Source organism: Nelumbo nucifera, chromosome 2 (genome assembly GCF_055504915.1).
Source record: "Nelumbo nucifera cultivar China Antique chromosome 2, China Antique-T2T, whole genome shotgun sequence".
Lineage (NCBI taxonomy): Eukaryota > Viridiplantae > Streptophyta > Magnoliopsida > Proteales > Nelumbonaceae > Nelumbo > Nelumbo nucifera.
Genome location: NC_142650.1, coordinates 59,741,024 through 59,880,355, shown reverse-complemented (window position 1 = coordinate 59,880,355; position 139,332 = coordinate 59,741,024). Strand labels below are relative to the sequence as shown.

At 37.0% G+C, this 139,332-nt stretch overlaps 4 protein-coding genes, 2 non-coding genes and 2 pseudogenes across 9 annotated transcripts; 4 read left to right on the top strand and 4 right to left on the bottom strand.

The window, feature by feature from the left end:
* The first annotated feature begins 34,667 nt into the window (after positions 1 to 34,667).
* TRNAA-UGC (transfer RNA alanine (anticodon UGC)) lies at positions 34,668 to 34,740 on the top strand. Its single transcript has one exon. It is a non-coding gene; the product is annotated as a tRNA-Ala (tRNA).
* Positions 34,741 to 35,388: 648 nt separating this feature from the next.
* Positions 35,389 to 36,711, top strand: LOC104612504 (uncharacterized protein At4g22758). Its single transcript, XM_010279938.3, has 2 exons — positions 35,389 to 36,042; positions 36,289 to 36,711. The coding sequence occupies exons 1-2, from the start codon at positions 35,649 to 35,651 to the stop codon at positions 36,474 to 36,476; spliced, it is 582 nt and encodes a 193-aa protein (XP_010278240.1). The 5' UTR covers positions 35,389 to 35,648; the 3' UTR covers positions 36,477 to 36,711.
* Positions 36,712 to 56,202: 19,491 nt separating this feature from the next.
* Positions 56,203 to 56,636, bottom strand: LOC104612541 (pectinesterase pseudogene; annotated as a pseudogene).
* A 3,563-nt stretch (positions 56,637 to 60,199) lies between these two features.
* Positions 60,200 to 65,199, top strand: LOC104612505 (histone deacetylase HDT1-like). Its single transcript, XM_010279939.3, has 10 exons — positions 60,200 to 60,355; positions 61,432 to 61,502; positions 61,630 to 61,844; positions 61,950 to 61,972; positions 62,053 to 62,103; positions 62,188 to 62,393; positions 63,643 to 63,729; positions 63,814 to 63,907; positions 64,632 to 64,767; positions 64,874 to 65,199. The coding sequence occupies exons 1-10, from the start codon at positions 60,343 to 60,345 to the stop codon at positions 64,935 to 64,937; spliced, it is 960 nt and encodes a 319-aa protein (XP_010278241.1). The 5' UTR covers positions 60,200 to 60,342; the 3' UTR covers positions 64,938 to 65,199.
* Positions 65,200 to 72,879: 7,680 nt separating this feature from the next.
* Positions 72,880 to 76,312, bottom strand: LOC104612506 (splicing factor U2af small subunit B-like). 3 transcript variants are annotated; one of them, XR_737822.3, is made up of 7 exons: positions 75,819 to 76,250; positions 75,313 to 75,399; positions 75,150 to 75,231; positions 74,857 to 74,983; positions 74,300 to 74,753; positions 74,139 to 74,173; positions 72,880 to 73,257 (listed from the first exon to the last, which is right to left on the bottom strand). XR_737822.3 is itself a non-coding variant. In XM_010279940.3 (6 exons), the coding sequence occupies exons 1-5, from the start codon at positions 76,053 to 76,055 to the stop codon at positions 74,318 to 74,320; spliced, it is 969 nt and encodes a 322-aa protein (XP_010278242.1). In that variant the 5' UTR covers positions 76,056 to 76,312; the 3' UTR covers positions 72,880 to 74,173; positions 74,300 to 74,317. The 3 variants fall into 3 exon arrangements, 2 of the variants coding, with proteins under 2 accessions (XP_010278242.1, XP_010278244.1); XM_010279940.3 differs by having other exon boundaries at positions 72,880 to 74,173; positions 75,819 to 76,312; XM_010279942.3 differs by lacking the exon at positions 74,139 to 74,173.
* A 56-nt stretch (positions 76,313 to 76,368) lies between these two features.
* Positions 76,369 to 76,451, top strand: TRNAL-UAA (transfer RNA leucine (anticodon UAA)). Its single transcript has one exon. It is a non-coding gene; the product is annotated as a tRNA-Leu (tRNA).
* A 4,521-nt stretch (positions 76,452 to 80,972) lies between these two features.
* On the bottom strand, positions 80,973 to 90,914 carry LOC104612507 (putative histone chaperone ASF1A; annotated as a pseudogene). The gene is made up of 6 exons (XR_016082253.1): positions 90,667 to 90,914; positions 85,578 to 85,939; positions 85,335 to 85,451; positions 85,102 to 85,231; positions 81,525 to 81,640; positions 80,973 to 81,442 (listed from the first exon to the last, which is right to left on the bottom strand). The product of XR_016082253.1 is annotated as a putative histone chaperone ASF1A (transcript).
* Positions 90,915 to 96,552: 5,638 nt separating this feature from the next.
* On the bottom strand, positions 96,553 to 102,526 carry LOC104612508 (enolase 1-like). Its single transcript, XM_010279943.3, has 15 exons — positions 102,228 to 102,526; positions 101,558 to 101,621; positions 100,769 to 100,833; positions 100,465 to 100,512; positions 99,939 to 100,025; positions 99,769 to 99,849; positions 99,018 to 99,119; positions 98,848 to 98,928; positions 98,161 to 98,235; positions 97,980 to 98,042; positions 97,798 to 97,878; positions 97,520 to 97,714; positions 97,329 to 97,379; positions 97,123 to 97,211; positions 96,553 to 97,023 (listed from the first exon to the last, which is right to left on the bottom strand). The coding sequence occupies exons 1-15, from the start codon at positions 102,291 to 102,293 to the stop codon at positions 96,834 to 96,836; spliced, it is 1,338 nt and encodes a 445-aa protein (XP_010278245.1). The 5' UTR covers positions 102,294 to 102,526; the 3' UTR covers positions 96,553 to 96,833.
* Between the last annotated feature and the right edge of the window lie 36,806 nt (positions 102,527 to 139,332).

The following is a 139,332-nucleotide window of genomic DNA, read 5'->3' as shown; positions in this document are numbered from 1 at the left end:
TTGACCGCCCAGGTTAATGGGTCATTGACCGATTCAATGGTTTTTGGCTAGGGACCGGGTTTGGGGTAAAATGGAACCGGTTACCTGGATGGTTCTCAAGCCAAACGGTTCGACTGTTCAGGTCAGCGGTGGTTCAAAAACCATGCTTTTTTGTTTATCCAAGCCAAAAAGTGTCAGTTAACACCATGAAGAAACCCGTTACATACTGGTCTAGATCAAGTAGGCACATACAGTGAACACGTTGATTAAGTACTTAGAAAATTTTTTGACACCTGCCCCTAAAAATACCTTCAACCTATCCATGAAAAAGATTAACATGCTTACAATGTTGTGCCTACTAAGTTTAGACTCGTTACATCCATCCATCCATAAGAGTATGAGAGTCTGAGATTATGGTAATTAACTTCCAATTTTGAGATTTAGGCTCAGATTGAGATTTATTCAATTAAAAACTATTTCATTTATATTAAAAGACCTTAAAGCCTAAAAAATAATGAAAGATCTCACTATTACTTGAAAAAGAGAAGATTAATAAAGAAAAAATAGATTCTATAAAATATATTTTTATTATATAATATTATCAAGTCGAGCTCAAGCCCAGACTGAGCTTTTTTAAGAAAGCCCAAGCCTGGCCCAAAAAAAGGTTGGGCCCGATGTTATAGGCCTGAGCCCACGGTGCTGAAATCCAGTCCAAGCCCAACTTAAATCGGGTCGGGCCGGGTTGGCCAGTCAAACTACCCGGCCCATGAACAGGTCTAGTTGCTAACATCCACTCCCATGTTTCAAATTTTGGGTTTGAGATAATAAGGGAACGACTTCATTGTGTCTATTTTAAATGTTGTGTGGGAGATGGTTTCTCCCCAAGTCACAGACACACAATGCCTTGGTGTGTGGGGATTTATGCAACATAGTTTATTTCCATCCACCTAATTCAAATCTTTACCTATCAAAATATATATTAGAAATAATGTATAACTCATAAGTTATAGTGTGACTAAAAATTAGTCTAGTGCATTACAAACTTGTAGGGAGAGAAAAGGCCAGTTTAGTCCATGGAAATCCCTAATTTTGAGAAAACAAGATTAGGTTGAACATGATTTCAATGCTAATTGTCATTAAGGTGTAAATTGGGTTCATGCTGCCCATGGCTCAGCATGGCCCGGCTCGATGGTTCACAGGTCATACCGTGGCCCAACACGATTGTATGGGCCATGCCGGGCTTGAGGTTTCAAGTGAGCGGGCCGGGTCGGCACAACCTGCATTGTCGTGTCATGCCACCCATGGCCCGTGGGCTGGCACGACCCATATATATACAATATATTATATAAATTATAATTATATAATAATATATGAATAAAATAAACAAAATTTTCAATTTTATTATACTATTTTATTTAATTATTGTATATATGAGCAATTGTATACATCAAAATTCATATACAAATAAAATTTTAAGCTTTTTTTAATTTTTTAAATAAATAACTTTGGCTTGGTCCACGGCCCTACCTAGCCCAAGGCTTGGCCCACGGACCAGCCTGGCCCAAGCTCGTGTAGGCTCGGGCCGTGGGCCATGCCGGGCCGACTCCCCAAAACATCCTAGGGAAGGGAGGCACAGCCCAGCCCGCACTTTGCGCGGGCCACATATTTTTAACCTCTAGCCCAATGTGAATAGTTTTATTTTCTAAAACAAAAACAACCTCTAACACTAATGAACTAATCCAAATATGAAGTGTCAGTTTCTCTGTTAGACTATTATTTGGGGAGGGGGTGATGATTGAAATAGGCAAGGACTACATCTTTGATCTTTCTAAAAAATTTGAAGATATAATGAAGGGATTTGAGTGAAACACTCTCTAATAGGCTAGCTCCACAAAATGTGTTTTTTTAGGCCAAGTCTATAGGTTGTCTGATAAACTTGGCTCTATAGATAGTGATGAGGGATAATTTGGCCTGACCAGTGACATGACGACACATGGAAAGACCCATCAACTTGGTGACATCTCAGCTAGGGGTGGATTCGAGTTTGCCAAGGCAGTACAAGGCTCAAGCTCGGTTTGAGCTAGAACCTTGAGCTCAAGCTTGAGTTGAGAAAAATGTTTTATAAAAATAAAAAAAGTTATATATAAAAAATATTTTTTATTTGATATTTAAAAAATTAAGAATTATTAATTAGTTATTATTATATGTATAAATAAAAATATTATATCTATAATGGTTTTATTATATATATTATTTTCTATAATTTTATTATTATAGATGTAATAATTAGTTATTATTATTATTATTATTACTATATTTTTGTGTGTGTAGGTATGTATATATGTATGTAGCTATTCGAGCTTGGCTCGCAAGCCTTCTGAGCCAAGCTTTGTTAGGCTCGAGCTCGGTTTGATTAATAAACAAGCCTATAAATTGGGCTTGAGCTCGGCTCAAAGGTTGGTTGAAATCGAGCCGAGCTTGAGTAGCTCGTGAAGAGCTCAACACATGGCCACCCCTAATCTCAACATCCTCGGACACCTCAACAGTCCAAGTCACCTTGAGCACCTCGGGTCACTTAGCTAGTAGTGGGGTTTGAGTAGCTTGCCACACACACCGACTTGCCGAGGTGCCATGTAGCCTCCTTCTAGAAGCAAGCCATCTGTCTCCGATCTCCTCGGGATCACGTCGCGAGCCAATGGGTCTTATCTCTATCTTGTATGAATCATTGAGACTTGGATAATCCTTATCAGCTTACGCGGAGTCCATCTTTGGGTGCAGAACGGACTCCAAATTAAACGGGCCGATAATCTCGGACACGTTTTGTGAGGCCTACGACAACTCGCCTATATAAAGGCATCAACCCTAGCCTCACAAGGTACGTGAGATTTAGCTCTTGCAATTTGCTATTCTAAGCTATCAACTCTCTCACAAATCTCCCATGCTAACTTAAGCATTGAAGTGCCCACACCGGGTATAGTACCCTGGGACCTATGATCTCTTTCTTGTAGTTCGACCCGGCCATGTAACAGTCCGACGTCTGAACTACCTTCCAATAGGGAGCAACCAGATCGCGCTACATCAAATGGTGTCTATAGACTAGCATAGGCTGGTTCTTTATTAAAAAGATGAAGGTGTATAATTTTCTAACTTCAAACTAATACAAAAAGAATGTGAAGTGGGGTCCAGCTGCCCAAATATGTCAATCTATTTGTTAAACCATGGTCAGTTTGGTTCGATTTTGATTTGTTACCAATTATAGAGTGAAAGGTTAGCTCTATTTGCCTGATTTTTCTGATTTTCGTTTTATGATCGAAATGGCTTTAATAGGATGTAGATTGGGAAATCATGCTTTTGTTTTCAAATAAACAAGGGAAATTGTCTAAAACTCACCATGAGTTTTCAGAATTTCTCTTAAACTCACCACAACTTTTCAAAACATCTAAAACTCACCATGTCAGTAAATTTTTATTTTCCAAAGTATCGGAAACGCTATGCATATCGGAAAGGAAAATTTAAAAGACGTATTAGGATACACCTTGGATACGCATGGATACGGACGAAAAATTAAGATACACATGGAATCATATGGAAATGCTATAAATACTCTAATAAATAATAAATAAACATTAATATCACTAAATACAAGACATAAATGGGCTATTTATGCATAAAAATAACACATTTTATGAAAAAAACATATTATAATCAATAAACAGGAAGTCGGGAATAGAAACATACTATCTAATTATGGACATAATAGATCAAGTAATTATTTTGCATATTTTATTCTAATTTTCTAAAAACTAAAAAATTATTTATTTTTATTCAAATAATTATTTTGCATGTTTTATTCTAAAAACTAAATTAAAATTAAGAAAAATAAACAAGTAACAAAAAATTGAATGGATTTATGGACATAATAGATTAAATAATTATTTTGCATATTTTATTCTAAAAGTAAACTAAAATTAAAAAAAATAAATATCAATGATTCAATGTTTTAAAACACAGTGGTGTTCCACTACCTAGTGGCATGAAGCATAATTCAGAACGCAAGAGGCGTAAACTTCCTTAAGAGGAGGAAGGGGGGATTTCATTTTTTGCTTTATCTTTAATAAAAATCTTTTATATTATAAAAATAAAAATGCATAACATTTGTTAAAAGGGGGGTCTGGTCGAAAATGTAAAAAAAAAAATTACATTGGCTGAAAATGTAAAAAAAATTGAAAAAACATATTTATTTTCACTCCTTTTTACACAACCTTGAAAAATTGAATCTTGGCATCTTGCAAATTTATAAATGTTTTTGGCAAATTTTTACAAGATTTAAGTCTTTAGAAAGGTTAAAAGGCTTTTTGGAGGGTTTGGGAAAGAAAGAGGGCTTCTGAAATGGGTTTAGAAGCACTCTTTCGAAATCACTTCTATTTGTGTTTTAACAACAGTAAAATCGTTGTGTATCGGCCGATACGCTACCATATCGGTTGCGTATCGGCCGATACACGATCGAAACTCACCAATACGCTGTCGATACACCTTTGGCACAACGAAAAAGTGGTATAATTGATTTTGAACCGTTCCCCATGCCGGGAGCCTTAAGATATGGTATGTATTGGCCGATGCGTGATGAAATTTTGAACCTTGGTACTGTTAATGTTTCTTAACAGAGGTGTCCACGTCAGCATAAATAATAGTTTTTATAACCAAATCACCCTTGAATGGCGAGTTAGAGGAAAAGTGTTTTGTTATAATTTCTGTTTTTTTACTTTTTTCTATTTTCTACTATCTATAAAATTTCTTGTATTTTTTTGTTACTTATTTGCAATTTCTGTGTTTTTGTATAATTTTTGGTGTTTTTTCTACAATTTTTATTTTATGATTTTGTTTTTCAATTTCTATAGTTTCTATAATTTGAAAATATTTTTTTTATTTTGTGTGAAATTTCTATTATTTATATATTTTTTATAATTTCTGTATTTTTAAATATTTTATATTTGAAAATAATTTTTGAACTTTTTCCTTTTTTCATGTTTGAATATTAAAATATATGCATATACTTTATATTTTTCTATGAAGGTCAAAATGGCAATATATTAATAGTCGTTAGTCTCTTTAAACAATGATGGAGCTGTTGTAAGTTTAAGAGAAATGCTGAAAACTTATGGTGAATTTTTGACAATTTCCCAAATAACAATGATGGAGGTGCTTCATTTTGTTTTTTTTTTTGTATTTTTATAGAATTACAACGCACAAAATCTCAAAAAAAATCAAGTGTTAATTTTATTTTGATACCATCATAGATAATTTTAAGTTCTCTCCTTGTTTGCTCTGTAATTTTCGTGACTTTTTCAATTGTTCCAATTTGAAAGATCCCAAACCTTTATAGCCATCCCTAGTATTTGATGCTTTGATTCCCATATTGAGAATGCAATTCTAGTTTCATATTTAAAATGCTACTCTGGTTTCTTATCTAAATTAACAAGAAATAGTTTTGATTTGTGATTGTAGAATGCCAATATCTGTCGTCATGAGGGATAGAAGCTTAGGCAACCTTATGATTAGTAGGAATGTTTTTAAAATCGGATCAGACCGGACGGTCAGACTGGAAAACTGGGAATTGGTCATCTAATTCGTTCCATTTTACCCTAAAATCGTTATTTGGCCAAAAATCGTTGATTTGGTCAGTGAATCACTGACCCGACCAATCGAACTATTCAACCCGAGAATGATTTTTGGCTGGTTTTTGGGTTTCTTAAATTTTTTTTTTGTCAGAGTGATCCATCCATTCGGACCGGACAATTGGACCGTTCAACCCGGAAACATGACCCATAACGATTCCCTGTCCAGTCCGGTTTTAGAAACATTGATCAGGAGTTGCCAAGGATAATGCAAATCCTTTTCAAGGGTACGACCACTACAATGTCTTGAAAACTTTCCTAAATAGAAACTGCCAGAAAATATAGAAAGTATAAAACCTGGTAATGAAATGATAGAGAAGGTTCTTTAGATGATATTACTCTGTTTCAACAAGATCTATCTATCTATCTATCTATCTATCTATCTATCTATCTATCTATCTATCTATCTATCTATCTATCTATCTATATATATATATATATATATATATATATATTAAAACAGGTCCTGCCATGTCAGCATAAACTTTTCTCATGTTTAGCCAAGTGGCACCACTTTCCCCCACTTCCTCCTAAATTGTCTCTAATTCCTATTTATCTCCTAAATTATCTCTAACTCCTATTTATCTCTTGAATTCTCTCTAATTTAGTAGAGAGATTCTCTCCTAAACTATCTTTAATTCCTATTTATCCTCTCCCCCACTTTTTATCTATATCTATCTAAAGAAATTTTCAATTAAAAAAATTAAGAACTATTTAAAGGTTATAATGAAACTATATACTAAATTTAAAATATTTATTCAAAACACAAAAAAAATAATATATTAAATAATATTCATATTATTAATAATTCAATATTTTTTACAAAATTCATCTTGAAATTATGTAGTAACAATATAAATTATAATTTTACGAATTATTGAATAATAAAAATTTAACATTAAAAAATAAGAACAATATTTAAATATTACAATAACTAAAAATAATAAATAAAAACATTAAAAATAACTAAATAATATAACAAAATATTTAATAATACAAAATAACATTAAAATAAATAAAATTCAAATAATGAAATTATTTTCAATATTACATATTATTTAAATATTTATATAACAAAATATTTAACATGACAAAATTTTAAATAGTTAAAATAACGAAATTATGTAATAAATTAAAAAAAAAATCTTAAAACTAGAAAAATAATTATAATAGAATTCATAATATTCATATAAATAATAATTTAATATTTTACAAAATTAATAACGAAATATGTAATAATAGTACAATTATAATTTTATGGATTCTTAAATTCAATAAATAATTAATATTTTAAGAATTTAAATAACAATATTATTTCAATAAATAAATAATATTGTAAATAACTAATTTCACTTATATCAATTAATAATTATAGAAAATAACTATCAAAAACTTATATTTATTAGTAATAATTTTACAATAATAGTGTATTTTGATTATATATTTATATATACTATAATAATATTTATTTATTTTCAGTAATTATTTATTGTTTTTTATAAATATTCTTTGAATAATTATTTATAAATCTTTTTTTATTTTTTTTATTTAATAGAAAAGTATCAATAATTGTTGGAGATTAAACAACTATTATTTAAATTTTGAAATTTAATTTATCATATTTATTGTATTTTTGTTATAAATTTATTTTTAGTAATTATATGTTTTTTATAATTTATATATTAATACTTATTATAGATTAAACTATTATTTCAGATTACACTATTTATTGACTAATTTAGTATATTTTTAGTATTTATTATATTTTTGTAATTATTATATTTATATTATATATCTATTATATTTTCATTATAAACTTATTTTCAATGATTGTGTACGTTTGCTATAAATTTTCAATTACTATTGGAGATTAAACTATTGCTGTTTATTAAATATTAGACTATAAATTTAGTTTAAATTAAGAGTGTTCAATTATTGGTTCAGATCAATTGTAGGTGGTTTTGCCAACCAAATTGATCTGGTCAAGTCCGTAGTTTGTCACTAGAAACCAATTAACCATTACTAAAAATCCACCAACTCGGGTTGTATCGATTTGGGCCTATTTTCGGTTTACTTTGTTTGTTAAAAGTTATTTAAACTTAAAAATTAACTTTAAATTTAATAAATTACAATGATATTATTAAAAAATAAATTACAAAAATTAAATCTATGATATAAAATATTTTAGACTAAGAAATATGGGAATTTTCCTACTTTTCAATATTAAGAAATTAATTTTAAAATATAAAATTGTAATATATAGTTATTAAAACAAAGACAATCTAAAATACTAGAAAACCGACCAACTCTGATTGAGTTTGGTCGGATTGTTTATTAAAACGTTAAAATATAAAACGATTATATACTCTTTTGTATTTCTATTGTTTAACTTTAGCTTAACAAAGCCCCAGCATCACACAGGTCCCCGTCACCATGCCTCTCCTTGCTCTAGTATCCCCACCCTACATTCTCTTTGCCTTTCTCTCCTCTCCTTGGTCGGATTGTTTATTAAAATGTTAAAATATAAAACAATTATATACTCTTTTGTATTTCTATTGTTAAACTTTAGCTTAACAAAGCCCCTGCATCACACAGGTCCCCGTCACCATGCCTCTCCTTGCTCCATTATCCCCACCCTACATTCTCTTTGCCTTTCTCTCCTCTCCCCTTCCCACCACTTCCATTAAGCCATGTCATCTAACTACCTAAAAATATTCATATAATCTCTCTCCTAAGTTATCTTATTTAAACCAATAGTAAAGTATCATGTTGCCCCACTCCCTAATCAAATTCTAAAATGCATCCCCCCATCTATATCCACTCACCCTCATTTAAAATATTAATATTAATTAATAAATAGTTAAATACGGTTAATATTTAATCTCATCCATATTCAATGAGTATTAAATAGTGTTATTACCAAAATTTAATAAATACAGTTAGTAAATTACCAAAAATTAAATATTCTTGTTAGTATGGTTAGTAAATTACCAAAAAATAATAAATATTATTATTAATTAACTCATTAACAACATTTTATAGAAATTGCAAACTCTTTAACTAATTCCTATAAAATTGAGAATTATATTTAACAATTATCAAAAAGTAAAAAATTTTTGTTCTTGTTATTATTATAATTAATAACCAAATACAAAGGGGGGAACAAAATATTATAATGTTAGAAAATGAAATTATTAATTAATTTATATTGCAAGATAAAAGATAAATTAGTGTAATTTTGTTAGTAAACTACCAAATAAAAATTTAAAAAAATTCAATAAATTCCCATAGTTACACAAATGTAATAAAGTTTTCAAAAAATTTCATTAAACTACATTTTCGTAAAATAACATTTTTGAAATTAAAAGTTATAAAGTATTTGAAAGTTTATTTAAAATGCATTAAATAATTATTAGAATATTTTGGAAATTTTATGAAAATTTATTACATTTTATAGATTTTGGAAAACCATTGAAAAGTTATGTAATTTTCATTGCAAATTATTAAAAATTATTAAAGATAAATGACTATGGGAAATGGAAAACTATAATTTGAACAAATAATTACACAAATTATTAAGATAAATTCGTATAATATTGGAAAAAGAAAATTATTAGTTAGTTTATATTATAAATTATAAGATAAATTAGTATAATTCTGTAAGTAAACCATTTAAAAAAGAAAATAGATTATTTAATAAAAATTTAAATAAATTTGAATAAATTTTCAAAATTACATAAGTACAATAAATTTTCCAAATTTTTCATAAAATTACATTTTTGAATATTGAAGACAATTTAGTGTACTTCTAGAAATTTACCATGTGGTTGATACTCAATATATCCTTTTGATCATTTCTATCATCAAATTGAATATTGGGTTGATGGGGATAATGTTTTCAAAGCTGGATCAAACTAGATGGTTAGACCGGAATTGAGAATGGGACACCATTTCACCTCAAAACCGTTTTTTGTCCAAAAATTGTTTATTTGTTTAGTGAACCGCTGACATGGGCGGTCGAACCGTCAACCCAGACAACAGTTTTTGGCCTTTTTATGTTTTACTAAATTTTTATTTTTTTGTCAAAGCGGGTCATCCGCTTAGACCAAACAATTGGACCATTCGACCCTAATAGGTTCCCTATCTGGTCCAATTTTAAAAACCTTGGACAAGGAGTTGGTGCCTCGCCTTGAGCTTGGCTTGGTGTGTGGCATAGCTTAGCCCAAGGCCCGGCCATGGACCAGCCCGACCCATGGCACTACACGGGCTCGTGTGGTCTTGGGCCATGGGCCGTGCCAAACCGACCCCCTAAATTATCCTAGAGGAGGGAGGCACGACTCAAGACGCCTCGTGGGCTAGCACAGCACGACTCGCACTTTGTGCGGGCCACATGTGGGTCGTGTTGTGTCGACCCAGCACGACCCAATTTACATCTCTACTTGAACCTTCCCAATACTGGGGACGAGGCAGAGAAATTCAATGATTCTCCATACTTGATGAAGAGTGGGGTGCCTTGACCTTGAACTCGCCCAACATTGGAGATGGGGCGAGGATGGGGTAGAGTGTCTTGACTATGGGCAGGGAAAGAGTTGCAATGCCCTGCCCTGAACCCACCCCGTTGTCATTCCTATATACTTGTTAATTATTAGTGGAATTAATAAAAATATTAGCTTTTATAACTATTTTTATTTATTTAAAGTTAATCAAAATTTCATTTAAAAATAATAAAAAGAATAAAATTTATTAAAATTACTACAAATTATTAATAAAACTAAATTTATTAAAAATATTTGTTCATATTAAATTAACAATAATTATTTTTTATAAATCAACACTAAGAGAAAAATAAAATTATTAAATCTTTCAGATTTTCCCATGCATCGCATGGGTCCCTACTAGTGAGAGACTTATAATCGAACCATATAAAATTTTCAATAAGCTTAATTTTCTTCATTGCCAGATTTAAGCAAAGGGTTGAGTTCCTTCTTGTAGAATGTTCAGATTTTTTTATTCATCAAATTCAATATGTTCAATAAAAAGTTTTTTTTTTCATTTTTTTTCTAAAACATTGGTTACTTCTAAAAGGTGTATTGCCTTTTTCTCTGCTTTTAGATGAAAGGGTAATTGATCATACTAATAATTTGGTAGTTATGTGTTTTCTAGCATTTCTACCAAACATCAAAAATAAATCTTTTGCATAAAGTGGCTGCTCTTGGACTTGAATCACATTGTCATGCCTATCAACCTGATATTTACCAATTTACCAAGCAATGGCCTTTGAATTTGCTGCATCACTTGCCATTTTTAAATCTAACTCAACTTCTTGTTAGAATTCCATAATATATTACAGTCTTCACAAGTTTTCAGAACATGACAAAAATATATGACAAAGATAACATCAAACTTTGAGCTTTGGGACTAAAGTTGTGGAGGCTACAAATCTTTTATTATTACTAGTAGGTGTGCATGTGCTTAGTACGCTTATTACGTGGAAATCCTAGATGATGATAATGATAATAATATTATATCCATCTTTTTTAAAGTATTAATATAATTTTTGTTGTTTTTATATTTTTTTTTTGCTTTTTATTATTAATTGGGTGCAAATTGAACCTCATATCGAGTTGCAAAGTTTAGGGTATCAATGACAGGCCTACATGCTTAGTTGGACTCTTTTTTTTTTGTAATGTAGTGTATCTCTTTTTGTTTGTTTATCGTAAAAAAATATGATTTAAAGAGACGGAATTGAATGAGGGGAGAAGTAGTACTTCAAATTACATTTTAAACCTTATAATTAAATAGGGACTAAATTAAAAAAAAAGGGTATTTTAGTTAAAAAAATTCCACAATCTTATTCATATTTTTAAAATCAGTGTGAATATAAAATTATAGATGTGTAACATGTTTTCAAATTTTTCTCAATTTTTGTTGGTATTTCTATGTGTGTAAAAATAATTTTAATATGTCACACTTGTTATTTTTTTTTTAATATGATAAATATATGTTTATCTATTGTTTCATTTTTGTGTGTGTGTGTGTGTTTTTTGGTAAAATTTATGTATTTTTATCGACCTAGCTGTATGATTTTGTCGATAGCCCATTTGTCTCTTCGAAGCCATCTGATAATAAGTGAACCTAGTGGTTTATTGCTTTGTCAATAAGTTTAAGTATGGGAGTACTTAAAAATAAACACTTATTTTGAGCCACGACCAGTAAGCATTTATTTGCATTTGGGAAATAAGATTGAAATAAGTGCTTATTCTCAAAATAAGCACTTATGTGAGAAGCTCAAATTTTGGGCTTATTTTTAAGTGTTTATTTCCTTTTTGGCTATCTTGGCCTGCCATGTCATTTTGAAAAAACCTATACTGTCCCTGTTTAAAATAAGTACTTTTTTACAGAACACTCAAGCGCTTATTATAATAAACACTTATTTTTAAGCATTTATTTTTCAAATAAGCATTCCCAAACTTTGCCTAAATCTGACTTTAGCTATGGCCATTAAAGAGCTCATAACCTCGTTAAGCACAACATGTTTTGGCTTTCTAGGGTGGGCTCCACATAGACGTTATAGCTATAGCTTTGGTATCTCGCGGTATAGATAAAAATTATTGATCCTTCTTTTTTTTGACAATTTTATTGGTTGTCCTAACAATTTATAGGAGATTATAAATAATTTTTATATGTTTTAAATTATTTTCATTGCAGGAAATAACTATAAATGGGTCTACTAGTGATTTTTTAATTAGTTTCACAATAATTTATACCGAAATTGTTTTTTCTTAATTATTTTTAGGAAAAATTTGAAAATTAAAAAAATCATTTATTTTATATGTTCTAACTAAAGGATTACATATTAGGGAAACAATTTAACGTCTTGTAGTGAACTTTTAGTAGATTGGAAGCTTAAACATTGTTTGATGTATCATTAATAAAATTATTGGATGATATGCACATATTCTAGACCATTGATATTGTCAATTGTAATGTATTTTTTAATATAAATTATAAAAGTTTGCAATTGTTATAATTTATCCATAAATATTTCAACTTTAGATTTATTATTATTGATGTATCTGTAGGATTTGTAAGAGTTTTCCCAAGTATCCAAATATATTCATTTATTTTCACTATATCCATACGTATCTAAAGCATATTACAATATCGGCATCCAAACTTACCAATATGATACACAATACTGATACTTTAAACCTTGTTATAAAGTATGTTTCATAAAAATTTGGATAGCCCAAATTGATTGTCAATTAGTCATTTGAAGGTTTGTCTGTTTCAACCTATTTGAACAATTTATCCAGAGCATTTCAAAGCAGTCGAATAAGTTGAATTGGACTAGCTTGGTTGAATCTTCAGCTCAACCCTCCTAAATGAGCTCTTAGTGTCTGTTTGAGAGGGCTAAAATGCAGCAGCTGCTGGCTTTTTGAGGTGAGCCCTACATATGGATAGCTCATAAGGCATATTTGGTGAAAAATCGAGAGAACCCTAATCAACCGTCAGTCAGCCATTTTGACGTGATTAATGGGGTGTGCTCAGTCTAGGGTGGCAATTTTTACTCTACCTGGCAGTTACCCCCCTTACCTGCCTCATTGGGGTGTTTTTTCTTATTTTTTTTCCTTCAAAAACAGATTTTGGGGTGGGTACGGGTTTTGGTATTTTACAACCCATACTGATCCTTCTCAACCCACATATTGTTGGAAGGCATGAGCAATTATGTATTAGGTGTTGAGTTTAATTATATTTTGAATTTTATGTGAAAGATAATTGATGATTTATATATATTTTTAAATCTTTTAGTCAAATAATTAGAAAATTTGATGCTTCTTTATGTTATTTTACTTGTTATTACTTCTTATATATCGAAAAAATAATTGGAAATTAGAGGCGAGCTCTAGACCCAATCTACCCACTCTTAAAGTTTTGAAAATTCAACCTGCTAGAAGTTTGGGAAGACTACGGATTAGATGGTTTAATTAGGGAGATGGTAGGATATAGAATTTAAAAAATCTCTCCAAACCCATTCCATTGCCATCCCTAATTCAGTCTGGATTTTTATTGGGGTGGGCTTCAATATGAATTAACTAGGGCCCAAAATTGAATAGGGTTAGGTTTGACAGAACCTGGCCTGTCATCAATGTCATATATGCATGGGCCTTGCGGCTTGGCTCTGTTCCCCAATAATCACTTTCTGAATAAGTGCTGCTGTGCTGGTTAGAAAAGCACTTTCTGGGCGTTTGGTGAGACACTTTTCAACTACCATATTCTTTATAAAACCCTTCTTTCTGGAAACACAAAAGCTATAAGCCTCTGCGAAATGAGCTTCTACTGTCTTTGCTTTTGCTTTTCTTTCCTTGGTTTTGGACCCAATAAGCTTGTTCATGGCTTTTCTACCAAATGCCATTTTTTATGCTTTTACCTTGCCAGACACAATAAACAGCAGAAATGATTTTTAGAAGCCCACCCAAACGCTGCCTTGATAGTCAAGTATGAAATACAGTAAATAAGTAATTGTTCTGTCATTTTCCAGAACTAGATGTAGGGTAGAAAATATATTTTACTTGTTCATCATGAAATTAAGGTCACCATGAGCCCGGCCCCAACCGATAGAACTTTTATCAAGGTTTTTTTGGATTTGAACTCAGAATCATTTTGGCCATTGGTTTTTAGATTGATGATTTGACCATTTGGTTTGAATAGATAGTCCGTTTCAATTCAATGGACTACTATTCAAATCAATAGTTTTGACCAAGGATAGGAAGAAATGGAACTAGTTGCTTCGAACGGTCCAACAGTGTAGATCAACGACAGTTCAAAAACACAGCAGTTTGGATTTAACAGTTCATTCCCATATGCTGTCCAGCATACTGTCCAATTAGAAGGGTCTGGATTCATAAGCCATTTTGTTTAATGGGCTCAACTAATTGGAGTGGATCATAAACCACTTTGTTTAATGAGCTCAATTAAGCGGTGTCCATCGTTTAGTGTAATAAATAATACGTTAACAACCCTCTAAAACTGGCTAGGATGGAACGTCAAACATGTGTAAGAGACTAAAGTCTCTCTCCCTCTGGAACAACAAAGATATTCTTATTCAGTAGTTTTATATTTTACTTCATTTTTATACTTTGAATGTGAATAATAAATGAAAGAAATATTGCGACAGTACTCTCAGTTTTATTTGTATCAGGATGGAAAAAGAAAAGCAGAACGGAAAAGCATTCCTGAAATACTGTTATCTATTTTTTTAGGTGTGTTTAATTTGGAATTATGCATGGCATTAAAAAGAATTAGGTATGCATCGGATAGAGTAGAAAAAATAAGCAAAGCGAATGGAGTTGAACCAAAAAAACCAGAGACATTCCTTTGAATGTTGCCTTCCAATCAGATTTCAGAGCTGCCGTTGGATGGATAACTGTGTGTGTTTGAATGGAATCCGAGGGAGTCAATGTTGGTTCAACGATGGTGGGCCCTTTCCAATCATCACGAAACCTGCGACGGGTTACAAATGAGAGTTGAGCTGATGCTCTTCCCTGGTGAAAGAAATCTCATACTAAAATTAGGGAAGAGGGGGACGTTTGAATCTGCTGCTACAAGCAGCGGTGATAGAACAGAGAAAGGGAAGGGGAGAGAACGAGGAAGAGAGAAAATGAGAGAGAGAGTGGGGGACCAAGTTGGACGGAGGTGTAGAGGCTTGCCGCCGCTAAGTTCTCTGTGTCGAGTGTCGAGAGGTTGAAGAAGATCAACAGAAAACCCACGTGTTGGCGGAAAGAGAGAGAGAGAGAGAGAGAGGGAGCTGCCGTGGTCAAGAGGTTGAAGAAGATCCACCAAAAAACCCCCTGGCCGATCCCCCCTAAAATAACTCGGATTGGGTTTCATATTAGGGTAAAAGGTCAATTTCGTAATTTTGTGAACGTTAGGGGCATTTTGATCAATCAATTAGAAAAATGTGCAAATACGGGTATTTTTGGATGAAATTTGACAGGGTAGGGTTTTTGTGCATTTCGGATCAATTGGTAAGGTTAGATTGAGCCAATTGGGCACGGATTAGGTAGATTTTCAATCCGGTCAATTGGGAACCTTAAAATGGAATCTTGGTGCGATTGAAGGGTAAACGGAGGTATTTTGGGCTGAGATTTCACAGGTGGGTATTTGGAGGTGTCTGGGATCTGACGATGAGATATGGTCAGTCTTAGAGGGTCAACATCTTAGGAATTTGGGTCAATAGAATATTTCGAAATGAAATCTTGGTTTGATAAAAGGGTGAGTGGAAGAGTTTGGGGATGAAATTTTATGAACAGGTGTTATGGTGTGTTGTGAGTTTAATGATGTGGTTTGGTCTGTCCGGATGTGTTAAGATAAATGGGATCTGGGTTCCGAGTGCTTAGGCTAATGAGAGGCATAGGAATGGAATATTTGCCTGATGAATGGGTGGACCGAGGAATTTTGAGTTAAAATTTTGTAGGATCGGATTTCTGAATGTCTTGGATGAATTGATAAGATTTGATCGGTTCAAATGCGTTCAGATCGAAGGAATTTAAAGTATGGGTGGTCCGACCAATAAAAAGCCTTAAATCGGAATCTTTTCCATAAAAGGGGCAGAATGGGATTTTTAGGTCTGAAATTCGGTGAATGGGTGATCATAAGGTTAAGAAAGCTTTTGGTAAGGTTTGGGAATGATTTTGGGAGTAACGAGTGATGGAAAGGCTCAATTCAGAATCTTTTTTATGAGAAGGGTAAAACGATGTATGATTGGGGGATTGATGGAGGTTTTGATGGATTTGGAGGTGTCAAACGATGTATGATAATGGATGTCTTGAATTTATGGCGTATTGGGTGACAATGATGGTTCATTTAGAATCTTTTTAAGCGAAGGGTGAAATGGTCATTTTGAGATTTGAAATTTGATGGATGGTCAATCGAGAGGTTGATGGAAGTTTTGATCATGTTTAGGATATTTGGATTGTGGGTTTTAGTTGTAGCGTCTGGTTCGTCAAAATGAAATCTTTGATGAATGGATGATGAAATCACATAATTTAAGGTTGAGGTTTGGATTGTGGGTTTTAGTTGTAGTGTCTAGTTCGTCAAAATGGAATGTTTGATCGATGGGTGGTGAAATCAAGGAATTTATAGCGGAAATTTATAGTGATTGGATGTTTATAGGTTTTATTTCATATGGTGGGGTCTAGTCATTTGATAGGTGTGGTGATGGGATGTAATTGTGATCGTCATAAGGGAATATTGTAGTTTTAACAGTGGATTTAAAGGTGATTGGGTCGAAATTTGGTCTTTTAGGGTTTTGACATGTTCTAGAGAGAATTGTAGGATTTGATTGGGCATTTGGAGTGTAAGGAGTGGGTTAGAGAGGGGACCGAGCAAAAATCAGGTGCTGACAACAGGTCAAATGGTTGGCCCGTTCTGATAAAAAATAAAAAAAAATGGTTAAAACCGTTTGAATAGTTAAATGCTCGGTTCAGCGATTTGCTGACCAAAATCAATGGTTTTTAAAGAAAATTCGGTTTTGGAGAAAACCAAAACCGATCACCTAACTGGTTCCCAGTTTTTCCGATCCGATAGTCCGATCCGATCCAATTTTAAAAATCATAGTTCAAACCAAAACAACCTTAAATATGAAAGGCGCAGAATTAGAAAGTAGCAGATTTCTGCTGACTCATTGCTGAGTTTCCCGTCAAACTTGTGGAATTTAAAATCAATAGAGGGTTGGTCGTTCTGAAACCCATCAAATCATGGATTCAATACCAAATCTCCAGCCCCATATCCAAACAAAAACAACCTTAAAAGAAGAGATGCATACTCAAAAAATATCAAGATTTAAAATGCCAATACCTACAATATAAACACAAATGTGTATCATGTGTTTCGAACAATGCATCATGTGTATGATGTGTTCCCAATGCACGCTAAGATGTGCATGTGAAGCCCCTGTGGAGTGCATTCCGTCGCGCAAATTCATTCAAAACCCTCAAACCTTAATACCCTATGTATTTCGAGTATTAGTGACCTTGGATATCGATATAATATGTATGATACAATGCAATACAATACTTTAAAGCTTGAATTTTCATGTTGGCTAAACTCATGTATATAAACTACATTCTGATCTCTAAAGTGTTTGGTAAGTTTTTTATGTGGGGGCTTTTGAGTTTTGGCCTTCCTAATAACGTGGGCTCTACTCAAACAGCCTATAAGAAATGTTTGATGAAAAGCATGAAAATCTAAGAGATGTTTGATAATATGGTTGGTTTTGTTTGTATAAATAAAATCAATTTTTACATTAACAAATACATTATAATTTTCCTGATGTGGTAGTTGGTTTTTCAAAAACAAAACAAATTATATTGTTGAACACCCTCAAAAATTAGTTGTATTTCAGCCTAAAATATGGTTTTCCCATGAAGCTTCTTTGGGTTTCTCCAAAACAGTTCAACAAAAACAAAATCAACCAAAACTTGAGCCCTCTCAAAGGGGCCCTTAATTACTTACCTACCTCTAAAATAGGGTGGCTTTGAAGTTTGGACATTCACTTGTTCATATTAACTGCAATTGTGGTCATCACATCAAGTCCGAATCCGCTCTTCACACCAACCTCACAATGCGCTTTAGTTGCACATACAGGATTGTAAATGGATCGAATTTGACAAACAATATCCGGATTTGAATTCGACTAAAAAATCTGATATCCGAATTCTATTTGATATCTGATGGATATTAAAAATTAATATTCAAATTCGAATTTGATTAAATATTCAAATATTCGATTCGATTTTAATTTGATCAATTAATTATTTTAGGTAATTAATAAATATAAAATAAATGTTTTATTTATATAAAATATATAAATATATAATTTAATTCTTATATATATATAAGTTATATAAAACATTTAAATATTTTATATATTATATATAATAATTAAACAATCAATCAAATTCAAATATTTATTGAACCGAATTAGGTGATATCTGAATTTGAATTCGATTAGCTATTTGATATGAATAGGATATCCGAATTCAATCGATTGAATATTTAAATTATCCAAATTTGATTCGATTATGCTAAATCTTGAATTTAAAATCAAATTTTTGAATACCATTAATACCCCTACGCACATGGAGAACATCCCCCATACTTTTAATTGTTATTTATGGAAAAATGTTCCCAATACACCGTGGGATAGAACTATGAGGTCGGTGTTAGATGCATTCTGAGGAACAAATCCCGATTCCATTACATCACTCCATCATAACCCATGAAACATGGGCATGCCAGCAATAAAAATTAAAAGCAATTTGAGTCATGTCTTCCATTTATTTTCATCACTGACCTCTTATTTCCTACTCACTAACTGTTCCCAAATCCATACTCACAAGACACTATGCGACATCTCTGTCAAGGGAGATAATCCCGCGCGCCTGTAGAGTCCTGTGGATATGGATGTGAGAATAATTTTTGGGAAGGAGATCCCAACCCGTTTCATTGGGGTGTAAGGCAGTTTTGTGGCAGATCCTATCTTCACTTAAAATTAATTGTGTCAGGTTTGGACCAGATACAAGACCATTTTGATCAGCCTCATGGGTTGAATAGCCCAACCATCCAGTTTGACCATTCCACTTGTTCAAATCAATAAAAAATAAATAAAAACAGTAATTAGTTCCAGATCATCTATTTTATCCGAATAAGCTTTCAAGTACTAAGTACTCGATTTACGAGGACTTCAGCTTTGGTTGTGTTGTTTCACTAAGGTGTCGTATGATAAGTCTTTGTTGAAAGATTCCGTGGAAGCTTTAATAGTGAAAAGACATAGTGGGGTTTTACATAAAAATCTTGTCAGTTCCACAAATTTAGCCCAAAACAGGTTTTTTGCGACTTTTTGGGATGTGATCTTCTCCCAACCAAACGGTAAAAAACAAAATATAGGCTGTTAAGCTTTTAAACAATTGACAGTCTGCACAGAAAGACATGTCAAACGGGACTTAAGTCACATTGAAAAAGTTACTAAAATCAGCTTTACTGGAAAATCATTTTTTTTGGCTGAATGAAAACATATTTGAACATTTCAGATTTTTCATCAAAGAAGGTGGGACTTGGCTGCTTGGCTTGGCGCAACAGTTGGTTGCACGGGTAAAAATGCATACCCCCCATCCAAGGTTCTAAATATCGATACGTTATCTTAGTACATTTATTTAAAAATTTTATTTATTTTTTTGAAATTGGTTCAGAGGGGTCGGTTTAAGGCCTGACTATTCTCTGAACCGGTGGCTGACCCAATACAACTCCTAGAGGGGCGTATCAATAAGCCATCGACACGATACGCATCGACTAATATAGGTCAATACGTATCAATTAATATAGGCCGATGCATATTGATACTTTAAACCTTGCTCGCACCTCATATTGGCAAGATCCTTGTACATTGGGCTGCCTTTTTTTTCTAGATTTTTCATCAAATATATATTCTAAACTATCTTTGTGGGACCCACCTCATAAAGCCAGAAGAAGCCACTGCATGAAAACCCTCCCAAACGGGCACTAGGTCATAAAAGTTATTAACATGCGCATTTGAGATGGGATTGACCAAGTCAACAAACTAAAAACACTGTAGCGTAAAAGTGATAACATTCCTATATATACCACCAGTTGATAGATAGATAGTCATAAATCATGAATCCAAGTTCTTTACCAAAAAAAATTAGAAATTAGAGATCGTTGGTTATAGTAGTTTTTGTATTTCTTTTTTTTTTTATACCCATTTAATTTAATTTATCTAGGGGAGGCCGGGACCCAAACACCTCATTTGATAAAGAAGGAAAAGATAGGGAAAGATAGGGAAAGGAAGGAAAAAGGTAAGGAAACTTCTATAAACATTGAGTAAGTTTTTCAAACCAAACATAGCCTTAGATAACTCATGCAAGTTGGACTGGACCATTACACCTCATCCTCAACAAAAAGAAAAGACAAGACATAGGTGTGACAAGGCCTCGTATAGTCAAAAGAATAGTGTACAATCCTTGTATCCAAATCTGACTAGCTATTAGCAAGCTGACTGGGCCAGTCGTTGCCTGGCAGAGGCTCAATCTATCTTCTTCTTGCTTTACTATACTGGATCTTAAGCCAAAGGTCCAAGTAGTTCAGTTCAGATGTAAACCAGACAGAAATTGGCTTCGTTACAGATTATGGGCAAGAGTAGGGGTAAGCATATTTGGGTTGAAACCGAAAAACCCAATTGAAATTTCCGGTTTTGATGATTTTGGTTTTAGGGTATTTCAGTTATCGATTTAGTCTCATATTTGAAAATTCGATTAATTGAAAAAAAAAACAAATTAATGAATTTCATTGTAGGGTAATATATATAATGAAATTTGATTTATTTAATTTGATTTTTAATCGAATAAACTGAATGCTCACCTTAAGCAAGAAAAATGTTTGATACGCTTCACATCGCAAATGCACAAAAGCGGTAGGCAGGATTTTCAGTTTTTACAAAAGAATAGAGCTTTGTTCATTTGACTCTATTTGGAAAGAGTACAAATGCATATAAAATAATACAAAATACAAAAGTTTTGCACTCTATGTATTTGTATTTATACACATTCTAAGCAGAGCTTGGGAAGAGTAAAAATAGTAAAATACAAATGTATACAGTGCAAAACCTTGCATTGTGTAATATTTTATATTGTTAAACCTTGTATTTACATTGTACATCTTTGCACTATTACTCTCTTAACTGATGCAAAATTTGCGCCACTTTTACTTTCTTCTTACCTTAAATTTTCTCCTACAAAGTGGGGGCCACATCATCTTGCTTCTTACTATACTCCCAAACAAATAATCTTTCTCCTACCTCTATTCTCTTCCATATGAAATGGGACCACACCATTTTACTTCCCATAAACAAATAAGATAATATCATCTGAAATAAAATTAAATCGGAATTTAAGTTCTACCTATTTCTATTTGCACTTCCATTAGTGCAAATGAAATTCACACTTCTTAATGGGGCCATGACAAGCATAGTGATGTACTATTTCCTTTTATATATTATATAGACAATAAATTAATAATATATATGAGCCCGTTTGGCACATCATTTTGGGAAGATCTTTTGGTAGTTTTGACAGTCAAAAGACACATTAAGTTTTTGAATGAAGATCTGAATAGCACGAAGCACATTTGGTAGATGCATGTCTTTCCGTGCAAGAATAAAACGCGAAAGATGTGAAAAACTTCATTTGGAATTTTTCGAAATCAGCGCAAAATAGGATTTTCGTGTCTTTTCGACGTTCCGGCTTTTGATGACTAAATCTTATACACACCAAACAAAAATAGACCAAAAATTAATCTACCCAACTTATAAACAGTCAAAAAACCACACAGAAAGACATGCTAAACAGGCCCTTAGATTAGGGATCTTTGTACGAGGTCACCACTATAACCTCTCCCAATATTTAATTAGGACCATGTACAGTTCAATAGTAGATGGTCGTTGCAGATTAAAACGCAAGCCCAGCTGGCAGGCCTAAACTCGAAAGTATCAATCCGATTGAATGATCCCAACAGCAGCCCCTAAAAAGATAAGATAGGTTGTCCTTGGTGGAACCAACCCGCGGGATGGTGCATCCCAACTCATTCACCACCCATGCACACAAATCATCAATTCCTTGATATTGTGGTTGTAAGCAATGGTGACGTTCCTGTAACAATAATTTTTGTGAGTACCCAGTTATCTTTATCTCTGGTAGTAGGGTGGGATCCATCTACTCAATTAGAGACATTGCTTTAGGTGTAGGGCCCCCACGGCTGCATTTGTACCTTCTCAGTAAAGTAATGAAGTTCACAAATCTACCACCCCTCGTGGCTGAGAGGGAAGGATTTGGTTTTTTCTTTCATCATTTCATGTGGGTGCCATTCAAGATGCCGACTTAAATGTTTTATTATCCTGTGAGATGTCTAAGTTTCTCTGTGGTTACATTGGTGAGGTGGGGTGGGGACTTGGGTCCATCAATGGCGAAATTAAGACACACACAAGAATAATGAAGAAGTTCATATTTGGACAGAAGTCTCAATCCCCAAGTGACCTCTTTCCGTTGCATAAGCTGGATTCAGTTCATCTGTTCATGGTTTTAATTTTGAGAGTCAGACTGGTCTTTGCCTTTTGGATGGTATTGATTGAATTTGTGGTTTTTGGAGGGTTAGGTGGGGAGTGAACCATCTAGTTCAGTGAGGCATGGATTTACTACCTTCTTTATCTACAAATTTACAAGTTTATGTCCATTACTCAAAATCCTGTGGTTCAGTAAAATTTGTCACATATTAGGGTTTGTTTTTGACAAAGATTGCTTATTGGGTGAACTGGACTCAGATGATATCCAAGATCCATTATGATCATTTAGCAGTTTTACTCTTTTTTTTTTTAATCTTTTTCTTTAGGCTGTGCTTGGTTTGATAAGAGATAAGAAAGAAAGAGAAAGGAAATTTTCTTAACAAATATTGTGAATTTTCCCCCCACAACTTTCTCTTTCTCTCTTGTTTTCTATCAAATCAAATATAACCTTAATGAATTCTGTTTTTATATTTTATTTAGGAATTTTATGTTCACAATTTCACTTCTCACTTAAGGACTGTTTGGACTATGACAAAAGTAGTATTCTCTTTCACATCATCAAACCCACATCTCATCTTTCTTTGTGTATTCTTCCTGTGAATGATAAACCAGGCAACTTTTGCCATGTGGCCTACATGGCTAAAACTAGCCATGGGCCACTTTTGTCAGGTATCTCATCAATTACATATAAAGTTCTCACATCCTAATGAAATTTGAATTAATTATTGTATCAAAGGAGAAAGTTTGGGTTTGTTGTACACAAATAACTGGCTTGTTTCCATTATTTCTTGTTTGGAGAATAGAGACCCACCATCAGAAATATCTCATTATTTCCGGTACTCTGTAAATAGGGCTGCAAATGTGTCCGATTTTGGGAATTCAAATTCAATCCCATCTTTATCCAAATTTTTTCTGTTTATAGTTGGAGCATATATGATTCCACCCCTATCTAATTCATTATAATTTAATTTGATTCAATTTAATGTTTTGTTTTTACTAAATTGTCATAGGTTATAAGGCTGTGTTTGGTTGCAATCCGAATTTGAATCAGATAAAAATTTTGCACCCGGTTTAGTTTTTATGTCTGTTTGTTTATGATTATGAATTGCATTCCTACCTAATACAAAAATTTGATCTTTTTGTATGATTTGTACTCGCTAGCAGGATAAATTTTGAATATGGAAAACTGGTGCAAAATTTGTATCACAATATTCCACCTTCCTCCATCAATTCTCTCATATGAAGTGTGACATTATCTTGCTTCCTACCTCACTTTAAAACAAATAACCCTCCTCCTACCTCTATTCTCTTGTATATAATTCGGGACCATACCGTTTTATTTACTTCCTATATATTTTTCATTTCACAAATAAACAAGGCAAGCTCAAATATGAAACAAAAGTAAATCAAATTTTACACTCGACCTATTTGCACTCTCATGCATTTACACCAGCGCAAATGGTGTAAATCCGATGAATAGGCTCTGATTTGAGTTCAATTATAAATTAATCAGATTTGGATTTACCTATATTTGCAGCATTATCTGAAAATATAATGTGACAAATTCTAGAGGTCAAAGATTGGTCAATCCATCTTATAGCCCTTAAACCAAAATATTCCCTTTAGTATAAATAAAAAGAAAACATAAATCAAATATTTCTTTCTAGGATTAATTATTATCAATATTGAGTCGACATTGACCCTCCCATAAATCGATTGCTGAGCATCAATCCAAAAAGAAAATCCTAGATTCACCCTTAACATATATAATTGTAGGGAAGCCTTGACCAATTCTTGGAGCTAGTTTTCTCCAATTCAAATTGTTTGGGCAATCTCTTCTGACCCTCAAAAGTAGCCTAGAATTTGAGCGAGGAGACATCATCCATCACGACCAGTTCACATACTAGTAATCCAAGAACGAGCCATGACTGCACAGCAAAATGGAGAGAGAGAGAGAGATTCAGTCTCATCTGGCATTATTCAATAATGAATAATGGAGATGGAGTCAAGACATGAGACACCCTTTCAATTATGTGGAAGAAGATTCCATGTTGCCTAATCTTTCAAGCATGCCATGGTCATGCTTGACTTAAACCACAAATTTGGTATGGAGGCCTTTCAGTGAGACAGTGATAGATAATACAACTACAAATTTGCCCCAAGTGATCATTTTACACTGTATTTGAGTCCATTCAAGTTTTCACAAAAGTCTAATCTAATTGTGTCCAAATTGAACAAATCGGGATTTGCTCCCCATATAACGCACTTCACAGAACAATCCACCATGTATTGAGAACATCTCTCCATGTTACACAAGTACAAAAAATATTCCCAATATGTGGCTAGAACAACATTTTGTGAGATTAGTGTGAGGAGCGATCTATGAACAGCTGATCCGACTCCAAGTTGCACCCCTACCAATTAAATGCTTTTACTGTACACGCTGACATTAGAATTTAGAGATGGCGTGTACTGTTCTCCCAATCTCCATACTCCACAGGGGGGGAATATCATAATCTTTAATAAAAAACATAAAAATGCATAGATTATACCAATTAATGTGCCTTAAACGAAAGAAATTCTGAGAAGAGAAGCAACCAATCAAGGTTTCCAATCGGTGTGTTGCATGAGTCAACTATAGACTAAACAAAAAAAAAAAAAAAGAAAAAGAAAAAGAAAGAAAACCGTATCTCCTTATGGCTTGAATCTTCAAATGGTAATAAGATAGTCATTCTAGAATATCATCTATTATTGATAAAATTAGAAAGACTTTTGATATTTTATATGAATTTGTTTAGCAAAACGTCTTAAAATCAACTTCCATTAGATTTGGATATATGGTGTGGAGTAGTCCACATTCAACTCTAAGCTCTCACTGGTTAATAACCGGCTTAACTGGTGTTTGATTTTTTTTTTGGTTCAGCTCATAACCTTTGGGGAAAATGCATGCATTATTTGCCCATGGCGATGGACATATCACATTGAATAGAACAAAATGACAAAATATGATTAATGTACCCAACCCCAACCTTTATTTTAGGCACATTTATAAACGAGTCTATATGAGTTAGAAGCAAAGTGCGTTAAGCAATCTAGGAAGAGTGGAATACATGAATCCTCAAAAACCGGATCTCCTGCCCACAAGAACCTTATCCATGTTTATCGCAGTTATATATGGAGAATATTTCATCCTCTGCATAGTATTATGTAGGGAGAGATGTTCCCAATTCACGGGGGGTGGTGTATTATGAGTAGGCGCGGGCAGGAGGTCTGGAGTCGAATCCTCATGGGACCTAAATCTTAAGCCTAGCACCAATGCATTCACTTTTGGTGCCTGTTTGGAAGGGTTTTCATGATGCATCTTCTAGCGCTCTGAGTTGGGCCCTACATGAAAATGCCAAAAGTTATATATTTGGTAAAAATCCAAAAAGCCCATGTGGCTTTCTAAATTCCCAAACCACCACTCAAATATGGAATTATTCTGAAGAGAACACTGGTGCTGAACCACGGCAACTCAATTAGCACAATGCACCCCAAATGAGAAATTCTCCCAAATGCAATTAGGATCTATTCCTCACAAAGCGCTCCTACACCAACCTCACAATCACATTCCACCATATATTAAGAATATTTTCTATTAATAATAAGGAAAAATCTATGATGCAGAAAAGATATGATATAGAAAGAGTTTTGACCAATCAAAATTCACCCATAAATTTTAATAAATAACACTATATTTCCTACTACGTTTATGATTCTAATTTATTAGTTGGTTGTTTTTCAGATATCATATCTTTTCCATGTCATAATCATCCCCTAATAATAATATATAAATATGGAAAATATTACCGACTGATATATGCTGTGGGTGTGAGGAGGAGATTCCTACTCTCCCAAATGGGCTCTTCATAAAAGGTGACTTTTTTAGAGAAATCGTCATTTACACTACTTCATAAGTTTTTATTTATTATTTTATTTTATTTTCCAAAACCCACTTATCAATTTATCATGCAATAATTTATTATCTCAAATTGCCAATTGTGTAAATAAATAAATAGATAAATAAACTGTGAGATAGGGAAATATGAAATTTTGGTTTTTTATTTTTATGGGAAATGTGCTGATGTGCTCTAATGACTCAACGAAAAAAGTTGATGTCACCAGATTAATCATCATCTAGGTGATGTGCGCTGAAAAATGAGCAGATGGCTACTTGATGGATGCCCATTGCCCTATCTGATGAGACTGTGAAGGTAGCAACATCTCTTCCACAAGTCTGATGAAATGAAATGACATGATCACTGAAATTTCAAATTCCTTAAATATCTAACAACGGGCGGACCCAACACTACGGGTCCACAAGCAATAGATCAGACTCACGTGGAACATGGACATAATTTATATATACCTGGGGCCTTCCTTACACATTCTTGGCTCATCTCTTGACCCTGGGCCATGGCCAATAACATCAAATCAGCGGTTCAGCACACGTGGTGAATTTTTTTTTCTGGGACTGCTGTGGAGCTATAAACCACCAGCGGAAGTTGAAGCCCTAAGTGTCTGTTTGGTTTATAATTAGAATTGGAATCACAATCCCATAAAATTAGAATTGGAATGGTCTAATCCCATAGTCTATTTGATTAGAATAGGAATTTGAATCAACTAGAATAAAATTTCATTCTAGAGAGAGAGAGAAAGAAATGACTATTCCCTCAAATGGATTCCGACTTGATCCATATTTCTGCAAATCAAATGGATCTTTAAGATTGTCAAGTCTGCATTATTCATTTTCTTTTTATTTTATTTATTGGCTGAAAAAAATGGTAAAATTAAAAGTTAAGAATGTTTGGTAGAAGCCCAAAAGTATCGACCCTTTTCTTATGTCTAAGCAGTAAGCAGGATGGGGATCCATCATTAATGGGCCACATTACATAGAGAATTCCAAAAATCAGAGAGGTATGGGTTTTTGTTGTAGCTAGCTGTTGGAATCAATATTTCTCATGGGTCCAAAGCTGCGGGTTTTTTGAGTCTGAAGTTTCCATTGGCTGTAGGCCAGCTCTAGTTTCTTTGGCTAGACTATTAATTTATTAAGTGGGACCGGGTCAATAATTCAGCTAAAAAAGTTTGGTTTATTGGATTAAGGTTCAAAGTATCGATATAATAAATTTTATATTAAGCATATTGTATTGTATTTTTGGGCATTTGATATACTTATTTATAGGTGTTTATAAAAATGAAAAATCTATAGATTGAAGTGTTGATTTGATACTTTAAACCATATATATGTATTTTTAGGAACTCAATTTTTAATTGAATAACACAGAAAAGTTATAAAAAATAAAAGTGGATGATTTAAAATATCAATACACCCCTGTAGATAGCAAAGTTGTACCGATACTTTGAAGTTTGAACCATGACTTAAGACGTTTTCCTGCTAAATTGTGATCAGTGAACATTGCAACAGTTAATATACACCAGTGGGACCAAGGTTCAATGTTTGATGGACTATAGTTGAAGTGGGCCTAGGAAGTAATTGTATGGCCCACTTACAGAAACTTCCCCCGTTGAACCTTGCCCTTGCCTCTCCCCTCTATGAAATGGGTTTTTCCTGATTTTAAACGGGGAGAGGGCAGGAATAGAGAATTTTTTTTTTTGCCTCGAATTGGGGACAGGGTGGGAATGGATTGGCATATAATTCCTCAAACCCACCCCTAACCCAATGGTAAATTACTAAGATACCTCAGGTTTATTATTAACTTTTAAAATGTCTAAGTTTTTCTTAATTTTCCAAAACCAAGGATTCCATAGTCCCATTTTTAAAATATTCCAAATTCTATAATCTCATTTTTAAAATACCCCCTAATTTTGATGTATTTTTAGGTGATTGTCTTGATGCAAAGAAATTTTGGGGGTTCCATGTCTCTGGTGGGGAATGGCTGCCTTGCCCTAATCCTGCCCCACCAATAAGGATGTGGTAGGGACGAGATAGGGGATTTTGTATAAAGGGTAGGGACAGGAAGTGGTGCCCTGCCGTGAACCCATTCCATTGCCATTCCTATTCATGTGAGGAACAGTTTGTTTTGGCCATATCATATATCCTTGTAGTTGATACTTGATAGAAATCATTTACATGACAGTTTAACCACTTTAAAAATCAAGTGGCCTTTTGGGTTGTATTTATCTTGTGGACCGGTCCATCCATGGGATGAAAGTGGTGTTTGGTTTATTGTGGATGAAACTAATCCACAATATATCATGGATCAGTCCCATCCAAATCCTAATTTCTCATACACAAATATTTCTCATGGATGCTATGAATATTTGATTTAATGCATTTCAAACCTTTTTCACCCTATATCATATTTTAGGGTTTGACTATGATATGGAAAAGATATGGTATGTGAAAAAAGTCGGACCAATCAACTGGAATCATAAATGTGGTAGCCAATAAAGTCTTATTTATCAAAATTCATGGGTGGGTTTTGATTGGTCAAAACTCTTTCAATACCATGTCTTTTTCGCATCATAGATTTTCCCCATATTTTAACGTTGCAAGAGCTTATGCTTTTCTTCCGCCACTCTATTCCTTTACAAGGGAAGAATACGCCCAAAATCAGAGATGAAACAATATTACTTGGAGATGATAACTAGTGTATATATTTTTTGTTATGGCTTTACATTTCATTAGAAATAAATATTTTTCTTATGATTTTAAATTTAAATTTTTATGATTTATCAAATTTTCATATTTTTAGTAAATTTTATTCTTTTTATTAAATTTTAATAATTTTTATTATTCTAAGATAATATTATGATGATTTTTTAAATGCTATAATATTTTTTAACTTTTAATTTTTAATGATTTTTATTTTTAGATATATTCATATTTCTGTATCTTTATCCTCCAAAATTTGTCATATATATATATATATATATTTGTTTATTAAATATAGATATTTTAATTTAATCATTGTTATTTAATGTTATTTTTTATTTATAAAATATAATAATTTTTTATTCCTAATTGACTATAAAAATCATCTTACAAGTTGTATGTGAGATGTATGGATTCAACACACAAAATATAGATGAATCCACAACACATTTGACAGAACACCCTTTGGGTGTGAATTGTTTCGGCCCATACAATTTATCCATAGTATAGAATGTCTACGAACAAGACAAATCCACACCACTCAATTTCTTATCCATGTTCAAGGTTCAAAATATAAATACGCCTTTATGTATTGGATACACAGAGGCGTATCGGTACTAAAACCTATGTATGTATCATTTTTCTTTTCAAAACATGATTTTTGGGCATGTTTTAAATGCTTTTTAACAAAATAAAGGGGAGTTCCAAAACACCTGTATCAGGTGTATCGTATCGAAATTTTGAATCTTGTCCATGTTATAAAACACATCATAATATTAGACACTATATTTTTTGATTGAAAAAAATAAATTAAAGGACAAATTATGAGAAAAAACAAACACCAAATTTAGTCTTTTTTTAGTGCTACACATATTACACATTAGGCTGCATTTGGAAACGATGCAAATGGAGTGTAAATCCTGGTTCAAGGTAAATTTGCACTCTGATTCACTTTGGACTGTGTTTAGCAACATTACATTTTTGCATTGACAAGTGACAGATCAATGCATATTTACATTGATAATAAGATGTAAAAGTATATCAATAAAAAAGAAATAAATTTGCATTCAAGTAAGCTTTCAATAAAAAAAAAATGCTTATACTTTATTGGAATTTGTGTTTGCATCCATTACAACTAGAAGTCTCTTTGATAAAAGGTAATTTTATCAATGCAAAATTAACCCGACTTTATAATTTATTTGAACCGTTTTACACTGTATCAGATGGGTGTAAATCGGGTGTGCCCGATTTTAAGATTATACACTGTATCAGTCCTGGGGTATTCTGTCCATGCCCATCCAAATTTTGATAGAACCCTAATCCGAGTTCATGCAAGTTGCACCCCCTAGGTCATGGACAAAATTATAAATGACCTCATATCTACACTGTTGTATCGCATCCGCAATACAAAATTACAAATCCAGTTGACATTGGTTCGTACAATGGTTAAATATTAGGCCGAGAAGCTCAGAATATGGGGTTTGAGTGTGAAAGCGGCCATTTTCCACTCTACCCCTCCACCAGCTCGGAATATTCAGTGTATTCTTTCTTTAGACCGTGTTTGGTTGCAATGCAAACAAATTTGTATTGATGCAAAATTATGGCAATGCAAATGATTTGAGTGTAAATTATGACTTATTTTTATTTCAAATTTTAGTTTATTTTATTTGATTTCAATTCAAATAAAATAAATTAAGACATGAAGCAGAATAAAGTAAAATTCAAAAAAAAAAGTTGAATAAGAATTTGTATGTTTTACATTTGCACTCTCATGCATTTGTATTAATGCAAATAAATTCGCACTGCAGCCAAAATCATTCCCGATCTGCTGGGAACATCTTTCATGCCTCGTAAACAGGATGTGGCCAGCATATTGTTAGTAGATCAAGCACGCATTTGAAACAAGAATGATGATTTTCATGTGAGACCAGATCACTTGACAACAAAACATGTTTCAACACCCTCCCAACATAATTTGGCACCACACATTTCATACATAGTGGATCGTTGTCTCATAGTGAGATGTGCGGTATTAAATCTCGGTAGGAGGGTGTTGGAACATCTTTTTATTATCCCAACTCTTTTCACGTTAGCAAAGTTGTTTTGCTTTTGCAATTTTTTTTTTCTTTTCTTGGCTATCTAAATTTATATAAGGCCATTAGATTTTTAAAACATCTCAACCAATGGGTAGTGTAATTTGCATGATCTGTTCCACATTTTTTTTTGGCGGAGGGGAGGAATATTTGACTCCCATCCGTGGAATATATGCATCTAAGAAGATACATTTTGCCTGTTATTTTAATGTTTAGTGTTTAGGATTTAGGGTTTAGACATGAAAATCAAGAAGTGGTGCATGGTAGCAATCAAGAAGAGTTCATTGGGGAAATTCGGTTTCAGTCCCCATGGAACTGTATTCACACCATGCTTACAGCCACTTGCAACTGTGCATTCGGAATAACTCCCTATATCTATACTATTTATAAAATAGCAAATTTCCCCTTTTTTCTGAAATTTTCATTGGACGTTTTCTACCCTTCTTGGCTAAGCACACAATGGGCATAAAAGAGGGCATATATGTCCTTACTCTCACTTCAGAAACTGTCCACTCATAATTGTTCAAAAACTACCAACTTGTAAGTTATAACTGTTCAGAAACTGCCCATAAATTATAAATAGTTTTATTTTAGAGATACTCCACGTGCAAATGCATGTACACATTTACTAGTATGAATAAAAATATACAAATATGGAGATGTTTCTGATGCATGGATGCAAAAGACCGTGAGGACTAAATCCATACTCCCATTGTGGGGGTTCAAAATGTTTTTCTTGAGGGCTCCTTTATTTTAACTTACCAATGTAAGTGAGTTTATCCAAACAAATATTTTCTAGGCAAAAGCAGGAGGGAGAGATAATTATCCATGCATGGGCAAGCAACTTACCCACCCTTCAGGAGGGCATCAATTAAGTAACTGATACTCATTAAAAATATGGTGGGACCTATTATAATGTGGCATACGATCATAGGGATCATGGTCAATTACCCAATTAACCAACTTACTCTCCACAAAATAATGACAAACAAATGGGGCATTTTTTTAAATATGGGACCATACAATGGAAAATAATTCTCTCCATGAGTCTCGATTGAGTGGAGACAAAATAATACACAATGGGCTAGGTTGGAACCTATTACGAATATACACAACGTTGTTCTATATGCACAAGGTGTGAGTCCCATATGGACACGATATACATGAAACACTAATGTGTTCATTAATGATAGATTTCCCAGCCCATTGTCAATGATTTTGTATCCAGATCATCCAGTTCCATCCCAACCTTTGATGACAACAGATTTGATCCCAATTCACCCATTCAACCGGCCAGATAATTTAGGCTTGGTTTGAAAGGAATAAAAATGCAAATATATAAAATAATAAAAAATACATAATTTTACGTTTTATATATTTGTATTTATACTTCTTCCAAACTGACCCTTACCAACTGACTGAGGCACCGCAACTTGGGGGATGGGGAGTCAAAATGTAAGATGTTGTAAACATTTTCTGCTTTCAACTATACCAAACACCCGCGTTTCACTTGAATTCATTTGGCTCATACGTATAGTAATCCCCGTCAAACTGGGAAGGGAACAGACAATGATGGACTCCAACTTTGATAGGACTCTATTATTTGTTGTCAAATTTCCTTCTCAATACCGACAGAGACGACTCTTTAACGTGGCATCATCTCATCGGCATATGAATCGAAGTGAACAGCTTCTACGTTTCCTCTTGATTGGCAGCTGCCTGAGTTTTACAGGTGTCAGAGTTGGGGAAGCCGCAGAAAGTTAGATAAAAGAATACAGTAAGGCTATGTTTGGTTTGAAGGAAAAGATAGGGAAAGGAAGGAAAAAAATAGAAGAATCTATACAATGCTTGTAAAGATTTTTCTACCTTTTCCTTCCTTTCCCTGCATTTTCCTTCAAACCAAACATAACCTTAAGTTTTCATTCATGGAAGACATTCTTAATTCCCCAACTACTGTGAGATTGGTGTGAGGCACACTTTGAGGAGTAAATCCGAATCAATATTGTTGTGTTATTTTACCTTATATGCCGACTGATGAAAGTGTATGGTCATTTCCGCGTGCTTTACAAAATTTAACAAGGTTTTTAAAACCGAACTAGATAGGGAATCGTTCTGGGTCTGATTTTGGGTAGAACGGTCCTCCGACCATCTGATCCGAATAGACAGTCTACTCTGACAGAAAAATCAAACCATTCCCGGGTCGAATGGTTTGATGGTTTGATCGTCTGGATCAATGGTTTGTTGACCAAATCAATGATTTTTAGATTAAACGGAACTGAACAAGTGACCGATCTCCTATTTTTCTGATCCGACCATCCAATCTAATTCGATTTTGAAACATTAAAATTTGATCTTTTCTATTTGAAATAAAATATAGGAAGTGAAATATTTATACCCTAAAAATCTAATTGAAGCCAAAAATAGCCAGAAATCTAAAAATACAAGCTTAAACAAAGCTTTCGTACCTTTTTAGCTTTTTGCACAGAAAATTTTTCATTTAATAACTCTGTAGATAGTTACCAGTTACCAAAGGGTATAAATATTTAAAAATAATACCCAAAAGCTGATTAATCCTTTAACCATCTATACTACCGGAAGATCTTCCGAAATGTGCCATAATGGCACCTAAATTCTCCTCCCGTCAAATGAATTCTGTTTATTTGTTCTCTCTCTCTCTCTCTTTTTTCTTTGAATTCAACTTTATATAACGTCCACTCGAAAATGATTAGAAGACATTGCTTATAAGCAGCCATAACTCCTTGGCCTGGCCCCACCACAACATGGGTCCAAGAGTTTGCCGATGCCAAGGATAGAACTCTGACCATTTGATCTTTGCATTATTGCTGGATCTCTCTTCGAATTATAGAGTTCATTTTTGTCTGGTTACTGTCAAGTTTGGCTCATAAAACTTCTTGCGTGGCCACTGTTGATTGGGAAGCTTTTATCGCCCCAAATTTTGACACGTGGCATATTATAAAAGCTCCAATGAGTCTAGTCTTGTTCAGACTATTCGACTTCGACCAGTTTATTTGCTGTACACTTCAGACAATTTGACAATAAGCAACAGTACGTTTTAATTTAACGTGTTCCGTTAACCATTTTATATCAAATCCAAAGCAAACATTATAATTGGGGATGTAGCTCAAATGGTAGAGCGCTCGCTTTGCATGCGAGAGGTACAGGGTTCGATCCCCTGCATCTCCATATAACGTTTTTTTTTTGTCTAAACCAAAACGAACGAGAAGAAACAAATCCCATTGGGCCACATCAAACAGAGCCCGTGTGATCCATCATTCTCATTCCTATTGGCTATAATGGAAAAGAGAGTTCATTCTCTGACGCCAGATCGGAATCTATTGAATTACTAAACGTGCTTAGATCTAACATTCACTGCCAACGTCACCCACCAGCGTACTTTAGCTAGAACCCCAAAGAAAATCTAACCCAACAAGGCAACAAATGACTGAAGTGAGCGATTGCGATTACCGGCAACAACCGGTAGACGCTTTTGACGGTTGACTGAAATTCGACGCATAGGGAGTACTAATTGCAACCGAGTAGGAGAGAGAAAGCGATATGACAATACAATTCTGCCCTCCTGATCGGAAGTTTGAGAGAGGGAAACCACCGTCCAAGCGACCGAATCCTGAATCCCAACCCGGGCCCCTTCACGCGCGGCTGCCGGCTACTGCACATCTCCGTCTGAGGCAGGCATTTTCCAGGACGGTATTATTCCGCTTTACCGGCAATATCCGGTCACCACGCAGGAAGCTCCGAAAAAATGTTCCATCCCACTCACTTTCCACCCACGTCCGCCCTTATCTTCCTTCGCCCTTCGCCTCCTCCATAAATTCATCGCCATCACCACCGCTGTTTCCACGCTCCGCTCCTCCTCCCCACCATTCTTCTCTTCACCTCTCTCCCACGGATTCATAGCTCCATCGTTCTGGTTATGTTAGCTGCTGCCAACGCCGGGGAACCCCAGAGCCTAAGCTCTTCCCCTGCTCTCGGCTTTCCTCGCTTGAGGTTCTTCCGTTATCGGAGATTGAGGTAGCTTTTTTTAGTTTGATTTCGCTCTTCCTCTGCCCCTTCTGAAAATTTGTTTACAAAAGATGCCGACTTCTTCCAAAAATCACCGGCGAGGCCACGAAGACAAGGTCGTTAAGATGGGAAAGTTGACCGAAAAGTCGTCGTCGTTTCATGGCCGGAGTAATCTAATCCCCCCGCAGCTTCTCCGCCCCAAGACCGACCCAGACCTCCTCTCCGGCAGGAAGTTCACCGTAACCGCGCAGGAGACTGCGCCAGCGAAACTGACGAAGCTGCTGCTGAACGTCACGATACAGAGGAGCCTAGGTGCCATACAGGTGGTGATTTCGCCGGAATCGACGGTGAGTGATCTTATAGCAGCGGCGGTGCGGTTGTACGTGAAGGAGGGCAGGAGGCCGTTCCTACCCACGACCGACCCTTCCGCCTTCGATCTCCATTATTCGCAGTTCAGCCTAGAAAGTAAGCAATCAAATTTTAAAAGAAACCCCTTTTTTCCTTCTGTCGAAATGCTAATCTATCTGTTATTATCCGCGGGATTCATCCGGAACGTCTGCTGCTTGGTTGAATCGACTCTATGTCCAGTTGGGAACCACTGTTTTCTTCTTTCGTTTTCATTGTTTAGAGGAAATGAAGATTCTTGGTCAATATCTGCAAATTGCTAGAATAGAAATGATACTCATCACTGTGGTTGGTTTGTGGGAGCAGGTCTGGGTCGAGAAGAGAAGCTAATAACGTTGGGATCAAGGAACTTTTTCCTGTGCCCAAGGAAGCAGCAAGTCGGAGATGCTACTGTGCTATCATCATCTTCCTCCTCTTCCTCCTGTTCAAACCAAGCTGAGAAGGCTTCAAAGATCGGAGTTTCTTGGCTGAGATTCATGGATTTCTTGCTGTAAAAGCAAGCTATGTCTTTTCCATTTTGTTGGGTATCTGAAAATGAGATTCGGTTGTGGAATTTATTAGCAGAATTAAACCTCTGTTGTATAGAAATTGATACAGTGTCTGAGGAGCCATGTATTGTGTTTTTATGAAGGCTAGGCTGGAGATGTAAAGTGAAGCCATTTGATTTGATCTGAGCATTTATTGTGTCTGTTTTCTAGAAAGGAATGCAAGTTATCTCTTTCAAATTCATTCATCCTTCTTCCATTTTTTAAGTTTTTCTATGCACAATATCAACATGTAGAGATAGCTGAGAGCTTGATTTCCTTCGTGGGAACAAGCAGGAGTTGATTGAGTTCAGTCCTTTTGTCCTATTGCTTCAGAGAGGAACCTTTTTAAACTTTGCATTGGTTGGAGAGGAAAAGGTCACTTTAAAATAAGCAATTCACACTTACATCATTGCTGTAAGACTAAGCGCTTGTTTGGAAATGCTTATTTTTAAGCACTTATGAAAAAAAGTGCTCATTTTAGGTTAGGACCACACCAATAACCACTTATATGCATAAGCATTTTTTTGTAAAGTAAACCCATTTTGACTAACCTCAAATTTTAGTTTTTTTTTTTTTTTTTGAGCACTTAAAGTGCTTATTTTACACTAGGACCAAACCAATAAGCACTTACATAGTTTTATGCATCTGAGAAATAAGCATGAATAAGCACATTTTTGGGAAATAAGCCCATTTTGAATAAGCTTAAAATTTTTTATTTTTTCCAAAAGCACTTATTGAAAATACCTATATTGCTCTTTTGAAATTTCTTTTACCAAACACTCCTAATCATTTATTTATCCAATAATCACTCCCAAACGAGGCTAGTACCAAAAATTAGATAGAGATTCTTCGTTGCACAAAGATGATGGAGAGGACAGGAGTAATTGATTAATGATATTATTATGAATATAAAAACAAAAGAGGTGGGGAGATGAGTACAAAATTTGTCCAACAGGTAGGGCCCGGGTGCAAAAATAACTGTGCAAAAAAAAAGAAATACAAAGGAATATCTTGAATTATAATTTTTAAATTAAAAAAAGGATATTAAACCATGTAATCTGCTACTATTGGATAATAAGATACGTCTGCATTTGCACTACTCAATCTCCAGAATCTAAGGTGAAGCTGTAAGTCTATGATATATCAATTAGGCCAAAGCTAGTGAGTGATTTTGAACAATCTTAATTAATGACCTCTCATGATAAACAATTAGACTGTCTCAATCCTCCTTAATTTTAACTTTGGGCTAAATACGGTAATTAAGAAAGATACCTTAGTTTGTCTATGTCTTGGGCTTAGGAACCCAACAACAAATAAAGAAAGAATTGAGACAGACAGTTCATCTTCTTTTTGAGGTTAAAAGATGAACAAGGATGAAACGCATCTACAATAGCATTCGTATTTAAAGTGTAGGTCCAAAGTCTTGATAGGATAAGCTAAGAATTTATCAGCGTGGGACTGTGGATCTGAACTTGACCAAATGAGAACGATCAAGAGAGAGGAATTGAGTCTTCCTAAAGAACCGTTGAAAGCTTAAATTGTTAGGTGAGGTTTCTAAATATGATTTTATTATCTAACCGGTTTACCTTCAGTTTACCTCTCATAAAACTCCATATAATCTGAATTCCAATTCAAATTCTCTAATTCCATATTTGAATTCAATTTGGATGATTTTATTGGATATCTGATAAGGATCCAATCTGATTCTAAAAATCATCAAGAGAATATCTAGATCTGGTAAAATCAGAACGAATTCGAATTTGAACTGAATATCAAGAATATCTTCCTTACATGTGTGTTAAAGTTATAGGAAAATGTTCTCAATGTACAGTTATATGAGTGTACTTATAAAGTGTGTATAGAGTTTTTACTTACAAGAACTCTCCCATGAATAACAAGAGAGACATTTTTCAATGTATGAATATAGTATCCTATGTATAGAGACGTTAGAAGAGCTTGTGGGTAGGAAATCTCAACTCATTTGATAGTGGATGGAAAGAAAACATTATCACCAGAAAATATGCTGTCCCTCCCGAATGGCAGCAAATGTGCTATACATACTGAGACCCCCACATAGCTGAGAGACATTTAGGCTGTGCTTGGTTTGAAGGAAAAAGGTAGAGAAAGAAAAGAAAACCAATACAATGCCATTTATTATGATCATCAATCCAAATAAAAAAGAATGTTTGGTTCATATTATGACTATTTCAGATTATGAACTCAGCCATACTTACAAGGGGGATTTAATGGATGGTGAAAGTGAAATAACTATTTGTAAAAAGTAAATGTCAACATCATATCATGTCATGCTAAATATGGGTGTGTCATGACTCATCATCATCATCATCATCATCATCATCATCATAATAATAATAATAATAATAATAATAAGTCTATAAACACACATTTAGGGTCCCTTTGAATCAGAATCGAAATCCTTTGGAATCAGAATCGATATGGTCCATTCCCATAGTTTGTTTGATTCATATAGGAATAGGAATGGGAGTCAGCAGGAATGAGACTTCATTCCCAAGGGAAGGGCAGGGAATGGCCATTCCCTCAAATGGGAGAATACCATTCCAACAGGAATGGTAATGGGATTCCGATTCCACCCAACCAAACGGTTGGAATCGGAATAGCCCATTTTGATTCCAATTCCAGACCCCTATTCCCACGAACCAAATGGGGCCTTAGAATTCAACAACCCTTCGAAACTTTGTTGAATTGGTATATTTCTGTAACAGTAAAACTTGGCATAAACTCAACTTGAACTCAATTTTTGGGCCTCTTTTGCCGGCTGTGGTCCAAATTTAGGGGTAATCATTTTTTGCTCAGACCAACCTAGCCCGCAAATTTCTGGGCCTGGGCCCATGTTTTTGTGTGCAAGCCCAGTCTAGCTCGGGCCTGCATTAAGACCAGACAATTTTGGGATGGGCTTGGGCCCAACACTTCAAGTCCGTCCTATAATATAATATAATATAATATATATTACAACAGTTTACAACATTATATTATATAGGTTATATATATGCATGTATATTTTATTTTATACTAATATAAAAATTTTAAGATTTAACATATAAATAAATATAAATATTAATTAGTTGACACATGTCAATCCATCTATGAACATTTGAGGCAATTCAAATATGTAATTGTAAATTGTCCTCCTAGGTAGACCTGTTCATGGGCCAGGTGGTCCGACCCGACCCTCGGACGGGTTTGAACATGTTTATAGGCCCGCGGGCTTAAATTCGGGTCACAAAGTCTGGCCCGCAATAAATTCGAGCCGGGCTCGGGTTTTGTCAAAATAGCTCGGCCCGGCCCGACCTAATATTAAACTTAAAATTAGTTATGTGATTATGTCCATTTGAATAAATTTTTTGATTTAACAATGTAAAATTGTGTTTTAAAATATAAAAGAAAGGGAAAAATATCATCTTGTAGGCCCATTGTTCATTTAAATAGAAAAAAAAATACTATCTGAATTTTTAATTCTAATTTGAATAGGGAAATTTGTTTTTTTTTTTTTCAATTAGGTCGGGCTTCGGGCTCGGGCTTGGGTTTCGGGCTTTTTACCAGGGTTGGGCTTGGGCCCAAGTTATAGGCCCGTTGGTCGGGCCGGGGTCAGGCTCGAGCCTAGTATATTTTCATTAGTGACAAGTGAAAGCCCGGCCCGGCCCATGAACAGGTCTACTCCTAGGTAAGGCTTTCATTCTCATTGCCTAAGCAATGCAGACTTGGAAAAATACTCAATGGTAGCACTTGTTATTTAGAGTTGTTCCAAGTCCCACATTTCTCAAGAATGAGAATGGAGGCCATGCTTTCATCTATAAAATGATAGGTAAGTCAAGCAAAACCAACTCTATGGCCTTGTTTGGTTCATGGGAATAGGGATCTGGAATCGAAATCGGAATGGGCTATTCTGATTCCAACTGTTCGGTTGGGTGGAATCGGAATCCCATTCCCATTTCTGTTGGAAAGGCATTCCTCCAGTTTGAGGGAATGGCCATTCCCTGCCCCTCCCTTGAGAGTAAAATCCCATTCTTGCTTATTCTCATTTCCATTCCCACTCCTGTTTGAATCAAACACACTATGAGAATGAACCATTCCGATTCCAACTGCAAACTAAACAGACCTTAAGAATCAAATGAGGCCCATGCCTTTTTTGGTGCATAGGCCCAAAACTTAGCCAATTTATCTTGGGCTTGTGCCATATTTTGTTCTATATATTATATTATATTTAAAATAAGAATTTTAAATAATTAAATTTTTGTTATTAGATGTCATAGGCTCAGAAAGGTTGTAAGCTCAGTCCGGGCCCATAAAAGATTGGGCTTGGACTTGCAAACTAGGTCAAGCCGTCCAGTGTGCGGGCCAGTCTGGGACTGGGTTTAGGTTAAAGCACTTATCATTATGCTAAACCCGGCCCAGCCCTAACCATGATCACTCGATTCACCCCTATCCAAACTGGCTTGATGCTCAACTCCTTGTGAATGCTCGAATGTGCTCAACTCCAATCAAGTCATCGAATATGGGATGAAAATTATGGACAAAGATTAAAACGTCGATACATCTGATACTCTCAAGTTGGTGTGTAAGAGGGTTTTAATGATTAGAACCTCTCAAATGTTTTCATTTGGATTTTGGCGTATGAATGACCCTCAAAACAGATATGTATCACCGATATTTAAACCTTGATTGCACATAAAATTGTGGATAACCAACAGGGTCTCTCTCACTTTGTACCCTTTCTTCAATTGACTATCCTTTTAGCTTTTAATTTTTACATTTAGGTTAAAAGATTTAAACCTCCCCTAATATTTCACCAAAATACTAAAACATCTTCTCACTTTTTAAATTAAACTTAAACCTCCCTCCTTAATTTTTTAAAGCGTTATCTCTAATAAAGAAATCAAAATATCTAATATACCCCAAGTTAATTTTGGCATTAGATTGATATGTACTTAATTCAAAGAACAAAACCTTCGCCTTTAACCTTGGAATAGTGAACTTGACTGTTGTTCATTTCACTGTTGAATCCAATTGCCACCAATGGAGCTTTGATAACATCTCATAGGAGCAATTTTCTTCTCTCCGAAAATCAATGTTCATCTCGTGATCAAAATGATCAAATTAACAAATAATGTTGCTTTAATTTTCTGATAAGCAATCTTTTATTACAGAAATATTATTATTTCAAGAACCATTGGTTTAGTTCCGACAAGCGACAATCCATGGGCTTCTGTTGTCTTTTCAATAGTAGATGGTGTGTCGCTGTTCTTCGGTGCATGTTAGTAGCAAGCTTCATTATAGGGTAGGGGAGACAGCATCAACAATATAACGAAGACAGAATACAGAGAGAAATGGAAAGAGGGGTGGAATCGGAGCCAACTTGGATAATGTTGGCAGTGAACGAATCTTTCATCAAAGGATTGTCCACTCCAATATCTCCAGCTTCAAGCTCCTATTCCTTCATGTTCAAGCCCCCGATGAAGACGGGTTTGATGACGTGGATAGTATTTATGCATCACCTGAGGATTTTCAAGCAATGAAGAAACAGGAACAAGACCAGAGGGCTTCACTTGCTACAGCAATGCATGTAGAATGCCCTGTTGTAACAATCAAACGCAAAGCAAATGAGGCACCAGAGGACGCTATTGATGATTCACCAGCTTCCAAAGAGTGTAACAATCAAATGCAAAGCGGATGCCATCAGGTTTGGTTTTTCTTTAATATCACTTTGAAACACCATTGCAATGGTGAATTGGATACCAGAACCAGAATCTGTTCAAGATTGCCTTTACTCGGTGAAGGGAATTTTTTTCCGTAGAAGACATGATGTCATCTAACAGAGACATCATTTAAGAAGGAGGTCTAAGTCCATTTTGAAGAATGAGAGATGTTTTCAGTATTTAAATGAAATACTAGGAAAGGTTTAAGTTTTTTTTTTTTTTTTTGGGGGGGGTGGGTGTCTTTTGAACATTAGCCAATTGTTTGTCTTCTAAATCGAAACCACTTCCACAAATAGAGGGTGGAAAGAGGAGTATGAAGACTCCTTTTGCTCCAAATTATAAGTAACTATAAGGTTGTGCAATACTCCTACCAGAAATTCGCTAACACTGTATTTGTTTAAGGTGTAAATGTGAATCGGGGTAAACTTTATACTCCGACTCAATTTTATTAACATTTGAATGAGATGGTATTTTACATCTTATATGAGTGTAAAATTCCACTTTAGGTAAATTTTACATCAGAAATCGGTGGAAAGTTACCACCGATCAAATCGATGTAAAACTCCATCTTCTCAAAACTCGATGGACTCTCTTTCTCTCTCTCCTTGCTCTTCTTCCTCCCCGGTTTCACTCTCGTCTATTCGTACTTATCGCTGTTGTAGATCTGTACCTCTTCTCTGTTCAGCCTCCATTCTGCAAGCTTCTTCACTGGCATAAGAAATTCCCATCTATTCCTTCACTTAGGTTGGTACCAAACAACAACAAATTGGAGCATGCACCTATTCTCAGTGCCGCAATGGTAAACTGGGTTCGATCGGCATTTCCACCATCTCAGAGCACAGAGGATCAATGGCGGAAGACAAGATAATCACAATTGTGATGAAGACGCCAATTATCAAAAGAAACCCATGAGAAATTGCCATTATCGTCGTCGTGGATCAGCTCAGCTCAAGCTCTTTTTCTTCCCCTTCTCTTTTTCTCTCTCTCTAACTTTTCTTGTCTTCTCTCTCTTTCACCGGCACAGTGACAAGATGCAGGGATAGGCAGGGTCATGATGGGTCTATGAAACATTTAAGTTAGGTATGCAGGGGTAGGCAGTGAAACATTTAAATTACTTGATCTTCCAAACATGATGAGTGTAAATGGGGCCAACAACCGGTTCCCATTTCACACTCTCATCAAACCGGTTCTCATTTTACATTCGGTGTAAATTTATTTTTACACCTCAAACAAACATAGCCTAAATGACCCAACTAGCAAACTTGCCCTTATCAAAAAAATTAATTATCTTCTTATGAATACATTGTGATCATCATCTTGGAGCCCTCTTGGGCTGGTCAGGACGGAATAAGCTTTTCACCATACATAACTTCAGGCTGTTCACGTGGGCCCACCTATAAATACAGAAGTCGCTGTGTGAAAGCCCTCTTAATCGAGCATATAACTTTTTAATCCACCTTTCTTCTCCCCAACCCTCTTTTGTCGTTTATGGGGCATTCTTTTTTCGGATTTTGAGAGGGGGGAAAATTAGTCAATGGGATTTTGGTTCCCATTGACCAAGAATCCCATGTTCTTTTTTTACATTTATGTGGGGGTAAGGGAAAGTTTATTTTTCTGGGTATAAGTGATACCCATCTCCTAGGTGGGTAAATAACTTTTCCACCTAGGGGGAAAGTTGTCAACACTTGAATGTGACAAAAATGCCATTTTTAATAATTGATTTTTTTATGGCTAAAATGGTCATTGCTTTATTTACATGAGAAATAAAAAAAAATATGGTTAAATGCACTTACCCAAGTAAGTGTTTCCCAGGAAAAACTTACCCAGATAACTGCATTTACCCGGGTAAGTAACTCACCGAAAAGCAAACGGGGCCTTATAGGTAGCCCTAACCTCTCAGCTTCTAAGGCCCATTAGGGACTACGGAGAGCTTTCGATTTATACATAGCTTTTTTTTTTTAGATCTAGAAGGTGCTACACAAATAAAACTCAAAGGAAAAGGAAGATCTTGCAAATTAAAGTTTAAGAAACCTGGAGGAAAGGATTGGGCTTGGTGGGCTATCCAGTCAGCTGCTTGATTTGCCTCTCGATAGACATAACGGTACTTCAAACCAAACTCGAACCGGGTTTTCAAGGCAACACAGTCTTCAATGAAGTTCTTTATACTCCATCGTGGTTGAATTTCTCCTCGCAGACATGAGATGACAAGCTTGGAGTCCCTTCTATAATTATAAGAAAATCTTTGAAGTTTAAAGCCAGATTATGGGCTTCCCAAACTGCCCTAGCTTCATCCATATTGATAGTATTAGTTGCCTCACCCAACAAACAAGCTTTTATATTCAAAATTTTACCACCACAATTCCATAAATGTGCTTGATGCACAATTGTAACCATAAATTTATACGTAGATTCTTTGAAGAAGCTACTGGAGGCCAGCACAGAGAGTTTACATGATAATCAAATTTGGCCTTCCAAATTATCATTGAACATTGCTTAAAGGCTTTCCACCAAGTGGGCCTCGCCTTATAAAGCCAAAATCCACAACCTGAAGCCAAGTGATTCATCCATTTCTTTAGGTTGCGTTTGTTTGCAGTGTAAATGTGAATTGATGTAAAAGTCCACCACTGGTTCGCATTTGTTCACGTTTGTTTTCAGCATAAATACGCAATAATGTAAAACTCCATTCCCGGTCCTAATTTTTATATGTTTGTTTTCAATGTAAGATTTACATAAAAAAATTGATGTAAACTTCCACTTCAGTTGAGTTTTACATTTATTATTAAAACCAATTATCACGTTTTAAAAAAGTTCCAATAACGGTTCACTAATTTTAAACCCATCGGCATTAAACTCCATCGATGTACTTCTACATCAATGAAGTTTACATCGAAAACAAATGCAGCCTTTTACCATAACTGGTACAAGTGAAATAACAATAACAATTAGACACACTTTTTGTTTTTTCAAATGGGCTCCACCTTGCAAAGCAAAAGCCACAGCGTGAAAATCCTCTCAAATGGGCATTAAAAATGCTCTCTTCTATCCAATACCACCCTTCCCCCACCCCCACTTCTCTGTTGTAATTTTAACTCCACCATACACCTATGCCAATTCAAAGCTTCCAACACCCCCACATAAACATCAATACCCCTCCCCCTCGTATTGGTATTAGACATGTTCATGGGCCAAGTAGTCCAATGGGCCGGCCCTGCTTGGCCCATTTTATTTAGGCTTGGACAAACTTTTAAGCCCACGGGCTCGGTTTTGGGCTTTCCCAAATAAACCTAATATGAACCTGGGCCCAACTTGATAATAGTATATACATTATAAAAATATTATATATTATATAATATTAGTAGCAAAAAATGTATTATATAATATTTTATATAGTAAATAAATGCATAAAACATTATATAATACATAATATATTGTTAATAATATAACTAATATAATATAAAATATCTTATATTGGCTTTTGAGCTTTATATAAGGTTGGGCTCGAGCTCAAGATCTAGACCCAATGGTCAGGCTGGACTCAAGTTCAGGCCTAGTCATTTTCTATTTATAAAGAGGCAAAGCCCAACCCAAACTTGGCCCGTGAACAGGTCTAATTGGCATTCCCCCTACAACGAAGTTAAAATTTGTCAGATGGGGTAAGTGAAGTTTCCCCTAGTTTTTTTTCCTATAAAGGGCTCCACCTCACAAAACAAAAGCCCTATCATGAAAATCATCCCAAATGAACATTAAAAATGCTCTCTCTCTCTCTCTCTCTCTCTCCCCTAGGGGTGTCAATGGACTGGTTTTGGGGGGGACTCCGTCCAAATCAAAATCTATTTGGACGGACTGGACGGACCAATATGACGTATTGGACCTGGTCCGTCCATAATGAATTTATATCGGATTGAGCCAATATCTGGTCCATTGATAGAAGATTATAACATAGGTGTCAATGGACCAGGTTTGAGTTGAAACCAATCTAAATTAACAGGAATTTGAACATATTGAACAGTCTCTGGACCGGACCAAAATATTCATTAGACTGGATTGAACCAGGTCCACTTGTAATGGACTCACATTGGACTGGACCGGATTGGACCAGGTCCGGTCCAATTGACACCCCTACTCTCCCCTCTTTTTGGGCTCCATGGGGCTATAGTGCTATACAATGGGGGGTAGCTAATCCCCCAAATCCAAAACCCCCCAACCCTGGTGTAAGCAAGAATCGATTCCAAGTCTCCACTACTACAAGCAAGAGACCTCACCAACTAGCCAATTGGCACCTTACAAATGTTCTCTTCTATTTGATTAACCAAAATAGTCCCCAATCAAATTGAAAATTAACTTTTGAAACACCTGTTGCGGCACCTTTTTCTACTTGAAAGCAAAGGGAATGGTGAAACGGGATTCATGTAGACAACCCCATATAGTTGGGATGACGCTTAGATGATGATGAAAGATTGTGATACCGAATAACCCCTTTGCCAAAGGGACTGTGGACACCTTTTAGAGAATTTGTAGAATATTTATTAGGGCAAACCTTCAGTTGATGTGGAATTTGGATGGCCAATGGTAAAGGTGGGTATCATTGCTTTTCTTCTTCTTCTTTGAAACTGCCTATTAGAGATGGACATTTTGGAGATATTTTCAAAATGTGCTGCTATCTACTAGATGAATTTCATCAAAGGTTGCATTTGGCATTCCTTATTGTAAAGACTTATCTCCTTCTTACAATTAGTGGAGAGTAGGGGTGACCATAAGACGAGCTTCTCATGAGCTATTCGAGTTCGGCTCGTAAAAAGTTTGGCTCGGCTTGGTTTAAGCTGAACTCGAGCCCAATGAAGATCAGCTCATGAGGCTCGTGATCCTAGTATAATAAATAAATATTTTTTTATTATATACATACATATACATATACATATTTATAATAAATAATGTTTATTATGTATAATATTTTTGTTTTTTATGTATAATAATGGATAATTTTATAATTCTTATTTTTTGTATGTAAAATAAAAATATTTTTATATGTATATTTTTTATTTTTTACATGTATAATAATAAATAATTTTTATAATTCTTAATTTTTTGTATGTAAAATAAAAAAAAAAACAATTTTACATGTAGAATTTTTATTTTTTAGAAAAAAAATATGGCTTGCAGTCGAGCTCAAGCCAAGCTGAGCTCGAACTTGTGAGCTTTGAACCGAGCTGAGCTCGAGCTCAAATCTCTTGCTCAAACCTAACATAGGTCAGCGAGCCAAGCTCGAATAGCCAAATATTTGGCTCAACTCGGCTCGAATCCACCCCTAGTAGAGAGAAGGGGAAGAGGGGGGGGATTACCAGTATCCATATTGGCAGCTGGGAATTGCTGTGAGGCACGCCCTGTGAGGAGCCAATGAGATCTGGAATAACCACAGGCCACAGCTATGGGTTTTGGTGCGAGGAGAGAATAAGACAAGATTCACTGTGATTTCAACTTTGGCTATTAGGCAGTAGAAGATTCTCTCCTACTAAGTACGTACTAACCTAGCCAAAAGGAGCCGAACCCCTGACGCCCACTAGCGAATGGTGTAGATTGATAACCATGAGATCAAAAGATTCAACCCAACAAATTGAATAGAACCATTGAAGAGTCGTATTATCCCGCCATACTTCAATGTCCATATCCTGACTTGCTTGTTTCACTTGAAGAAATCATGAGAAAAGCAAGAGTTCAGCTTTGGTCAGTGCAATGCCCATTTAAATACTCTCTAGGTTCTTGCATTTGTGCTTTATTTTATGGGGAGATATTCCCAATGTAAGGTTGTAAGAGGCTGTTCAAATGGTGTGAAGATAAACTTGCACTGGCCGAAGCCAAACTTGAAGAGTAAAGCAAGTCAACTTGAACGCTGCTGTTGCCGTTCACTCACCTCATTCCACACTCCAGCCTCATCTAAAACAAGACTTTGCTTGTCCCCTGATCCCCTCCCACATCCAACACACTTTTTCTGAAATCTTCTTCACATATTCCTCAAAAGTAAATTCCTAAGGGTGATCATGGGTTGGGCTGCGCTAAGGGCTATAGTCCTGGCCAGGTTTTTGGCCTAAAACATAAGCCCAGGCCTAGGCCGGGCTGGACCTGATTCTTAGTCTATGAATTTTATCTATAAAATATTGAATACTCAGAAAAACATGAACGCCCATGTGAATTTTGCTAAATCCCACGTTATAGGTTATTACCATTTACCACTTTTGTGATACATTATTTTATACATTTTGTAATATAAATTGTGATGTATGTATTATAGGTGTCAGTTTATAACATTTATAAATGAAATATAAAATGTAACACAAAATAACTCATATAAATTCATATGGGCCTGAAATTTTAGGCCCAGGCCCGGTCCTGAAATGCTCAAGCTTGATGTGGGCCCAGGAACATACCGGGCCTGAATGGAAAACCTAGGCCCAGCCCAGAATTTCCGGGCCTGGTGAGGCTAGGCTTTGCGGGCCTAGCTGAAATTTATTACGCCTACAAATTCATCTCCAATTCTTCACTCACTTCTTGGCTCTTATACAGAAATGTGCTCATGTGAGAAAGAAGCAAAGCATATTCTCCCTTTCATTATAAAAACGAGCTATATATACAATCAAAAGTAAGCATATTCATCTCTAATGGGTCAGCTTGAATGTCTTTGTAACTAAAGCAATTGTTAATGCGAAAGTAAAGGCTCAGTTTGGAAAGAGTACAACTATAAATATGTACAGTATAAATACATACAAAATGCAATGTTTTTGCACTGTACATATTTGTATTTGTACTCCTTTCAAATTGAGCGTAAGGCTGTATTTGGTTGTAGTGCAATTTTATTGTACTAGTACAAATGTATGGGAGTGCAAATGAAAAAAAAAATGTAAAATTTTGTTTTGGATTTTACTTTATTCTGCTTTAAGTCTTATTTTACTTCATTTGTACTGCAACCAAACAAAGTAAAGTAGAACTTGAAACAAAAATAAATCAAAATTTACACCTAAAACATTTGCACTGCCATAGTTTTGCATTAATGCAAATAAATTTGCACTACAACCAAACACAGCATAATGGATGATTAAATGAGACTCCAAATTACTTCCATAAGATGCAATGTGAAATATAAAAGCTAGATTTTTTCACTATAGTCAATTGCTATTCCTGCAGTTGCTGCATATGTATACATCAATACTATGCAAGGCAAAGTGCATGGATTTGGAACACATTATCATTATCATTATCATGAGAACGGCTTCTATCAGGGCAAATATGTGCCCATACCATTCTAACAGTCTTTTGCAACCTTACATTGAAAATATCTCCCTGTGAAATAAAGCACCCAAGTACGGAGATATTCTCAATGCAAGGCAGTAAAAGTTGTCCGAATGGGCTTTGTCCTGACTGAAGCCGAACTCCATTATCATCGCCTTATTCCAACTATTTAAATCAGTTATATGAATCATGTTTCACCGATGTATTCTGTTCAAGTGCCATATACATTGTCAAATTATACCCACTTAAATCATTTCTTACTACTTTCTCCCTTAGCCCTTCTAGCGCAGCCCCTTCAACATGCAACAAATCAATTCTTCTAATGGGTGCTGTAAATGTGCTCTATGTACGTGCCTAAACCACCTCAGTCTACTTTATCTCATCTTGTCACCTAGTGAAGCTACTCCTAGGTTCCTTGGTATGACTTCATTTCTAACCCTATACTTTCTGGTTTTATGGTTCATCCATTTAAACATATGCATTTCTATCACAGGCTCACAGCCTTTGGATATATTGCTTTTTTTAACTGTTGAGCACTCTACTCCATAAAACATAACTGGCCTTACAACTGTTTTACAGAATTTCATTTTAACCGGAAGTGGTATTCACCCCGTCCATTTGGTTTTGGTGCATTATTCTAATTCTATGAGTAACATCCTCTTCAATTTCTCCTTTAACCAAACTAATGGAAGAGGTTGGTGATGTATGAAGCATGATTATAGCATAGAACCTTAGGATGGATAACCATGAAACCAAGGTTGACCTTCCTAGCTGTATGAGCTATCTTGAAGAGATGTAGGGCTTCATCCAAAACATGCTCAAAAGAACCAGGGATTTGTGTGTTTGGAGTAAACCTGTTCATTTGCCTGGCTTCGGCCTCGTCCTATGAACATTCTATACTACTTTTAGTTCAGGCTTCAGCCCAGGCCCATTCAAATTTTGGCAAAAGCTCAACCCAAACCCAATCCATTGAAACTCGTGGTGGAGGAACAACAAAACATAAAGGCTGTTTGAGCTACAGCTATAGTTTGTGGATGCTGGTTTCAAATGTGAGCGATGACAGATCTGGCTATAGAGGAGTTTTTGTTTACCAGAATATGTATCTGCAGTTCAAGATATTCTAAGATCTGCTGCTTTCTCTGAATTTTTTGCGGTTGTAATGGCGGTGAGAATGGCAAGGAATTTGAACTTTCCTTCGTTAGTTAGTCATTCTGTCCGACAGCAGCGAAGTATAATCAATTCTTTCGGATTGAAGTCCAAGGATGGCACTGGAAGTTAGGACTCTGGTTCGAGTATTCAAAGAGAGATTGGGAATGATCTAAGGATTCATTGGTTTCATATTCCTAGAACTCAAAATCGAGCAGCCCACTTCTTGGCAAGTAGCCAATAACTTTTCTCTGGGTTGTGCACTAATTCTGATGCTTCTCCTTCTGAACGTTTATCCTCTCTTGAGAGAGAGAGAGAGAGCGCTACAGCTACGGTGGAAAGGTGAGTGCCATGTGCTATTGGATAATAGGTGTGCCATGGTAAATTGGTGCGACCCACGATGGAAAATAAAGGTCTAGATTGAAGTTTGGTTGAATTGACAAATATGGTCCACCAATTTCTACTGCGGAAGCATTGCCCACACAATTCAACAGCTATAGACTAGTGAAAAATTTTGGCTATTGCCTTTGTATTTATAAATACCAGCCATGCACTACCAACTACCAATAGTCATATGCAACCAAGTACATTTTTACTTGCAAATAGGTAAGAGATTATTTCATAGGAAATGCAATGTTTAAAGTATATAAATTGTAAAGTGTATTAAAAAACAAATTTATATCTATATATATTAAAAATACAATTGAGAGTGTGGAATATTTGTTTGACTATAATACCTTATTTTGAATTTGATCCCTGAGTATAGAAAATGTAATTTCAATTATTACTTTTTATTTTATTTGATTCCCTCTCATTAAATCTTATAAGATATTAACTCCCGTCATCTTTCACTAAATCTTATTATTATTATTATTATTATTATTATTATAAGAAAGAGACTCAAAAGGCACACCACTTAGAAACAACTAGTAAACTTAACAACAACACTAAAGTAAAAAAGAAGATGCAACAAATAAGACTATGTAAGCTGAGCACCAGGAGTGTCACTGAGAAGGACCTCTTCAAGTGTTGATAAAGAATCAAACAAACGTCATGAAAACAAAGTTTAAAGAACCTCCATCAAAGATTGAAAAATCAATGAAAACTCCCTCAACAATGAAGGATCCAAGTCTTATATACAAGGTATTAATTGTGAGGGCAAAAGATGTAATTTGAACTACTTTTTATGTCATTTAATTTCTTTTCATTAAGTTTTATATTTAAAGTATTAATTCTCATTCTTTTTCATTAAATCTAATATTTAAGCTTATTTTTTCTCACTAATGAATTCTATCTTTTTTTTTGATTCAATTAAATTATGTGAATTAGATCTATATTCAAATGCTTTTAGAAATATAAAACCCATACTTAAAAGCAACCCAAAAATTTGGTAATGTGATGTGACGTGAGGTTGGGTTAGAACATTTTACTTGGGAATTGGGCTACACACAAAAGAGGATGTTGGTTCGGTTTAATTAAAACCAACTGTTCGATTTTTAATTAATCATAGTCAATTTCATTTCCGTTGGCATATAAGTCAACCTGATATGGTCAGTTCAGTTGATAATAATAGGCAAAATCGAACCAAACCAATTTGCTTACACCCCTAATTCTTCCATCTTGGTGGTGTGTAACTAATTCTATCATGCAATCAAATGAATCAACGTATGATGTCATAGTTAAATAATAAAACTATAATAGAAATAAATACAGAAAACAACAAAAATAAAATAAAAATGGTAAAAAATTGGACACATCTATATTATTTTATATTAATTATACTAAAGAAAAATATGTATGATAAACAATACTTTTTTATTGGTGTAAAAAGTGTGACAAAAAATTTAAAATTGCCCAAAAATGAAAATTTTTCTTATTTAGTTGCTGGTCTATAGTTCAACCTTTTGGGTCATACGTGTCAACCCTTAATGTCAAAATCTGATAATAAAATTATAAAAAATGAAAAACACAAAAAATGAAAACTACAAAAATTCACTAATATTTTTTATTAATCACATTAAATAAAAATAAGTTTGATAAACAAGAAATATTTTACTAATGATAGAAATGAAATACAAAATATAAAACTGATACTAAAATTAATTTGTTTTCCTATTTGGTAGAGGGCCAACAATTTAACCTTTTGGGACAAATGTGTCATCCCTCAATATCATAATTAAATAACAAAAAATATATAAAGATAAAAAAGACAAAAATATGAAAATGCAGAAAATTTGGTAAAAAACTTTTGGACACATTTCTAATACTATATATTCATCATATCAAATAAAAAAACTGTTGAAATTTCGGACAATCTCTAATATCTTATTAATCATATTAAAGAAAAATGTGCAATAAAAAAGAATTGCTTTTACTGATGATGGTAATGGAATACAAAGTTCAAACTAACCCAAAAGTAAAGTTGTTCTCATGATTGGCGGTGGGTTAGTTGTTCAGCCTTTTAGGTGAGATATGTTAACCGTTGACGCCATAATTAAATAATATAAATTAAAAAATGAACAAATTTTTTAGAAATCATTTTACACATCTTTGATATCATATATCCATCATATTAAACAAAAATAAGTTTGCTAAATAAGAATTATTTTTAAACATAGAAATATAAACAGCTCTTGAAATTTTGGAGCCTATCATTACTATCATCATCGTTGTCTAAAAATGCCATGTGCAAAATACATGCAACTTAGTACTTTAAGTGAAGTACCAAGATACACTTTGGATATATACAACAAAAAAATTAAGATACATACTGATACAACAGGAAAAATCAAATAGATCCCAAAAATATACCAATAACACCAAATATCCAAATATAGGTCTCAAAATACAATACTTGGGAAACATAAAAAATGATTAATGATTTTTTTGGTATTATAAGAAATACATGATTGATGATTTATGCATGTGCATGTATATCTTAGTTATTAGCAAACCAGTATTATTCTTGTTAATATTTATAAATATAGATTTTAATGACTATTTAATTAAGAAACTAACCTAAATGTACTTAAAACAAAAACAAAAAAAAAAATTGTCTAAACATTAAAATTTAGAAACATTGAAATTAAAATGACTGTGTAAAATTTCGTGGTATAGTGGTGGCTTGGTGATGGGTTTGCTCGTTTTCAACTTGATAGCTAAAAAAGGGGAAAGAGATCAAATATAGAGAAAAATGGAGAGGGATATGTAATTTAATAATAAATACAACAAGCCCCTTCTTGTAAGTATTTATATCCATCTTACCTTAATATTCCACCTCAATGGTAAAATGAGATATACATGTTATGTTTTAACTATTAAACGTTTGAACTGTTCAACCTAGACAATCAAAACCATAACTATTAAATGTTTGAACTGTTCAACTTAGACAATCAAAACCATTGACCGGAAATCAGTGGCCAAAATGGTTTTATTTTCTAGGTCGATTTTTAAAACCATGCCACCAATTATTTTCATTGTCATTTTTTCAATCATGATTTTATTTCTAGTGGTTTTCTAGGACACTGTAGTAGTGTTAGAATGGTTGCCGACAATTCCTTCACCAAAAGTTTGGGGGTGGACAATAACTAAGCTTTTTTCACAAGTTATTCGAGCTTGGATCATAAAAAGGTGGTCTAAACTTAGTTTCTAGTTGAGATCAGACCCAATAGAGCTTAGCTCATGAAGCTTACAAGACTAATTGAGCTTATATTAGATATAATATTTTTAAGTTTTTATATGTACAATATACTAAATATTTCTACATGTATAATAAGAAATAATAAATTTTTTATGTATAATTATTTTTATATATAATCTTTTATACATATGATTTTTAATTTTTCATATGTATAGTTTTTTTTTTCATGCGAAACTTGACACATTGTCAAGCTCGAACTTAAGAGCTTTTGAGTCGAGTCGAATTCAAGCTTGTGCTTTTAGTTTGAATCAAGTTCAACCTTGAATTCAAGCATCATGTTTTCTATTTCAAGCCAAGCTTGAATAGTCAGACATCCAACTCGATTCATCTCAAATAATATACTGTATATTTGTATTGTAATGCTTTAGGCAACCCACAATGTCTACGATCAAAGTTTGTTTATGTTACCAAGGTTGATTGATTTTTCAGGGTTAGTTTGGTTATTAAGAAAAAAAAGTACTTAGTTGGACAACTTTTGTTAAGGGTCACTAAGGGTGTCTAAACACAAGGTAAGTTTTAAATAATAAAACTTTTGATAGTCCAAAAAGATTTAAAGTTTGTTTGGTTCGTAGTAGGAATTGGAATGATTTATTCTCATAGTCTATGTGATTCAGACAGAAAAGAGAATGGGAATTGGAATGGGATTTCATTCCCAAGGGAGAGGGTAGGGAATAGCTAGGATTCCAATATCACCCAACCAAACAGTTGGAATTGGAATAATCTATTCCGATTCTAGACCCCTATTCCTGTAAACCAAACGGGGCCTTAAAAAATGAGGGAAAGTGAATGAAAATTTTAAATAATAATTCTTTCTTTTTATAGCAAAAATTTCAGTACGATGCACACGATTAGCGGAGTTTTAAATTTTATGAAATTTGAATTTGAACTTGAAGTTTAAACCCATATACATATGAGTTGAGTTGAAGAGAATAGGGCCAAATATGGCCATTTAAAGTATCGATAAAGTTACTTTCACCCAAAACATTGAGATAGAGAAAGAGAGAGTGCAAATAATAATAGAAAATTTTGAATTTGAACCCTTAAATAATGCATGAGAGATAAAACTCCTTTAAATACATGAAGTGATCTTCTATTAAAAAAATACGTATGAGCTGTATTGACATATACTTGGGGATACAGGTGAAAATACTAAAACCGTATTATCGTGGTGTTCCGGTCTCTTACCCATATATCACTACAGCCCCACATTCATGGGGATGTTCATGATGTATTGCTAGAGTGTTCTGTGAATAGGATTCTTGTGAGGAGGAAATCCAGATTGATTCTTGTTAGTTAATTATTGACACTTCTTCAAAACATACAACACTCTTATGAAAATTGGTCAAATACGAAATTTCTTAAACTATCATTATGGTTTAGCTAATTAATTAAATGTATCTTTACTGTTATTAAAATTGATTAATACTAATTTCTGACAATTGATTAACTCTACCTTGATATTAACATCCATTAACAGAAGGGCGAAAAAGACTATGTTACCCTTTATTCTTCTTTAAATTTTTAAAATAAAACAGAGAATACAAAAAAGAAACACTGAACTCAATGATTTCGGCACTTACAACTTTTTTAAAACTCAATATTGCCCTCGTACCCTGAGTCCCCACTCTCGCTCTTCTAATACCTCCCCCTCCGCCTCTGTCCCTCTCTTGGCTCTCTCTCCATTCTCAATCTGCGGATGCAAATAGATACCGATCATCTCTGCTCGGCAAACCCAACTTTGGCTTGCTAACGCCTCTAGAAATGACGGAAACGGATCGTTCATCTATACCACTGCTCCACTTATACCGATCATCGCTGATGAATAGCAGCTTCAATCTTGCTCTGCCGTTGCCTGGAGTCGTCCAAGATTCTGCATCTTTTCATATTCGACGGAGCCTAGATCGTCGAGAGCACCGCCAAGCCAATAAATGAAATCGCCCAGGTTGAAAGCCCCGAAGAGCTTCGAGAATTCCTGCAATATGGCAACGAACTTGGCAGGTAACCAGTCATCCCCCTACACAAAGTTGGAGACGGTGAAATTGGCAGCATCTGTAGCGTTGTCACTGATCCTGCGCCTGTATTGTTGTATTCCACGTAGTAGAGTGTGCTCAGTGCAAAGTCTCCAGACCATGCTATCCAACCAGCTGGATCTATGAAGCTATCAATGGAAGATTGCAGATAGACAGTCCTAGAGTACTTTTTCCATGGTCGTCCTAGATAAGAGCTTGTAGTTCCATTGCTAGAAACCAAGTCTGGAGTTGCCATGATATTACAATTCTGAATGGAAATTCCGGTGTTCTGGTTTGGGTCTGTTCTGCCTTGGGCGGTCAGGGCATTGAACTGTCCTTGCATCGGCAGCCGGGCATAAATGTTGCAGTTTTGGAAAACAGCGGCGGCATTTCCAAATATGAAGTCCACAGTTCCATATATATCACATTCCCTGTAGAACTGCCCGAGGGAATGGGCGTATAGGGTATCCTGGTAGCCTTCGAAGCTACAGCTGTAGAAGGTTGACAAGTCTGCTCCATTCCGAACCGCCACCGCTTGATGCTTGATTGCTCCGGCAGTGTTGCGAAGTGTTATGTTTATTGCGACGAACCCTTGTCCAACCACAACTGGACAGAGGCGGAGGGGGAGGTATTAGAAGAGAGAGAGTGGGGGCTCAGGGTTTGATGGTAATATTGGGTTTTAAAAAAATTATATAGGTTACATGGGGTCACATGTGCATAAATTGTGATGAAGCATTAAGGATGCTAATGACAGGGATAGAGTTAATTAATTGTCAGAAAACGGTAAGGATAGTGTTAATCAATTTTCAAACTATAAAGATATACTTAATAAATTAGCTAAACTATAAGGGTAATTTAAAAAATTTACCCTTTTATGAATTGAACGGGCCACAGAGTGTTCTGATTTTTACTCTGATTCAAGTCTTACGACATTGCTTCAAAATGGTCCTTTTTAGACTTAGTGTTTTTCCTTCTTTCCATTGAAACTAAAAACCTAAAACAAAGGAATGATCATTTGTAGACTACAAATTAAAACCTCTGGTATAGGTGTAAATCGGGCCAATACGGTGTCGTGTCATGTTGGCACATGGGTCGAGTTAGGCTGTGCTTCCCTCCCTTAGGATAAGTTGGGGATCAGCCCAACATGGTCCATGGCCAGAGCCTGTGCGGGCCTGTGTCATGTCAAGCTAGGCTGTAAGCCTGGGCCAAGCAGGCTATAGGCCATGCTGGGCTCGAAAGGCTTAGATTGTTTTTTTTTTTGCTAACTTTCCTTTGGGAATAAATTAAAAAAATAAAACAATCTAGCAAATAAATGAAAAAAGCACTTACCAAAATACAAAATGGACAATAAATTGGAAAGAAGTAGGAATTTTATTTCATTTAAAATATAAAAAAAATTACAAATTAAAAATAAAAAAGTTACATTATTGAAAAAAAATAACAAAAAATTTAAATAAATTTGAAAAAATTATTCCATATCCTTGACTTTAATCATCTACTTCATCAAGTGTAGTGGTGTCATGCCCTTCTTTGTATTGTAATTTATCCTCAACATCTAGCAAATCTTTTAAAGTAGATGTCTTTTTCTTGTTTCTCCCGGAGAAAGCAAATGTTTGGACAAAGTGGCCAATAAACAACTCATTTTCCCTTCTCCTCAATCTCCTCTATTTTAAATATTTTTCAAATCGGGTTAGTGAACTTACTGTTGGGGAATTGGCTTTGGGAGGAGAAGCTAGCCATTTTTTTAATTCTAAAAAATAAAAATTAATTTAGTAGCACTCACTCAGATGGTCTGATTACTGATTCAAAATCTCAACTTGATTTCAAGGTTGAAGCCTCTCAAAGCCTCCTAAATAGCTAAATTGCTAATTGCCTAATTGCCTAAGTGTATGACAATATGAGACAGATAAACTTATTAGAATTGAGATGAGAGAGAGTATGAGAATTGAGAAGAGAATTGCTGAATTAGTGTGATGAGAATGGTCAATTGGTGTGGAGGATAAGGTTATTTATAGGAATTGGAAATAATTCAATTGCTCAAAAATACCCCTAAAAACTAACCATTTTTTAGTTGTTGGGAGGGGTATCTTGGTCATTGTAAAGTCATTTATCACTTTACCCAAATGCCCTCGAAGTCCTAAAAAAATATAGGATATATAGGCATATAGTTGTTGGAGGGACATTATTGTCTCTTTCTTTCCCCCAAAGCCAAAATACATAAATACCCCCCTATTATATGCTTATAGCTATTGATTGAGGGGTGTTCTTATAAAAACCCCCTAAAAAAAGCTGAAACTAGCCATTTGGGGGGGGGGGGTCCACCAAGGGCCCCAACGACTAGTTTTTTTGAATGGGCCAAGTAGGCCCACGGGCTGTGCTGTTTTGCGTGTTCGGCTAGACTGACACGCAAGCCATGGGTGGCATGACATGCATAGTCGTGCCGTGCTGACTCACGGACTTGAAACCCCCAACCCAATACAACCCACACGATTATGCTGTGCCTTGCACGGGCTGATTTTCACCTCTAACTTTTGAAACCAATATATCTCTCTATTAATGAAATAGCTTTGGTATATGCACTTGTCTTTAAGCTTTTTTTGGTCTATAAGGGCGATTGTTGCACCAAGCATCAAAATTTCAATAAGATATGCCCTATATTAGGCATATCATATCAGCAAGCCCCATACACCTTGCAAGTTATATAGGGATTTTGGGGTCTTAACCACTGTTTTCAAAAACGGATTGGACCAAGAAAACCGGGAACCGGTCACATGACCAATTCCATTTTCCTCCAAAACCGCTTTTTCCCCTAAAACCGTTGATTTTGGTCAGCAAACCGCTGAATCGGTCGGTTAACCATTTTAATGGTTTTGACCATTTTTCATTTTTTTAATTTTTTTGTCAAAACGGGCTGGCCGTTTGGGTCGAATGGTCGGACAGTTACCGGTTCGATCACTAGTTCATTTTTAAAAACTATGGTCTTAACCAAGTTTTGGAGTGATTGGAGTTCGGATGAGTTGGAAACAAAATTATGCACATTGGGTTGAGCTATCTATCATGGTTGAACACACCAGTGTTCATTACAAATGGAGCCCACAATGAGCATTGGTGTGTTCACTCATGATAGGTAACCTAGCCCGATGTGTATGATGTTGTCTCCAATTAACCCGCTCCCCAAGTTATGTGGGTTCAAAAGACCCGATACACATGTTTGTGTGTATTTGATTTGTGGATATTTTGAACATTGTGTGGCATTCAACCATTTAATGAACCCACCTATTAAGGTGTGGATTCGAATCGATGATCCAAATCAAATATCTAACTATTTGAACTATGTTTGCTAATAAAATATAAGGCTTGAACTCGATTCGGGTTAGAGACTTGAGTTGGAGTTAAAAGCGCATAAGCTCAATTATGAGCCAAATGTTTTATAAAATAAAAAAAAGTAAAAAATATAAAAACCACCCATGTATTTTATTACTGGCGTCGAATCTTATAATTGATTTGTAAAGCTTTCGACTAAACCTTGATCCTCTTAAACGGACACTTTTAAGCTTTACCCATGGTACATGAGCCTTTATACCGTGAAGCAGGTTGAATAATTCACCAATTAAATCGGACTGGTAGACAATTCATTGACTAAGTCAACGTTTTTTTACTTTATTTGGGCTTAAGCCGAAAGAGAAGTTACAGTTACAGAAGTTGATCAAAGTCATCAAACCCATCAAACTTCTATGTGATGGGCTGAACGGTCGAACCGTTCTGATCAACGACGGTTTAAAACCCTAAACCCTGGCGCCTGGCGGCAATCCCTTTAAATTGCCCTGAAACCCTAACCATCCTATCTTCTCAACATTCACTTTGCCTCTGAGCGCCCACACTCTCCGAAACCCTTTCAAAACCCTCCTCTGCTCTTTCTCCTATTCTCACTCTCCTTTCGATCTTTCTATTCTCGTAAAGCAATGGAGTTCTGGGGTAAGCTTATCTGCTCTCACTAGTTCGTTTTTCATCAGATTCATGATAGTTTTTGCATTTTCTTCTGCTAGGCCTGTGTGCTCTTCTCCACCGTACTCTCTTATGCTCTCTAGTTTTTAATTGATTTTTTGGTTACTCTTGCTGTCTTTCATTCAATGATGTATCGTTGTTAGATTTTCATGGCTCCTCTGGCGCTATTACCATGGCGGTTGTATTGTGCGTTTACATTTCTTATCTCCGTTCTTTATATGGTATTTGGTATTCGATTACTGCTCTAACCTGACCGCAGACCGTCTCAGGAGAACCGTATATGCCGTTTTATGATTCTTTTTGCAGTTCTAGTAATTGATTTCTTTCATTTTCGCGTAATGCGAAGCCAATTTTTTTGGCCATTTTATGACCTTGTTTCACATTGTATCATGAGATTGAAACTACGCGATTTATTGCTTAATTTAGCTCAAATAATCACTTTAGATGCTTAGTATGGTCATTTAGCTTGGCGACTAACTTTTGGTACTTTAATGCTCTATAATTTGCTCCTTTTCAGTCTGCAGTATATTTCTTCCATTTGCTGATTAACAAACCAGTTTTATTGCTTGGCGTGACTGTTGCCATGATTAGGGAATTGTCATCGATGCTCAGGTCATGGAAGAGCCACAGCCTGCAATCTGTTTTCATCTACCTTACCTAGATACAGTTGGACATACAAATTGTACACTAAAATTCAAGTATCCAATACAATATGGCACCCTTGTCAGGTTATTTGGGTGTAATATATTTTCATCCCAATGGTGTGTTTGTGTTTTTCCATACACTGACAAAAAATGCCATATTCATTTCATGTTTTGCATACTGAATAAGTCTTTGAAGGGGCTTTTATTTTCTAAATTGTGGCTTTGATAAATATCATTTGCTATTTAGCCATAGGTTGTGCCATATTTTTGCAACTGCTATATTTCTCACAACAAATTTATTCTTTTTACTCATGTCAATTCCCTTGTCTCAAGTGCATTTTCCATCATTCTTACCTTTTTCTTTGCTATATAGTAATACCATGTGCTAATGATTGCTTTCAGGTGTTGAAGTTAAAGGTGGAGAGCCTCTAAAGGTCCAACCAGGTGATGATAAGATTTTGCATCTCTCGCAGGTATGCCAACCAAATCCTTGTTTTGGCATTGATTAATCAAAATATGGTTTTCTTGGTTTTATTTTTTGAGTAAAGGCTTGTGATGAAATGGAAATATGAAATAAGCCATATGTCATTCATTTTACAGGTGGCTCTTGGTGAGATCAAGAATGACAAAGGAAATGCCCCTGTTCTTCTATCTGTGAAGATTGAGGGCCAGAAGATTGTTTTGGGAACACTGTCAGCAGAGAAATGCACTCATATGTCACTTGATTTGGTATTTGAGAAAGAGTTTGAACTTTCTCATAATTGGAAAAACGGAAGTGTCTATTTCTCCGGATACAAATCTATTATTAATGATGAATATCCTCCACATCATTCCTTTTATATATAATTCAATCACTTTGCAACTATTATACAATTGTAGCATTTTGTTTCCTTGACAGTTGCCTTTTGTCTCCTATTTACTGAGTTGATGGATGATTTTACCAGTGAGTTATTGGAGCAGTCTTTCATATGGTCCTTGTTTTATATCTTTGTAGTTGCTACTGATTATATATTTATCTTCCAGATTCTGAATCTGATTTTGATGAGGAAACTCCTCTCACCACAACACAGAATGGTGAGACATATTTTTTTCTTAGTCAAAAGTAATTTAGTAGTAGATTGATGCTATCTGTTTTCTAATATTCCCTTTAACTTTTAGGGAAACCTGAGCGCAAGGACGAACAAGCAAAGGTAGCTGCAAACAAGTCAAATGCTGCCAAACCTGACTCTGCAGCTAAGCCAAAGGTGAAGATTGTGGAACCAAATAAAGATGACAAATCCAAGGAAGATGAATCTGACGACAGTGATGGAGATGACGATTTTGAAGATGATGATGATGATTCTGAAGATGAATCTGATGATGAGGTAGTTTCCAAATGTTGAATAGTTTCATTTAGATTTTTTTACATGGCATGCATCTCAAACAAATCTTACTGTCAAATATGCATCTCAAACAAATCTGACAGTCAAATAGAGTATTATCCTCATAAGTTATGCATCAGGTTTTTGGGTCTTTGAGAATGAACCACTTATTTAAAAGTACTAGCATTTCATCTATTTTGAAGTTTATTTTATTTTTGTGGGTTCTCTAAGCATTGTTGTCCTCTTGTGTAATCTTTGATTGCGCAAAAATTGCAAAGAAGTATAAACTCTGAAAACGTTTTCTTGCTTTAACTTTCTTAGTGGTATTTGGTTGTGAAAAGGGCTTCTGGCCCCTTGTGTTAGACTCTCTGAATGGGAAGATTCTTTTCTTAAATTGGTGATGGGTCTTAAATTGATAGTTTGTATCAATAATTTATATGTTTTTTTAAGTTTTCTTTTGCTTTCTTACTACTGAACCTTTGTTAAAGAAAGTGAAAATGAGGTGTAAGATGGTGGAGTCGAAAGTAAAAATCCAAAACATAGTTGTGACTTGTGAGGGTGATGTCTAGGTGACAAGGTGACCTTTTGAGGGTTTGTTCAAGGTACTGCATAGTATTTTTATATTTTTTATTTTATGATATTATAATATTAAAAATATATTATTACACTATATTACACTATATTATAATTTATTATTACACTATCTTATACATTTTGTGAGTTTTGATATTTTTTATTATTCTTTATTTACTATTTCTTATTTGTTTAGGTCCAATATCCAATTTACACACAAGTTAGCAATGTAGTTTTGAACAGTGATTAAAAATCTCACCTATGCACACAAGTATGGTGCACTTCAAGGTTTATGATTTATGTATGCCTAGAACTATGTGCCTTGTACCTTGGCTCATATGTGAGCCTCAGCCTAATTGTGCTGGCTCGGAGCTCTGCCTCTGAACCACCAACTAATCCCCTTGAAGCAAGCCCAAACAAGTTGATTTCTGGGTTCTCTCATCCTTCTTAATACAAGACTTTCTTCATCAAACATTTGACTCCTTGCCAATTTTTTTTTCTATTTTCTTGTTGAAGATTTTCTCTCTGCCAAATTTCTTGACATTTCAGGAAGCTTTTTATGTCATTTTAAATTTTTTCTTTTGAAAGTAACTTTGTATCACTGTGTTCTTCACATGCTATACTTCTTTAATCTGCATCCAGATGGTTTCTGACTTGGTGCATAACAATTATTGCCTAGGAAATGCTTGATGCTGGTGATGAAAGTGATGAAGATGATGATGAAGAGGAAGGCTCTGATGAGGAAGATGAGGAGACACCAAAGAAGGTAATTATAGTTCTTGTTTCTTTATATACATTTTTGTCAACCATCACCTGATAAATAATATATATTTTTCTACTTTCTTTACAGAAGGCAGAGCTGGTCAAGAAGAGAGGCGCAGAATCAGCTTCCAAGACACCTACTCCTGGGAAGAAAGCAAAATTAGTCACGCCACAAAAGACAGGTTCTTTCCTCTGCACTTTTTAATTTACTTTTTATATCATGTAAGTCCCACGCCCGAAAACCAGAAACCACTATGCTTCCACCCTGCCAAATGGGCACCCTTACCTCTCCTTTTCATCGTCTGTTGTCATGTATTGTATGTCACCAATTCACCCATGAAAACATATTGTTAGGGTATAACTGTCACCTAGGCAATTTTATCCTGGGTATTGATGAGGGGGGTAAAAGGGCATCATAAAATACTAGTTAACCAGGTTGTCTTTTTACAAAAAGGTCACATTTGATTTTGTGCCTTGCAACCATGCATGAAAAGTTGCTCGTTTTGCCAATATTTGGTGGTGTTTTGTATTTTGGTGGTGTCAATGTTTTATGGTTTTCTCAAAAACCAAACTGTCTTTTGGGGTGTCTAATCAGGAATAGAATAAAAAATGGGTATTGAGTGTGTTATTGCACACTGATGTGGCATGATATTTTATTTCAGACTTTTCAGTAGTCAGTACTATTGCACATTGACTTCCAGTCCTTCCATCCCTCTTTTGATGAAAATATCCCCTACTTAGTTATACTGTGGGATTTGTAGTCCTCGCAGGAGGCTCTTTATAACCATGTCATGTGTAATGTGTAACATAGAACAAGAGTGCACTTCTGGTTTTCATATTTTTGAGTCCTGGTTTTCATTTTAAAACAATTGGAGTCACTAAACAATAAATCGTATGTATGGACAGATGGCAAGAAAAGTGGTGGTCATACAGCAACTCCATTCCCTAAACAGGGTGGCAAGACTCCTGCAAACAGTGCCGGGAAAAAGCAGCAACAGACTCCAACATCCGATGGGCAGGTTTCCTGCAAATCCTGCAACAAGTATGTTTTTTTAACCTTTCCATTGATGAATAGTTTTATCGAATGATTACCAATTTTTCCAAATTGAAGTTGCATTCTAAATCGCTTATATAATCTCTGCTTGCAGGACATTTAAGTCAGAAATTGCTTTGCAATCCCACACAAAGGCCAAACATGCTGCTGCCAAGTGAAGTTGGGAGTGTTCTGTATTTGGATTGCTGCTTGAAATTTTGGTAGATTTTAGTTGGTTTTGAGATGGCATAGAGAGTCGAAATAGTTAAAAGAGAGAGTCATGGATTTTGGATTTTTAGAAGATGATATATAGTAATAGGTTCTTGTTATTGAGAAGAGGTGCTTGGTAATGGGGATATATTGTTCAAACTTCAAACTACTATTGATTTTCTTGTCTCTCCTGTAGACAGTAAGCAATCAATTTAAATGCCTATTAATTCATATGCATGTCATTTAACTACTACTATCCGTTTGTCCTAATTTGATTGACTTCGATCCATGAAGAAGGGCGATCCGAATTCAGGAATTAATTCCGGATTCACCTTACCCATTCGATAAAAATTTTATGTTGATATTAAACATAAATTAATATTTTACTTTTAATAATGTGGGCTTGAATTTCGAGTTTACTATGTAGTATATGCCCCGTTTTGGTTGGTAGTTACACTCGGGTGCTCGAATTTTCATTTTTAACACTGTTGCGCCGTCGGCATCTCTCAATTTTCAACTTTTATGAATTCATTTTCCTCAACTACTGCATCTTCAAAAATCAAAAATCAAACCCAAGTTTTAAGTTTTACTATTTTCTTTCTCTTTTTCCCAATCAACTTGGTTTTAATCAGATCTCACAGGTGTTTTGATTGGTCAAAGCCTTTCCCGTTTCCCTTGTTCCTTTATTGAAGAAAGATGACTTCATCAGGTGGTCCAAAACTCTAAAACTCGCTACTCCTAATTTATTTCATCATTTTTAAGAAATTTACATAGTATTTTTTTTTTCGGTTCATTTTGTTTATGAATTAAAATACCAAAGTCATTTTTAATTTATGAGTTGTATATATTTTGATCATTTAAATTTGATTTTATATTACTTTTTAATATCTCATTGCAATGGAAATCCAATTTGATATATTAAAATCATCTTATGCCAGTTGAATTGGCTAGAAGTGGTAGGGATCAACCAAAAAGGACGTGGGCCAAAGTAGGAAATAATTTGATAATGGATATACTTTAAACAAAAGGATACATGTGGCTAATATTGTAACTAAACTTGGATGATAAATTTGATAATGGATAATCTGATTTTGGTTTGAATAAAACAATGAAATTTAGATTTAACTAATTTATCACGGAATTAGATGAAAACGAAAGGGAATAATAATCTCATCGTCCCTGCTTGTGTTAATTACATGGTTTTTAAAAACGAATCGGTGACTGAACCGTTAGGGGTTTGGTTACCGGTTCGAGTGGTCCAACCGTTCAACCTGAACGGCTGGCCCATTTTGACAAAAAAATAAAAAAATGGAAAACGGTCAAAACCGTTCGAATGGTTCAAACGGTTTAAATGGTTAATTGGCCGGTTTAGTGGTTTGCTGACCAAAATCAATGGTTTTGGGGGAAAAAGCAGTTTTGGAGGAAAACGGAACTGGTCAGGTGAACGGTTCTTTTTTTTTCCGGTCCGACCGTCCGGTTCGGTCCAGTTTTGAAAACAGTGATTAATACAAAAAAAAAAAAGTCCACCCAGAGTTGCCAATTCTCATTGATTGGGGTCCCCATTTTTATGCAGCATATAATCATGGGAATGCACATGCATTTAATCAAGGTTCGAAGTATTGAAAATGTAAGGTATATTGGAAATGTAAATTTAAGAGATGTATTAAGATACGCTTTGAAAATGCATAGATATTGATGAAAAATCAAGATACGCATAGATAATTTAGAAAATAAAAAAAAAATTCCTTAAAAAATAGAACAACAATAAAAATGAGTTTTACGTGATTATAATTTATTTATTTAAACATAAAAACCATTCTTTAATGATTTATATAAAATATTAGGATATCATTAGTAACCGTTGTAAAATAATAGAAAAACTAAAATATATGTATGTATATATATACTAATATTTATTAGTTAACAAAGAGTTATATCCAAGTGCATTCATTAATATTAGTTGCACCTTATATCCAAGTGTTTATTGTTCAATCTACCTCATAAATAATCTTTATGAGTTTGTATAGTTGTCACCAGTGACAGGTGAGGGAATCCACCATCACGATTTATGGGGTGGCGTAGGTGGGGTTTAGAAGACCGATAAAAATTTCTGAGTGGGAATAGACCATAAATTATCCTATAATTAATATGTATTAATTATAACATTGTCAAACTTTTTTATAATTTTGAAGGTATCATGCGTATTATATTTTAATCCACATATAACTGAAAAAGTTTAATTTAAAAATTAGAGCTAAGGAGATCAAGTAGTGCATAAATTAATTTCGACGAGTTTTGAATATGAATACTCAATAAAAAACACAAATATATATATATATATATATATATATATATATATATATATACTACCTCGATGAAGTGAAGGTATGTATCATATTTATTTTCCTCATAAATTTGTGATTGCATTAGGCCCATGGGAACATCAAATCATCATTATCATCTAAGCTTGACCTGTGTTGAAAAACTTTCTGATCCTTTAAATTGTTTGTACAATCGTTTTTAACGGTGGATGATCAATCCATGCCTCCTTGTTTTTTGTCAAAAATTTTTGAATGCTAGATGAAGTGGCTATGGTGATCAATCTAAAATGGCCATGTGGTGAAGAATTCTATGAAATTGTCGCATTTGCATTAATCATCCTCCATGGGTCCATGTATTATTATTATTATTATTTTTCAATCCGTTCTTAGTAGATAAAAGGGTAAGTCTGGGAATACTTATCTTTTTTGAGCGATTATCTAAATAAGCACTTATTTTGGGTGAACTGAAGACCACACCAAATAAGTACTTTTTTGGATTTGAGAGATAAGCTTGATATTTTTTTTGGTATCTTCTAAAGGGTTACACAATGGGGGTAGCCCATCCCCCAATCCAGGTACAGGCAAGATTCGATCCCAAATCTCTGCAACGACTTGCAGGAGACCTTACCAACCAGCTCATTGGCACTTTACAAATAAGCCTAATATTCCAGAGGCTCAAATTTTGGACTTATTTTTAAGTCCTTATTCAAAAAGTATTATTTCCTTTCTGCCCTGGCATTGCCTGCCAAGTCATTATGAATGTACCTACACGACCCCTGTTTGAGATAACAAACAAGTGCCATCTCACCGAACACTCATGAGAACTTGTTGGAATAAGCATTTATTTGATGAGCACTTGTTAAAATAAGTACACCCAAACATGGGCAAAAAACCCCCTCTTTTCTTAGACTTAATATTTAATACATAGATACACCGGAGCAATTGGGCATGCATATTTGGCCCGTGAACATAAGTGTAGGGGAAATTGAATGTTAGGAGTAGGGGGTGTCAATTGGACTGGATTTGGTCCAGTCCAATGTGAGTCCATTATAAAAGGACCAGGTCCAATCCAAACCAATCCAATAAATATTCTGGATCATGTTAGACCTATCCAATTCAATGTCCAGACCATCCAATCTGTTCAAATTCTTTTGATTTAGATTGGTTTCAACCCAAACCTGGTCCATTGACACCTATATTCTTATCTTATATCAATGGACCAGATATTGGCTTAATCCAACCCAATCCAATATAAATTTATTACAGATGGACCATGTCCAGTCCAATCTAATAAATATTTTGGACTGAATTGGTCCAATCCAATGTCTTGTTGCCTTGTTGGTCCATCCAATCCGTGCAAATTGATTTTGGATTGGATGGGACCGGTCCGCCCTTAGTTAGGAGTGGTCATTGATCACCACCCATTTTCATCCAGTTAAGGTAGCTGTTCTTGCCTGCAAAGTGGAAGCGATGGTGGCAATTGGATCGACTGATTGGAATATTGCATCCTAGACAAGAAACTTTTCAGTCCACCCTAGGGGTGGCAATCTTGACCCTGACCCTTTTGACCCATCCAACCCACCCGCTTCAAAACCCACCCATTTCAGCAGTGGACTATATGGGTAAAGTGACCCATTAGGGTCAAGGAAAATAGGGTCAGGGTGGGTTGGGTCGAGGGTACCCATTGGGTCAAAAAGGGTTAGGGTCACTTGGGTCAAGAAGAGGGTAGAGAGAGGAGCTTCTGCAATAGTCGAACTGTCGAATTGTTGAACAAGGAGAGTGTTAGGGTTTCAAGCCACTTGCCATCGAAATTTTTTCACAGTTCTCTCAACTCTTTGTTTCCACCATTGAAACAAAGTTCGTCCTCGCCACCATTAAAGCAAGATTGTCTCTCAATTCTCTACTAGTTTCGCAGTTCTCTCAATTCTCTCAACTCACTGTTTTCATCGCTGTTGTTTCTCAGAGTTCTCAAGTCGTGTGTACACCAGAGATTTGGATAGATACATCAGAGTTCTCAACTCTCTTAAATAGCTATTTCTTATTGAATGGTTTCTAGTTTCTACCTGGAATCATTTTTTGTAGTCTCCTTTAATTTAGAGGATATATTGATTCATTTTTTTCCCACATGGTTGATGGGATTTTGCTTTTTGTTGTAGTCTCTTAATTTGAATTAAAGTGATATCTACAAGGCTTCTGGTAAAAGAAATCTTTGGATGCTATATTTTTCTTATATCTTGTGTATGGAATAAGGATGTATTATAGATCAAGAAATTCGAACTTAAGTCTTATTTCAGATTTCTAACCCAGTACTGATGGCCTCGGAAGTTGCAATGTTGAGATCGGAAGTTGCATGAACTGTACAACAGCCTATCAAAAATTTATTAAAAATGGAAGAGTGTGGTGTTTTTGAAAAGTCAAAGCTATTCCAAGATTTGATAATATTATGTGTAGTTAAGATATGCATGTTTTAATTTTAAGCCTCTGTTTTGATTCCATGGTCCTGCTCTAATATATACAGAAAAGCTTATCTCCATTAGATGTTATATGGTTTCAATACTTCAAAGATATCAAGATCTAATTACAAGAAAAAAGCCATAGATTGTTTGAATTGTCTTTTATGAGCAATAATGAATAAAAATATGCAAAGTAGAAGAACTAGACTCCATTTTATATCAGGTTGACAACCTATGATTTACTCCCTTTACTGTGCCATCTCATTCTTATATATGCATTTTCATTCTCCATTCCCCATTAAGCTTCAAAGTACGATGATATAACTTATTTTGATCTGAAATGGTTTAAGCACTAATAATACATTAACAGTGGATATGATTTTTTAATAGAAGAAATTGGCAAAGTAGGATTCATATAACTGACCCTAAATTTTACATCATTATTAGATGTCTTGAAAAAGAATTATGAGGACTAATTCCTTGAGCTAGGCTTTTACCCAGCAAACACAAGGACTTCTTTTGTATTGCCACATGGATTTTTTTTCATGCACTATACTCATATAAGTGGATATAGGGTCTTGTCTAATACCTATTTGTTTCTTGATATATTTGTAATATTGCCTTACTATGATCTCCAAAGATGTTAATTTAGCGAATAAGTAGGTTATTTGGCAAATTACAGGTGGTTAAAAAGTATGATTGTCATTTATATCTGGGTCAGACCCAAGAGTTCTAATGGTTCATAACTGATTCCGCACATTTACCTATCAATGAGTTTCAGATCTACCCAGAATTGGATCAGACCTGACCCATTAGGATATCCTCCATGCAAGATATGTGTGGATACAAACTTCTTTGGGAGGAGATCCGGACTTGACCTATTGAGTTTGAGGCCTGTTTGAAAACTATATTAAATTTTTTAAGGTATATTAAGTTCTTTTGGAGGAGACCTGGCAAAACTATATTAAGATTGAAAACTAAAATAAGATTTAATTAATTGACATGTTTTCTAAGGTAAGCAAAGGGTTTGCTTGTAAGCCTACACTCTTGGATGCTATTAGATGCAAGGTGCAGAGGTTGATCAAGTCAGTATTTGAAAACAGTTCCTTGAACACCATTAATTGAAACATGTATGATGGAAATTTAGTGATAGTGGCTCTGCAAAGCAGATGTAACAGAGCCGGTTTAGGTGTGACTCAAAAAAGGCCTTCTACTTGGTAAGTTAAACCATGAAACAACATTAGCTTGTCTTTGAATGCTTTTATCATTGTTGGGTGAATGTAAAATGGAGTAAACAAGGTTGCTTTGTAAGAAGACACTCCAATTCAATTTCTCGGGTTCTATTCAATTGAATGATTTGATGTCTTTATTAGCTTCAAGGGTTCTAGAAATGTGCATATAAAAAATGGATCGAAAATAAGTAAAATCATAACCTTCTCATGGTGTTTTACTAGAATTCTTTTTAGCTTTTTTTCAAGCATTTTCAAGCAATACCACTTAGATCACCTACAACCAGTGAGTTCCCATTAACTCTTGGATGAGAACAGCTCAAAGCCTTACAGAAAGATTAAGCATTGAATTATTAGGATAGTCATCACCCATCAAAAGAAGTATTTGGTTGAAAATTCAGGCCCTGTTTGGTTTGCAGGAATAGGGGCCTGGAATCGGAATTAGAATGGGCTATTTCGATTCTAACTGTTTGGTTGGGTGGAATCAGAATCTCATTATTATTCCTGCTGGAATGATATTCCCCCATTTGGGAGAATGCCCATTCCCTGCCCAGCTGCCCCTCCATTGGGAATGAAATCTCATTCTTGCTGATTTTAATCCCCTTTCCTATTCCTATCTAAATCAAACTGAGAAGGATGGCTAGGACCCTGTTTCTCATACACTTACAATATGAAATATGTATTTTTTGTCATACACCTCAATTGTATGTTTGCATGTTTTTTGTAGGTTTTGTTGAAAATGTTAGAAGTTTCAAGTTCTATTAGTGGAAAAAGAGGTTTTTCAAATGGGGGGGAGGGGGGCATTTTCTGCATTTTTTTGATATTTTCTGCAGTTTTCTGTTATTTTTTGCATTTTCTGCAACTTTCTGTTATTTTCTAGCATTTTCTGCAATTCCTGTAATTTTCTGGTATTTTCTGCAATTTTCTTCTATTTTGTGGTATTTTTCTGCTATTTGTCTGCATAATGTTTGCAATGTTCTGCTATTTTTCTGCATTTCTGCAAATTTCTGGTATTTTCTAGTATTTTCTGCATTTTTTGAATTTTTGATATTTTTCTGCTGTTTTCTGCAATTTTATACTATTTTGTGGTACATTCTGCATTTTCTACAAGTTTTTGCTGTTTTTCTAAATAATTTTTGCATTTTCTGCTATTTTGTGATATTTTCTGCATTTTTTTTGGTATTTTTCTGCAATTTTCTGGTATTTGTGATTTGTCTACATAATTTTTGCAATTTTTTGTTATTTTTCTTCATTTTCTGCATAATATTTGCAATTTTCTGTTATTTCTGTATTTTTTGTGAAATTTCTGCATTTTTCTACAAAAGTTTAGCATTTTTTTGCAATTTTCTGAAATCTTTTGTATTTTTTTCCTGAATTTTTTGCAATATTACTGCCTTTTTTACATATTCTGCAAAATTATTTTGCTATTTTTCTCCATAATTTTTGCATTTTCGGCTACACGAGTCGGCTCAATTTCCACCGCATGACATTCCTGGCAGAGGTCATTTCTACCACATGGTATCCTTGATGGATATTATTTTCTTGGCATCGTTATTTTCGGGTATACGGGTGACCCGACGCACTTCTGCCACAGTATCCTTAATAGAGTTTTCTTGGCATTATTACTTTTGGATGTATGGGTCGATCCGACCCGTTTTTGTATTCATAGGTGAGGGTGAGTAAGGATCAATATGAATGGATCAAGTGGGTCAATATGGGTGGGTCGGGGTTAAGGCGGGTTAATGATCCTTTACCAAGCATTGATGATGGGTCATGGTGGGTTGGTGGGTCAACCCAACCCAATCCACCCATTTGCCACCCCTAGTCCAACCACTCACTCGTCGAGTAACAAAATCCATACCACGGTAAAAATTATAAAAAAAAAAGCTTGATGCAGCAGTAAGAATATAGAATAAACAACGAGTATGCCAGCCATCTTTTGATGTCAACAGGGTTCTATAGCAATGTTTTTTTTTTTTTTGAACATTAAAGCATTAAACGATTTAACAACATTCCCTAAATAACAAAACTCCATTCCAAAAGTACTTGTAGCTGGAACCGTCTGAAGAAATGAATCGGAGAATTCGTGACACTTGCTTCCGGAACCTGAAAGCCTGCAATCTATTAGAACAGGATGTACAATACACAGACCTCACCTTCCAAATGAGAACTTCTCTTGGTATATGTTCTCGGAGATTGACCATGCTCTTCTGACAATCTTTCCACCATGTTCAATGCACGCAGTCTGTATATCCTGTAAACTCACCCCGCTGCTACGCAAACAACCTGTAAACAAATTTCATGGTAAGCTGCTGTATAAACAAGGCTCGATCCTGAGAAGCAGGGATACCTGAACCTGCAAAACTCAAAGTATGTAAGACCACAACTTTTCTGGGAAAGAAAAAACATATGAAGATCAACCCCACATAGAACCATGGGAACTTGGTTGTTTGCTATCCTGGATGTGCAGTAGTCACAGAGAAGATCAATTTGATCAAGCATACACACACATGCAAGCAAAAGCAATAGATGCAATCTGGTACCTTTTATAGCAACTGATACTTATTAAGACCTGAATATAGAGGGCAACATGCGAGGTTAAGCATCGGCAATTACTGATACCTGAGGACTAGATTTCCGACTCATAAGCTTCTATTATTGTAGAGCAGAGAAATGATTTAAAAAAGAAATCTTGAACAGAAAAACGATTTAAAAAACTGAAATCTTGAACATAATAAAAAAAATGCAATGCTAGTTTGAGCAAAGAAGTATACTGTTATGTACCAAGAACCTTATATTATTTATGCATGCACTTTATATGCCTCATATTTTGGTGTGTGACCCCACTTGAAGCCTTTCCTTGAGCTCCACTGTCCCAAGGGAAGCCTTGAGTTACGGTGCAATCTCTTCATAACAATGCTGTTGAATGTTGACGTTACTTCTCACTTATCATTAATCTTCTTATAGTATATACGTTAAAAGAAAATAATTAACTATGTATGTTGACTCTTGGTAGGGTTTTCTAATGTGGTTAAAAGAAAAAAGTAGGGTCGTGTGTGGTTAATAGAAAAGAATTAAGGGTCTTTCACAACAATAAAGCATGCCTTAAAACACACAAGTCACGCACTGTTGTGGTGGTTAGGGGGAAAGGGGAAAAAGGGTTTTACATGCCATATCACAGAACTGTGAACCTGTACACCACCTGCACAGTGGAAAATGGGCTGTAAGCTATATTTAGTAAATGTGGGTGGTTTTTGTAAAAAAGAAATGCAACCTTTTTCCCCAAAAGCAGGAGGAAAGTTTCAATTGACAAGAGAAAGGGACAAACCAGAAATAGTCGACTGGCTCAGTAGCCATATCCTCCCTTCTGTGGTGGCTGCTGCTGCTCATAGTACTGTTCTCCATGTGGATCATACCCATTGCTTTCATTGTTAGAAGTACTGTAATTGTTATCCTTGTTAGCAGATTCAGCCTGTTCTCTTTCCCGGTTCCATTGCTGAATTTTAGCCCTTCTCTCAGCACTACCTTCCCTGATGGGGCTCCTATCTCTCCTCCCCCCAGGGCTTCTGCTTCTTCCCCTCTTCCTCCCAGGGCTTCGGCTCCTAGGTCTCCTTCCCCTATCATCATGGTAGTGGTGATCCCTGTCATCATACCATCTACCATAACCACGACCTCCATGAGAACGCTCCTCATAACTACGATGCTTGTAGGGACTTCGGCTTCTGCTGTGACCGGGACTGTGCCTTCGCCTGTATCTCCCAAACAACTGCCTCCTCAGCTCCCTGACAATGATGAAACAAAATGCATCAGATGCCAAAGAATAAGCACCACTGGAATTATTGGTTGCAAAAGAAATGGAGGGCTTGAGTAATCACCATAATTTACCTGCTAATCTTTTTCAAATGCATAAAGTTGCAATAACCACCTCGATTGCAAGTATTCTCCTCATATTGCCTACATGTGGCTTCACGGAAATCCGTGACCGGGGAGAAATCCACAATAATTGGACGCCCTGAAATATTTCACTCTTTCAGTACCCAGCTGGTAGGGCAACGGAAATATCAATTAAACAGATCACCATGATTAGAAGTACAGATTTTGAAAGAATTTGTTGGCACATATTGAATATTATATTAGAATGTTCTGTAGACAACCGCTACATTTAGTTAAGAAAAAACCTGCATAGTATCTCCCTGTAAGGTTTCGAAGTGCATTGGCAGCATGTTCTTCCTCTCTAAACTGAACGTAGACATTACCAACCTGTGCACGTATAATGAAATGAGATTGGCATATAATGTTCAGCAAGTAAAATGAAATTTGCAGCAATTCAAAGAAATTCACCATGTGATCAGCCAAATTGTCGCAAATATTCAGGCTTTCAATCTCCCCGTACTTGCTTAACTCCTCAAACAGATCTTCATAGAAATCCTGCAATTACAAAAAGTAATAAGAAATACTTCCAGCAGAGAAATAAATACTACACAACTCTAACGCCTATGACGGATCCTCCACATTGCACAGAGCTACAGAACATACAATCCGACAAGGGGAGAACATCCACGAAACGAATGAAGAAAACTTTTCATCTTAAAATGATTCAACAAATAATAAAATCCAGAACTCAGATAAATCTACAAACTTGGAGAAGAAACGATAAAGTACTGATTTTTTTTGGGTATATGGCAGCTGAATGAAGCCTTAGAGAAAGAATATATCATGAATAACAGGGATAGATATCGAAGAAGGCCAAACGATCCTTCAGAAAAGAAAGCCCTAAACTAAACACAAAAATTAAAAGGGAACTTTGAACAAGGAAAAGATGAATTAAGAAAGAGGAGAATAGCAACCTCAAAGTGCTCCTGGATCTTGCGAGGATCTAAGGGCTGGCCCTGCGGATCCACTCCAGTAGTGATCATATCAGGCCTCTGGTACATGTTGGAAAGCAGCAAAGTAGGGCTTATACTCGGCTTCGTGTGGAGCCTTGAACACCGGTCGCCATGCCTGCAAGCCCCGATCTTGAAGTAAAACGGGCAGTTTACCCTGTCTTTCTCTGTTCCGAAAATTGAAGCCAAGTGTTCCGCCATGGATTCTCTCTGGTTTCTTTCTCAATCCCGATCAAACCAGAGAGAGTATAACAAAAGAGTAAACGGAACCGAGTTGTCGAAGGATCGGAAAAGGAGCAACCTTTTACAGCGAGAGGTAGACGTAGAGGAAATGGAGATCGAAGTGGAAACCGGAATTAGGATCGAAGGGAGTTTGGATTGGTTAAGCTAGGGTTCGTATAACGGGCCCATGGAATTTTGTTGTATGCCGTTAACGGTTGTCTGTTTCTGGATGCTTCTTCGGTGGAGAGTAAGATTTTACTTTTTAATATAACTTCATACCCTTATCATAACAGCTGGTTTGCCCGAGAGGTTAAGGGGGAAGACTTAAGATCTTCTGCACATAAGTGCGCATGGGTTCGAACCCCATAGCCAGCAGTGTTTTGTTTTTTGTTTTTTTTTTCCGGCTTTCCGCGTCAGCGAAATCGCCAATTCCGCCACTTTTCAAATTCCACTATTTTGGTTCATTTCTAGAATGGAATTCAAAAAGTAAAAAGTAGGCATGCGTTTGGCATTTCAGAGAAATTTTGTAATGAATTTTGTGATTCTATAATTCACTTAAAATTGTTAGAATTAAATTTTTTGGATCCAAAAAAACCATTTGTCAAGCCAAAATTTGGCACCCCCTTTGAACCTAAGTCCAAACCTTGATCAAAAGTCAAAACCAAGCCTAGCTATATTCCACAAACTCTCATTTAATCCTTCAATTAAAAAGAATCAATTTCAAACAATCTGGTTGGCTGACTTTTTAAAATTACCTTATATTCTCAGTACACTTGATGGGAATCTTTTCATCGAAAGCTTTTTAACCAAAATATGTTCACTCACTCGCACTTGAAACCCTAAAATACCCCAGGCTCCCCAACATTATATACCTACCCATACCTCCACAAGTATACCAAAAGACACTTAAACCATTCCACCCTTGTCCCTATATCCTACAAAGAAAAAGATCAAAATACCCCTCTTGCATATTCTCCCTAAATTCTCCTTGTTCCACACCAATTTGTACACTTCTATCTATAGAATGCATTTGGATGTGATGTAAATCAAGAATGAATGTAAATTTTATATCGGTTTGATTTTGTATGCATTTGGAAAGAAGGTGTAATTATTATCGACATAAAACTACACTCTGGTTTAGTTTTGCATGTGTTTGGATGGAGTGTAGTTTTACATTGATAGTTGATGTAAAAACTACTTCGATTTTATCGATAAAAAAACTTTACTCTTCCACCGATCACTATTTTCAAAAAAAATAACAGTCACTTTCTAGTTTACTGTAAAACATCATCAATGTATTTTTACACTGATAACATTTTACATTGATTCCAAACGCAGCCTTAGGGTTGTATTTGGGTTGAAGGAAAAGGTAGTAAACACAGTCTTAAGACTTACCAAAATTCCTAAAGTACTCTTGCCTAAATCTTATAAATAGAGGGGTTTCCACCCATTTAGCATCTAAGAGAAATCCAAGCAAAAAGAAGACATCAATTGGAAGCCGAAAGCCCAGATCTGTGTACACACATCTATTGAGAACATCTCTTGTACTGTTTATTGTCATTCACGGGGAGATGCTCCCAACGTGTGTTGTGGTGTTACATACACACGCAGATGTGGCTAGTGTTATTGAGGTCAATAGATCTGTGTTTGTCCATTAGGTAGGCTTGTAAATGGGTCGAATTTGAATCAAATCAGGATAGATTCGAATTCGAAACCGATCATTAACACTAATATTCAAATTTGATTTGATATCCGATGGATATCAAATATTTGAGTTCGAATTTAATTTTGATTATCAAATTGAATATTCGATTCGATTCGAATTCGACCGATAGTAATGGTGGCCAGTGAGCGGTGATGGCAGTGCAATGACGACAAAGGAGAGAGATAAGATGATGGTGGTTGCCATCAAGACTACTGTCACTGATGATGGTAGTGCGGCAAAGGATAGATAGAGGAGAAGATGATGGTTGTCATCGGCAATGGTGGTTTCTGTCAAGACTACTGTCACTTGATCGTCGTCATTGATGTTGTTGTTGGTGATGGTGGTTGCTCGAGCGATTGTGATAATGAATCAAGATTTGAAAGATAAGAGATAGAGGAGAAGATGATTAGATGAGATATGAGAGAGAACTGAAGAAGTGAAGAGAGGCAGAGGATGAGGGGTGGTGGTCGGTGATCGGTACTCGACTGTCAAGTTGTTGGTGTAGTCGGTGTGGTTGCTCGGGCGACGACAACGATAACGGAGGAGGGAGGATTAGGGTTAGGGTTTGCAAGGAGATGGAGACCGAAGAGAGAGAGATTAGAGATTCAGAGAGGTTCAAATGTTTCATGTTTGCTTCATTATATATATATATATATCGGTTCAGATATTTATCGGATCGGATTAATGCATATCCGAATTCAAACCGATAATTTAATTGGTAAGAAATTAATATTCAAATTCGACCGAATATCCAATTTAAATTATCCGAATTCAATTTGATTGTACCAAATCTCAAATTCGAATTTGTATTTTTGAATACCGTTTACAGGCCTATATATATATATATATATATATATATATCAAAAGATGCCTTATCTAACATCAGATTGAGCTAGGAGACCTCACAAGCTCCAAAGCTCTACGGACGTCTCCTCCTAGCTCAAATTCCTTTCCATTTGTGTCTCTTTGGGTACTTAGACGAGAAGATCAATTGCCAAAACACTCCACTTATCAAAGTTAACACTAGAAGCGTTTCAGCTCCCCTTGTTTCTTTCTTTTGCAGCATTCTAGCTATGTTTTGGATTGTTTGGCGTTAAGATTGCATGGGTTGGAGTTGGACTACTGGACTTTCCCTGATTCCTACACTACACACTCTATTTCCTTTGTGGGAAGTGTCCATTCATGGGAGATTTTTCTAATGTGTGGTTGTGTTGATGTGGCCAGCAATGTCTTTTGTCCAGCAGATTAATCTGACACAATTTTGTGCAAAAAAAAAAGCGAATTCACATCTGTGCCCCATAGAGGGTGCCCCACAAACGTCCCACAGCATATCTCAACCGTGTATTAGGAATATTTTTCATGACAACTTCGGAGATATTCCCAATGTATGCTGAGATATGCATGTGGGGCGTTTGTGGGGCACCCTCTGTGGGGTGCAGATGTGATCTCCATGCTAGAAGTTAGGGATGTTCCCAGTCTACACCCACCCCACATAGCTAGTACCAACATTGAATAATGGCATTTTCATTGTTCAGATTTGGCTCCGTTTGGTAAGAATGCATGTATGTACTCAAAGTGACATTTTTCACAAATTTCAAGGCATTTTTGCACCCAAAATGAGAGCAAAGTTTATATTGAAAAAAAGGAAGTAAACTTTGCACTCAAGATGACTTGTGCACTAGCAAGAGCCTCATGCATTGGTTGCCCTTTTTATGACATTAAACCACTGTTTTCAAAACCGAACCAGACCGGAAAAACCGGGAATTGGTCACCTGACCGGTTCTGTTTTCCTCCAAAACCGTTTTTTCCCCAAAACCGTTGATTTTGGTCAACAAATCACTGAACCGGCTGATTAACCGTTCGAACCGTTTTTTAATTTTTAATTTTTTTGTCAGAATGGGCCGACCATTTGGGTCTAACAGTCGGATCGTTCGAACCAGTAACCGAACCCCTGACCAGTTCGATCACCGTTCCATTTTTAAAAACCATGCATTAAACATAACAGAATGGTGAAACAAGACTCATGTAACCAACCTCGAATAGTTGGGATAAGGCTTAGATGATGATATCCTATTATTGTAAAAGAAAAAAACATATTTGAGATTTTAAAATGTGTATGTATGGAATAATCTAATCCAGTGGTGGATCAAGAACCTTTGATTAGTGAGGGAAATCATTGTGATATCATTAAGTTAGTCATAACATTTGAGCTATCCCCGAATAGGACCCAAACTTCTAAAACATCATATCATAATGAAAGTTCCTAATCAAATGTATGCTTAACTGTTGGAAGCACGATTGATAGTAAAACAACAAGGATCAAGATGGCATGATCTGTTACAAACAAAATCGACCATTTCACATTCTTTCAAGACTTAAAATTAAAATGGATATAAAAAGATAAATAAGTGAAATTAAGTATGAAGCTTAGAATTTAAAGTGGAAAACACATATAAAATATCTACCTTGAATGCATCTATGAACATAAAAGGACTAATCTTTTGAAAAAAGGTGCCGTTCCCTTATTAATAGTCGATAGATTATGGAAGAGGATTAGGACTAGGGGTGTAAGCAAGCTGAGCTTACTCGTGAGCTACTCAGGCTCAGCTCTCAAGTAATTGAGTTCAAGTTGAATCAAGTAGTTGGTCAAGCTGAGTTCAAGTTAATGGCTTACAAGCCTAACTGAGCTCATAATAAAATACTAATTTTTTAATATGTTTGTATTTACAATATAAATATACATTAATTTTTGGGGTTTTTACCATTCAATCCACCCCTAGGTGGAGTTACTAATAGACTAGGGGTGGACTGAATCCTTCCCGTGGATTAATGCCAAATTCATGAGCAGGATGTGGTTTATAGGGGGTTACTGGTAGATTAGGAGGGGGCTGCAAATTAGATTTCTGAGGGGGATTGCAGTCCAAAAATCCCTTAATTTTTTATATTAACTTATTTATAAAATAAATAAACTTACAAATAATTGATTTTAATAATATATTTTTATTTATAGTATTTATAATTGACTTAGTCATCTTCGAGCCCGAATCAAGTTTCTGGCTCTGTGTTTTTGAGTCAAGCTCAACTTGATAACACCCTTGATCAGGACAACCAGAAACTGCCAAGGACAGAAATTGGGACACTTATCGAAATGTAAACAAGAAAAATACTATCTACTTTAGTCAGAAGCTTCATAAAGGAAAAATAAAAATAACTTTAGTGTCTGTATTATCATGGGGGTGACTGATATTTTGAAGCTTTAAATAGATGATTGGCTGAAATATATTTACATCAGCAATTGTGCACAAGAATTGTTGAATTCCTCTGTTACTGGGTATATGAATCTTTTCACCCCTTCACCTTAATAGTAACAAAAATTGGCTAAGAGGGAGGTGGAGGTTGTTCTCTTCTCTCACTATGTTTCTGGATGGAAGTTGATGGGGAACTTGGTTACCCGGGGTTTCTCAGCAAAGATGTTTCTCTGGACCCGGTCAATAACCACCCTTGGGGGTGGTTCCTCTCTCAGATGCTCATCATCATAGTCATTGTTCACATAGTATCCCACTCTAATGAACTCCTGTCCAAGATAAGAACAAGTCAGCAGCACCACCGTTAAACCAATGATATCCTCTTCTCTGATCTTTGAAGGATCGGGTGGATCAGCCTGGCAACAGATTGAAAGAAATGTAAAATAACTATTCCATGATTAAGGGTTAGTATAAGGAGTCACAAGGCACAACATTTGCCTGGAAGACAAAGCGGTAATTGCCAATATTAACAGGCCCCACGAATACACTTTCCAGGAGTTGATCATAGGTCTCCTCCTCTGCTGACCCAACATATATGAGTTTCCACTCCAAATCTGTACAGAAAATGGAATATGTCAATATATGAGCCCTCTATAATTAGCATTATGCTTTGAATTGTAAAACTTTACAAATTAAGTGCAGAACAGTCTGAAGTATTGTATAATCGGCATTTTATTTGCCAATGCTGGCATTGCTCTTAAAGAATGGAGTCTAATTTGATTTTCTTTTCTTTCTTCCTTTGGTAAATATTGATGTGCAAGGTGCCAACTGACTGGTTGGTAAGGTCTCCAAGTGGTTGTAGCGGAGGCTTGGGATCAAATCCCGCCTGCATCAGGGTTGGAGGGGTTATGGGTTGGGGGATAGGCTACCCCCGTTGTGTAGCCCCATGGAGCAAAAAAGATAAGCATTGACGTGAACGAAGGCTTCCAAACCTTGCCTCTCTTTATCAATGGCAACTCTGAAGATAGCTATGGCAACCAAATTGACTAATATGATGAGTATAAGAAACATAACATGTTCTGAGAAATTAAGATTGCTAAACACTCTCTTTTCTAGATACAACCAAATTGACTAAGTCAACACAAAGGGAAAAAATAAGTATAAGCATAAAGGAGAACAGTAGTTATGGTTGCTTAGGAAGATTCATCAAATAGATCTGTAAACACTTTGGTACAAAGCCACCATGCTCTCCTCAATTGTCCTGGGTTTCAATCCCAAACATCCATTTTGTACAAGACAATGATCCTAATTTTGTCACTTTCAGACCCTATATAGAGTACAAGGGGCTATGGTGCTAACATCACTAGTGCCCATTAAATAAAGTTCAAACTCTTCCACTGTCATGGATGTTGTCATCAATGTATATACAAGGGGAATACAATTGGAAGGAGCAAGCATCAGGAGGACAAGAAAGTAAATTTCAGTACAACGAGTTAATGAATAAATGGTTTCTTAATATAACAATCGAGCATTTAAGTCCCAAGGTTACGTAATAGAAGGCCTTTGTTATGTTTTAAAAGAATAGAGCACTAAATCACTGCCAAAAAAGTGTGTCAGGTTAATGCCTTGACAAAAGGCTTAAGGAAACACTTTGATGATCTATCCAGAGGCCCACGCCAATGTTGTCAGATTGGCAGGAACTAGTTAAAGAATATAAATTCCAGTGTTGTCTGATTCTGACCATACCAGACTTGGACTGTTAGAACTGGGAACCAGCAGTCAAACCAGTTTTTATGCTGACTAGTTCTTAGAAATGTTGACCTGGTGAAACCTACTTGAAATACATGTTAACATATTCTACAATCTATAATATTGTTTTGAGCTTATTCTGACAGTTGGGGGATTCTTAGATGATGATGATTTTCCAAGAAATCTGGTAAAAAACAAAGTTGAGCTGAAATGAAAATAATCATCACCATTTAATGACTATTGGAGGTCATCACCTCTCCAAAATTCTCAGTTCTTGTAAATGGTCAATCGGCTGACTTCTTCAAGAGTTCTGGAGGTCTTTGGCAAGGGGACCCCCCTTCTCCCTCCTATTTATTTGTGTAATGGAAAAGGTTCAAATGCATGCTCTGATTTGAAGATGACACCCTTTGCTTCATTGATGTTGATGTGGAGCAGCTGGGAGTGCTTCTTGGGGTGCTGTGTTGGTTTGACGTTGTGTCAGGTTTGAAAGTCAACTGGGCCAAGAGTAGATTAATTCCAGTTAGAAGAATAGAGAATTTAGAAGCCCTAGTTGAGGTCCTAGCTTGCCAAATTGGTTTTCTGCCAACTATCTACCTAGGTCTTCGTCTGGGAGCTAAATGCACTTCTTCCTTAGTGTGGGAGCCTGTGGTGGAAAGATTAGAAGGGAAGCTGGCCTCCTGGAAAACCAAATACTTATCTTTGGGAGGTAGAATTACCCTTCTCAAGAATTCTTTATCAAATCTACCCTCCTACTTTCTCTCCCTTTTCCCAATTCCAATGAAAGTGGCCCAAAGAGTGGAAAATTTGCAGAGGGAGTTCTTATGGAAAGAGTGGGAAGAGAAAAGAAGATCCACTTGGTCAGCTGGGGTCAAGTTTGTGCTCCAAAACAAAAAGGAGGTCTGGGGGTTAGGAAGATGAAAATTTTCAACAAGGCTCTTTTGGGTAAGTGGATCTGGAGATTTGGTAAAGAAAGGGAAAGTTGGTGGAGGAACCTAGTGGCAGCCAAACATAATACAGACAGATGTGATTGGGTAACTACTTCTTCTGTCCCCTCTCTGGGATGCTCTCTTTAGAAGAAAATAATGGAATTGTTTCTACTGCTAAGTAGAGGTTTATCATTAAAACTGGGGAGTGGTCAAAGAGTATGTTTTTGGAAGGACAACTAGTGTAGCAACAGGCCATTAGCAGAGTTATTTCAAATTGCAGAGAACCAGGAAGCTTTGGTGGCTGACTTCTGTCAAGTAAGAGGTAATATCTGCTCCTGGTGCCCTTCCTTCAAAAGACATTTTCAGGACTGGGAAGTTGATCAAGTGGCAGAGCTGCTGGAGATGTTGTCCAACCAGACTCTCAATCTGTTAGAAGAGGACTCCTGGAGTTGGATCTGGGGCACAGATGGGTTGTTCTCAGTGAAGTCTTTTGCCAGGAATTTAACAGTTGCCCCTTCTAAAATAAACGCCTTGGTCTGGGCTGTAGCATTGGATAAGTGCCTCTCCAAAAAGAATCTGGAGAGAAGAGGGATTCAGCTCCAGGACATGTTATGTGTTCTCTGTGATCAAGTGGAAGAAGACAGCAACCACTTATTTCTGCATTGCCCTGTTTCTATTGCAGTCTGGGAGCACTTTTTTTCTTCTTTGGGTCTTTCTTGGGTCATGCCAGCTACTGTACTAGATCCAATGTGGTGCTGGGAACTGCAAGGCCTGTCCAAGATGGAAAAAAGTGTATGGTCCTCTCTTCCTGAAGCAGTGATCAGTACCATATGGACAGAAAGAAACAGAAGAACTTTCCAAAATAGATCCAAGGATGTAGACTATCTCCTGTTCCTTTGGAAAATAAGTCTCTTGGACTGCAGCTGTGAAAGGTCTCCAGTCTAGGGTATTGGGAGCCCAGCTTAGTGCTGGTAGTTTGTTAAATTTGTAATGTAATTCTGGGTTCTTGGCCTCCAGGTTTCTTGTTTGGGGGCCTTTCCGTATTCTGGTTCTGTTTCTAATAAAATTGCTTTACCTTTTTCAAAAAAAAAAAAAACAAAAAAGATTGTTTAGATGAAATAAAGCCATTTGGTTCAAGAATATGCAAACATTAAGTGGAGCTATATGGACTGTAAACAATAACAAAAATTCCTAAAACAGGAAAACTCATAAGTTATGATTTACCCTTACCATGAACGTTGATCATGTCAGTACTTCAAATAAAGATTCAATGGCCAATGGCAAAAGCTCAAGCTTAATTAATGCTTAATCTGGTTGAACATTATTAAGTAATGCAAGTTATTATTGGGACTAAGCATGATCATGCAGAATGTATGCAATGATAGACGAAAATGTGGTACCATCTTTTAGAGGACTCAAGCACTCGTAAGAAATCTCAAACTGGAAAGGGTTGAGAAATGCCGCTGGATTGTTTAGAACAGTTACGTTTGTTATATTCACTGCACTCATGGCTTGGATCAAACATCCACACTGCAAATAGATTGATGACAAGTTATATCAGAAAAACTTGTTAAAACTAAATTCCACATGTCAACAAAGATTTTATTTAAAAGTGGCTCAATTTTAAACATGCCTTTCCATTGATGATATGAGCTTCAAGCACCAAAAGTAGAAACCCTTGAATAAAAGTTTAGTTGCTCCTTCCCATTTCAAGTAGCACAAAACTAGTTCAACCAATAGGTATGCAAAACTGGCAAAGGAATAGAAAACTTCAGGATAAAGAAACTTCATTAAACTAAACCCTTGTTAAAACTAAACTCTTTGTGTCAAAAAGGAGAATATTTAATAAAAAAATATGGCTCAGATTAAAACATGCCTTCCTGTTTATGTTACAAGCTTTGAGTACCAAAAGTAGAAGAACCTCACAAAAAGGTTAATTTCTACTTTTCGCTTCACATGGTACAGTACTGGCACAAATCAACAGGGATGTAAAAAATGACATGAAAATACAGAAGTTTATTTATCAAACTAAATCTTGCTAAATGAATACAATGATAGGAAGCAAGATGGGGGTGGGATGGACAACAGGTACTATGTAAGTATAGGCAAAAGAGAAAAGATAAGAAGCAGGAAACCTATAACTTTTGATTAATGTGGCTTCTTATAGACTTTTCATATCTAAAGTTCCTTCAGCATTTCCAGTAGTCAAACGGTATTTGTCCTTTGAGAGATTTAAATCTGCATTTAAAAAGATAAAACATGCAACCATTTTGAAAGAGTGAATTCATGAATTCTGATGATAATCAATGTATTGTCTTTAAAATTAAAGACCAAATGTGACATAGGATGAATAGGAGACAAATCATACAATTCTCTTATGATGGTATGAAAACATAACCTGAGTTATTAAAAAAAGGATATTCAAATCTGAGTGGAGGAGAAAGAGAATTTTGCACCTTTACGGATAAAGAGACAAAAAAGAGAGAGAAGATCAGACTTGCTTGCAACTTCAAACAATTTCATCCATTGAATCAATTCCAAAATTTCGATTGTAATGACCATTTATAGAATAAAAATAAGGGCATATATATCCCTTCATAGACTCCAAATTCAATTATTAAACTGACCCCAAACTTCTATCTACCTTCATAAACTCTAGCATGCAAAAGATTGCATACATGCAACATGTGTATTTTATCACCTAGCTGAAATGCTGTGACCTAGAGAAAATGATTCACATATTGTTCCACATACCATGGTCCAGATTATTTGATGAGTATTAGGAGGTTTAGAGATGTGTAAATTTTAAATATCATTATCAAAGAATCCACCCAAGTCTGTGAATATCTACGCTATCAAGGAACAATTTTTTTTTTTCTGAGCTGCAGCTTTCAGATAGAAATCACTGGATTCTTGAAAGAAAATGTCTAACAACTACCACAAATCAATAACCTATAGCACTAGCCATATTAAGAAAGGAAAATGTAATATCAAGCATAAATATATAGCATATATGAAACCTTTATGCTACACCACATAGGTAAGACTAATACAGGGGCAATTAGAAGATATATAACATGAATACATAACAAACTGTTCCAGATAGGATGAACATGCTATTCCATACTTTATATGCATACTTGTATGCTAGTCTATTGTATGGGCACTTAAGGTAAACAAATAAGAGTAACTGGAATAACCCACAATAGAACCTGTGTCAATATTGGAACCCAGCATGTTTCAATTTATCGACATAGAAAATGTGCAGTGTAGTGGATATGCAGAAACGCTTGTGAACATAAACCAGAAATAAGAAGAATTTGAAGTATAAGTACCATATTTTTCATAGGTATTTGAACCTGACATGTTTCATCAAGGGTTCTTTGACATTTAACTTTCGAAATATCTGTGCAACATAGCAGTTTTGCAGAAAGACTTACCAATGGTCCTCCTAAGCCATTCCATAACCTTTCTCTACATCATTCTAAAAAGTTGAACTAGGATTCTGGAAATGGAAAAAAAAAGAGAATATTCTAGTAACATAAAAGGAAAAACACCACGTGAAGTTGAGGCCTAGACTGCAACTTGAGCAGAACAGATCTGGGAAAAAAACTGTCATAACATGATGGCAAAGTCAAACCTATGACAGTTTTCCTGGGCTTATCTAAATCCTGTAGTTGGAATCTTTGTAAAAATTTAGTTCCATTATTCCATTTATAACATTTTGAGTATACTTTATTATTGAATATTGTCCATATAACTACAACAAAATGGCATGGGCATAGGAGTGGCTTTGTTGTCTTTGTAACACTTTTGTCAGAAGATGATTGAGGGAATTTCTGGTTGTAGGTGGTGGTACCTTTTATTTTTTCTTTGGGTTTAGATTTTTAGAGTGTTCTTTGTTGTTCTTTATTTGGAAGGAGCTGGCATTACCTTTTACTCTGTTTTCTTTTCTATGATTCATTATAACCTGATACTGTATCCTCTTTTTCATTTTAATGTAAATTTTCTTTATTATCAAAAAAATTAACCACAATGAAGTTAAAATAATTAGATACCCACCAAGAACTTGTGTATATCATACATGGATATGTGAACTTTTGATTTAACAATCAATTGTTCAGCATTGGAGTGAAACCCTCCTTGTTCAGTACTTTAGTCAACAATCTATACTATTATAAAAGTACGAATGAGGATGTGGATTTTTTCTCGACTAACCCACATTTGTTATTTAGCCCATCTCTAATTATGAAGGTTGAAAATGTAATTTTAATTAATGCCTTTCACCTCATTTAATAGCCTCTCGTTAACTCTTGTATTTAAGGTATTAACTCTCATTCTCTCTTATTAAATCTCATATTTAAGTTATTTTTTCACTAATAAATGCTACTAATTAGATCCATGTCCAATACTTTTAACAATATAAACCCTTATATTTTAAAACTTACTCAATAACAAAACCATTATTTATCCAAGTGATGACTAAGCAATTTAACCATCTGAATCAAATTGGCCAACCCATGGAATCATAGTTATATAATAAAATTTTTAAATAGAAATAAATATAGAAAATTACAAAAATATAGAAAAAAGTAGACACATTTGTGATATTTTTATTAATACGATTAAAAAAAAACAAGTGTAATAAAAAAGAATTATTTTTATTGATGATGAAAATGAAATACATATTCTAAACCTAACAAAAAATGAAATTATTTTCCTGTTTAGCAGAGATCAATAGTTCAACTGTTGGATCAAATCTGTCAACCTTTAATGTCATAATTAAATAATAAAAATTAATAAATTATAAAACACAAAAAATAAAAAATACATAAATTTTACAAAAAACATTTGGGCACATGTATTATATCGCATATTTATCATGTTAAATAAAAATGAGTGTATATAACAATATTATTTTTACACACAGAAAAATAAAAATATATATATATATAGAAAAATTTGAATACATCTATAACTCTATATTTACACTACTATTAAAAATACGAATAAGATTGTAGAACTTTCTTTTGACTAAAATACCCATTTCTTGAATTTAATCACTATTTAATTGTGAGGTTTAAAATGTAGTTTGAATTACAAATTTCATCCCATTCAATTCCCTCTCTTTAAATCTTACATTTATTTTTGATAAATGAACAAAAAAAATATACACTAAGAAGATGAAACATTACAAAAAGAAGAGTCCAGCCAAGTGGATAGGCCTGTCAATGATATCCGAAACTTTGCAGCCCAATTTGAGGTGCTTACGTAATCAGATTCAGATTTTGCAATTTGCATCCGATTAATAGTGAAAAATAAAAATGCATGATTTTTTTTTAGAAAATTTCGGATACATTATTCCTATCATTATCATCATCAAGAATTTCCATGTGCAAAACACGTGCACACTTACTAGTAATAAGAAAGGAAGAAAAAAGCAGCATTTTGCATTAAGTACGTTGTATCAAAATGGGTTTTGATTTGTAAATTCCAATTAGTAGAACATTCTCATACACAACCAACTACTTTTCTAGTTTTTTAGATGATTCAGTAGCGCAAGTACGCATTTTTTTTAAGATTTTCATTTAGGTTACAATATATTGTTCAAAGAACTTTGTGAGAATTTCCAAATGTTAGGTCTGTATCCAACCTGCCCCTCCCAAGATGCTGGATAGCCTGGACCATCATTGCATTATGACCCTTTTAGAGCATTGAATAATTAGGTATTGATATCTGCAATGAACAGCTATTATGTTGAAGTGGAAAATAAGTCATGGGACAATGGCCATTCTTTTCACCTTCTTCTATTCTTTTCTTATTTATTTTTTTCTTTGGAAGTTAACGTTGATACTTAAGAATCAGAAAAACTAAGGGACGAAAAAGAGAATAGGATTGACTATAGGGGTTAGGTCATCAGCAGAGAATTATCCAAGCCAGACTTTATGTGGAAAGCTACAAACAAAAGAGGAAAATGCTTGTTGAATGATGAGAGTGCTTCAACCAAGGTATACAAATCTCTCTAACCAAATTCAAAGGAAGTTCAGAAGCAAAATAGTCTTACCAGGGGAATGGAGATAGTGGGACTATGAGCTTAAATAGAATTGGAGGAAGGCCCTAAGACTTAAAGAAACCTCAAGTTCAGAAGAAAGCAACAATGCAGGTCATAAGAATAGCTGCTTAAGATCACAACATCAAGAACTGAAACCTTCTGACAGATCTTAACTCCAATTTTTAAAATCAACTTTTGGATATCAAATTGTTAAAACATATCTACACAGGTTTAACCATTTAAGCTCCTTAAAGAACATTAGAGGTAGCCCAAATTACTGGCTTACATGAGCAGCTTGCACTATCCAGACAAACTTTCTTTGATCACAACATTGTGATCCCACCATTTTGGAAGTTGGGTCTGAAATTTGTGTTTTGACAATGGTAATTTTAAAATTGAATTGCCACAGGATTAAAAATATGAACATAGATATTATTTTATCGTTATTGAATTGCAGCATCACACAGTTTATATAATCACAACTATATGATCCTTCCTATTTGATACTAGGGTTTTACCAGTGTCTTTTGAAAATGCAAGGTTTCCAATTGATCATATAGCAAGACAGAGCACATGAGTGTGTTTTCTTTTAGCATATCTTGATAGAACTGACTGATCAATTTGCATTTTGTCAAGAATTTGAAAATCTAGCAAAACTGAAGTCCAATTTCTTGGTTCATGCCTTTATACAGTAATGGTTTCTCAAAAACCAATTTCACAATCTTGAAGGCCCTTACACCCATGACAAGTAACAAAAGAAAAAGTTAAATCACCAAAACATGCAAGATATTAACCTGGTTTTTTCTACTCAGAGAAGGCTAAAACCTTAAAGGAAAAGAAACAACTTGAACAAATTTACGAATCCTCAACATTTGAAAAACCAAAAACATTATAAGAAAGAAAATAAGCAAACCTGGAATTGCTTAGAGAAAATGACTTTATGTCCCTGCACTTTGCACCAGTAGAAATTTCTTTTTACAGTGAAAACTTAGGTCAAAAGACACACAGATAATGGGTCAGAGCAAGCAAATTAGCGTGAGAAACGGAAGCCCAAATTTTACATATTATGCTTACTCTTTATGGATTAAACAAAAATGGAATTACTAATTAGAGTGTTAAGTTTAGTAGCAAAGGATAAGAAAAAAATTCCGTTGCTGCAACACTTACAACGAGAGAGTGAGGCCGGTTTACAGCCCTACGCCAGAATTATACAGCAAATGAAGAGATTTCTCGGAGAGAATCTCTCCTTTATTACTGTTGAATCTTGAGTGAATCTTTTTTCTTGTAAAGTCCAAATTGATAGGACGATAATGACTACAAGTTTGCAACTTTCAGATGGGCCTAGTTCTCTGGGAGACGCCACAAGTGGGCCAGGTCCCATGTTTGGAGTATCAGAACCCTCCATTGAATGGGTCCCTGCGTCCCTGGAGTCAGAAGATGATAGGGATTAGGGAACTCTTCGATTTTTACTGCAGTTAATTTGTAGGTGGAGTAGAGTAAGGTTTCCCTCAATTATAAAAAAACTACAAAAGCAGTTACAGAAATTACGCCTAAAACAAAGTCAGTTATCCGATTAAAACTGCTTTGCTTGGATCTAAATCCAACCATTGTAGCATGCAATAGTGACAAGTAATGGGTACCCTGGATCTTGCTTGGCTCATAATTCTAAGACCATAATCTATCTATACTGGACCTATATCTACAGATTTTTTTCTCCCTCCAAAATGGGGCCGGCCCATGAATATATGAGAGAGAGAGAGAGGTTTCATATTCAAGATTGAAAATTGAAATCCACAGGAATTAGAACCGAAATGATCTATCCCCATAGTCTATTTGATTCATACAGAAATCGGAATGAAAATTATCTATCCCCATAGTCTATTTGATTGACAAAGAAACCGGAATGGGAAGTAAAATCATCTGGAATGGGATTTCATTACCCAGAAAGGGGAGGAAATGGCCATTCCCTCGAATCGGAGAAAATGGGATTCCCATTCCACCCAACCATTTAATTTTTCCATTCCTACTTTTCTCCACTTGTTTCCATTCAAATCGGCACAGATGTAATTCCAAGCTAGTAATTTCCCTTCCCAGTTGCCACTGGCTTGGTATAACCGTCAGAACAAGTTCCTCGAAAGCCCATCAACTACGGGCCCATGTCACTACTTTCCCAGGCATTTCAGCATTGGTGCTATCATTAAGCTCTGCTTTAGATGTTAGAATAAATATTTAGTCATGAGACAGCTGGTTAACCACCACGTGTCACCACTTGCGTTAGATCAACACAAATTGTATTTATATCACACCTGATTACTCATTTCAATACAAGAAAGTTGGCGATAAGGTTCTACCCTTTTGCGATGAACCTACGTTCTCTGCCGTCTCTGTTCTGAGTTTTACATTTGCGGTGAACCTACATTCTCAGCCGTCCCTGTTCCGAGTTTTTACATGGTATTAAAGCCTGGGATTGGTTCTGCTGCTGCCCTTCACCGTTGAAGTTATCTCTGATTCTTTCTCTTTCCTCTTGTTCTCTCATCACAGAGTTCTTCCTTCTTGCTGTTGTGTCTGCCACTATTTCCAGGAGTGACAGCCATGGAATCTGAACTTCCTCGTACTACCTACATCCATCTGATAATCTAGGGAGCATTCTGGTTTCTTTTCCTTTGACTAGAGACAATTATCCAACATGGCAACGGGCCATGCGGAATGCACTGAGAGCCAAGAATAAATATCGGTTTGTGGATGGATCTTTACCACGGCCACCAAAATCGTCACCAGAGGAGAATGCTTGGGAAAAAGGAAATTCAATGGTGGTTTCTTGGCTGTTTAACTCTCTGGCGAAAGAACTTCACGAAAGTGTAGCCTTCATTGACTCGGCTTCAGAGATTTGGAAGGAGTTGGAAGAAATATTTGCACAAAGCAACGTCCCGCGACTCCATCTGCTGAAACGGGACTTGGCAATGCTACAACAAGGAGACTTAACCGTAGCAGGATATTTCACAAAACTCAAGGGATTATGGGATGAACTCAAAAGCCTCACCGATCCCCTCAGTGTACTTGCGGAGCCTTGAAGCATTTCAATACTGACCGTGAGAAATAAAAACTCAACCAATTCTTGATGGGTTTAAATGAATCTTTCAACATCATTTGATCAAACATTTTGGGATTAGATAAGAATGCCATAGATGTCAATCTCTCTTCGAGGACCGCCCAACCCTGAAGCTACTGTACTAAATACTATGTCAAGATCCATGCCTCGAGAATCCTCTAAGAATCATTCTAAGTATATTTGTGATCATTGCAAGAAAACTAGACATACAAGGGAGCAATGTTACAAGCTTGTGGGTTATCCCGCTGGATGGGAGAAAGGCTGGCCAAATCGCTCTGTAAAGCCTGGCAAGATTCCACAACATAGTACATGTGCTAATGTAGACACCAATGATGATGAATCACCTATTGCTGGTCTAACCACCCAGCAATATAACAAGTTGATGGGCCTTTTGAGCAGAGAGAACCATGAATTAACTACACATGTGAATCTTTCTGATAAGAACTTCGTTATCTCTGTTGGATGGATTCTAGATAGTGGTGCCTCTAACCATATGGTTTCCACTATATCATTTCTATCTAGTTGCGCCCAACTGCATTCATCCAAACCAATTCATCTTCCAAATGGGAACATCACAATTGCATCCCATTACGGAACCGTGTATCTTGGACCAAATCTGATCATTAATCATTTTTTACATGTCCCAAAATTCCATTGCAACTTACTCTCTGTTAGCAAACTTACAAAGGAGCTGCAATGTGTTGTTCTATTCTTTCCTTCGTTCTGTGTTCTCTAGGACCTTGTCTCTCGGACCGTGATTGGGATGGGTAGACTTGTGGATGGATTGTATTACTTTACCACTATCGGGGCTATAGATAGTTCTACTGTATTTATTGCAACTTCGAACAAAGGCCAAGAACTTTTGGCAAAGATGACTTGGACATGCCTCATCATAGTGCCTTTCTCTCATTCTAGAAATACCAACCCTTCCTCAAACAACTGCTGCGATACATGCCACAGGGCCAAGCAATCCTAGTTACCATTTCCTGCTCAACAATTTTGGGCAGATCAGCCCTTTGACTTGATACATTGTGATCTATGGGGAGGGTACAAGACTCCATCGCATATGGGCGCGCATTACTTTCTTACCATTGTTGATGATCATACAAGATGTACCTGGACTTTTCTTTTGAAATTTAAATCTAAAGCAGTTCGTCATCTTATGTCCTTTTGTGCTATGATTAAAAGGCAATATGGTCACTCTGTTCGACAAATTCAATCAGATAATGGCAAGGAATTCTTCTTTATTCCCCATCTCAATTATTTTTCTGAACAAAGCATAACTCAACAACACTCTTGCATAGCAAGCCCTCAGCAAAATGGTGTTGCAGAGCGCAAGCACCATCACCTGTTGGAAGTTGCCCGTGCGCTACGCTTCTAAGCTTCACTTTCTGGGGGAATGCCTCCTCACGGCCACATACATCATTAATCGGTTTCCAACACCATTCCTTTCAGGAAAATCTCCATCAAAAGTTCTATTGAAGCAGACCCCAAATTACAACCATATGTGAATGTTTGATTGTCTCTGTTATGCACAAGTACAACCCAAACCTCAAGACAAATTTTCTAACAGGCCAACACGCTATGCATTTGTTGGGTACCCCTTTGGTAAAAAAGGGTATGTGTATTTGATATGGCTACTGGGCATATCTTTACCTCCCGAGATGTCATATTTTATGAATATCAGTTTCCATTTTAGACTTCACACTCAACATCAACCACTCCTGTCATCCCATTGCCTGCGTCCAACCATGGTTCGACCATATCATCAGACCCATTGGTCCATGGCGAGCATGGAACACCACCACCAATCACAAGTACACATGCTAGAAGCCCGGAAACACGTGGAACCACCCAAACATTTGTTTTTTGATTATATATCAGACAATGGAAGTTTACCTAAAACTGGCATTGAAGAAAATAACCAAGATTCAACCCAGCCTGGCCTACGACTGTGTAGACCTCAGCAAGTCTCCACCCGCTTGGGCCCATACGACTACCAACTCCCACCTCTTGCCAATGCGGTCACCAGCCCGGGTGCTTGTCTAGCTACAATTTCCTCAGAAATAGAACCATCTTCCTTTGTTGAGGCTATAAATGATCCTAAATGGCAACCGAAATCGAAGCACTTGAGCACAACAACACATGGACACTTGTAGACTTACCACTTGGAAAGAAGGCTATAGGTTCAAAATGGGTCTACAAGATCAAGTTGAGAGCTGATGGTGGCATTGAGAGATACAAGGTCAGTTTGGTGGCAAAAGGTTACAATCAAGTAGAAGGCCTTGACTACCATGATACCTTTACACCTATAGAAAAGATTGTTACTGTTCGTTGCTTACTCGAAGTGGGCATTGCAAAGTGTTGGGAACTCCACCAGCTCGATGTAAACAATGCATTTCTACATGGTGAACTTCAAGAAGATGTTTACATGCTCATCCCTCTTGGATTTTCCAAAGATGGCGATCAACGAATGTGCAAACTCCAAAAATCCTTATATGGCCTCAAACAAGCCTCATGGATGTGGTTCCAAAAGTTCACTCACACGCTCTTGTATGCCAGTTTTACCCAATCAGTGACAGACTATTCACCTTTTACAAGCAAACAAGACGACTCCTTTGTTGCAGTCCTTGTGTATGTAGATGACCTCATCATCACAGGAAATGACCCAAGCCGCATTGCCTCCCTTAAATCATACCTCAATGAGTGTTTCAGCATTAAGGATCTTGGACCCTTGACATATTTTTTAGACATTGAGGTAGGTCGTTCAAACTCAGGCATCTTCTTAAGTCAGCATAAAATCAGGATGCACAAATGTAAACCATGTTCAACTCCTATGAAACAACGACACTTCAATGATGATGCCCAGTCCAGCCCTTTCAGATCCAGTTCAATACAAGCATTTGGTGGGACGCCTCCTCTACTTTATGACCACAAGTCTACTTTATGACCACAAGGCCTAATATCAGTTTTACAGTCAATCAATTCAGTCAATTCATGTAAGATCCTTGAGAAGAGCACCACCAAGCGGCTCAAGTCCACTCCTCATCATGGCATCTTCATCCCATTTACCAATGACTTTGTGGTTAGGGGGTTTTGTGACTCCGATTGGGCTAGTTGTCCACTTACTTGACGCTCCACAACGGGATATGAAGACAAAGAAACAGCACACTATTACGATCCTTAGTAGAAGCCAAGTAGTCACAACCTGAGAACTTATTTGGCTTAAACGGGTCTCGTTTTCGAGTTGGGCATTACGTATTCTCATTCTCCAACTTGGAGGGAGGGTGTTAGAATAAATATTTAGTTATGAGATAGCTGGTTAACCACAACAGCTGGCCAACCACCACGTGTCACCACTTGCGTAAATTAGTTGCAAGTCAGACCAACACAAATTGTATTTACATCACACCTGATTATTCATTTCAATACAAGAAAATTTGCGATAAGGTTCTACCCTTTTGCGATGAACCTGCATTCTCAGCCCTGTTCTGAGTTTTTACATTGGATGATAACCCATGATTTTAATTAAATGTGGTTTTTGAATTGAGCAATGCGCATGGATTCACGGAACAATTGATTACAGCACAAGCCTGTGTTTCATTTCTGTGATTTTCCAGCTCTAAACAAAGTCTAAACCAGAGAGAGAGAGAGAGAGAGAGAGAGATTTTGAGAATTGCCAAGTCAAGATACAAAACCACCTTCCATTTAAAGTTTTAAACCATTTCTTATAGAAAAGTAAAAGCAGCATGAGATAGTTGAGCTACATGGCATATCAAAAAGAAGTATAATCTACCCACAACACCAGACTTCTTTTTTTCAACCGATGAACAGCTATTACTCTCAAAACATGAACTAAACTAGAGATATTAACGCTGGGTTTCCACTCAGAAACACGTTCCAACTACAAAACTTATTCTCACCAAGCAAAACTCCAGTGATGCCGCATTGGCACTTAACATAGTAAAAATTTAGTAGGGCTCAACAGGCCTGCGGAAGTTTGCACCAGCATAAATTGCCTCCGAACCAAGCTCCTCCTCAATTCGCAACAGCTGATTGTATTTCGCAAGACGTTCTGACCTGCATGGAGCTCCTGTCTTAATTTGGCCCGTGGCGAGACCAACAGAGAGATCAGCAATGAAGGTGTCCTCTGTCTCTCCACTGCAACAACATATAAACACAACAGAGAGATCAGTCATCCTACTGAAATTAAACCAGAAGGATAAATTTTTCATAATCAAACAAGGTTGAAAGTGAAACCTGCGGTGGCTGGCCATGACACCCCATCCAGCACGCTTTGCCATCTTAACAGCTTCAATGCTCTCAGTCACAGAACCAATTTGGTTAACCTGTTGCCACACAGGTGCATAGGATGTTACACGTTTGGCTTATGATTCAAGTTAAGACGTAAGAACCTCCCAAACCCAAACGAGATCTCATGAAAAACACAAAGCAATGAATGGTACCTTAAGAAGAAGAGCATTGCATGCTTTCTCATTGATTGCCTTCTCAACCCTCTGCAAGCATAAAACAAGTACACAGGGATAAAAAATTGCATAAAGCCAAGGGAAACCGGTGCAGTAAAAGCATTCCTTTTTTCCTTGTTATCTTGACGATTGAACATATGATCACCACAGACCAAATTGTGGATACAAACCTTCGGATTGGTAACCAAAAGATCATCTCCTACAATCTGTACTTTTTCACCAATTTCACTTGTAAGTTTGTTGTAATGAGTCCAGTCATCTTGGTCAAATGGATCTTCAATGGATACAATTGGGTATTCAGAGGAAAATGATTTGTAGACATCCTTAAGGGCATCTCCCGAGATCTTTTGTGAGCCATCATTGTTCTGTACCAACTCAAATGGTTAACACCAAGGAAAATCACACACACACAAAACAAGAGAGAGAGAGAGAGAGAGAGAGAGAGTACCTCCTCCTTGAAGTTCAGGTCATAGGTTTTGTCTGAGGACCCATAAAATTCAGAAGCAGCAACATCCATACCAATGACAACCTGAAGGAAAAGAAAGAGATTTTCTTAGACAGCTGCATCAATTACAGCCTCAAGTATATCTTGCTACACCTGCGATAAAACCATAGTAGAAAGGGACATACTCGGCCTGTGTAACCAGCTTTAGCAATGGCTGTCTTGAGCAACTCAAGTCCTTCCTTGTTCTCCTGAAAAAGCAAAATCAGAGTAAATAAATGAGCAAGGGCGAATGAGAAATGGAAAAAGAAAAAGTACAAAACTGCATGGCTAAATTGACAATAACAACTTAATGAAACCATGGCAAACCTGAATGTTGGGAGCAAAGCCTCCTTCATCACCAACATTTGTTGCATCCTGACCATACTTCTTCTTTATCACAGCCTGGAGAAGATGGAGTAATTAGCATACAAACCAAGTGCAGAAATCCAGTTATCAAAGCCCTAAATTATCAAATTCTTCAATTTGTCTAGAAGAGATGGTAAGAGAAACCTGTCCCTGTAGTCGTTATTCAAGGGCACTGATAAATAATTGAACATAGAAACAGGTTTGTCGTATAAAAGGCATCACCCCTACTGGGGTTTTGAAGGAACAAAAATTATTAAAATCAAGTGTTTAACATACTTGTCAAGTTTTTTTGGCATTTATCTAAAAAAATTAGAGCTAGGCAAATCTGATGCATCCAGTAAAGGCATCAAAAAAGGAACCCCCATATATTCGAGTAATAAGAAACCTGATTAAGAATAACTTAGCCTAGGTTATCTGCTTACAATCTAAAAAAGTGGACCTTATCACCCCCACCCTCCTAGATGCATGCTTTTACAACTCAATGTGAAAATTCCGCTGCCAAAATTCTTATCATGTTTTCAGAATGCATCTCAACATATGAAGAGTTGTGATTAGTAATCTTTAGCAACCAAACAATGAAACCATAGAATGATTATTGTATTGATTAAATTGTCTAATTAACAAAACAGCATTTGGTAGGATATATACCTTCAAATGGTGATATACTTCTGCACCCATCTTCATTGCTTCTTTGAATGAAGAAGCACCCACAGGTAGGATCATGAATTCCTGCAATTAAAAGCCAATCAGAAACCAGAGGAGGCAGATAGGGTGCGTGCCTACTGTGAAATGGATAAAAAAGGATAGAGAAGCATTGCCTGCATTGCGAGTTTATTTCCTGCATGTGATCCTCCATTAATGACATTGAAAGCAGGAACTGGAAGGACCAATTTCTTGTTACCAGCAAGGTTGGCAATGTGCTGCATCACCAAGCACATAGAATCATTAGAATCATGAGCAAATATTAGATAGTGTTGCTTCCTTTTTTGGAGGGGGAAGTTGCTAGAGATTTTGAGGAATTGGTTGCCAAAAATAAAAAAGTCGTCGAATCTGAGAAAAGGTCACCTCTCGAGTCGGGGTCCTTCTACATCCATATACAGACCCATTATAAACTCCTGATCCAGGTACAGGGATTTCGTGACCTTTCACTAAATTGTCAATACCCCACTGGGTATCTATTAAATCGTTAACCTTAACTTCTAGTAAAAAGAACTAAAATTTGGACTCATGCAAACAAAATAGAAAGGAACGCAGATAACCTTAACTTCTAGCAAAAGTACTTATACTAACTAAACAAGTTGGAAAAAATGAGATGGGTGGTAGTTTGCTAATTATGGGGTACACAATTCCTAATCTGGCAAAATTTGAATACTTAAGTGATCCACTGGTCCAAGAAGTTGGACCTAGACCCTACTAATTGAGCAATGGTATATTAATTGACAACCTTGACAATGAATATTTTCTCATAAATTGTTAGTCTAGTTAGTTTGATTAGTAGGATCAGGCTACCTCGGCAATAGATGAAGAAAAGTAATGGATCAAGTGATGACAAAATTAACAAGGTTATACCTTGTAGAGGGGGATCTTATTAACACTAGCCCCTGCCTTGCAAACAGCAAGAGACACTGCGAGAATGGCATTTGCTCCAAGCTGGAAACATAATAAACAGAAATGTGAATGGTAATGCTTTAACCAAGATTAAAAAAAAAAAGTTAATAATGGGAATTTGAGTTAAATACCTTCTGCTTGCACCATCCCCATTCATTTACGGTTCCATCAAGTTGTTGTACCATGTAGTTATCAACGCTAACCTGTTCCGTTGGGTCCTGTGTAGAACAAAAAGAGAGCAATTAAGGAGGGAGAATCCCAAGAAAATTCCAAATGCGACTTGTAAAAGCAAAACTGTTTCAATTCTCAAACAGTGAAATGCACACAACTGTGCCCTTTTAACTTATAATAAGCTTAAACAAGTGCAGCTTGGTTAGGCTCCAAGTGTCTCTTATCCTTTCTTGCTTTTTTGTTTTGTTTTTTTTTTTTTCTGGGATTGGGAAGGGGGCTTTTATTTATCTTGGGAGAGGAGTGAAAGGTGAAGCAGTCACTGGCTTGGCAGAAAGCAAACTTAACTGAGCATAAAATTGGCCACGTTTTCATTCGTTATGTGACCTTCCCTTCTTCAGAAATGGAAATTTGTTCCAGTCTGAATTTGTTCGTTATAGATAGTAATAAAACTAGCCTTTTGAAAGAGATTAAATAATTGTAACAAACCTTGCCAACCAATGCAGGTGCAATGATTGTGTTGACATTCTCAACAGCCTACATTTACAAAGAATTTATGTCAGCAAACAGTGCTTGATTTTGAGAAAATAATCCTAGGAATTGATGATGTGTTCCACAATTTTTTTCGAAAATTAAAAAAAAAAACATTGAACAAATACTAACTTGAATTACACATGGAGAACTTTCAGACCTCCAAAGTAAGAAACCAAAATAACTGATTTACCATTTTCAGTGAAATGGTTAAAGTTAATTCTATCAAATCTCTAAGGAACAAAGTAGCAAAAGAACTGACCTTTAAAACACCTTTTCCGAGGTAGTCAGAACCTCCATCTCGTAGTTCAAGTGCTTCATAAATACCTGAAAATAAACAAGTGATAGAATCAGTCATCTCTTGTCGCCTGGTAAACAAAACCCAAGAAAAATTCTCAAGTAGCCATATACAACATGTGCCACTAGTTGCCGATGTGGTTGTTTTTGTTATGAGAAAATACATATTGGCATTTGGAACAATAGCTAACAGATGCCAGAACAAGTTTCTGGGATTGTAAGAGTGGTTATATTCCCACACACCATGTTATGAAATCAATAAGATCTGCAAGGGGGCGTTGATTTGATCATAAAAAGTTAAAAACAGAACAAACAAGGTTCTAATCCCACTCCCAAAAGTACCTAATAAAGAATATAGATGACAAAAAATTCAAGTTCGGCGAACGCCAATGCTGGTAGATATGGTTGAAATGGGGAAACATTAGGTGATGCACATTTTTCTTAACTAACCAGAATTCATCGTATCATTTTTCTTAAACTGACCAGAGATCATGATCCACAGCTCCCAATTGAGAAAACAATCAAAATAATAATAGGTAAGGTTTTCAATCTCTGAATAGACAAATGAATCATATCTAGATATGATTAACAATGAATAGAAGGAACAAATCTAGAAATCTTTAGGCAAGGAAGCTGAAAATTCTCTGAATAGACAAATGTATCAATTATCTAGATACGATTGACGATGAAAAAGAAAACTGAAAAAAAAAAGATAGAAACTTTAGTCTTTAGGCAAAGGAACCGAAAATCTCACCAGTGGATGCACCGCTAGGAACTGCAGCTCTTGCCATGGTACCATCTGATAATATAACATCGGCCTGCAAATAAAATTCAAATAAGACCAAATAGAAAAATAAAAGGGACCCAAAAATACAGAGAGGAAAAACTGAAAAGGTAGAGCTTTTCTGCATGCACTCTCAAACTGAGAGTTAAAGCCCTGTAACTGAGTTTTTCTTATATATTTTCTTAAGTGAACTAAATCGTCCTTCCTTACGAACAATTGACTCGTTTTCAGGAGGATTTGATTATACATAAGCCACACTGCAAGTAACAGCCGGGGGCTGGGGCATCTCCTTGGCTCACAAAAAGATTATAGAGATCGAGACTCAGATTAACGCCATGTTAGTGAGTTTTCATATATAAGTACTTTATCGTTATATTCATAAATCATAACTAAACTAAAGCATCACTCATCGGACTTGTTTTCAGGAGGATTTGATTTTTCAGTCACTCCCAACCGGTTTATAACTCTCAGAAATTACAAAAAAACAAAAAACAAAAAACTCGTGGCTTCTGCAACGAAGTCACGCTGTAACCACTAACATGGGAAGATTACAGAGATCGAGATTCAAAAGTGAAAGAAAAACTAAGAAAAAATTGAGAAGCAAACACAAGGGAGAGGAGATGGGGAGATCTGATCGAACCTCGACAGTGGGATTGCCACGGCTGTCGAAGATCTGTCTCGCCTTGACGCACTTGATTGTTGCCATAACTGACTAGATCTAACCCCGAAAGATAGAGAACAGAGGAAGAGAAAGCAATGCTCTTGGGAAAGAAATCTCAGAACGAACGAACACTGTGAAGTGTGAAAGGAGAACCCTGGTATATTTGTAGGAAAATTGGGGAGCACGTGGCCGTCCGATGAAGGTTCTAGAGAGATAATCGGCGGCTATTCGCCGCTAGAATTTCTTCGCCTCTTGTTTTTGAATGGAGACATGTCTTTGGTTTCTCTCGAGGGTCGATGCCGTAAATCAACCCAAAATGTGGCCATCTGGGCCATTAGATTGTTTGACTCGACCTGGATATCAATGATGGCGATACTTTCGGTTTCGGATGATCCACGAGCACGAGTCTGAATATGGTATATGGACATCGCTCTCATTTGGAGTGGGACCCTGATAAGTGATAATGATAGGTCGAACTCGCACATAAAAGAAATGACTTATTCGGTACAGTTCGTCAATGTCATATTATGCTTGTGCGCACCGCTCCAGATTTTCCTATGATGTATGCATGCATGTATTCATCCAATTCCAAAATGCGACCCACTTTTTCTTTCCTAATTCCTAGTGCAATAACACGTGTTATACACGTGTACGACTGGAGGTTAAAGGAAACCGGATCTGCTCCTCACAATTGGCGCCTCACACGCACATCGTATGATGCATCGAGAACATTTCTGTATTTATTAATTATTATTCATGAGACATGTTTCCAATGCATGATAGATATACCTGTGGCTGTGAGAGGCTCTCATTTGTGAGAAGCAGATCCAGTCACTATAACCTGAACCTCGTTCGTGTTCTGTTCGTGGGATAAGTGGATAGACTTTATGGAGTTTTTAATAATATATATGTATATATATATATATATATATATATATATTCGAACTACAATAAAAACAAAATTATAGGGCAAAAGACTTAAATCTCCCTCCCTCTTCTCCTAAATACTAAAAAACCTCCCCTTGGTCAGCAATCAGTGAGGGGAGGTTTTAAGGTTTGGGTGTTGGGTAAAAATTCGACTGGTTTCTAAGGTATTGAAGTATTGATCAACCATGCCCAAACACTTCTAGCAGCTGAACAGAAAATTATCCAGCAAACATTAAACCATTTGCTGTAACAACTACTGATACAGTGAATGAAAGAAATTGGCAGAAAACTTGCAACATCATAGAGCGATGAAGGAGGGGTGGGTCCACTGGTGGTTTTTGAGGTATTGATTAATCGATGCCAAAAACTTGAAGGTAGTTGAAAGAGATGAGCAAACAAGAACCTAATCGTAGTCATAAATATTGCAGTAGAAATAAGGGTAAGAGGTTGATCTGGAATGTTGCATCCTTCAATACATTAGTAGATAAAGAGACGTCTATGAGAGATAAAAGGAAGAACACGGGAGATGAAGAACCATATACAAATAGAATAAAGTAGGAAAGGCAGAAGAGTTTTGATTTGCAGCTAGCCATGTTTTTGAAAAGGTTGGTTTACTTTATAGAGTTTTTGAGAAGAAACTTGAATAATCAGAGACAGAACCCACAATGTGGAGCGGAGACGTGGAGATTCTGTTAGGGAGTGGTGGAGACTAGACACGTCGATAATGGAACAAACCAGTAAATTGACAAGAAAACTTGAATTTGATAGAGCGTAGGCAAACATAGAAGATAACAAAATGTACAAGAAACTATTCCAATGTTTTGAAATTTTGAAAAAATACAAGGTTAAAAAGAGTCCTTTTGATGACTCCTTAGAACCATGGTTTTCGAACCACCGTTGACTCAGATGGTCAGACCATTCAGCCTAGGAACCATCCAGGCAATTGGCTCCATTTTACCCCAAATCCCAAATCCGGTCCCTATCAAAAAAACGTTGAATTATTCAACGACCCGTTGACCCGGGCGGTCGAACCGTCAACCTATCGACCCATTCAACGTTTTTTTATTTTTTAATTTTTTGTCATAACGGGTCATTCGTTCGAATTGGACGGTCGAACCATCAACCCAAAAATTGGTGGCCATAACGGTTCCGTTTCTAGGTCGTTTTTTAAAACCATGCTTAGAACTGAGTCCGGATCTCCTACCCATAGCAACTCTACCCACACCTACCCACATGAGATTGCAGTCACATATGGGGAACATCTCATACTCTTACATGTTATTTTGCATGGAAAGATGTTTCCAATGCACGTAGGTAGTGCTTTCATACTTTGTGGGTAGGTGTGGGTAGAGTTTTTGTGGGTAGGGGATTCGAAGTCATTAAAACTTTGAACTAACTTTAATAGGGGAGGTCCTAGTCTTTTTTAAAAAGAGGGGGGACGCTTTAGTATTTGGGAGAATTTTCAGGGGAGGTTTAAGTCTTTTACTCTTAAATATAATATGAGGTGACTAACATTTAAAATTAGGCTGCAGGTTAGTTTAGAAACCAACAAAATTAAAACTCGGAGTGTTATGTAGATGTTGCCGACATGGGACTCTTAATTCATGTTAGACACAACAAATTAAAAGCCTATACCGAGATTGCCCTTAATGTTGAGTGATTTGAAAATAAACAAAAAGGATTTTTAGTTTTTCTCCCACTCTGTCTCTCGATCTCCCTCCCCCTCTCATTCTCATTGTTGCCTCTCGTTGATCAATGACTATGTGATTTGATGATAAACAAAAATAGTTTTCCATTTCTATATGTACATTATCTCTGTCAATCTATCATTCTCCCTCAATCTCTCTCAATTGATCTCTCTCTCTCTCTCTCTCTCTCTCTCTCATTCTCCCTCAAAGGACCAACTACTTGTACAATCAAGTTATACATTTTCATCAAGTTGGTGTAAATTTTGTAGCCAAGAGTTTTTTGTGAATTTTTATTAAATTGGTGTAATGATTTTAGAACCATACCAAGTTGGTTTTATGTTCTTTTATATGTATGGTCTAATTAATATCATATGTGTGTAAGAAAAATAAAAAGGAATGAGAGAGAGAGAGAGAATGAGGAAGAAGGAGAAATTGAACGAGAAAGATTGAGGGAGAACGATAGATTGGCATGGAGAGAGAGAGGGGGGGGGGAGAATATGAGAGATTTATAGAGAAAATGTAAATATAGAAACCGAAAACCATTTTTGTTATTTTCAAATTACATAGTCATTGAGCAGAGAAAGACAACTATGAGAGTAAGAGAGTGGGAGGGAGATCGAGAGATAAAGGGAGCATGAGAGAAATTGAAAAATCTTTCTATTTATTTTCAAATCACCCAACATTAAGGATAATTTTGGTATAGGCTTTTTACTGTGTCTAACATGGACTAAGAGTCTTATGTTGGCAACAACCACATAAGCATCCAATGACATGGCAGAGGTTTTTATAATTTGAAATGTAGAGCTGATTGTTAGACTTTTGTTGGTTTCTAAACCAACTTGTAGCCTAATTTTAAATGTTGAGCCGGCTCGGACTATAAGTTTCCCAAACTCAAATTACATGGATTCTTGCACCTGCTAGGCCAAACGTTGTATTTGTGAGTATTTGAAGAATATTTCCTTAAGAATCACTTGTCCAAGGAAATGTGTTACCCGGTTAACACAAAATGAATGAAGCCATGATTATCCAAGTAATATTTCCTCCGATAAATGTATTTATCCATATTCTTTTATTAAAAAACTTATTTAGGTAAATGAGACAATTTCCTTTGTAATGTTTGTTTTAGGGGAGGAGGTTAGCTCTATACGCTTATTATGATTGCACCTTGTATAACACTTAGGGTTTCTTTTCAAGGAGGGGGAGTGGGTAGGGGAGGGAACATATTATTTGAGTGTAAAAAGATGGACTTTGAATGGGAGAAAATGTGAAAGGCACATATGCACCATGTGTATATTAAGTTTTGTGTACTGTTAGGAGTATTTTAATGAGCTTGGATCTCCTCTTGTGTACCGGTAGGTTTATAATGGGGGAAAATGTGGAAGGCTCATGCGTTGTGTACTAAGTTTTGTGTACCGGTAGGAGCATTTTAGGAGCTTGGATCTCTTCCAAGAAAAAACTCTTTAGCTAGTTATAATAGAGATTTGGAATCAAATTCCACTTTCACCAAAGTTGGGGTTTAAGGATTTGGGGGAGGGATACTTTGTTATGTAGCCCATTACCAAAAAATAAAGTTTGATGCTGATAGGCATAACAATCGGGAATCAAGATGTGAACAAAGATTGTGAGAGAGGGGATAGATAAATGAAAAGGGAAATAAATCAAGAATGAATGAAATGTGAATCTTTTTATTTTATAAATTACAAGTATCATATTTAGGAGTTTGTGACACTTTTAGCCTAGGGCTACAAATGGTATGTGATTGTTCAAATCCAAATCTGAATTCAATCCCATTAAGGATGATCTGAATTTGGTTATATCAAATAGGAATCAACCACCCATATCTGATATGATATAATCGGATATATATAATTGGTTTTATGTTGCACTCTGGTTTGACTTTGTAGACATTTGGTAGAGATGTAAATTAACTTTGCCAATCGATGCAAAGTTATAAACATGTCAACTTTTACATCGAAAATCAATGGAAAGTTTACATCGATTTCATTGATGTAAAGCTTTCCTCTATTCTCCATTGAAAATCGATAACACTTCCCTTCCACAACTTCAAAAACTTATTTAGGTTGGCTCCCACGGTTCCCATTTATACATCACCACCACTGGCTCTTCTACCGGAGTATAGTTCTTTGAGATCAAAAACAATCTCAAATAAGTATAATACAAGTACTCCACTGGCATCTCCTAGGAATCTCCTAAGGAAGAAGTTGGAGAGCTTCAATACATTGAGGGAGAAGATTGCCAAGGAATACAAGGAGACTAGGGAACATAAATACTTCACGAAGAGTTGTAAATCATGTCAAGAACGACATAGAGGTATGGGTTATTCTGGGCTTGGGTTTTCAGGCCCACATGTTGAAACAGAACGGAACGACAAGGCAAGTGTCTTGGCATGGGCCCCACAGCCCAACATGGCATGAACCGCAACACGGCCAAGCATGGCCCGCATCACAGCCCATATATATAATTATATATATATATATATATATATATATATGTATATGTAATAATAATTATAATATATATATATATATATATATATTCCAATTTTATTATACTATTTTATTCAAATTGTATTGTAATTTTTTAATTTCATTTTATTATTTCATATATAAACAATTGTATATATCAAAATTCATAGAAAATAAAATTTTAAGATTTATTTTTTTTTTCAATTTTTGTCTGTTTGGTTAATTTATTTTAAAATTTTCATTATTTTCCATTTTTTTTAATTTACCTCTCATGGTTTGGTCCAACCTGCAACTTGATTTACACCTCTAACTTCATGATTACAAGAGAGAAGCCTAACAAGCAAATGGTGGATGTCTTGAAATCAATGGAGCAAAGTGATAATCTATTTCGGAAGATGATATAAAGGCAAGGGAGGGTGACAGTGATGAACATAATATCGAAGATAGAGGAGAAGCATGACACAATAAAGGAGATAAAGAAGAATCTAGAGGAGTTTTATAAGGTGTTCTTTGACATGGCGGTGTTGTTACAGAGCTAGGGAGAATAGTTGGATGACATTGAGAGACGAGTGGCATAGTTTACTTCATTCATCAGGGGTATTGGGACAGAGTAGCTTCAAGAGCCCGGAACACTTGGAAATAAGCTTACTTTGGGTTCACCATCCTCATCATCGTCGTTATCGTGCAGAGCTAGTGTTTGTGTTGTTTTGTTCCAAATGAAAAGAGTGTAAAATAATTTCAACACTCGGTCCCATAATGCATTCAACTAAACTGGAGGAGTCATCAGTTCCACTGTGCAAATGTGTATTTAATTACATCATTACCAAAGTTTAAGGGGGTTAAGTGTTACAAATTACAATTTCATAACCATTAAGTACATGGTGAATGCCTGTACTTTACCATTTTTTATAACAAAGAGTAGTATGAAACTATGTACTTAAAACTTCCTCTTTATTTATTTTATAAAGGTATGTCCATGGATATAAGTTTTTTTAGTCAAAAGGAGGAACCACTAAAAACATCAGGGATACATCAGATGCCCCTTTACATATACAAGAGTTAAATTACTTAGATGGGGGGGGGGGGGGGGGGAGGATCTTTCAAAAGAGATAAAAATAGTTCCTTAGTCTAGCTTTCCTGGCTAGGACATGCGCTAGAACTGTATTACATCTACTTGCATAAACTAGATTTATGCTATCAAAAAAAGGCAAAAGGGCCTTGATGTGTTCTGTAAGGTGTTGTTCATTCCATGGGATGTTTCTTTCGATTCCTCCAATGTCTTCTAAAACTGCCTTTGCATTTGTCAAAAGGGTTGCTGAAGTGATGTTCTGCGAAATCAGCTTTCTTAAGCCTCGAATGATTGCCCATTGTTCAACTTCACCTGGGGAGATGGCCATGCAGGGTTCTTCTACAATCACATTGCTTTATTATAAGAAGACAGATAGAGACCTGTTGCTGCTTTGTGTGTTTGTGTCCCAAGATCCATCCACTATTATATAATTTAGAGATGATCAGTTAAATGACATCCACTGTGTTGTGTTTAGAGAGTCTTCCTTCACATTTGCATCTATATTGTTTGTATTCAGAGGAAAGTAAAGATCTGCTCGGTTATAGACATCCAACAGACTTAGAATTTTACCCTTGAAAGCAACTTCATTACACTCGCTCCATATGCTTATTAGGAGTGCCAGAATTCTGGTTAAATAAATTTTCCTTGAGGACTTGTTCCCTCCAATTTTTTGAGACCACCATGACAAGAAGTCGTTTGTATTTGCTTGTAGAAAGCTTTCTAGGTTAAAACCCACTTGAGCTTGCAGCCACACTACTTTTGTAAAAGAACATTCATAAAACAAATGATTTTGAATTTCTTCTGTTGAGTTACAAAAGAACATAAGACATCGCCTTTTTGTCTACAACTTCAGGTCCGACTTTTCATTTTTACAACTTTTGTTAGTATCTTCCATCAAAAGATCTTACATATGTATGGAGCTTGTAGTCTCCACAACATCCTCCATTGTATTTCATTTTGGGGACCATGTATTAGATTAGCAGTGAAAGCTCTATAGGCTGATTGGACAGAGAAGTTCCCATTTGATGTTCCTTTCCATAAGAGACAGTCCTCTAAGCTGTCAAGATTTAGAAGGATATGTTGAATGGCTTCTACTATGACATCTTTAAATAGTTGTCTTAGAGAATCTCTTCATTCCATGTACCATATTGTGATAAAAGATCATTGACCTGGATAGTAGAGTTTTACCTTTGTTGGAGCGTATCATCTTTCAGAATGGGTTTATTGTTTTCACTCCAAGGAAGCCATGGATCATTTAAAGCATCTATCTTCTCTCCTGTCCTGATCTTCCAACATAGTTGTTTTTCTAAGTCCTTCCTTAGGGGATAGTACACATTTCTACCACTATGAAACTAAATTTTTCTTCTTACAAGTGAAAATAAAATTATTTTTTTAAATATTTTGTTTTGATTTGTTCATCCCAAAGTTCTTCACTCCCGCTTAGCAGCTTCCAAAATTGTTTAACAAAGAGGGATTTATTCATTTCTTTCACTTTCCACAAACCCAACCCTTCCTCATTCTTCATTTTACAAAATTTCCCCCAAGCAATGTTGTGGCCAAAACTTTTCTCTTTATTTCCCTTCCACCAAAAATTCCTATAAAGCTGGTCAAGTTTTATTAGAACTTTTTATTGGTAGGAGGTTTGTTAACATAATATAGGTTGGAATGCTTTGTGTTGTGGCCTTAATTAGGGTTGTTCTTCCCACTTGTGAGAGAACCTTTGCTTGTCAGGAGTCCATTCTTTTCTCAATTTTGTCAATCATCTTTTTATAAGCATTGCTCCTTTTAATTTCATCCACCAACTAGGAGCCTAAATATTTTGAGTGGTAACTCATGATTTTCATATTGAGCACTCCCCCTCCTTCAAATGGATTAGCAGGACTGCCAATTGTGCAGCTCATCAAATAGCAGCGTTCAGTTCCTGTTCATAATGGAACAAGTGGAATGTTTTCGCTCCTCCTAGGCTAGAGAACTTAATCAATTTAGAAAAGTGATTGCGGGACTCTATTGTTTGTTTTGGTTTTAATACAAAAAAAAAAAAATCTCTGTATCATATAATAGATGAGAAAAACTGAGAAAAAGAAAAAGGTAGAATGACTGATCAGTCCATATCAAAGTTTTGTAGCCCCACCTTACAGGGAAATGCATCATGACCATGAATTGATGCCAAATGCACGAGCAAGATGTGGTTTATAGGAGGCTACTACTAGACTTTGGGGGCTGGAATTCAGAATTTTGCATTGAGTTGCAGTGTACTTAACCCAAGAAAAAATAGCATTGTCCGATGGTATGATGACAGTCATTAACTAAAGTGGAAGGATAGACACGTGAGGAGAGAAGACAAACAAATGTCACAAAGTGGAAGGCAATAAAAAATTTGGCCATTAAAAAAAGAGAAATAAAAAATATACAAAAAAAAGAAAAGTGATGGGAATAAAGAAAGAGTAATAGGACACAAAGGGGTATGAATTAGGGAACTCGTTTTTAGGTGAACTAAAGATAAAGAGATATCATGTACTATTTAGTTATTATGAGAGAGAGAGAGAGAGTTCAATGTCAAAAGTTTGTAAGACTCATTCTTATAAATTTGAGATATTGACCAATTAAAATCAATCCCATTCATTTGGTTGAATTTTCATCGATTATTGTATACCTTACCATGCAATCCAGATCTCCTGCCCACAGGAGATCACATTTCTGCCCCACAAGGGGCCGCCTCACAACATCCCACAGCACATCCCCGTCATGTATTGAGAACATTTCCCGATGATAGTATTAGGATCGATGATGTCATCATCATCGGAAAATGTTCTCAATACATGGCGGGGATGTACTGTGGGACATTGTGGGGTGACCCTTGTGGGAAGGAGATATGAACTCTGCTCATAGGTCATTACAATTGTACATTAAGAACATTTTCTATAAATAATAATATATTAATATATGAGATATTCTCAATATGCAGCTATAGTGATGTGTGGGTAGGTGTGGACAGAAAATCTGAACTTCTTAATATGACATGTAAAGTATAGGAGATCCTGCTCATGACCAACACATAACCCACTAGTCTACTACCATGAATTCGGATGGACTCCCCCACAGAGCACAGGCATATCCCTCTCTGCATAGAGAAGGTCTCCTGTATTTGTCATGGGAGATCCTCCCAATGTATCGATCAGGATACATCATCATCTGCAGGCCTGACTTGTTTCATGCCCTGATGATGAATATTCTCCACAACCAACTTCTCCACTATTAAACAATTAGGTCATTTTCTTTATTCATTTAAAAGCCAAAGGCATCAAATCGTTAATTTTATAATTAGGTAAGCAATAAAGTAACAAATGATGACTGTACCAAATACTAAATGTGGTTTAAAAAAAGGTTTCAAGGAGAAGAAATAACAGAAATATTAAGAGATGATCTTCAACTGAACTGAAGTAGTGAGAAACAGAGAAAGATGTGGATGTATTCATATTTTAACATTTAAGTTGAATTTAAAAGAAACAACACAACAGAATTCATATGGCCAGTTCATATTATATTGAGATAAAAGAAGAAGAGACCTTCCAATTTAAGGCTGATTTAGCCTAAACCAGCTGTAAACTCCATCCTCAACCCTTCATGGATCGGGTCCAAAACATTGGACTTAAATAGTCTAAAAGGGCTGACAGTGGCTAATGGGTTTGGTTATGTAAGATAAGGCCCATGTCTAAATTAAGTTGCCAATAATCAAAATAAGCTCTTCATGACCTATTGTTTGAGATGATCACTCTGCGTCCATCCAAAAATAAAAGCTCAGAACCAATGTTTTAAAAACTAATCTAGAATTGGAATTGTTCTATCCACCAGTTTTCGGGTCGATGGTTCCAATAATCCAGTTTAAACGAACATTCCATTTTAACAAACAAAATTAAAATAAGAAAACAATAAAAAATCATTGAATGGGTTAACGATTTAACTGCCTGAGACCAATTTAATGGTTTTTGGTTGAAGACTGGGTTTGAAGTAAAACAAAATCGATTGCCTAAATAGTTTGACCATCGGAGTCAATAGCGATTTTAAAACATTGCTCAAAACAAATTCATGTCCGTGGTAAGGCCAGTTATAAACCTTTGATACAACCTGCTCCATTTGCCTTTCTTTTTCACGCATGGGCTTGGCTGACTTCAATCCTTGTCACCAAGGGGATTAAAGTATAGTAAAGTCAACTATATGGATGCTACAGAAATACAAAACTATGTTACCTTCTAGGGTAGAAGAAAAAAAAAATAGTAATAATAAATTATATGCATATAATGTAAGCTGATTTCTCTTGATGTTCGATGCTTTGATGAACGAAATGTAACATTTTTAATAGCTATATTGTAAACCTAGGCCACTTCTGCTCAAAGCCTCACCCCCACAGAGAGAAATATTGCATCAAGAGTCAAAGAAATGGGGTTTTAGTTAAAAGGATTAAATTTGAGTTCACTTCTGTTACAACAATGTCATAGTGCATGTCGAAAATTGAGAATCATAGCCTTAGATATACAGCTGTGGCTCCATGAGAACATCATTTCATCTAATCTAATCTAATTTAAAGTGGGGCCTATATTGCTATTGGTGGGGTCCCTTGAAATCTGCAATAGATCCAAATCTTTATCTAATGGCTTCCACTAAATGACATTGCAAAGTTTATGATGATGGGTTAATTTACAGGGATATCTCCTATAATAACGGGGATGTGACATCTAACTCATTGCACAATTTTTTAACATTTCAACTCCCTTAAATATATCAGTATAACCATCACCATTTCATACCCATGTCCACATCATGCCCCATGCCCATGTTCACATCATGTGCATTCTAAAATTTTAAAATTCCACTTTCTATTTATTTATTGGATGATTTGTCCATTAACCCATTTATATCTTTAGTAATGTGAAAACGCAATTAAGAGAGATGTTTGCATATGCATGGATGTGGTAAAAAAATTAATATAAAAAATATAAATATGAAATATCGTGGTTAGGGGGTACAATTTTTGCATGTTAGGGTTGAATTTTTGTCAAAATTTCAATGAATCTAACTTAAAAGTCTAAGCTCGAAACAGTGTAAACTATTAACTATTAATCGTGGCATACCCAGAATGCACCACAGTACTGGGTAATTACATTCCATAGCCTTAATATGAGAACCGGCACTAATCACTATGGACTTGAGAACAGAGGCCCACAGGCTATTAGGCAAAGATAGAACCTCCAAATTATCCCTGAAGCCTACACACCCTCAATCCCTCATCCTTTACTTTAGTAGTAGATGCCCAACTCTTCAAGTAGGAGACTAGGTGTAATTCTATATCTAAGAAACCCCAGCAAAAGTCATGGCACAAAGAGTTAATTTTATGAGAACACTCTTTAAAAATGAGAGAGGTTGCCAAGAAGTAATTCAGAATAGGCTCCACAACGCTCTTTAGCATTAGGGGTGTCCACTGGCTTTTTTTTTTTTTTTGTAAATTGAATCGGTGGTATCGGTTTTTTCATTTCTCCAAACCGAAACTGAATCGGTACCACCGGTTAACTGGTCCGCTAGTTTTGGTTTTTGACCGATTTGGTTATTCGATTTTTTGGTTTTTTATATTTATAATATATATTATATAAATATATGTATAATATTATATTATAAATAATAAATGATATATAATATATTATAAATATTTTAAAAATATATAATATATTTTATAAATAGATCATTATAAATATAATATAAGTATATATTTATATATATATAATGAATATATATTTATATATAATATACAGAAAATATGTGACATATTAAAAATATATATAAAATATACATATAAATGTATACCAGTCAGTTCGGTTAACCACTGGTTTTTTTGTAGGTTAACTGAAAACCGATCGGTTCGGTTAACCACATTTTGTGGTTCAGTTTTCTTGGTTTGATTTGGTTTTTCGGTTTTTTATGGACACCCCTATTTAGCATGATGCTTCTACTAGCTTGAGAGAGAAGTTTGGTGTTCCACCTTTGAAGTTGACTTATAATTTTCTCTTTTACTAATAAGAAGCTAGTAACATTAGGGGGGTGTTCTTTTGTTGGATTTTGAGAGGGGGGAAAGTTGATCAATGAGACTTTGATCTCATTGACCAAAAAACCCATATTCTTTTTTTAGATTTATGTGAGGACCGGGGAAAGTTTATTTTCTTGGGTATCACTTGCTCGGGTAAGTGATACCCATCTCTTAGGTGGGTAAATAACTTTCCCACCTGGGGGGGAAGTTGCCTACACTTGAATGGGACAAAAATGTTCATTTTAATAATTGATTTTTATGGTTAAAATGGTCATTGTCTTATTTACATGGAAAATAAAAGAACATGGATAAATGCACTTACTCAGGTAAATCTTTCTTAGAATACACTTACCTGGGTTAGTGTATTTACCCGAATAAGTAACTTACCGAAAAGCGATCTGAATATCATAGAAGGAACCTAGATACTTGTCATCACTTTTCTGTTCTTTTACAATGAGGATAGAAGCCAAGAACCGATGCCCCCTTCTGTGAACATTTGGGCTAAAGGAAATAGAAGATTTATTGAAGTTGATATGTCGACCCGACCAAATACAAAATAAATCCAAGAATCTTTTCATGTGGTTAATTTCCAGGATAGACGCTCTACCTATTATTAGTAAATCATCTGCAAAAAAAGAGATGATTCAGTTTACTAGAGCCAAACCTAAAACCAAATAAGAAACCATCATATGTTGATTAAGAATGACAAAGAATAAAAAGGTATGGGAGAGAAGACATCCCTGTTTAAGGCCCCGTTGAGGGAAGATCGGATCATCCGAAATACCATTGAAAACCATCCTCATGCTAAAGCATCCAGATAAGCCTCTAAGCTCCAGCACCTTAAGCACATAAAAGCTAATGGTGAGTTAATAAGAGATGAGATGATTAAATATGGGAGATAATGAGAGAGAGAGAGAATAAATTCAGTTTGGGGTGTTGAAGATAAATAGCTAGGTGGAATAACATGTCATGCCAGGAAGTTTCAAAATGGCCCAAGCTAGTTTTTCCAAACACCCAAGATTTTCTGGTAAGAAAGAGTTAAATATGGGAATAAAGAAGTGATAAATTGATAATAGAAGTTAATATAGGAGAGAGAGAGAGAGAGTCAAATGGTGGGTTTATTGGAAATTAATGGCATGGGAGAGAAATTCCCAATGCACAGCTGTAATGTCCCGAGGGTAGGGATGTACAAACAACTCGTGGGTAGTAGATCCGTGCCGGAATGAATAGCCCCCCTTAAATAGCTTCAAAAAATATCTAGAAAATAAAAAATTTCTCATGGCTTCCTTGAGGGGAGAACTAACAAGTAAACCATAGTGATGGAGAATGCAATGCTGGAAGCCTGGAACTACAAACTTTCAAAGAAAGCATACGTTGTATCACTTCAGATCACGATAGGAGTTCATCCAACACCTCATCATATCTTAATGAGTTCAACCATGAACCAGCAATTAGTGGTAATAAGAACACAATTGTATCCAAGCCACAAGTCGGGTTGTTCAATTTGATGAATTTCAACTATATTGGGCTCTGTTTAAGGCTTGGGCCCATTGAAAACTTAGCAATTTTCCAACCTAACCCAAGTTGCATCCCTATTTGTATAAAGATTAACTTTGGTGCATCCATTACCCAAATGGGAGGTGTTTTTACTGGATGTATAGCAAATCTAGACACATTAGATAGATCCTTTGACACCGATTTGATGTTGAGGGTCCATTTGGTTTGTGAGAATAGGGGTCTGGAATTGGAATCAGAATGGTCCATTCCAATTCCAAACATTTGATTGGAGGAATCAGAATGCCATTCCACCCCATTTGAGGGAAATGCCGTTCCCTCCCCCTCTCTTGGGATGAGAATCCATTCCAGCTGATTCTGATTCTGATTCCCATCTAAACCAAACAGGTAGGAGGAATAGACCATTCTGATGGATGTTGATTCTGATTCCAATTCTAATTCCGACTGCAAAACAAATGGACACTGAATCTCTTTTCTCCTGATTGCATCAGCTCAAGGATGTCTTTGATGATGCTATAGGGGAGGGGGAGGGGAGATGCTTTTCTTGTTGAAGTATGAGATCTTCAGGAACAAGTCAATTTCAGTGATGAAGTTATCTTGCTGCATAACAGCATCCCTGGCTGCCCATGCTTCTGCTGCCGTGATTGTGTTGAGACCTATGATGGTGATTTTGTTTATTTCTACAATTACTGATGAATGCATATTAGATTTGCACAAGAATGAGTTCTTCATCTTCTTTTTTTTTTTAATGAATTCTAACATGAAGGGAAAAATGAGACTGAACTGGAAGTGCTGTTGATTTTACTTTTGGTGGTTTTGATGCTCACAACTAAGCCCATAAAATCACCAAAAAAACTAAGTCCATAATATCCTATCCATAGAAAAAAATGTCCACACTTCTTCATGGATTTCACCAAGGCCCATCAACTAGGGTTAGTTCATTAGCATGTATTAGGTTCAGTTCATTAGATAAAAAGACCGAAAAGGTTCGAAAACAATACCATTTACAAGAAAAAAAGAGAGGCAAGAAGTCTCCAGAATTGGCCCAACATTAAGGCCCATTTGCTCTAAATTTCTAAAAAAGGGTCTTGATTTTATTTGAAAATTTATTAAAATAAAGAAAAAAAATTCAAATGTTATTTTTTCCACCAAGAAAGTTATTCAAAATGCTTTAAAATGGTGGTGGTTTCATAATGTTCAGATATAAAATAATTTTTATGATTTTTTTAAAGAAAAATCTTATCTTGACCAAATTTTTAGATCTGTGACCAGTGATTTAACCTAACCTAACCTTTGACTAATTGAATAACCTAGTTTATGATCAAATGCTTCTAAAATTGATAAACCACAGAATCACCTTCTCTACATTATTGTAAAAGCAATTCAAATTATTTCCTTAAGTAGGCTAAATTGCAAATTAATTAAAGAGCTTTTTGAATGATGTCTGTCAATTTTAGGTGGCCATAAACATGAGGCATTTAATCAAAATCAATCAGAGGACTAAAAACAAGATATTAGATAGGTCAAGTCAACCAAAAACAACATGGTTTCCATCTGCAAATCCGACTGGTGCCGAGCCTAGCTCATGCCTATAAAAGGCACTAGTAATGCTTCATATTCAATTTGACTTAGAACAGTTGGGGAACCAACTTGGCAGCTTGACATCCATGAAAACCAATAGTACACCTTCACTTATAAATATGGTGAATTAGAATAGCATCATCATCATCATCGTCATCATCGTCGTTGTCGTTATTATCACCATCTAAATCTTATCCCAATTACACGGGATTGGCTACATGAATCATGTTATGTTTAATAAGCCATATTCATTGTTAAATTATTGGCATTTAGATAATTTCTTACTACTTCTACCCATGTCCGTTTTGGTCTACCCAACTACCCCTAGCCCTTCTATGAAATTCAAGCAAAAATTCTCAAGCTCAAGTACAATTAAGAGCAACTTTCAAGGCTTCAAGCTAGGAGGAGGTCAAGAATCCAAGAGCATCAAGAGAGCGGGGGAAGGGGCTAAGAATACATATTAAAAGAGTTGAAGCCCTAATTTTATGCTCAAGACAGTTTACACCATGAAGAAATTTTGTTCAAGATGAGAGCTAAGCATACACATTAAAAGCTAAGTGCATGAAAGCTTTCTTTACCATAGACATTAGATGCATAGTTTAGGTTTTGTTCTTATTCCCTACTATGAAGTGGGGCTGGACTTGGGTTGAAGATTGGACAAAACTTGAATGGGCCTAGCCCGAGGGCCTGAGCCCTATGTTGCATAAATTGGTCACAATACATCAAGGCATCAACAATAATATGATGAATCAGCCCTATGTTCAGCTTTTAGGTTAGTTAGATTGGGCAATAGTTTTAAACCCTGAAACCTAAACCTTAAATCCTAAAATCTAAACTCTAAACCCTTAAACCTAATCCTAAGCCTTGAACCCTATAATCTTAAGTCTAAACCCTTAAGTACTAAAGCCTAAATTCCTAAACCCTGAAATCCTAATCCAAAATCTTAAATTTTAAACTCTTAAATCCTAAAGCCTAAACCCCTAAATCCCTAATCCCTAATCATAAACCTTAAATTATTATATAAAATGCCTTGGGTAGGACACATGTTCTCCAAGTATTTTCTGTTAGTCATTTTCCCAAAATTTTGGACTTAACAATGTAAATATATATTCTTAAACCAAAAAATGTGTGATCTATGAACTTTTTGTCTTTATTTACTAAACCATGAAACTAAAAATAACATGTCCTAGAAATGGTTGTTTCAATTTGCTGAAAATTCACGTCAAGCTAGCATCAACTAAACCAAGAGTTGCCGCTTTCCAAGTATTACATTTGCATTGTTCAAAGAATTTGGTAATGCTTTCATTTCTTAAAGACTTAAACCATCGACACACATACACACAAAGTATGTGGGGTTGCAATTTGCAAATGGATTGTTGAGATGGGCTTCTTGTATGGCCCATTATATGTGTTTCAGATGTCTGGCTGTATTCTCTTGGTGCAGGAACAGATCATATGAAAGCATCGATTCATGATCAGTCACAGAAAAATGAAGATTTAGAAATCCAATTATCAGTTTCTAATCATTTCATCTTTTGAACGATCGTGAATTGATGCTGTAATTGCTTTAGCAATATGGGTCCATTGGTGATGACACCAATGTGGTTTTTGTCATTCCTTTTATGGTTGAAAAGACATTACAAAAATGCTCAGATGGCGAAAGACCACTTTGCCTTGTCTATTCTCATTTCTCATCCATGAAGTAAGTAGATGGCATCAGATCAATGTGGCACTGATTGAGCTCAAAAGTAAGAAGCTTTGCTTTGATCATGTCATGGTGGTCTCCAGACTTCAGTGTTCAATTAACCTTTTAAAAACTCCCAAAAGAGTTCTTCAACGTGGGCGGAAATTGTTTGTCTTTCTTTCTCTCTCTTTTCTTTCTTTTTTACCTTTTGGGTCTTTTAGACTATAGGAAATTAAATTGGACACAATGTTGAATTGCTTTATAATATACATTTTGCTTTTAATTTTCTTTCGTTTACAAAGCTTTCCCTTCTTTGTCCCTCTTTGAGTATAGGCTGAGCAAAGTAAGATTCTGAAATAGAAGTGGAAGGTTAATGATGGTGCATAATCTAGTCGGTCCTAGCTGTCAACGATCTTGTCTCTGACTGGAGCAACAGGGGGCCTGAAACGGAGGAGAAAGTGGGGAATCTCCGGGGAGGAACTCGGTGAGATTGCTCCAAAGCTCAAGTTAGTACTCTCTCAAAGGCAAGATAAAACCAGATGGCGCAAAGTTCACATACTTGTTCTTGGGGGGTAGAGAGACTTTTATAACCACTTTGCGCACTCACTCCTAAGCTTCTGTCAGGTCGGGTATGATTACTTCTGTGCTTCTGCCAGTTCGGGTGTCATCACCTCTGCTGGGGTAGAACCGCCACTGTTCTCTTTGTCGGAGCCGTCTCTGTAACTGGAGATGGCAGTGGCAGGTGGTCGTTGAAGTGCGACTGTCAAGCGTCAGATCCCAAGTCAGTCAGGTGCGCCGCCCCTGGATACGGACCCCTTCGGTGTCAGGTACGGTGCGGTTTGTTTAGTTCGACATCCTGGAGGCGAAGTGCTGGAGTGGTGTGCGAGGTTAAGTCTCGAGTTCGGATAGAGGTGTGGCCCGAACTGCCTTGGGGCAAGCCAGTTCGGGTTGTTGCCCTTTGTGTTCGTAAGGCTCCGGGCCTAAGGGAGAGCTCAGGCTCCTTACGGGGAGTTCGGGCTCCTTGCAGGGAGTTCGGACCGCTGGTTCCTCATTTCGGAGCTCGCGCCTTGGCGTGCTGTTGGGTCGAGCTGTTGCCTTTGCCACGTGTTGAGTGGTTACGAGGTCGGGCCATATCTTCCTTCATCAATTGCCCCCCACTCCTCGCGCTAAGGGTCTTGCCTTGGTGCGGGGAGTTCGCGAGGTGGCGGGCGGATTTGTCCCGTACTTTGAATTGGTTGACTGATAGTGCGAGATGTGCGTCGTCAGGATTTTTTCGGGTTTCTCGAGCGCCAAAAAGACGAGAAACGCACCAATCTGCCTATAAATGCTAACAGACGTGACAACACGCGCTTTATTTCAAAATTCAAAAAGCGTGTCACTGAGAGGTGTGACAGCGGGCATCTTTTCAAATTTTAAAAACGCGCCGCTGCCGCCTTTAATAAGAGGAGATGTGCGCTGGCGCTCTTTTCAGTTTCAAGGGACGTGTGGCCAGTCACGTCTCGGTCTCAGGAGACGTGTGGTCAGCGCGACTGCGGGCCGTTGGATTGGCTTTGATCTGAGCCGTTGATTCTCGGTTATTGTGGGTATAAATAGTGGGGGACCCCAGTCGCTGTCATTATCCTGCGTTTTGCTTCTTGAGCTCGCGTTCAAGCCTTTAGCTCACGTTCACATTCCCGTAGTTCATTTGCTTTTTTCCGAGTGAGTACTTTCCTGGAATCCTTCTTCTCCTTCCGATGTCTAGCTTGGATAGCTCAGACAGTTCAAGGGGGTCGGACGCAGGTTCTACGAACCGAGTTGCATCCCCCGACAGTCCTAGTGAACCTGAGGTAGAACTCGAGGAAGAGTTCGAACCCGTAGGCCGAGTCGCCTCGGGTAGTTTGGCGTCCTCCTCTCGTCGAGGTCGGACGTTAGACAAGTTTCGGCCCTCGACCATGACGCCTAGGGGGCTTCACTCCCTTATTACCCAGTTCAACTCGCCTAGGGAGTACACCAACTTCATACACTCGAGCAGTTTCCCTTGGGAACACGGTCCTAATGAGATCGTGATATTCCGGGAACAGCTCGTTACGGGGTTGCGCCTGCCTTTCCACCCCCTCATTGTCGAGGTTATGAACCACTTTGGCGTTACTGTCGGTTAGCTTCACCTGAACTCCATTCGTAACTTGGTGGGGACAATCTCCCTATTTTGCGAAGACCTAGAGATCTTCTCTTCCATTTTAATGCTTAAGAAGCAAGCGGGTCCCCTTCCCGGGCGTAGGCTGGCGTATTACCTGTCTCCTCGCCCGGGTTTTAAGCTTTTACACGAACTTCCCAACAAGGTCTCGGCATGGAAGCGAGACTACTTCGGGGTGCGAAGTGCATTGGGGTGGCCGTTCCAAACTGGGTGGGGGATGGCCGCCCCTGACACTGGTGTTACGCTTGATAAGGAGACGGCGAAGGGCCTCCGGCAATGGGCACGGCTTGGGCTAAAATGCCATCATTATCTGTTGGAGGCCAAGCTCATTGAGGCCGGTCTGAGTTCGGGTAGGTTCCTTACTCAGAGGTTTGTCTTTTGTTTTGCTCTATTCTTTCGTTTTTTTCTAATGCCGAGCTCATTTTGCAGGTGTGATGGACTTAGAGAGGACTCGTGGTGGGCACCTGTTTCACGACATGAAGAGGAGGAAGCGAGTTGCCAAACGAACTCATGCCGAGCTGCCCCGAGATGCGGAGCCTGAGGTACCAGACTACCCGTCAGTGGATCCGCCCAGGGAGCCCGAGATGGCCCCTCCAGTACATGAAGCAGCAGGGGCCCCTTATGCCGAGGCTACTTACACGGGGGCTCCCGCTTACTCTGAGTCTGCTTATACGCGAGCTGGGCCTTCAGGCTCGGGAGCCCAAGACGAGTTCAGGAGCGTGTTGTCGCCGAACCACGCTCTTCAGAAGAGTAGGGAGGCCATCTATCCTGAGGAGGTCGCGGCATGGACCGAGCTTCCTTTGAACCAGGTAGCTTGTCGTGCTACCACTCATGCCATGGTGGTAAGTTAGATTTCTTGTCAGGCTCTTTGCTTTTATCCTTCTTGCTGTCGTTCTTTTGATCATTTGTTCTTTCCTTTTGGTAGGTGAGTTCTTCTATCCATGCCTTGGCGGCCCAAGTGGAAAGGAGCTTGAGGCAGGCGCGAGTTGCCGAAGAGGCTTTCCATGCTGCCGAGGCGACTTCCCGAGCTGCTGAGGCAGCTGCTCGCGCTGCGCAGGCCAGGCAGGCGAGGTCTCAGAGAGATGCCGAGGCCATGGGAGTTGTGGTGAAGCATATGGCAGACCTGAGACTGGATTTGCAACATCAGGTTGAATACCTTCAAGAGGACATTAGGGAGAGGACAAAGATCTTTTCTCAAGGCATCGAGGATGCCAAGAAGAAGGTCGTCGATGAATACATCACCTCGTCGCGCTTTGATGACCTGATGGTGAACTCGTATAGGGGGGGCTTTAACCTAAGCCGGTGGATGATCCGGAATACGTACCCTGAGCTTGATATTAGTGCGATATCCACTTCGCGCATTACTCAGGAGATGGCCGACGTCGCTGATGGTGAGCTGGATTCTGAGGGCGAGGCAGGACCTTCGGGTATCGTTGAAGTGCCTTCTGATGGTGAAGAAATACCTCTAGGCCTGTGAGCTCGACATGTTTTTTTTTTTTTGGAAATGTACACTCCCTTATTTTGAAATGGAATGACTTTCTTTTGGTTAAGTGTTGGTTGTTCTTTCTCCCGAACTGACCGTATTTTCCGAACTGACCATATGCCCGATCTGTTTTTTGCCTGGGTTACTGCACTCGCGCGGCCTGTTTTTACTTGAACAGGATCTATTCTATAGGCTCGTACCTCTATATCCTTGAGTTCTAAGGAAACAGGAACCTAAGTCTGGTGGATGAATCATGACCGTGTGACCAGAGCATGATTAATACTTAGCCTCTGTGATGTTGATGCCCCTATTAGTTCGTTGTCAACACTTCGCCTGAGCCTTTGGTTGGCACTTTTTTCCTTTGCTTGCCTATGTCAAGGTTTTCTTCGTTAGCTCGGCATCCTAGCCCTTAGGGTCTGGTAGCGACTTTGTCCACTTCGCTTGGTGGTCTATAAGTAGTATCGCCTTAAGTTGACGACGTTCCACGCTCGGGGTACTTGTTTGCCCTTTAAGGTTTCGAGCTCGTATGCCCCCCCGAGCGCTCTCTTTTCTCTGTAGGGCCCTTCCCAATTTGGTTCAAGTTTGCCCACGCCGGGTTCGGGTGCCATGATCTTACGGAGAACCAGGTCGCCAACGCAGAAGCTCCACTTCTTGACTCTGGTGTTGTAGTACCGAGCTACCTTTTGCTGGTAAACTGCGGTCTGGATGTACGCGAGGTCTCTTACCTCATCCAGTAGGTCGAGGTTGGTACATAACTCATCTCCGTTTGTTTGATCGTCGTATGCTTCTAGTCACAGTGTAGGTATTTTGATCTCCGTCGGGATTACCGCTTCAGTGCCGTATGTGAGGTTAAAGGGGGTCGCTCCCGTGGCGGTTTTTTCTGTAGTTCGGTGAGCCCACAGAACACTTGGTAGCTCGTCCACCCACAACCCTTTATCTCGGTCTAGTCACGCTTTCAGTCCGCGGAGGATGGCTCTGTTCATTACTTATGTCTGACCGTTTGCTTGCGGGTATGCGACCGATGTGAAGTTCTGACGAATTCCCATATCTTGGCACCATTCCTGGGACTTGATATCCTCGAACTGCTTGCCGTTGTCGGAGATCAGTACTCGAGGTAACCTAAAGCGACATACTATGTTCTTCCAAAAGAAGTTCTGTATGTTTCGGGTTGTAACTGTTGCTAGAGGTTCAGCTTCTATCCACTTTGTGAAGTAATCTACCGCCACCACTAGGAACTTCCTCCCGCCTGTTGCTGGCGGGAATGGCCCCAGGAGGTCGATGCCCCATTGCGCAAAGGGCCATGGACTGGTGAGGTACTTGAGGTTGGCGGCAGGCTGATGGTGGATATTGGCATGCTTCTGACACTTGTCGCATTTTCTGACGAGCTCGACGGCCTCTGCCTTCATCGTTGGCCAGTAGTACCCTTGTCGAAGTGCCTTTTGAGCGAGGGCCCTGCCTCCCAAGTGTCCGCCGCACAGACCTTCATGAGTGTCGCGGAGTACGAGCTCGGCTTCGGTAAGTCGCAAGCAACGCATGTAGGGTAGCGTGTAGGACCGTCGGTACAGCCATTCATCTATTATGACGTATTTAGCTGCCTGACGCTGCACCCTCTTGGCTGCATTGCGGTCCGCAAGGAGGATTCCATCTAGCAAGAAGCTCGCGAGTGGGTCGATCCAGCTCGGCTCTGCTTCAAGGACAGGAGCGACCTCCTCTGCCCCACCGAGAATGCTAGGCCGAGGTAAGTACTCAATGTACACGATTCTCATGGTGTTGTGACTCGTGTTGGCTAACCGGGACAGGGCGTCGGCCTCAGTGTTCTCTGACCTCGGTATTTGCCTGATGAAGTGTGACTGGAAATTGAGCAGGGCCTCCTTTATTTTTGCCAAGTAGGCGATCATAGTCAGCAAGCGTGCTTCGTATCCGCCCGTAACCTGGTTGACCACAAACTGGGAATCGTTGTAGATAACTATGTGTTTTGCTCTTACTTTTTGCACTAGGTTCAGTCCGGCTATCAGTGCCTCATACTCCGCCTCGTTGTTGGATGCCGTGAACTCAAAGCGTAGTGCGTATTCCAATTTCGTGCCACTTGGGCCGCATAGCACTATTCCGGCCCCGCTGCCCTGCTGGTTCGAGGAGCCATCTACGTGAAGGATCTAGGGCTCCTCATCCCAGTTCGCGTTTGTCCTAACCAAGAGAGATGCCACACTGACTGCTACTTCACGAGGTTCAGACTCTATTGGCTTGGGAGCTCCGTGCTCACCCGAATTGGGGATCTCGGACTCAACCGGCCTAGGGATTTCGAGGCTGAACGTGCACTCGGCGATAAAATCTACTAAGGCTTGGGCCTTAATAGCAGTTCGTGGCTTATACTGGAGGTCGTACTCGCTGAGCTTGATGGCCCATTTCGTCAGCCGACCGGAAACCTCGGGCTTGAGTAAGACTTGCCTTAGAGGTTTGTCAGTCAAGACGATGACAGTGTGAGCCTGGAAATATGGGCGGAGTTTCCGAGCTGCAATTACCAGTGCGTATGCTAGCTTTTCTATCTGCGGGTACCTCGTCTCTACTCCCTGCAAAATTTTACTAACATAATAGATGGGTCGTTAGACCGGATCTACTTCTTTTATTAGTACCAAACTGACCACCTCGTTGCTTGCCGAGAGGTACAGTTCCAAGACCTCGCCCTCCTCGGGCCGGGTTAAGATCGACACACTAGCAAGGTAGTTTTTTAGCTCATCGAACGCGAGCTGGCAGTCTCGGGTCCATTCGAATCCTTTGCCTTTGATTTCTTTAAAGAAAGGCAGGCAGCAGTCTGCCGATTTGGACATGAAGCGGCTCAGAGCGGCTATAAGGCCGTTTAGCCTCTGAACCTCTTTTACTTTTCGAGGTGGTCTCATATCTAGGATGGCCTTTATCTTGTCTGGGTTGGCCTCAATACCGCGCCGGTTGACGATGAACCCTAGAAACTTACCCGAGTAGGCGTCCAAGAAGCTTAGCAACTCATGTCCCGAGGTCGTGTCCACTAGGAGATCAATTCTGGGGAGGGGGAAGCAATCTTTCGGGCAAGCTCGGTTCAGGTCGGTGTAGTCGACGCACATGCGCCACTTGCCGTTTGCCTTTTTCACCAGCATTGGGTTGGCTACCCAGCTCGGGTAATGAACTTGCTTATGAAGTCTGCTGCAAGGAGCTTTTCGACCTCCTCATCGATCGCCCTCTAGTGCTCTGGGGTTAAGTTACGTTTCTTCTGTCTAATGGGTCTGACTACAGGGTCAGTATTAAGTTTGTGAGTTATAAGGCTGGGGTCAATACTAGGCATATCGGCCACGGACCATGCAAAAATATCTAAATTTTGAAGTAAAAATCTCACCAGTTCGGTTCGTAGAGGTTCCTTGACGGAAGCACCGATCTGTAGTGTTCGAGCCGGGTCCGTAGCCGAAGTTGGGATTGCGACCGTTTCCTTTGTCGGCGAAGCTCGCTCCTCGCCCTGCTCCGTAGGTCGCTCTAGTTCGAGGTCGTTGGCCGCCTTGGTTTTTCCATTCAGGGCGGCAACATAACACTTGCGGGACTCAAGCTGGTCGCCCCGCGCCACCCCTACACCGAAGTTTGTAGGGAACTTCATTGCCAAATAGTAGGTGGAGACCACTGCCCGCAGGATATGCGTAATTGGCCGTCCTATTATGGCATTGTATGGGGAGGGGGTCGCGACCACCAGGAAATCGTGGTTGAGTCTGACCGCACAAGGCCATGTGCCGACTTCCACAGGTACTGTTATTTTCCCGAGGGGCCTGACTTCCCCTCCGCTGAATCCCACCAGAGGAGTGTTCGCGGGCTTCAGCTCGCTTCTCTGCAACTGTAGCTGGTCAAATGCCGACTTGAAGAGGATGTCTGTCGAGCTGCCCGAATCCACAAGTACGCGCCTGACCTCGAAGTTGATGATCCTTAGTTTTATGACAAGTGCATCATCGTGGGGGTAGTGGACCCCTCGCGCATCGTCTTTCGTGAAGAAGATCGGCTCTTCCGTCTTCAGCCTCTTTGGAGGGTTCTGTTCTTCTCGGGCTGCTTCGCGGACTGACGTCTGGGCCGCTGCCGAAGTACAACTTGCTACCATCGAACCTCCCACTATCACATGGATGGTTCCTCGAACTGGCTTCTCTTTCGGAGGCCTCATTGCAACGGTTCGGCTGGTCTGTTGTTGGATTCGGGGGCATCCCTTCCGTGCTCCCCTTGCCGATCTGCCTTATTGTTATTGTTATTATTATGCTGTACAAAATTTCTCAAGTATCCGCGACGGATGAGTCCCTCTATCTCGTCCCGGAGATTATTACACTGTTCGGTACTATGACCGTGATCTCTATGGAAACTACAGTACAAGTTTTTATTTCTCTCGTATGGGTTCTCCTTTAGGCGAGGTGGCCATTTTACGTATGGGGCGTCTTTGATCGTCATCAAGATCTCGGTCTGCCTTGTGTTTAACGGTGTGTAGTCCGTCTGAACTGCTAAGGGAGCTCGAAACGGCTGGCTCGGCTTCGGCTCCCGGGCCAGGTTTTTTCTTTTGTCGACTGGGTTGGAGGGCTCGCCTTCCCTCTTTCTTTTCTTGATCCCGCTTTCGGTTCTTTGGTTGATCTCTTCCTCTGTTCTCATGAACTTATCCGCGAGCTTGAGGAATTCGGCCACGGTTGCGGGCTGGTTAGCTACCATGTGCCATTTGAACTCCTTATGTGTTACTCCTCTCTTGGCCGCCGCGAGCTGCACCGTGGGGTCCAATTGCGGTATCTGCAAGCACGCGTCATTGAATCGCTTGATGTAGCCCCGGATGGACTCTCCTTCCCTCTGGACTACTCCAAAGATGCTATCCTCGGTTCTAGGGCATCGCTTGCTGGTGACAAAGTGCGCGGTGAAGACCTGCACGAACTGGGTCCAGCTTCTTATCGACCCAGGGGCCAGGTTCCTGTACCAAGTGCGGGCCACCCCCCTGATGGTGGTGGTGAAGGCCACGCACATGCACGATTCACTGGCCCTAGCTAGGTGCATTTGGGACTGGAAAGCATCGACGTGGTCATTAGGGTCGAAGGACCCGTCATACTTGTCCAAAGGTGGGAGTTTGAAGTCTCTGGGCATGGGGACTGCCAGGAGTTCCGATGCGAGGGGGGAAGGAACTGAGAGAATCGGGGCGGCTTTTACCCCTTCCGAGCTTGTCTCTTCTTTACCTCTGAGCTCGGGCAGGACACGGGTGGCAGTTCGGCAACTTCGCCGGCGCCTTCGTTGCTGAGTGGGCCTGGTGCTGGCGTTGCTGGCCTCTGTGTTGCCGAGCTCAATGGGCCCGGGCTGTTGGTAGTCTGCCGCTAGGACGCTGAATCGATTCTCTGTCAGTGGGAGCTCAGACTTGGAGTGCCGAGATACTGACTTGGCGGGCGAGGTGCCCGACCCGCTGGCGAGCTATGAGGCGGGGGTGATTTTTCTTTCCCCTCGGCCCGGGGATGAGAACTGGCTCTTGTGAGGGTTCTGAGGTTGGGAGGCCTCTCCTCGGTGATGGCGTCCACCCTGAGGGGAGGGCTTAACCGGCTTTGGAGCAGGGTGCCGAGGTGGAAGCAGTGGTTGGTTCAGAGGCAGTTGGGGGAACTGCTGCTGATAGTGATACTGAGAGATGTGGTGCAGTATTTGGTGCTGCTGGAGCTGATGTTGCTGAAATTGTTGCATTTGGGCTTGCATTGCCTGCATGCATTGTATCAGGTCGTCCAACTGGTTCTGGCTGGTCGCCAGGGGGACAGCAATTGGTTCAGTAATGGTTGTTTCGACAGGGAGAGGAAAGGGGACGTTCATGGTAGGAAGGTTTACGGGCGCCACTGTTTGTGGCGCATTCAGGCTAGGGATCCCATCCACCGGAAGCAGGATGGTGAACTGTCCGATGCACACCATGGGGACTTGAAGTTGTTCCTCGGTGGTGTTCATCTCCGTGCCACGTCCGACATTGCTGGAAGAAGCCATGAGTGTTGGGGTTTTTGGAAAAAAGTGGTTATGAGAGTTTTAGAGGGAGGCTTTTAGAAGCGTTCCCACATACGACGCCAATTGATGGTGCGCAATCCAGCCGGTCCTAGCTGTCAACGACCTTGCTTCTGATTGGAGCAACAGGGGGCCTGAAATGGAGAAGAAAGTGAGGAATCTCCGGGGAGGAACTCGGTGAGATTGCTCCGAAGCTCAAGTTAGTACTCTCTCAAAGGCAAGATAAAACCAGATGGCGCAAAGTTCACATACCTTGTTCTTGGGGGGTAGAGAGCCTTTTATAACCACTTCGCGCACTCACTTCTAAGCTTCTGTCAGGTCGGGTATGATTACTTCTGTGCTTTTGCCAGTTTGGGTGTCATCACCTCTACTGGGGCAGAACTGCCATTGTTCTCTTTGTCGGAGCCGTCTCTGTAACTGGAGATGGGGGTGGCAGGTGGCCGTTGAAGTGCGGCTGTCAAGCGTAAGATCCCAAGTCAGTCAGGTGCGCTGCCCTTGGATACGGACCCCTTCGGTGTCAGGTATAGTGCGGTTTGTTTAGTTCGGCGTCCTGGAGGCGAAGTGCTGGAGTGGTGTGCGAGGTTAAGTCTCGAGTTCGGATAGAGGTGTGGCCCGAACTGCCATGGGGCAAGCCAGTTCGGGTTGTTGCCCTTTGTGTTCGTAAGGCTCGGGGCCTAAGGGAGAGCTCGGGCTCCTTACGGGGAGTTCGGGCTCTTTGCAGGGAGTTCGGACTGCTGGTTCCTCCTTTCGGAGTTCGCGCCTTGACGTACTGTTGTGCCGAACTGTTGCCTTTGCCACGTGTTGAGTGGTTACGAGGTCGGGCCAAATCTTCCTTCATCAGTTAAGTTCACTTGGAATTTGTCGATAAATTGAAATTTAAAAAATAGAAATATTTAGGAGCTACTTCCACATGATCTATAGCAATTGATTAATATATATGATCACTAATATATTAATTTTCACTTTTTTTTTAATTTTTTCATTCATCTAATATAAATAGAATCAGTTCATGAATCACATGGGTCTTTGCTAAAGAAATACAAACAAATAAGTTGAAAAGAGTGGTACTTATTAGTAAATACAGTTTACTTTGTTAAACCAGCTAGAGGAAAACAACTTCAAAGCTATTTCACTTTTTTAGCAAAGAAAAATTGTTGGAGATTAAATCTGATTTGAGATAAAATTGAATATATCAAACTGTCTTGGTTCTCTTGTGTGTCAAAATATTTTCTTAAAAAACAAGTGTTCATTTCAGTTATAAAGCTCTGAAATATATGCCATTAGAATTATCTTAGGATTAAATTTTGTGATGTGGGAATTGGAAATAAGATCTATATCATTTATCTAAAGTATTGGGGAATTGAGATCTGCTCCTCACATAGGGTGCCTCACAACAATCTTACAGGCACATCCTACCATGCATTGGAAACATCTCTCATAAATAATAATACATAAGTAAAAGAGATGTTCCCAATACACGGTGGGATGTGCCTGTGAGGTCGGTGTGAGGCACAATGTACAAGGAGTAGATCTGATCTCAGAACTGGGACCCAAAATGCTTATTGGGTCATTAATTAGCTCAACCATTCCGTGTAGTCCGAGTGTGACAGCTGGAGCATTACCTAGTGTTAGTTAGGGAGGGTTAATGCACAGTGGCTTCTAGCTTTCTTAGGTGGGTTGGAAAAGGACAGCCTATAAGTTATGTTTGGTGAAAAACGGAGAGAGCCCAAATCAGCTGTCAGTCATTTGAAGGGCTGTCTGCCTCAGCCTCTTTTAATAATTTATTTGGAGGAGTTCGTTCCTCACTCCGACTTTACAGCATGTCTTGGTTGTACATCGGGAACATCTCCTGTACTTGTATTTAATATTCATGAGTTATATACCCAATACATGGAGAGATGTGGCTGTGCGGTCAGTGTGAGGAGCGCTCCATGAGGAGTAGATCCCAATTCTATTTGGAGCACTTCAAAACAATTGAACTAACTTAACTAAATCTTCAGCTCTTCAGCTCTTCAGCTCTTCAGCTCAGCCCTCCCAAACGGGCCCAAAAAGAAATGATCCAGCTTTCAGCTTCCTTCCCCAGTTCACATTTAGGGCTGCCATCATTCCTAGATGTTTATAACCCACTAGTCCTCAACTCTAAACAGAGAAAATCTTAGTTCTCATTTGGGAGGGTTTTCACGCAATGACTTTTGACTTTATAAGGTGGGCCTCACACAGAAAGTCTAGAAGATATATGTAGTGAAGAACCCATTAAGCCAGAATATATTTTGATTAAGCTATTAAATTGATTTTCTGGTGAATGATCTTTTCCTGACAATAAATAAAACATCCCTGTCACGTGTGTTCTTGTTTATATGAAAGCTGAACATATAAATTTTACTAACTATAAATTTTATTCAAGATGAGAGCTGAGCATATATTAAACTATTAAAGATCAAATTGAATGAAAGCTTTCTTTTGCATAGACATTAGATGGCTAGTTTAGATTTATTCTTGTTCCCTAATTCGAAGTAGGGATGTAATTTGGATGGATTTGGGTTGAGGATTTGATAAATTTGAGTGGGCCTGGTATGAGGGCCCATGCCCGATGTTGTGTAAATTCTTCAAGCCAGGTAACCCAACTTGCAACATGAAGTAAAAAGGCCAGTTTAGACCGAAAATGCTTAGATGCCTAAGCCTAATTGCTTCATGGGTTATACTAAAATCATATATCCATAAACCTTGTACACCGGTGAAAGCCAACTTATTAAAATCATTTTTCTTAAAAAAAAAAAAAATCTAACTTTAACTTCTCAATCCATATAAATAAAAGGGTAAATTATGAACTCTGAAGTTTTTGACTGTTGCTGAAACCTCCCCTAAAGTTTGGTAATTGCAATCATCTCTCTTGAACTTTTTGACATAGTTGCAAGTAGATCCCTCTGTTAGAATCCTCTAATAAGATGCATGAAATGTCCAAAATACCCATACAGTTATTGTGGAGGCTGTTTTCTACATAAGAAAACAATACAAACTTTATGAACAAGAAAAAAGAGAGTTTAAAGTTGTAGATTTACCTTAGGGTAAATTTGAAAAATAAATCAATTTCGGAAAAGAGATTGGAGAGGCTTGGGGTAATGATTGATATGAAGAAATAATTTGGAAAATTAACATTTTGTTCAAGAGTAGCTGCATAGATATTTTGGACATTTTTATGCCTTTGGTTAGAAAATTCTAATAGAGGGGGTCTACTTGCAACTATATCAAAAAGTTCATGGGAGATTTCAGCAATTTACCCTAAATAAAATTGAGTGCTACCCCCTTCTCCTTTTTTTCTCTCTGACCAAAAATGTGCCCCACCCTCTTGCATGTGAGTGTTGCAATGCAAATCATTGTTCTCACAACCCATCATGTTCAGCACTTCAGCTCGTGGTCGATTTGTGTTTTCAACCCATTGTTGACTTGGCTGGTTGGACCATTCAATCCATTGCCCAGTCATCATACCGGTTAAGGTTAACCTCCAACCACTTTTATTCAAACACCCATTGACTTGGTCAAACACCCAGTGACCCAAGCAGCTGAACAGTCAACATGCTTGACCTGAACAGTGGGTCAAGGGTTACGCAATTGTACATGTATATGTAGTGCTGTAAACGGATTGAATCCAGGTGCATTTGCATCCAAGTATGAAACTAATAGATTTGCATCCGAATCCAATTACTATATCGGTTTTTGGACCAGATTTGGATTTAATCCCAATTAGACCTGTTCATGGGTCAGGCTCAGGCTTGACTTTTTCCAAAATTTGAATGGACCCGGCCAAAGCCTCAGCCTAAAACAATGTAAAATGACCAAAAAAATTAATAAGTTATAAGAAATCCTACTCATTTTTTACTTATATAGTATAATAAATGTGTATAAATATAAAATATTAAACTTAACAATTATAAATTTTATATAATTATTCATAATATTTATATGTACATAAAGATAACATTTTTTTATTAGACTCGGATTTTAATCAGATTGGATGGGGTTATCTGCATCTGATCTGATTATTAATTGGGTGCAAGTTGTAACATCCAAATATGATGTGATAATTGGATTTGGATTTGAATCAGACATCAGACTTTTAGAGTCCGTCAAGGTTTTAAAAACCAACCTGGAAATGGAACTGTTCTAGTTACTGGTTTTCGGGTCAGCAATTCGACTGTCCGGGTTGAACGGTTTGGATGGTTTGCTATATTAGGATAAACATTTTCTCATTTATAAGTTTCACATGAGAATGGAGAGGAGGCTGTAGAGTTGTCGGTTGAAAAAGAAAAAAGAAAGAAGGAAAGAAAGAAAATGAGAGAAAGGAAAGGAAGGAAGGAAGGAGGGAAGAAGAAGGAGGAGGGAAGGAAGAGGAGGATTTGAGATCTCAGATTTGAGATTGATTTCTCTTCTTCTTCTTCTCTCTCTCCCTCTCTGTCGGATCTGAGATTTGATCATCTGAGTCCGTGTTTCACTTTCTCCTCTCTTTGTCCTCTCTGCTTCTTAAACCGCATACCACTGTCTGGGTCGAATGAATCGACAGTTTGGCTGCCCGGGTCAGCGATTCTTTGACCAAGTCACTGGTTTTTAACCCATGAATGGGTTAAGGGTGAAACGGAACCGATTGCATAGACGGTTTCCAGGCCAAACGGTCCGACTGTTCAGATCAACGATGGTTCAAAAACATTGGAGTCCATTGACAACACTACGTGTCTGAGTATGTGGGGCATCTATGAAATGACGTATTTATCTATGTATTGATTTGCATATATATTATTTATTTATTTATTTATGATATCATTAATTAACCCATTCAACCGGGATGGTTGAACCGCTGATATGCTACTTAATTGAAAAAATGAGTCAGCCTCTAGCCAGCTAGCTAGTTTGGTTTTTAAATTACTTAGGCGAAACATAGAACGTGAGAATAGGTGGGCTTAGAAATGCAAACAAGTGGTTCTGAACCATAGAACGTGAGAACAAATAATGTATACCTTTTGTCTCTCTTTGCTAAGCCATGAAACTAAAACAATACCGCTAAAAATTCTAAACCAATATATTTTAGAATGGTTGTTTCACTTTGCAAAGCACATGTCAAGCTAACATCAACAAAAAGAGTTTTCGCTTTCAAAGCACTACATTTTCCAATGTTCAAAGAATTTGCTAATTTAAAGATAAAAAGAAAAAAAAAAGAATGTGGGGTTGCAAATGGGGTTGGTGGAATCAGATGAGCTAAATCAAATTTGATTCATTAATATTCAAATTTGGTGCAGGAACTGAGGAAACAGATCATATGATAACATCAATTCCTGATCAATTACATAAAACGTTGATTTAGAAATCCAATTAATTATCAGTTTCTAATCACTTTCATCTTTGAATGAATGTATGTTGTAACAGCGTCGTTTTGTTTATTCCTTTGTATGGTTGAAAAGACATCACAAAAATGAAAAGCTCAGATGGCGAAAGATCACTTTGCCTTGTCTATTCTCATCCATGAAGTAGAGGGCAACAGATCTGGCACTGATTGAGCTCAAAAGTAAGAAGCTTTCATCATGTCAAGGTAGTCTCGAGACTTCAGTGTAGAATTGACCTTATAAACCATATTGGATCGCCAACAAAAAAATTAAGAAAAAAACCCAAAAGAATTCTTCAACGTGGGTTGAAATTGTTTGCCTTTCTCTTTCTTTTTTTACTTTTTTTTTTTGTTTTCTTTTGGGTCTTTTAGACTAATTATAAGGAATTAAATTGGACAATTTTGAACAATTAACTGATGCATTTTGCCTTTAATTTTCTTTCTTTGAAAAAATTTTTCCTTTTTTCTTTTTAATCCTCTTTGAGTATGGGTTGAGAAAAGTAGGGTTCTGAAATGCAAGTGGGAAGTTAAAGTCACTTGGAATTTGTAGATAAATTAAAATTTAAACAGCAGAAATGTTTAGGCCATTCGTTTTTTCTTACCTGGGTAAGCGAGTTTATCCGGGCAAGTCATGGTTTTAAAAAACGATCCAGAAACGGAACCATTCTTTTGTTCTTGCCACTGGTGTCTGGGTTGACGATTCGACTGTCCGGTTCAAACGGGTAGCCTGTTTTAATAAAAAAAGTTAAAAATAAAAAATGGTTAAAAACCGTTGAACGGGTCGATGGTTCAACCACCCGGGTCAATGGGTTGTTGACCGATTCAACGATTTTTGGCTAGGGACCGAGTTTGAAGTAAAACGGAACCGGTTGCTTGGATGGTTCCGGGGTTAAACAATCTAACCGTCCGGGTCAACGGCGGTTCAAAAACCATGATGCCAGTGTTTGTGTGCATTTCACTTACTTGGATAAGGAGAGAAATGAAGAGGGAATTAGCATTTTTGGCAAGCGGATAAACAACTTAACCACCCTCAAGGAAGGTATTGATTACCTAGGTAATTGATACTCTCAGAAAAATTTGCCTATCATAAAGCCCAATATAACAACATATGAATGAGGGGATTATGATCAATTACCTGATTGACCAACTTACCCCTACGAGATACCACCAAACCAAGGTCCCCTTAAGAAATACTTCCACGTGATCTATAACAATTTAGTAATATATGACATATATTAATTTTCATTTGTTATTTTCTTTTCATTCATGTGATATCAATAGAATCAACTCATTCATCACATGAGTCTTTACTACCTTTTCTTTTTTAAATCAGTAATTGTTATTTTATGGGATACACCATATTATTTCAAAACTATACTACTTAATTAGCAAATAAAAATAATCGAATATATAAAAAATGCCTTGAGTTTCTTTTGTGTCAATATATTTCCTCAAAAAAATCAAGTAAATGTTCATTTCAATTATAAAATTCTGAAAGACATACCATTCATTAAATTATCTCAGGATTAAGTTTTGTGATGTGGGAGTTGGAAATGACAACTATGTTATTTATCTGAACAATAGGAACCCTAAAAAAGCTTACTGGTCACTGGTTCAACCATCCGGTTCAGTCCGAGTCTGACAACTAAGAGTACTACTTATAAGAAATGGTCCAGCTTTCAGGTTTCAGCTTCCCTCCCCAACCCACACTTAGGTCTGCTGTCATGTGCCATCCCAACATGTTTGTTAGCTCATTGGTCCTCAACTCTGTAACAAGAAAATCTTAGATGTAAGCTTTTGGGGCTTGTCTGGTTAGGGGGGTTTCAACAAGTTCAATAGGATTAAGCTGCAGGATTTGTCTATAGTCCTCTGTTTGGTAGGAGTGAATCCATCAATTGCAATTTGCAAGTGATACACTGACATGCATCCCTGTCAATTGTGTTTTTTGTCTAGGTGTGATGGGCTAAGCTGGCCATATCGTAGGACTTGGGCCAAGCTGGGCCTGCCCCCTTCACCCAAAACATTAGCCTGATGGCATCCTAAGCACAGGCTGGCCCAATAATTTCTCATTTAAAAGCCACTCTGATGAGATCATCTGATGTTGACTTGTTAAAACTAATTAATGAGAGCAATTATTTAGAAAATATCATTTGGGCTCTGGGCCAGACAGACCCAAGCTGAGTAATTCCAAAATCCAAACAACCATTTTCTGAAACGCTTCTTATAGTTTCATAGATTTATTAAAATTCATCTTATAGTTTATGTTTTACTAAAATACCCCCTATAGTTTTTTTCGGTTTATTTAATCAACCTTTCATTAGATGATAGTGGAAAATGATAGCTTTAACCCTAATGTCCATTTGAATAAATTCAATAAAAAAGAAAATGAAAATACCAATTTTGTATCTAATAAGATACGAGCAACCACTTTATTTGGCTCTATTTGGTCAATTTTGTTTTTGATACAAAGAAGTATTAGGGTTACTTTTGGAATAAACAGCCATGAGACCATGTCCTTGAACATTTTCCACTCAATTTAATTTATAATGTTACTATTTTCAGATGAAAAAACAAAGACTTCTTAGTGAAATAGGTTGCAAATTATAGGGGGTATTTTAGTAAAATAAAAATTATAAGATAAGTTTAAATGAATCCATGAAAGTAGAGGGGGTGTTCTAGTAAATGACCCTTTAAACAAAATATCACATGAAAGGTAGTGTGCATAGGATGCTTTCTACTCCAGTTCAGCATCAAGCCAAACATTGCTCACATTCAAGGAAGTAAAACAAAAGGGAGTGCTGGCTTACACCAGAGCAAAGAAGAGATTGTGACATGGCGACTGTGCTGTGGCTTCACAGCCAGAGAGAGAGAGAGAGAGAGCCGCTTTAGATGGCACAAAAGGAGGGCTTCTCACGTTGAGCAGCTTGTTAAGAGTTAAGACATTGTTTGAGGTACAAGCATCATTTGGCTCTTCGAGAGGGGACCAATCCACCAGAGCAAAGCATCCATGGTTTTTACAGTTCCCAGAGGGGACCATGGAGCATGTCACCTGAGCCAAAAAGCCTCTTATCTCCTTTATGACATTAATGTGTGTAACTGGCCCATTTGATCTATAAAATAAGCCAGAGGTGAAGACTGTTTTCAATTTTTGATATCTGCAACCCAAGCAACTGTACAACAATGTACTGCTGTACAGTGGCATAATTGAGCAAAATAATCACAAGAAGAGTTGCAGAGATAAGAATATACTGAAGCAACTTGTTTTGGAAATCCCCATGACTGAAAAAAGAAGATAAAGAATGAGTTGAAACCCAGAAGCTCTGATCTGGTTTGTGTTCTGTTCTCATTAAACTAAAAGCCTAAAGGTCTGGTCTTGGATGTTTCCAAAGGTGTCAAGAGGAAACTGCTGAGGGGGTGTTCCATTAACTATCAACTATATCAATTATTGAGTCTAGTTGATGTATGGATAGCTTTTGCATTACAACACTAAAGGCATGATTTGCTCTGAGCTCTCACCATGATTAGATGCAGAGACAGAGAGAGAGAGAGAGAGAGGAGCATGACAGTGGCTTCTGCTTTACACACTAAGTCTAAATTAATAATAAAGTTGAAATTTTAAATAAAGAAAGCAACGTCTATCTACAGTTTCCTTCTTTATTATTCTATTCATTTTTAAATTTATTTCTTTAATTCGACTTCTCTGATGTTAGCATTAAAAGTCATAATTTATTATTAAAAAGATGAGGGGACAGGTTTGGTAGAGATCTAAATGGTTTGGAAAGACTCGCATGTGACAGATTAGAATGCAGCTGAGAAGGGCTCCACTTGCCTTTGCCTGCTACCAATCCCCCCTTTCATGTGGTGGAGTCTCAGCCTGGCAGCCCTACTACTCATGTGGAAAATAGAAACCCATTTTGGGTTAATTATAAGGACCTTTAATGGGATATGCATGGCTACAATTGTTTTGGGAAAGTCTTCAAAGCAACTCTAAGTATAAAAGGTTGAGCTCTGAGCATGTGCATCAGGATTCTCTACTCCCCCACCCACATGGCTATCCTAATTGTACAAATGGAAGAAGGGAAACCCATCCAAGAAAACTTCTACCAGTTGGTTGTGGTGGTGGCGGCAACAGTGACAGTGGTGGTGGTAATTCTCTTACTAGGGAATGTTGATTATTCTACTCTTGTGAATAAAATTAGTGATCTACTTTCACCAATGTTGTTAGACTTTCATGTGAAGTGGTGTAATTGCTATAAAAAGACCCCATGTGAAAAGACATGAAACCCCTTAAAGTGTAAGAGCAGTGGATCTCTCTAAAACTACTTGTGGGAGTATGGTTATGGTTATAGCATTTAGATACAGTCATAAAGATGACCCATTTGGGGACACCCTGTATTTGATAAAGGGGGAAAACCCCAATTATGAAATAAGAGGTACATGTTTAAAAAACAAAGGTACCCACAATGTTTTTGGCTTTTTATCATAGAAAATAATGGTTTCTTTATCTTTTGCCTAGGGATAATGGGATGTGCCTCAACGAAGCCTCTTTATTTCCAATTTTTGGGTTGCCTTGATTCTAGTGCTAAGAACTGAGTCAGACATCTAAAATAAAGAACATATTCTAGGCCCTACTTAGTCTTAAGTAGTTGTCACAATTCACAAGTTTCAGATTATTGAATGCATCTCAACTAAAAGTCTAAAGACTAAACCACGGGCTATAGCAATATTTGGAAGTAATCGGACATTGGTGGAAGTTCTTTTTCTAACACTTAAGCTGTATTTATTTCACCATAAAATGGATAAGAATTTTTGGGTAAAATATAAAATTCTCCCTTCAAGTTTTTAACAATGATATCTTCCTTTCATCTTTGTCTCAATAATAGAGACTTCAAAGTTATGAAATTACCATTACAATTTATTAGAGCATCTTTCGGTATAATTCAAAATGCTAGATTTGTCCTTTTAGACTTCACTAGACCTAATGTTTCCATAGAATAAAATTATTTTATTCTTTTCAATCTAATTTGGGGATTT

Bases quoted from the DNA above. Each gene is read 5' to 3' on its own strand.
- LOC104612504 (XM_010279938.3), top strand. From the start codon at position 35,649: ATGCCGACTTCTTCCAAAAATCACCGGCGAGGCCACGAAGACAAGGTC. The intron at 36,043-36,288 runs GTAAGCAATCAA...TTGTGGGAGCAG, and splicing joins TTCGCAGTTCAGCCTAGAAA to GTCTGGGTCGAGAAGAGAAG.
- LOC104612505 (XM_010279939.3), top strand. The intron at 61,503-61,629 runs GTATGCCAACCA...TTCATTTTACAG, and splicing joins AGATTTTGCATCTCTCGCAG to GTGGCTCTTGGTGAGATCAA. The intron at 61,973-62,052 runs GTGAGTTATTGG...TTTATCTTCCAG, and splicing joins GTTGATGGATGATTTTACCA to ATTCTGAATCTGATTTTGAT.
- LOC104612506 (XM_010279940.3), bottom strand. From the start codon at position 76,055: ATGGCGGAACACTTGGCTTCAATTTTCGGAACAGAGAAAGACAGGGTA. The intron at 75,400-75,818 runs GTTGCTATTCTC...TTGTAATTGCAG, and splicing joins AGATCCAGGAGCACTTTGAG to GATTTCTATGAAGATCTGTT. The intron at 74,984-75,149 runs GTTTTTTCTTAA...GAAATATTTCAG, and splicing joins TACAGGGAGATACTATGCAG to GGCGTCCAATTATTGTGGAT.
- LOC104612508 (XM_010279943.3), bottom strand. From the start codon at position 102,293: ATGGCAACAATCAAGTGCGTCAAGGCGAGACAGATCTTCGACAGCCGT. The intron at 101,622-102,227 runs GTTCGATCAGAT...TTTTATTTGCAG, and splicing joins GTGGCAATCCCACTGTCGAG to GCCGATGTTATATTATCAGA. The intron at 99,850-99,938 runs GTATTTAACTCA...TTATGTTTCCAG, and splicing joins GGGGATGGTGCAAGCAGAAG to CTTGGAGCAAATGCCATTCT.